The sequence below is a fragment of the Rhinolophus hipposideros genome (genome assembly GCF_964194185.1).
Source record: "Rhinolophus hipposideros genome assembly, contig: HAP1_SCAFFOLD_46, whole genome shotgun sequence".
NCBI classification, from domain to species: Eukaryota; Metazoa; Chordata; class Mammalia; order Chiroptera; family Rhinolophidae; genus Rhinolophus; species Rhinolophus hipposideros.
Genome location: NW_027669255.1, coordinates 412,435 through 556,613, shown reverse-complemented (window position 1 = coordinate 556,613; position 144,179 = coordinate 412,435). Strand labels below are relative to the sequence as shown.

The 144,179-nt window shown below is 42.0% G+C and overlaps 2 protein-coding genes across 2 annotated transcripts; both read right to left on the bottom strand.

Annotated features, from left to right (window-relative positions):
* Positions 1 to 27,427: 27,427 nt before the first annotated feature.
* Positions 27,428 to 127,057, bottom strand: LOC308495643 (putative ankyrin repeat domain-containing protein 26-like protein; the record flags this gene model as incomplete). Its single annotated transcript, XM_081080613.1, has 7 exons — positions 27,428 to 28,057; positions 46,858 to 46,930; positions 49,377 to 49,410; positions 57,784 to 57,854; positions 60,198 to 60,335; positions 61,650 to 61,756; positions 126,932 to 127,057. The coding sequence occupies 7 exons, from the start codon at positions 127,055 to 127,057 to the stop codon at positions 27,890 to 27,892; spliced, it is 717 nt and encodes a 238-aa protein (XP_080936739.1). The 3' UTR covers positions 27,428 to 27,889.
* Positions 122,804 to 140,657, bottom strand: LOC308495645 (uncharacterized protein; the record flags this gene model as incomplete). The annotated part of the gene is made up of 8 exons (XM_081080615.1): positions 122,804 to 122,969; positions 124,387 to 124,524; positions 125,661 to 125,731; positions 128,758 to 131,356; positions 136,128 to 136,200; positions 138,782 to 138,815; positions 139,477 to 139,566; positions 140,621 to 140,657. 5 exons carry the CDS (start codon positions 140,655 to 140,657, stop codon positions 131,189 to 131,191), a joined length of 402 nt encoding a protein of 133 aa, XP_080936741.1. The 3' UTR covers positions 122,804 to 122,969; positions 124,387 to 124,524; positions 125,661 to 125,731; positions 128,758 to 131,188.
* Between the last annotated feature and the right edge of the window lie 3,522 nt (positions 140,658 to 144,179).

Here is a 144,179-nt window from a genome sequence, read left to right as displayed (position 1 = left end):
TATCTAACTAGAAATTTACTCAAGGTGAAACACTGAGCTCGCACCAACAGAGCCTCAAGTACCGAAACACTACACATCTACAGGGTATCGCCTATCACAGTCTCCTGAAGTTTAGCATCCCCCAGATTGGAAATCCACATGCCCCTTCTAACTTTTCCACTCTATTCTTGACACTACTGCCATTTGATTGTCCTTCAGGTTTACAGAAAGTGTCCTCACCATTTAGTAAGTCACTACGGCCCACTGTGATCATTGATTTTATATTTCTATAGCTCCCTTTACACTTCGCAAAGTGTTTTCACATTTGTTACCACATTAGTTCATTCCACATACTGAAAGGTAGGCATAAGTACCATTACGACAAATGAGGTCACTGACATCCGACAGGTTAAAAAGAAGTTTCCCCAAGATCCCACAGCTAGTAAGTGACCGATCCAGGATTCTAGTGTGTTCTTATCGTCAAACACAGTGTCTATACCAGTAGGCAGCCGCTGCCTATATCAGAAGATCACACCTTTCTTATATCTTTCCATAGCTGTCATCTCACATTGGCTCATCATTACATTGTACTTCTAGTACTACGAGTACGGTCGCCATCAAGTTACTCAATGCTTGCTATTTTAACTGAACACGACAGTTGTTACATATTAAAGCAGCACTCAGCCAAATTGTTGTTAGTGTAATCCAACATATTATTAGTATTCACCAGGCTTTTCCTACTGTAGAAAATGTCCTTGCGGACCTATTTGACAATACAAATATAATGATACTTTGATATCCCAGACATTATGTTTCCTAGTTCCAAGTTACAAACAAACCCTACTATCCAAATTCTTTCTGAATTTCATTAGGATATTTACACATCCACAAAAACCACAAAGTCATGCATTTGGGCATAGTTTGAACTGGAATAACTTTAATTTTTAGGTAAAGTTAACTTCACAACCCAAACCGATTCCTTATGACTTGGAAGCCTACGTGTTTTATACTATTCCCAGGATTCTGTAGCTATTGAGTTACCCATCCAGGATTCCATTCTGTTCTTTCCTCAAACACAGTGTCTAGACCAGTAGGCTGCAGTTGCCTGTATCAGAAGATCACACCTTTCTTATCTCTTTCCACAGCTGTCACCTCGCATCAGCTCATCATTACTTTGTACTTCTATTACTACAAGTATGGTTGCCATCAAGACACTCAATGCATGCTATTTTAACTGAACAAGACAGTTGTCCTGTATTAAAACAGCGCTCAGCTGATTACTGTTAGTATAATCCTACGTATTATTACTATTCACTATGGTCTTTTTTCATTGGAACGGTTTCTTGCAGATCTATTCGACATTACAAATATAATAATACTTTGATGTCCCAGGCATTATCTTTTCAAGTTCCAAATTATTAAAAAATAAACACCCTACAATCCAAAATCTTTCTTTCTGACTCATTAGGACATTTGCGCATCTACAAAAACCACAGAGTCATGCATTTGGGCATAGGTTGACCGGGAATAATTCTTTAGCTTTTAGGTGAACTTAACTTCACAACCCAAACTGATTCCTTATGACTTGGAAGCCTTAGTGTTTTATGCTATTCCACACTGACTTTCTTAAGTGACACTTGCAAGTTAGCAGAATTGTACTACGCTGTCTTATTATATTACGCACATAGCTAGTTTATTCATTATAGGATAAACCATAAAAAATGATTTGTATGAGGAAATGCAGAGGCGAGAAAGTAAAGTCAAAGCATACCTTTTTCATTTTAACATCACTCAATGGTGATATTTAAAATAGTAATGATAATAATAATAGTGTAAGACAGTACCTCAGAATCCCAAGGTGATTCTTCATCTTCATCTTGTCCTAATCCTAATGATGACTTTATAACTATAAAATGTAGTCACAGGTACATTAATGTGAACATATATTACTATGCATTTTAAGTACACATTCAGTCGTGCTTATTTCCATAAAAGTAATAGCAGAAAAGAATTCAGGGGAACGAAGCATTTGCAAGAAGAAGCAGTTGTTAGTAGTGGGGATACTTTTGCCCAAAAGATAGGAAAAAATGCTTAAAAGAAATGAATATCACATTTGGATCGACACATGTTAGATTTCTTTATAGCAGAGCTTAAGCTAGAAAGAATTCATAGATAGTCACTAAATTACCACTTATATTATTCTGGTGTGCTCCATCAACACAAGTCAAATTACCATTGTTTGCTTGGTCTTGTGGAGCACTTTCAATAATATCCACATGATTTTCTCTTTTTCGAATGGCTGGCTTGGTTGCTTCTTTCTATTAAAAAAAGAAAGAAAAAAGAAAAGAAAAACCCAACTTCAGAAAACATCCTATTCATTTACTCATTGACTCACTCACTCAGTCCATCCGTAGGTAAGACAAGAAAACTTTACTGTAGCCGTCATAGGCACAGACCCAGGGGAAGCTGGAAATAGAAATGAAACATTTTGTCCTACATTCTAGTAGGAGTATAATACATGAAAAATAACAACAGAAAAGTACCGCTCTCCACTTCGACACCTGACGTGAATAAAGTATAGTAAGGGCACAAAAGAGACGACAATCCGTTGTATAAGGGAAGCTCAGCAGATACTGCAAAGATAGGGCTGCATCTTGAAAGTTATACAAGGTGCTGAGGGAAGGCATGAAGGGGATTCCAGAAGGGCAGCAGGAGCAAAAGCCGGAGGTGTGAAACAACATATTGTAAGTGAGGGCAGCAAAGGAATGAGGTAAGCCTGGAACTCTGAGAAAGGGATGGAGAGACAACTGCAGAATCAGAACCAAATCAAAGAAGGCACATGTTATGCTAGCAGATGAATTCTACCCTCACGTAATGGGGAGTCACTCAGGAAGCAGAGGTGTTGCATCATCACAATTCTAGTTTACAACAGCCACTCGGGCTGCAATTTATGATATTGAGGACTTCCGTTTCTTTCTAGGATCCTATCCATCAGCCTGTCTTGTGTCACAGCATAGCCTCTCCCCGGTGCCTCCAAACCCACAAAGGCAGCTGCCAACAATAGGTCACTTTGTAGCTTCCCCTAGGTGGCTCCTGGTTGGGCACAACAGCAGCTGACTTGGGCCTGCCCCACAGCCCCTCCCAAGAGGCCCCAAATCCAACACACCTGGGGATCAGTTTCAGCAACACCAGAACATCACCAAAATAGCTCCATAATGACACGCCCAATCCATGGACTGAGCAGACACGGGAGCCCTGCTACAGCCGATCTCACTCTGTGGGGTCAGCCCACACACAGGGGTTCATCTACTGTAGTCACAGCCAGTCGTCCTGAGGGTCAATTCCACACCCAGATGTGCCAACAGCAATAAGGCTCAAGTACAACAGGAGGGCACACACCACCCACACGAGCTTCTGGAGCACCCGGCTCAGGTGACCGGGGAGACTGTACCACTGGGCCCCACACGACACCTGGTATGTAAGGCAATACTGTCCAGACGAGGAGAATTAGCAGATCTACAGAATACAGAGAAACAAACACAGAGAGGCAGTGAAAAAAGGAGAGAAAGAAACATTTCTCTAATGAAAGAACAGGATAAAACTCTAGAAAAAGAGGTAAACCAAACGGAGACAAGCAATATACCAGATACAGAGTTCAAAATACTGATTATAGGGATGCTAGATGAAATTAGGGGAAGAATAGACAAAGTAAGTAAAACTTCAACGGAGAGACAGCAAACATAAAAAGGACACAGAAATCGTTTAAAAAAAGTCTGAAATGAAAAATACAATATCTGAAATGAATAATTTATAGATGGAATCAGCACCACATTTGGTGAAGCAGAGGTTCAATAGTGATTTGGTAGACAAGGTAGCACAAACACCCAATCAGAACAGAGAAAAAATGAATATAAAAATATAAATAAAACAGAAAGTGCTTTAAGGGATGTCTGAGACAATATCAGGTGTAACAACATACGTAAGGCTATCTAAAGGAGAAGAGAGAGAGAGAGCAGGAATTGAAAACCTATTGGAATACACAATGATGGAAACCTTTCCTAACCTGGAGAAGGAGATAGACACACAAGCGTAGGAAACACAAAGAGTTCCAAACAAAATGAACCCAAACAGGTCCACACCAAAACATATCATAATTAAAATTCCAAAGGGTTAGGACATGGAGAGAATATTAAAACCATCAAGAGAAAAGTAGTTAGTCACGTACAATGGAGATCTCATAAGACTGTCAGGTGATCTCTCAAGAGAAAATTTGCAGGTCAGAAGAGATTGGCAAGAAATATTGAAAGTGATGAAAAGCAATAATCTACAACCAAGATTACTATTACTGCATCCGGCCAGGCTCTCATTTCGAATCAAAGGAGAGGTAAAGACTTGCCAGAGAAAAAGATGATGGCATCAGCACCAACAAACCAGTATCAAGAAATGTGAAACGAGGACTTGAAAAAAGAAGTAGAAGTAGAAAGAGGAAGAGGAGGAGGAGGAGGAAGAGGAGGAGGAGGAGGAGGAGGAGGAGAAATATGAATAATAAAATGGCAATAATTACATACGTATAAAAATTACTTTAAATGTAAATAGGTTAAATGTTTCAGTCAAGACATAAGGTGGCAGAATGGATAGGACTACAAGAGCCATATATATGACATCAAACTCAAAAATTTTTGCACAGTAATAGAAACCATCAACAAAATGAAAACACAACCAGATGAATGGGAGAAGGTATCCAAAACACATAAGGAACTCATAAAACGTAACACCAAAAGACAATGCAATTACAAAATGAGAAGAGTACTTGAATAGACTTTTCTCCAAAGAGGTCACACAGATAGCCAAGAGACATACGAAAACACGCTCAGTGCCACTAATCATCAGAGCGATGCAAATTAAAAGCACAATGAGCTACCACCTCACACCTGTCAGAATGGCCGTCATCAATAAATCAACAAACAACCAATGTTGATGAGGATGTGAAGGGAAGCCCCGTGCACTGTTGGTGGGACTGCAAATCTGACCAGACACAATGGAAAACAATATGGAAGCTCCTCAAAAATTTGAAAATAGAACTACCAGGTGGCATAGCAATCCCACTTCTGAGTTTTTCTCCGCAGAAATCCCAAACACTGATTTGAAACATGTATGCATCTGTATGGTTATATTTACATAATTTACAATACTCCAGATAAAGAAATAACTGAAGTATCCATCGTAGTGGATAAAGAAGAAGTGGTACATATACACAACAACATACTACTTGGCTGTAAACAAAGAACAAAATCTTACCATTTGCGACAATGTGCGTGGACCTAGAGGGTATTATTCGAAGTGAAAAAAGTCAGATAGAGAAAGGCAAACACCACATGATTTCACCTATTGGTGATATGTAAAAAAAAAATAAATGAACATAGAAAAAAGAAACAAACTCATAGGTGCAGAGAACTAACTGATCGTTGCTCAGAGGGAAGAGTATTGGGGAACAAACTGAAAAGGTTAAAGGGTTAAGAAGTACAAATTGGCAGTTATAAAATAGTCATGTAGATGTCAAGTACAGCACAAAGATATAGTAAATAACACTGTAATAACTAAGTATGGTGTCAGGTATACCACACTAATCAGGGTACCACTTTACACATTATAGAAATGCCTAACTACTATGCTGTACACCTGAGGCTGACATCATTGAATGTCAACTATAACAGAAATGAAAAATTTTACATTTAAACTAAAAACTTTCTGAAATTTGATATTTTATTATGTAGTTTTTAAGAATCTCTGCTTTTCACCAGAGTAAAGAAAGGATCCTGTCTTTTGCAGACACGGCTCCTTTCTTTACTTTGGTCAATGCATCATGGTCAATGGGCATAAAATCTCACGGACATGTTTTTATAGGGAGCAGCTAAGAGCATCATCAGCTTTGGAGCCAAGTGGATTTTGCATCAAACCCTCAAACTTCTCCCTGGCTACTGCAAGACATGCTGCCTAGATTGCCTTGGACTCCATTTCCTTATCTCTGAACATGAGGATTCCCTTCCTTGACAAAGCTATTCTGAGGATTAAATCAGATCATGCTTGTTACAGAATAGGTACAGAACAAGTGTTGATTTTACTATGGAGTATTTCAGCATATCAGTTAAATGAAAATCTGTGTCGCTCTTGCTTATACGGGCACAGGGGCCCACGCATCAAAAACCATGTAATCAAACACGCCATTAAAACACTAAACTTGAAAAAAAAAAAAGAATCTCTGCTTTTCAAATTGGTTATTATTTTATACAAAACATATACTCTTCAATTAGATAAAGACATTTAAAATATTCACAATGCAATGATTTAGAACATAGTGGAATCCCTTTGTAATATGGGTTTTGAGATAGACAACATGAATTCTAAACTTTCAAAACTTCTACTATTATTTTAAGTCTAAATGATGAACCTGGTATACCGGAAACTAATATAAAATAATATGGAATGTCCACGGGATGTAAGTGAAAAAATAATGGAGAAAACACTCCCTCCTAACAAGTATACCATACCAACATACATAGCGTAAAAAAATAAAACTATATGTCATATGCTATATAGTTTTAAAACTGAAAGGTATCAGGAAGAATTCATGACTGTTACAATGAGTACCTGATCCATTAAAGATTCCATTTAGGCACGAGTATGATAAAAGTCAGGCTGGTATAACGTAAAAGTCACATTAAGAATCCTTACCTTTAACCAAATTGCATATCTCCGTCACTGTGGGAAAACTCCCTATAGAATTTTACTATCACAATACATTTCCCAGACCCTTCTTTTCTCAGCTCCCAACTTCGATACTTACTAAAGTTAAAAGAACAACAACAAAACAACGAAGCATCAAATGGTCATATGTTATCAAATGGTTCACCTTGACCAATTTTCCATAACAAACATAAAACAATGATAGGTGGAGCACTACTAAATTTTACAACTCGGCGCTACACAAAACTAAATTAAGAGCACAACAGTTAATTTCACACAGGAGCCTTTTACCTTGGTACCAACATCGAAGAGTCCATCGTCTGACGTAGACCATGAATCATCACTGCCAGGTTTCCAGGAAAGACTTCCGGGGAAAGATACACAACAGACACAAGTGAGTTCATTTCTTTACAAAGGCAGCAACAACAACAACAAAAGGAGTACAATTCAGCTATCTGCATATGAAATGAAGTTTCTTGATACGATTAAAATTTAGATGATGTTCTAGAAAAGCTATCAGTTATCTATTGCTGCCTCCACCACTCCCAACTCGTGCAATATTTAATGAAGATACACTCTAAGTTTCCATAACAAAAAACGACAGCAAACATGTTGGCAACACCTGAGAGTACCTTGTTTTCACCAAAGTCCTGAAGGCTGAATTGAAAACGCAATTAATAGCTGACAATAGGAACCTGAACTGGGACAAAAGCAATGACCTAAATCAAGATAGAATGATACACTGAGCCTTCTCCACGGTCTGTCCCTGGTTCAAAGATTAATCTGTGTGGGTCAAAAACGGCAGTCTTGCTTCTTTAACATAGAAAGCAGTTACTAAACTTATCCCATTCCTTGTTTTCACTCAAAAACACTACAGTGAGGTCCCTGAAATGCATGAAATGTTTGCAACTTACATGTACAAAAGTCAAAGAACAAATATGTACGTTGTTAGCCTCCCCACTCCCAGATCACTTGTCCGCAAAGCTTCCTGGCAATCTCCAACCTTGAAAACTTCAGCCTACGAAGGCATAGACTCCTGAAACAAGGTTGGGCTCAAATGACCCACAGTAGGAGTTCTCTATTTCCCTGTTCCTGGAAAACAAGCTAAATGGAGCCTCAGTCATCCACTCCCAACACAGGCACGTTACCACCTACCCAACTCCATTACTGGTTTCACAATCAGTCCTCCCTCTGCCCAACCCTCCATCTCCATGGGAAGGACATCAGCGCGTTGGGCAAAGAGGTAGAGGTGACAAGACACCTGCCGTGGTGTCTTGTGCTGATCTATGTAGTTCAGCAATCTCCAGTGCCTTTGGACTCAAGGGGACCCCCTCTGTAATTTCGGGTGCAGGTGGATGATACCACATTCCTACTTGCTATAAAGAGAATGTTTCCAGAGGCTCAAAGGTTTAATATGTTTTCATACAAACCTTAAATTTTGCTGGTTCCTCCAATTCAACAAACAAAACAGCAGCAACCTGTTCAGGCAGGACGCCCTTGAGCCCCTTATTTTAATCTGCTTTTTTAGACAACTACCAACATCCTGTGTCCTTTCTTCCTGTAATTTCTCTCTACCTTGTCATACCCTCCCATTCTGATCTCTTTTCCCTCATCTGATCTCTATCTAATCTCTGCTCTAAGAGCCTTATTCCTATCCCAACCTGTGTTGTTCCTCTTGAAACGTGGATTCCCCTGCTAATTCCATTCTTAGCCTCTTCCATTGCATTCACTAGAGCTTTCCATAATTAAAACACTCACCCAAAGGATGATAAAGAAGGAAGTGTACTGGGCTTAGAAACCTATACTAATCTCATTTCATCACTCACTGTACTCAAAGAAGTCACTTCAATCTCTTACAGTTCAAACTCCTCATGTGATCAACCACTTGACCAAAACATTAATGGCAGCATGAAATACTAGGGGGTGTTTTGAATAATTAATTGATAACATTCATTCAACACCTGGAATTCTATGTACTTTTGATTCTGTCAAGAAAAATGGAGAATACTTAGCTGGCAGAAGTGGAAAAAAATAACACAACAACAGCAACAAAACTACCCCGAGTAAAGCAGAGAAAAAGGTAAAAAATCAAGAAAAGTCATGGAAGAAGGAAGAAAGACTCTGGAAAAAGAGAAAAAACTTCCTAGAACAAGGTAAAGGTATTAGCCAGAAGGAAAACACAGTCTGAGGAGTCAGTAAGTAGAGAAGTCAATTAGAAATATCCTCTCAATTTGTGCTGAATTAGCACAACAGTCTATACATAGATGATCTTCACTTACAGAACAACAATTCGTCCCAAGAAGGGTACATCGCATTATACCTGAAAACATTTATCTGATTAGGTCTTGCTTATGTACAACCTGTGGTTCTGTGGCCACAGCGAACTGACATCTGCCCTCAACACTGATGGTGAAAACAAGGTTCTCGTGACTGCTGCAATTGTCAAGTACATTAAGACAAAAGCTTGGGCTAACTGGGCTTGATAGGAAACTTCTAAATCAGCATTAAGGCATCACTAAACGGGACTCTCTGAGGCCACCTGACGTGCACCTGAATCTTGAATCCAGACCTGTCCAGGCACTTCTCAGTACAGGCTGAGGGACAAGAGAACGGACTTGGGAAGCCAAGCAGGCTGAAGGTCACATCACGGGTTAGCCACTTGGTAACTATGGAACCAAGTGTCAATTAATCCACCTCCTGGAACCACACTCCTCTAATGAATAAAAACAGCCGAACAGCACAGCTACTTTGCAAATCAACTGTGCCGATGACCTGGGATAACCAATGGTAGGCACATAGTATAGGGTCTAGCCCAGAGCAGAACACTCATTAAAGCTTACTGGCTTCTCTCCGCAGTCTCTTAGTTAACATGCAATTTTAGAAATCCATAAAATCCTACCTGCTTGCAGGGTCGCATTGAGAACACTCATCCACTGTTAAAAGAAAAAAAATTCAAATACATTGTAAATACACAATAGAAAAACACAGAACTTTGAAAGCGTCAGATTCAAGTGATGTAAAAATATTTGTTTGGGAACACCCCTGAAGACTATAGTAGAGTGAATGTTACTGATACAACTGGTGGGCAATTAATACATGAAGAACTTTTACTTCCTCTGCTGTATATCTGTGTGTGTGTGTGTATATATTTATATTTATATATTTATATACATACACATATACACAGATATATATATATATATATATATATATATATATATATATATATATATATACATATATACATATGTACCTATATATGTGTGCATGTATGCATATATACTCCCCAGGGTACGTGAAATACTAGTCTAAATGGATTCACCCTTTCTCCTTATTCCCTTTCTCATTTCCTTATGTTACTCTGATTGAGGAAGAATGCCAATGTCTTGCTAAAACTTATTCCATTTGGCTGTGAGTTGCGTAAACATAAAGCAGATTTTGCTACAAAATGACTATAGGAAATTCATAACTACGATCAACCTACACAGAGGTGGGCTAGGGTTGAACTCTTTCTGTTTTTTTTTATTTCCTTCTTTGCTTTCTCTGTTTTCTTGTAGCTGTGATTCACACAATTCATGGAGGGAAGAATTATGTAAGAGGAACACACCTACAACCTGCGTCTTTCGTTTGTCTATTACGGGCATCTGTCCAAACTCTGTGGGTGCTGACAGAGGTCTCATTGAGTGTGTGGCAAATGGCCTTTTATCACCAAATTTCGAATCCCCGGATATTTGACAAGTTCCATGATTGAAAGTCAAAGAAGTAGAATCCCAGCTGGAAAAATCTGAAAATAAAATTTTCGTTTATGAGGAGGTAAAAATAACACAAAGTTGACCATATTGTAAAACTTCCTTCTTCAGAGAAGCAGTCCCACGTCCTCCTTTCTCCCAAACACTCTACTCCTTCAGAGCTCATTTTATTTTAGGTGTCCTATACTTGCCATTCATGTAAGTTAAGTTGAATTAACTATTGTCACTCAGCAATTTCTGTTATATAATGTGGTTCCAATTAAAGCTTTTCTTCTTATTACTTAACATGGTGCTGTGTGTGACATTTTTTGTCATTATCAAAAGTTATGTCTAACCGCTTATCTTAATTTTAAATATGTGTGACAAACATGGATTTAAAAAACTTTCATTGAATGGTACAATTCCAAATAAGAAACTACTTATTACAAGAAAATGGTCTTTTCTAAATGCCCCAATATCTTCAGAATTCATTTTTAAGCCTTAGATAAACAGATATTCACATGACAAATTACAGTCCTGGGCGACCTTATTGTTTACAAAGAAAAATGGGATCAAACGAGGTCCCCATGAGCTCCAAAGAGTACAGGGTACCATGAGACAGAAAATGAATATATAACAAAAGTATTTTCCTTTTGTTTTTTTAAACAATATTCTCAGCTTAAAACTTTTTAAGACAAGTGAAAGAAAAACACAATTGTAGAAGTGAAGCTTTAAAGCCTCTTTTATCACTTCACATCCAGGAAGCCCGTACATCATTTAAAACGGTGGTTTCCAATGTCATGTGAGAATCCGTGAAGTCCCAAGGTCTGTCAGTCGAGGGGCCCGAAAAGGTCAAAGCTATTTTCACAGAAAGACTGAATGTCATTTGCCATTTTCACTCTCATTCTCTTCTAAGTGTACAGTAGAGCTTTCCACAGCCGTGATATCACAGCTCTGATGGTGACATCATAGCTCTATGGTTACTGGGTCGTAGCTCCAATGGCTCACGGAATGCATGACAGTGTGTGCTCGTATTTTAAATTGTTCAGTTTTTATTTCTAATATTGTAACTATCTATGGAGACTACCGACTTAAAAATATTCTTTGGAATTCTCAATAATTTTTAATAGCATAAAAGCATCCCAAGGCACAAAAGCTTCAGAATTCCTTTTTTCAAAGATTGTGTCTACCAAATATTCATTATCATTAATTACTTCTCCCATTTTTAATAATCGAAGACACCATAGGCGCACGTACACACATAGCCAGTGTCTGCTCAGCAGAACATCTGGTTGGCTTAAGACCATCAGTGTCACAACACTAAGAGGAAGTAAAGTTAAAACACAAATGACATGGTAGCAACTGAGGCTTACTTGGGTAAACGTCAAAATTCAAATGACCATTTGAAACGCTGGAAGTATCTTCCAGTTTGATTATTAACCTCTGAGAACCCCTATTAAGTACAGGGGTTCCAAACTGGGACATTTAGGATATCGAAACAAGAGGAGAAACATTTTAGTGAAGTCACCCTTTTAAAATCTTGTTTTCTTATTCCTGTCGATGTCTTTTTTCTCAAACATCGATACCAACAATGACATCACGTTGTTTATGTGAAATACTTCAATTAAATTTGTAACAAAGGAAAGTAAGTCTGAATAGAAGACTGTGAGCATGTCAAATGTCCTTGCGTACTCCTTCCCAAAATTAAATTGGTATTACACAGTGTACCTGGTCTGAAGGGTTGCACATCGTCCATTCCTACAGCTCTGTTAGGAACAGGATCTTCCACTTCAATGCTCGGCTGAAGGGGTTAGGAAACAAGATGATTAGTAATTAATGGACACTTCACACCATCTCTAGTTAATAATTCAGGATGAAAATGTTAAAGTTATCACCTCCAAGAAAAGGATTTTTTGAAAAATATGTGTTTAAGCATATATTAGGTTCGTGCAAACGTAATTGCAGATTTGCAATTTTTTTTAACCTTTTAAACCTCAATTACTTTCACAACAACCTAATACTTTGATAAGTGTACTTGATATAACTGTTAAATATTTCTAATGACAGATTTGTTTTTTAGTGTTAAAACAAGATACTTGCTTGACATGGTAAGAACCCTTGGTGTATGTCCAGTTGAGTTTAGACAGAACATTTTAGAACCTACTTCATCTATGTCAACAAGAGCTAGGAAAAACCGAACTCTTATTGGACAAAAAATTTGATAGAAAAACATGATTGAACCAAGTGGCAAAGAGATAAGAAAAACTTTTCATTAAATTGTGTTTCAATAAATGATAGGAAAAATGTTATATATAGTTATGCAACTTTTAAAAAAAGTATAATAATTTCTAATCAGGGAAAAATAAGAATATTTATTTATTATAGTCATCTGAAATGTACCAGACACTTACTATGCACATTTTATTTCTTTTCCACCCAAAACAACAAATATGAAAACAGTTTGATGATGGTTACCCCACTTCCTGCTTGGTGGCCATTCCAAGACATTAGAATGAAATGATGAACAGATGTGATCCATTGTTGTTCATGCCCAGCAGGTTTTGCTCCTAGATCTTCACATGACTGGCTCCTTCTCATGCTTCACTTGGCCGTTTTTGTCACCCTCAGAAAGATCTTTCCTGACCACCGAAACTGCACTCCCACTCCTATTCCAACTACAACCATGCCCCCCCCATGACAATATTCTCTAACCCAGCATTCTCCATTCTCTTTAAATGACCCAGATATAGTGACTTACAATGGACTGTTGTTCACTTGTTTTTCTGCTCCTACAGCTACAGCTGAACCCCTGAACTTCCCTATTCATTGTCTAACTGCCCAGCACAAAGCTGGTATCTAACTAGAAATTTACTCAAGGTGAAACACTGAGCTCGCACCAACAGAGCCTCAAGTACCGAAACACTACACATCTACAGGGTATCGCCTATCACAGTCTCCTGAAGTTTAGCATCCCCCAGATTAGAAATTCACATGCTTCTGACTTTTCCACTCTGTTCTTAACACTACTGCCATTTGATTGTCCTTCAGGTTTACAGAAAGTGTCCTCACCATTTAGTAAGTCACTACGGCCCACTGTGATCATTGATTTTATATTTCTATAGCTCCCTTTACACTTCACAAAGTGTTTTCACATTTGTTACCACATTAGTTCATTCCACATACTGAAAGGTAGGCATAAGTACCATTACGACAAATGAGGTCACTGACATCCGACAGGTTAAAAAGAAGTTTCCCCAAGATCCCACAGCTAGTAAGTGACCGATCCAGGATTCTAGTGTGTTCTTATCGTCAAACACAGTGCCTACACCAGTAGGCTGCAGTTGCCTATATCAGAGGATCACACCTTTCTTATATCTTTCAACAGCTGTCATCTCACATTGGCTCATCATTACATTGTACTTCTAGTACTACGAGTACGGTCGCCATCAAGTTACTCAATGCTTGCTATTTTAACTGAACACGACAGTTGTTACATATTAAAGCAGCACTCAGCCAAATTGTTGTTAGTGTAATCCAACATATTATTAGTATTCACCAGGCTTTTCCTACTGTAGAAAATGTCCTTGCGGACCTATTTGACAATACAAATATAATGATACTTTGATATCCCAGACATTATGTTTCCTAGTTCCAAGTTACAAACAAACCCTACTATCCAAATTCTTTCTGAATTTCATTAGGATATTTACACATCCACAAAAACCACAAAGTCATGCATTTGGGCATAGTTCGAACTGGAATAACTTTAATTTTTAGGTAAAGTTAACTTCACAACCCAAACCGGTTCCTTATGACTTGGAAGCCTACGTGTTTTATACTATTCCCAAGATTCTGTAGCTATTGAGTTACCCATCCAGGATTCCATTCTGTTCTTTCCTCAAACACAGTGTCTAGACCAGTAGGCTGCAGTTGCCTGTATCAGAAGATCACACCTTTCTTATCTCTTTCCACAGCTGTCACCTCGCATCAGCTCATCATTACTTTGTACTTCTATTACTACAAGTATGGTTGCCATCAAGACACTCAATGCATGCTATTTTAACTGAACAAGACAGTTGTCCTGTATTAAAACAGCGCTCAGCTGATTACTGTTAGTATAATCCTACGTATTATTACTATTCACTATGGTCTTTTTTCATTGGAACGGTTTCTTGCAGATCTATTCGACATTACAAATATAATAATACTTTGATGTCCCAGGCATTATCTTTTCAAGTTCCAAATTATTAAAAAAAAAACACCCTACAAACCAATTTCTTTCTTTCTGACTCATTAGGACATTTGCACATCTACAAAAACCACAGAGTCATGCATTTGGGCATAGGTTGACTGGGAATAATTCTTTAGCTTTTAGGTGAACTTAACTTCACAACCCAAACTGAATCCTTATGACTTGGAAGCCTTAGTGTTTTATGCTTTTCCACACTGACTTCCTTAAGTGACACTTGCAAGTTAGCAGAATTGTACTACGCTGTCTTATTATATTACGCACATAGCTAGTTTATTCATTATAGGATAAACCATAAAAAATGATTTGTATGAGGAAATGCAGAGGCGAGAAAGTAAAGTCAAAGCATACCTTTTTCATTTTAACATCACTCAATGGTGATATTTAAAATAGTAATGATAATAATAATAGTGTAAGACAGTACCTCAGAATCCCAAGGTGATTCTTCATCTTCATCTTGTCCTAATCCTAATGATGACTTTATAACTATAAAATGTAGTCACAGGTACATTAATGTGAACATATATTACTATGCATTTTAAGTACACATTCAGTCGTGCTTATTTCCATAAAAGTAATAGCAGAAAAGAATTCAGGGGAACGAAGCATTTGCAAGAAGAAGCAGCTGTTAGTAGTGGGGATACTTTTGCCCAAAAGATAGGAAAAAATGCTTAAAAGAAATGAATATCACATTTGGATCGACACATGTTAGATTTCTTTATAGCAGAGCTTAAGCTAGAAAGAATTCATAGATAGTCACTAAATTACCACTTATATTATTCTGGTGTGCTCCATCAACACAAGTCAAATTACCATTGTTTGCTTGGTCTTGTGGAGCACTTTCAATAATATCCACACGATTTTCTCTTTTTCGAATTGCTGGCTTGGTTGCTTCTTTCTATTAAAAAAAGAAAGAAAAAAAAGAAAAGAAAAATCCAACTTCAGAAAACATCCTATTCATTTACTCATTGACTCACTCACTCAGTCAATCCGTAGGTAAGACAAGAAAACTTTACTGTAGCCGTCATAGCCAGACCCAGGGGAAGCTGGAAATAGAAATGAAACATTTTGTCCTACATTCTAGTAGGAGTAGAGATATTATAATACATGAAAAATAACAACAGAAAAGTACCGCTCTCCACTTCGACACCTGAAGTGAATAAAGTATAGTAAGGGCACAAAAGAGACGACAATCCGTTTTATCAGGGAAGCTCAGCAGATACTGCAAAGATAGGGCTGCATCTTGAAAGTTATACAAGGTGCTGAGGGAAGGCATGAAGGGGATTCCACAAGGGCAGCAGGAGCAAAAGCCTGAGGTGTGAAACAACATGTTGTAAGTGAGGGCAGCAAAGGAATGAGGTAAGCCTGGAACTCTGAGAATGGGATAGAGACAACTGCAGAATCAGAACCAAATCAAAGAAGGCACATGTCATGCTAGCAGATGAATTCTACCCTCACGTAATGGGGAGTCACTCAGGAAGCAGAGGTGTTGCATCTTCACAATTCTAGTTTACAACAGCCACTCGGGCTGCAATTTATGATATTGAGGACTTCCGTTTCTTTCTAGGATCCTATCCATCAGCCTGTCTTGTGTCACAGCATAGCCTCTCCCCGGTGCCTCCAAAACCACAAAGGCAGCTGCCAACAATAGGTCACTTTGTAGCTTCCCCTAGGTGGCTCCCGGTTGGGCACAAGCAGCAGCTGGCTTGGGCCTGCCCCACAGCCCCTCCCAAGAGGCCCCAAATCCAACACACCTGGGGATCAGTTTCAGCAACACCAGAACATCACCAAAATAGCTCCATAATGACACGCCCAAGCCATGGACTGAGCAGACACCGGAGCCCTGCTACAGCCGATCTCACTCTGTGGGGTCAGCCCACACACAGGGGTTCATCTACTGTAGTCACAGCCAGTCGTCCTGAGGGTCAATTCCACACCCAGATGTGCCAACAGCAATAAGGCTCAAGTACAACAGGAGGGCACACACCACCCACACGAGCTTCTGGAGCACCCGGCTCAGGTGACCGGGGAGACTGTACCACTGGGCCCCACACGACACCTGGTATGTAAGGCAATACTGTCAAGACGAGGAGAATTAGCAGATCTACAGAATACAGGAAAACAAACACAGAGAGGCAGTGAAAAAAGAAGAGAGAAAGAAACATTTCTCTAATGAAAGAACAGGATAAAACTCTAGAAAAAGAGGTAAACCAAACGGAGACAAGCAATATACCAGATACAGAGTTCAAAATACTGGTTATAGGGATGCCAGATGAAATTAGGGGAAGAATAGACAAAGTAAGTAAAACTTCAACGGAGAGACAGCAAACATAAAAAGGACATAGAAATCGTTTAAAAAAAGTCTGAAATGAAAAATACAATATCTGAAATGAATAATTTATAGATGGAATCAGCACCACATTTGGTGAAGCAGAGGTTCAATAGTGATTTGGTAGACAAGGTAGCACAAACACCCAATCAGAACAGAAAAAAAATGAATATAAATAAAAATAAATAAATAAAACAGAAAGTGCTTTAAGGGATGTCTGGGACAATATCAGGTGTAACAACATCCGTAAGGCTATCTAAAGGAGAAGAGAGAGAGAGAGCAGGAATTGAAAACCTATTGGAATACACAATGATGGAAACCTTTCCTAACCTGGAGAAGGAGATAGACACACAAGCGTAGGAAACACAAAGAGTTCCAAACAAAATGAACCCAAACAGGTCCACACCAAAACATATCATAATTAAAATTCCAAAGGGTTAGGACATGGAGAGAATATTAAAACCATCAAGAGAAAAGTAGTTAGTCACGTACAGTGGAGATCTCATAAGACTGTCAGGTGATCTCTCAAGAGAAAATTTGCAGGTCAGAAGAGATTGGCAAGAAATATTGAAAGTGATGAAAAGCAATAATCTACAACCAAGATTACTATTACAGCATCCGGCCAGGCTCTCATTTCGAATCAAAGGAGAGGTAAAGACTTGCCAGAGAAAAAGATGATTGCATCAGCACCAACAAACCAGTATCAAGAAATGTGAAACGAGGACTTGAAAAAAGAAGTAGAAGTAGACAGAGGAAGAGGAGGAGGAAGAGGAGGAGGAGGAGGAGGAGGAGGAGGAGGAGGAGGAGGAGGAGAAGAAATATGAATAATAAAATGGCAATAATTACATACGTATAAAAATTACTTTAAATGTAAATAGGTTAAATGTTTCAGTCAAGACATAAGGTGGCAGAATGGATAGGACTACAAGAGCCATATATATGACATCAAACTCAAAAATTTTTGCACAGTAATAGAAACCATCAACAAAATGAAAACACGACCAGATGAATGGGAGAAGATATCCAAAACACATAAGGAACTCATAACACCACTCGTAACACCAAAAGACAATGCAATTACAAAATGAGAAGAGTACTTGAATAGACTTTTCTCCAAAGAGGTCACACAGATAGCCAAGAGACATACGAAAACATGCTCAGTGCCACTAATCATCAGAGCGATGCAAATTAAAAGCACAATGAGCTACCACCTCACACCTGTCCGAATGGCCGTCATCAATAAATCAACAAACAACCAATGTTGATGAGGATGTGAAGGGAAGCCCCGTGCACTGTTGGTGGGACTGCAAATCTGACCAGACACAATGGAAAACAATATGGAAGCTCCTCAAAAATTTGAAAACAGAACTACCAGGTGGCATAGCAATCCCACTTCTGGGTTTTTCTCCGCAGAAATCCCAAACACTGATTTGAAACATGTATGCATCTGTATGGTTATATTTACATAATTTACAATACTCCAGATAAAGAAATAACTGAAGTATCCATCGTAGTGGATAAAGAAGAAGTGGTACATATACACAACAACATACTACTTGGCTGTAAACAAAGAACAAAATCTTACCATTTGCGACAATGTGCGTGGACCTAGAGGGTATTATTCGAAGTGAAAAAAGTCAGATAGAGAAAGGCAAACACCACATGATTTCACCTATTGGTGATATGTAAAAAAAAATAAATGAACATAGAAAAAAGAAACAAACTCATAGGTGCAGAGAACTAACTGATCGTTGCTCAGAGGGAAGAGTATCGGGGAACAAACTGAAAAGGTTAAAGGGTTAAGAAGTACAAATTGGCAGTTATAAAATAGTCATGTAGATGTCAAGTACAGCACAAAGATATAGTAAATAACACTGTAATAACTAAGTATGGTGTCAGGTATACCACACTAATCAGGGTACCACTTTACACATTATAGAAATGCCTAACCACTATGCTGTACACCTGAGGCTGACATCATTGAATGTCAACTGTAACAGAAATGAAAAATTTTACATTTAAACTAAAAACTTTCTGAAATTTGATATTTTATTATGTAGTTTTTAAGAATCACTGCTTTTCACCAGAGTAAAGAAAGGATCCTGTCTTTTGCAGACACGGCTCCTTTCTTTACTTTGGTCAATGCATCATGGTCAATGGGCATAAAATCTCACGGACATGTTTTTATAGGGAGCAGCTAAGAGCATCATCAGCTTTGGAGCCAAGTGGATTTTGCATCAAAACCTGGCTACTGCAAGACATGCTGCCTAGATTGCCTTGGACTCCATTTCCTTATCTCTGAACATGAGGATTCCCTTCCTTGACAAAGCTATTCTGAGGATTAAATCAGATCATGCTTGTTACAGAATAGGTACAGAACAAGTGTTGATTTGACTATGGAGTATTTCAGCATATCAGTTAAATGAAAATCTGTGTCGCTCTTGCTTATACGGGCGCAGGGGCCCACGCATCAAAAACCATGTAATCAAACACGCCATTAAAACACTAAACTTGAAAAAAAAAAGAATCTCTGCTTTTCAAATTGGTTATTATTTTATACAAAACATATACTCTTCAATTAGATAAAGACATTTAAAATATTCACAATGCAATGATTTAGAACATAGTGGAATCCCTTTGTAATATGGGTTTTGAGATAGACAACATGAATTCTAAACTTTCAAAACTTCTACTATTATTTTAAGTCTAAATGATGAACCTGGTATATGGGAAACTAATATAAAATAATATGGAATGTCCACGGGATGTAAGTGAAAAAATAATGGAGAAAACACTCCCTCCTAACAAGTATACCCTACCAACATACAAAGCGTAAAAAAATAAAACTATATGTCATATGCTATATAGTTTTAAAACTGAAAGGTATCAGGAAGAATTCATGACTGTTACAATGAGTACCTGATCCATTAAAGATTTCATTTCGGGACGAGTATGATAAAAGTCAGGCTGGTATAACGTAAAAGTCACATTAAGAATCCTTACCTTTAACCAAATTGCATATCTCCGTCACTGTGGGAAAACTCCCTATAGAATTTTACTATCACTATACATTTCCCAGACCCTTCTTCTTTCAGCTCCCAACTTCGATACTTACTAAAGTTAAAAGAACAACAACAAAACAACGAAGCATCAAATGGTCATATGTTATCAAATGGTTCACCTTGACCAATTTTCCATAACAAACATAAAACAATGATAGGTGGAGCACTACTAAATTTTACAACTCGGCGCTACACAAAACTATATTAAGAGCACAACAGTTAATTTCACACAGGAGCCTTTTACCTTGGTACCAACATCGAAGAGTCCATCGTCTGACGTAGACCATGAATCATCACTGCCAGGTTTCCAGGAAAGACTTCCGGGGAAAGATACACAACAGACACAAGTGAGTTCATTTCTTTACAAAGGCAGCAACAACAACAACAAAAAAAGTACAATTCAGCTATCTGCATATGAAATGAAGTTTCTTGATATGATTAAAATTTAGAGGATGTTCTAGAAAAGCTATCAGTTATCTATTGCTGCCTCCACCACTCCCAACTCGTGCAATATTTAATGAAGAGACACTCTAAGTTTCCATAACAAAGAATGACAGCAAACATGTTGGCAACACCTGAGAGTACCTTGTTTTCACCAAAACTCCTGAAGGCTGAATTGAAATTGCAATTAATAGCTGACAATAGGAACCTGAACTGGGACAAAAGCAATGACCTAAATCAAGGTAGAACGATACACTGAGCCTTCTCCACGGTCTGTCCCTGGTTCAAAGATTAATCTGTGTGGGTCAAAAACGGCAGTCTTGCTTCTTTAACATAGAAAGCAGTTACTAAACTTACCCCATTCCTTGTTTTCACTCAAAAACACTACAGTGAGGTCTCTGAAATGCATGAAATGTTTGCAACTTACATGTACAAAAGTCAAAGAACAAATATGTACGTTGTTAGCCTCCCCACTCCCAGATCACTTGTCCGCAAAGCTTCCTGGCAATCTCCAACCTTGAAAACTTCAGCCTACGAAGGCATAGACTCCTGAAACAAGGTTGGGCTCAAATGACCCACAGTAGGAGTTCTCTATTTCCCTGTTCCTGGAAAACAAGCTAAATGGAGCCTCAGTCATCCACTCCCAACAGAGGCATGTTACCACCTATCCAACTCCATTACTGGTTTCACAATCAGTCCTCCCTCTGCCCAACCCTCCATCTCCATGGGAAGGACATCAGCGCGTTGGGCAAAGAGGTAGAGGTGACTAGACACCTGCCGTGGGCCATAGATCTATGTAGTTCAGCAATCTCCAGTGCCTTTGGACTCAAGGGGACCCCCTCTGTAATTTCGGGTGCAGGTGGATGATACCACATTCCTACTTGCTATAAAGAGAATGTTTCCAGAGGCTCAAAGGTTTAATATGTTTTCATACAAACCTTAAATTTTGCTGGTTCCTCCAATTCAACAAACAAAACAGCAGCAACCTGTTCAGGCAGGACGCCCTTGAGCCCCTTATTTTAATCTGCTTTTTTAGACAACTACCAACATCCTGTGTCCTTCCTTCCTGTAATTTCTCTTTACCTTGTCATACCCTCCCATTCTGATCTCTTTTCCCTCATCTGATCTCTATCTAATCTCTGCTCTAAGAGCCTTATTCCTATCCCAACCTGTGTTGTTCCTCTTGAAATGTAGATTCCCCTGCTAATTCCATTCTTAGCCTCTTCCATTGCATTCACTAGAGCTTTCCATAATTAAAACACTCACCCAAAGGATGATAAAGAAGGAAGTGTACTGGGCTTAGAAACCTATACTAATCTCATTTCATCACTCACTGTACTCAAAGAAGTCACTTCAATCTCTTACAGTTCAAACTCCTCATGTGATCAACCACTTGACCAAAACATTAATGGCAGCATGAAATACTAGGGGGTGTTTTGAATAATTAATTGATGACATTCCTTCAACACCTGGAATTCTATGTACCTTTGATTCTGTCAAGAAAAATGGAGAATACTTAGCTGGCAGAAGTGGAAAAAAATAACACAACAACAGCAACAAAACTACCCCGAGTAAAGCAGAGAAAAAGGTAAAAAATCAAGAAAAGTCATGGAAGAAGGAAGAAAGACTCTGGAAAAAGAGAAAAAACTTCCTAGAACAAGGTAAAGGTATTAGCCAGAAGGAAAACACAGTCTGAGGAGTCAGTAAGTAGAGAAGTCAATTAGAAATATCCTCTCAATTTGTGCTGAATTAGCACAACAGTCTATACATAGATGATCTTCACTTACAGAACAACAATTCGTCCCAAGAAGGGTACATCGCATTATACCTGAAAACATTTATCTGATTAGGTCTTGCTTATGTACAACCTGTGGTTCTGTGGCCACAGCGAACTGACATCTGCCCTCAACACTGATGGTGAAAACAAGGTTCTCGTGACTGCTGCAATTGTCAAGTACATTAAGACAGAGCTTGGGCTAACTGGGCTTGATAGGAAACTTCTAAATCAGCATTAAGGCATCACTAAACGGGACTCTCTGAGGCCACCTGACGTGCACCTGAATCTTGAATCCAGACCTGTCCAGGCACTTCTCAGTACAGGCTGAGGGACAAGAGAACGGACTTGGGAAGCCAAGCAGGCTGAAGGTCACATCACGGGTCAGCCACTTGGTAACTATGGAACCAAGTGTCAATTAATCCACCTCCTGGAACCACACTCCTCTAATGAATAAAAACGGCCGAACAGCACAGCTACTTTGCAAATCTACTGTGCCGACGACCTGGGATAACCAATGTTAGGCACATAGTATAGGGTCTAGCCCAGAGCAGAACACTCATTAAAGCTTACTGGCTTCTCTCCGCAGTCTCTTAGTTAACATGCAATTTTAGAAATCCATAAAATCCTACCTGCTTGCAGGGTCGCATTGAGAACACTCATCCACTGTTAAAAGAAAAAAAATTCAAATACATTGTAAATACACAATAGAAAAACACAGAACTTTGAAAGCGTCAGATTCAAGTGATGTAAAAATATTTGTTTGGGAACACCCCTGAAGACTATAGTAGAGTGAATGTTACTGATACAACTGGTGGGCAATTAATACATGAAGAACTTTTACTTCCTCTGCTGTATATCTGTGTGTGTGTGTGTGTGTGTATATTTATATTTATATATTTATATACATACACATATACACAGATATATATATATATATATATATATATATATATACACATATATACATATGTACCTATATATGTGTGCATGTATGCATATATACTCCCCAGGGTACGTGAAATACTAGTCTAAATGGATTCACCCTTTCTCCTTATTCCCTTTCTTATTTCCTTATGTTACTCTGATTGAGGAAGAATGCCAATGTCTTGCTAAAACTTATTCCATTTGGCTGTGAGTTGCGTAAACATAAAGCAGATTTTGCTACAAAATGACTATAGGAAATTCATAACTACGATCAACCTACACAGAGGTGGGCTAGGGTTGAACTCTTTCTGTTTTTTTTATTTCCTTCTTTGCTTTCTCTGTTTTCTTGTAGCTGTGATTCACACAATTCATGGAGGGAAGAATTATGTAAGAGGAACACACCTACAACCTGCGTCTTTCGTTTGTCTATTACGGGCATCTGTCCAAACTCTGTGGGTGCTGACAGAGGTCTCATTGAGTGTGTGGCAAATGGCCTTTTATCACCAAATTTCGAATCCCCGGATATTTGACAAGTTCCATGATTGAAAGTCAAAGAAGTAGAATCCCAGCTGGAAAAATCTGAAAATAAAATTTTCGTTTATGAGGAGGTAAAAATAACACAAAGTTGACCATATTGTAAAACTTCCTTCTTCAGAGAAGCAGTCCCACGTCCTCCTTTCTCCCAAACACTCTACTCCTTCAGAGCTCATTTTATTTTAGGTGTCCTATACTTGCCATTCACGTAAGTTAAGTTGAATTAACTATTGTCACTCAGCAATTTCTGTTATATAATGTGGTTCCAATTAAAGCTTTTCTTCTTATTACTTAACATGGTGCTGTGTGTGACATTTTTTGTCATTATCAAAAGTTATGTCTAACCGCTTATCTTAATTTTAAATATGTGTGACAAACATGGATTTAAAAAACTTTCATTGAATGGTACAATTCCAAATAAGAAACTACTTATTACAAGAAAATGGTCTTTTCTAAATACCCCAATATCTTCAGAATTCATTTTTAAGCCTTAGATAAACAGATATTCACATGACAAATTACAGTCCTGGGCGACCTTATTGTTTACAAGGAAAAATGGGATCAAACGAGGTCCCCATGAGCTCCAAAGAGTACAGGGTACCATGAGACAGAAAATGAATATATAACAAAAGTATTTTCCTTTTGTTTTTTTAAACAATATTCTCAGCTTAAAACTTTTTAAGACAAGTGAAAGAAAAACACAATTGTAGAAGTGAAGCTTTAAAGCCTCTTTTATCACTTCACATCCAGGAAGCCCGTACATCATTTAAAACGGTGGTTTCCAATGTCATGTGAGAATCCGTGAAGTCCCAAGGTCTGTCAGTCGAGGGGCCCGAAAAGGTCAAAGCTATTTTCACAGAAAGACTGAATGTCATTTGCCATTTTCACTCTCATTCTCTTCTAAGTGTACAGTAGAGCTTTCCACAGCCGTGATATCACAGCTCTGATGGTGACATCATAGCTCTATGGTTACTGGGTCGTAGCTCCAATGGCTCACGGAATGCATGACTGTGTGTGCTCCTATTTTAAATTGTTCAGTTTTTATTTCCAATATTGTAACTATCTATGGAGACTACCGACTTAAAAATATTCTTTGGAATTCTCAATAATTTTTAATAGCATAAAAGCATCCCAAGGCACAAAAGCTTCAGAATTGTTATTTTCAAAGATTGTGTCTACCAAATATTCATTACCATTAATTACTTCTCCCATTTTTAATAATCGAAGACACCATAGGCGCACGTACACACATAGCCAGTGTCTGCTCAGCAGAACATCTGGTTTTAAGACCATCAGTGTTACAACACTAAGAGGAAGTAAAGTTAAAAAGAATTGTCATGGTAGCAACTGGAGATTACTTGGGTAAATGTTAAAATTCAAATGACCATTTGAAAACGCTGGAAAAATCTTCCAGTGTGATCATTGGTAACCCGTATTAAGTACAGGGATTCCAAACTGGGACATTTAGGGTATCGAACAAACGGAGAACTATCTTAGTGAAGTCACCGTTTTAAAATCTCATTTTCTTATTCCTGTGAATACCTTTTCATCAAACACCGATACTAACAATGACATCACGTTATTTATGTCAAATCCTTCCATTAAATTTGTAACAAAAAAAAAGGAATGAGGAAGAGAAGACTGCAAGCATGTCACATGTCCTTGCGTACTCCTTCCCAAAATTAAATTGGTATTACAAAGTGTACCTGGTCTGAAGGGTTGCACATCGTCCATTCCTATAGGTTTGTACGGAACAGGATCTTCCACTTCAATGCTCGGCTGAAGGGGTTAGGAAACAACATGATTAGTAACTAATGGACACTTCATGCAATCTCTAGTTAACAATTCAGGATAACAATATTAATGTTATAATCTCCAAGAAAAGGACTTTTTGAAAAATATGTATTTAAGCAAATATTAGTTTGGTACAAGTGATAGTGCAGTTTGTGCAATTTTTTTTAAACGTTGTAAACCGCAATTACTCTTGCACCGAACTAATACCTTGAAAAGTGTATTTCCTATAACTTGAAATATTTCTAATGATACATTCTTTTTGTTTGTTTGTTTTTTTAGTGTTAAAACAAGATACTTGCTTGACATGGTAAGAAACCTTGGTGTATGTCCTGTTGAGTGTAAACAGAACATTTTAGAACCTACTTCATCTAGGTCAACAAGAGCTTGGAAAAACCAAACTCTTATTTGATAAAAATTTTGATAGGAAAAATGATTAAATAGAATGACAAAGTTGTAAGAAAAGCTTTTTGTTAAATTATATTTAAATAAACAATAGGAAAAACATTATATATAGTTATGCAACTTTTCAAAAAAGTTTAATAAATTCTAATCAGGAAAAGATAAGAACATTTATTTACTAACCATCTCAAATATACCGGGCATCTGCCATGCACAGTTTATTTCTTTTCCACACAAACAACAAATATAAAAATGGTTTGATGCTGGTTAGCCCTCTTCCTGCTTCCTGACCATTCCAAGACACTAGAATAAAATGATGAACCCACACGATCCATTGCTGTCCCTGCCCAGCAGGTTTCGCTCCTAGACCTTCAAATGACTGGCTCCTTCTCATGCTTCACGTGGCAGTATCCCACACAGACATTTACTTCAGGTCAAAACACTGAGCTCACACCAACAGAGCCTCAAGTACCGAAACACTACACATCAACAGGGTATCGCCTATCACAGTCTCCTGAAGTTTAGCATCCCCCAGATTAGAAATCCACATGCCCCTTCTAACTTTTCCACTCTATTCTTGACACTACTGCCATTTGATTGTCCTTCAGGTTTACAAAAAGTGTCCCCACCATTTGGTAAGTCACTACCGCCCACTGTGATCATTGATTTTACATTTCTATAGCTCCCTTTACACTTCGCAAAGTGTTTTCACATTTGTTACCACATTAGTTCATTTCACACCCTGAAAGGTAGGCATAAGTACCTTTATGATGAATGAGGTCACTGACATCCAACAGATTAAAAAGAAGTTTCCCCCAGATCCCACAGCTAGTAAGTGACCTATCCAGGGTTCTAGTGTGTTCTTATCTTCAAACACAGTGTCTACACCAGTAGGCAGCAGTTGCCTATATCAGAAGATCACACTCCTCCTCTCTCTTTTCACAGCTGTCATCTCACATTGGCTCATCATTACTTTGTACTTCTATTACTACAAGCATGGTTGCCATCAAGATACTCAATGCATGCTATTTTAACTGAACAGGGCAGTTGTTGTGTATTAAAGCAGCACTCGGCCGATTGTTGTTAGTATGATCCTACATAGTATTACTATTAACAATGCTCTTCCTTCCCTGGAAAAGTTCCTTGCAGATCTATTGCAGAATACAAATACAATAATACTTGCATATAGCAGGCATTATCTTTTCAAGTTCCAAGGTATAAAAAACCCTAAATTCCAAATTCTTTCTTTCTGAATCTCATTAGGACATTTACACAACCATAAAAACCACAGAATCATGCATTTGGACATACTTCAAGCTGGAATAATGCTTTAGCTTTTAGGTGAACTTAACTTCAGAACCCAACTGATTCCTTATGACTTGGAAGCCTTCTTGTTTTATACTATTCTACACCGACCGCCTTAAGTGAACCTTGCAAGTTAGCAGAATTGTACTACGCTGTCTCATTATATTAAGCACATATGTATTTTATTAATTATAGGCTAAACCATAAGAAAATAATTTAGGTGGGGAAATGCAGAGGTGAGAAAGTATAGTCAAAGCATACCTTTTACGTTTTAACATCACTGAATGGTGATATTTAAAATAATAATGATAAAAAATGACAGTACCTCAGAATCCCAACATGATTTCACAGCTCCTTTTCCGAATCTTAATGCTGATATTTTAACTATAAAATGTAGTCACAGAACATTAATATGAACATATATCACTACGAATTTTAAATACACATTCAAAAATATTTCCATAAAAGTAATAGCAGAAAAGAATTTCGGGGGGCCGAAGCATTTGCAAGAAGAAGCAGTTGTTAGTAGTGGGGATACTTTTGCAAAAAAGATAGGAAGAAATGCTTATAAGAAATGAAAATCACAGTTGGATCTACACGTGTTAGATTTGTGTATAGCAGCACTTAAGCTAGAAAGAATTCATAGATAGTCACTAAATTATCACTTGTATTATTTTGGTATGCTCCATCAACACAAGTCAAGATATCAGTTTTTGTTTGCTCTTGTGGAGCACTTTCAATAATATCCACACCATTTTCTCTTTTTCCAGTTGCCGGCTTGGTTGCTTCTTTCTATTAAAAAAAAGAAAAGAAAAACCCAACTTCAGCAAACATCATATTCATTTACTCGTTCACTCGCTCACTCAGTCCTTCTGTCAGTAAGACAACAAACCGCTATCGTAGCCATCGAATCATAGGCATAGACCCAGGGGAAGCTGGAAATAGAAATGAAAGATTTTGTCCTATATTCTAGTAGGGGTCGATATATTACAATTCGTGAAAACAATCAGAAAGGAAAGTACCACTCTCCAGTTCTACACCTCAGATGAAGAAAGTAGAGTACGGGCACAAAAGAAACAACAATCAGTTGTACCAGATGCTGCAAAAATAGGGCTGCATCTTGAAAGACATACGAGGTACTGAGGGAAACCATGAAGGAGAGTCCAGAAAGGGCAGCGGGCGCAAAAGCCTGCGTATAAAATAACATATTGTAGGTGAGGGCAGAAGAAGAATGGGGTTAGCCTGGAACTCTGAGAAAGGGATGGAGAGACAACTGCAGAATCAGAACCAAATCAAAGAAGGCGCATGTCATGCTAGCAGATGAATTCTACACTCACGTAATGGGGAGTCACTCAGGAAGCAGAGGTGTTGCATCATCACAATTCTAGTTTACAACAGCCACTCGGGCTGCAATTTATGATATTGAGGACTTCCGTTTCTTTCTAGGATCCTATCCATCAGCCTGTCTTGCTTCACAACATAGCGCCTCGCAGGTGCCTACAAACTCACAAACGCAGCTATCCATAGCAGGTCACTTTGTAGCTTCCCCTAGGTGGCTCCCGGTTGGGCACAAGCAGCAGCTGACCTGGGCCTGCCCCACAGCCCCTCCCAAGAGGCCCCAAATCCAACACACCTTGGACCAGCTTCAAGTGACACCAGAACATCACCAAATTAGCTTCACAAATGACACGCCCAAGCCATGGACTGAGCAGACACCGGAGCCCTGCTACAGCCGATCTCACTCTGTGGGGTCAGCCCACACACAAAGGTTCATCTACTGTAGTCACAGCCAGTCGTCCTGAGGGTCAATTCCACACCCAGATGTGCCAACAGCAATAAGGCTCAAGTACAACAGGAGGGCACACACCACCCACACGAGCTTCTGGAGCACCCGGCTCAGGTGACCGGGGAGACTGTACCACTGGGCCCCATGCGACACCTGGTATGTAAGGCAATACTGTCAAGATGAGGAGAATTAGCAATCTACAGAATACAGAGAAACAACAATAAAGATGCAGTGAAAAAAGAAGACAGAAAGAAACATTTCTCTAACGAAAGACCAGGAAAAAACTCTAGAGAAAGAACTAAACACAAGAACTAATGGACACAAGCTATCTACCAGACACAGAGTTCAAAATACTACTTCTAAGGACGCTCAGTGAACTTTGGGGAAAAATAGATAAACGTTGTAACACTTCAACCGAGACAGCAAACATAAAAAATGGACATGGAAATCATTAACAAAACTCAACTATGAAAAATACAACATCTGAAAAGAGTAATTAATAGATGGAATCGGCACCAGATTTGGTTGAGGCAGACGTTCAAATCAGTGATTTGGAAGACAAGATAGCAGAAAACACACAATCAGAACAGAAGAAAAAGATATGAAAAATGATTATGAGTAAAAAAAAAAGAGAGAGAGAATACTTTAAGGGACTTCTGGGACAAGATAAAGTGTAACAGAACTCGTAGGGCTATCAAAAGGAGAAGAGAGAGACAGAAAGGAATTGAAAACCTATTTGAGTAAATAATGACGGAAATCTTCCCTAACATGTTGAAGGAAACACAAGTGTAGGAAACACAGAGAGTTCCAAACAAAATAAAGTCAAACAGGCCCACACCAAGACATACCAGAATTAAAACGCCAAAAGGTAAAGACACAGAGAGAATATTAAAACCAGCAAGAGAAAAGCAGTTAGTTATATACAAGGGAGCTCGCATAAGACTGTCAGGTGATCTCTCAAAAGTAAATCTGAAGGCCAGAGGAATGGGCAAGAAATATAGAAATGTGATGAAACGCAATAATTTACAACCAAGAGCACTGTATCCGGCAAGGCTCTCATTTAGAATCAAACGAGAGGTAAAGAGCTTGCCAGAGAAAAAGGAGGTGATGCAGTTCAGCCCCAGGAAACCACTATTACAAGAAATGTAAAACCACGACTAGAAAAAAAAGGAGGAGGAGAAGTAGGAGGAGGAGGAGGAAGAGAAGGAGGAGAAGACGGAAAAAGAGCAGGAGGAAGAGCAGGAGGAGGAGAAGAAAAGTGAATAATAAAATGCCAATAACTATGTACCTACAAATAATTACTTTAAATGTAAATAGATTAAATGCTCCAGAAAGGACATAAGGTAGCTGAATGGTTAAGAATGCAAGACCCATATACATGACAATCAAACTACAAAATTTCTGCACAGCAAAGGAAACCAACAACAACATGAAGTCACGAGCGGGTGAATGGAGAAGATATTTGCCAATGATATATTTGATAAAGGGTTGACATCCAAAACATATAAGGAACTCATAAACCTTAACACCAAAAGACAAACAATGCGATTACAAAATGAGAAGAGTACCTGAATAGACTTTTCTCCAAAGAGGTCACACAGATAGCCAAGAAACATACGAAAACATGCTCCGTGTCACTAATCATCAGAGCAATGCAAATTAAAAACACAATGAGCTACCACCTCACAACTGTCAGAATGGCCATCATCCATGAATCAACAAGCAACAAGTGTTGTTGAGGATGTGAAGAAAAGAGTCCTTGTGCACTGTTGGTGAGACTGCAAATCCAAGCAGACAATGGAAAACAATATGGAAGTTCCTCAAAAATTTAGAAATAGAAGTACCATGTGGCACAGCAGTCCCTCTTCTGGGTTTTCCTCCACAGAAACACAAAACACTAATTTGAAAAGCAATATGCATTTCTATGGTTGTTGCCGCATTATTTTCAATAGTCCAGATAAGAAAGTAACCAAAGGATCCATCATCTTGGATAAAGAAGAAGTGGGACATATATATAACAAAATACTACTTGTCTGTAATAAACAATAAGTACTTATCGTTTGTGACATGTGTGGGCCTAGAGGGTATTATTCTAAGTGATAAAAGTCAGATAGAGAAAGACAAATACCACCTGATTTCACGTATTGGTGATATGCAAAAAATAAAAAATAAATGAACATAGAAAAGAGAAACAAACTTATAGATGCAGAGAACTAACTGATCGTTGCCCGGTTCGAGAATTGTTGGGGGAATGCTTGAAATGGAAAAAGGATTAAGAAGTACAAAGTGGCAGTTATAAAATAGTCATGAAGATGTCAAGCACAGCACAGAGAATACAGTAAATAACATTGTAATAACTAAGTACGGTGTCAGGGATACCACACTAATCGGGGTACCAGTTTACACATTATATAAATGCCTACCCACTATGCTGTATACTTGAGGCTGACATCATGGAATGTCAACTATAACAGAAATGAAAAATTTTACATTTAAGAAGCGAAACTAAAAACCTTCTGAAATTTGACATTTTAGTATATGGTTTAAGAACCTCTGCTTCTAAAATTAGTTATTATTTTAAGCAAAACATGTACTCTTCAATTAGATGAAGACAGTTAAATATATTCATAATGTAATGATTGAGGACATAGTGGAATCCCTTTGTAATATGGGTTTTGAGATAGAGAACTTGAGTTCTAAATTTTCAAAGTTTCTATTATTTTAGTCTAAATGATGAACCCAGAATACCTGAAACTAATATAAAATAATATTGAATGTCAACTGAATATAACTTAAAAAAAGAAAAAAAAAACATAGAGAAAACACTCACGCCTACCAACTATGTGATACCAAAATACAAAGTGTAATAAAATAAAAACTATATATTACATGCTACATAGTTTTAAAAACTGAAATGTATCAGGAAGATTTCATGACTATTACAATAAGTAAATGAATCCATTACAGATTTCACGTAGGCACGAGTATTATAAAAGACCCACTGATGTAATGTAAAAGTCACATTAAGATTCCTTACCCTTAACCAAATTGCATAGCTCCATCACTGTGGGAAACCTCCCAATAAAATTTAACTATCACTATGTATTTCCCAGCCCCTTCTTTTTTTCAGTCACCATGTTCAATACTTCCTAAAGTTAAGGGGAAAAAAGAAAGAGTGATGTCGTGAAAATGGCAGTGTGAGGTGTGCCTCTTGAAATCTTCCCTGGAATTTACAACAAGTTGAACAACTATCACTCCACAAAGGACTCCCTGCGCAGCAGACCGGCTAGACTAAGGGGCGTACTACTGCAATAGCCTACAGGTGGACAAATTGCTCGAGCGGTGGAGGAGAGAAGGGAGAAGTGCGGAGACGGGGCCATGCAGGCTCAGGACCCAGACCTAGCTTAGTGCTCCGAGCTCCCTGAGTCCCGGAACTAGTACAGCTACAGAAGAGGAAAGAACTCGTGCTACTAGGGCTCCGCTTATGGCCCACAGGGCTGAGAGGACAGCATATAACACAGCTGAACCCAACGTTAATGGCAGAGACCTCAGAGCAAAGACTGAGGGAAGAAGGATGAAAACAGTGGTAAGCCCTCACTGCAGAGTAAAGAATGGAAGACTCAGACACTGAGACTAGCTGCCCCCTCCCAACCCTCCCAGAGCTCGACCCGCCCCCACCTGCCCAGTGCTAGAAGCAGAACAGTAGCAGTGTCAGATCAAAAGAACAGAATATTTGCAGTTCTGAGAACTGTGGTCTGCAGTCAAGGACTCACAGCCCAAGTACTTCCAGCAAAGAGGAGGGAGCTGTGGAAGCAGGACCCGCTGAGGTGGTTGTCACCACCATTGCTCTGGGCCATCTCTCACAACCCACCGGTGCCACCCCTGTCCCCACCTATCTGGGTGGACCCCTGCAGGAATAAACAGAACTGCTGAAATGCAGGGGCTCTGAATCTGGTGCAGGAAGAGCTTTGGAACTTCAGAAGTTCTCCGCATTTCCCCACGGAGGCAGGGCCTTGTGACCCCAGCGAACTGTTCACAGAGGAGACGCCCGCCTTCCAGGGAATCCCACCACTGTGTGAGAAGCCGGAATAGCGCACAGAAAACATAACACTACAGTGTGAGACAGAACAAACGGCTGCAGTCGCACAGAAAATAAAACATTATCCCAAAACCTACTGGAAAGCAAAAGAAAGACCTCTTTCTATCAACCTGTTGCACAACCCACTCCTATAGATGTCTAGGAAGAGAAATAATAAATCATCAATTGCCATGAATAGCCATGGCAACAACACAGCTCAGAAAGAAATTGAAAAGTCTCCAGAAAATAAACTTAAAGATATGGAAATATGTGACTTAAATGACAGAGAATTCAAGATTACAGTTCTGAAAAAACTCAATGAGATGCAAGAAAACACAGACAGGCAGTTTAATGAATTCAGAAACATAATCAAGAACAAAATGAGTATTTTACAAAAGAGACTGAAATTTTAAAAAAGAACCAAATAGAATTTCTGGAGATTAAGAAATCAAAAGAAATGACAAATGAAACAGCCAGTTTAGGTCGTAGAGTTGACCAGATGGAGGAAAGAATCGGTGACATCGAAGCTAGAAATCTGGAAATCACAGGGATGGAAGAAGAAAGAGACTTGAGACTTAAAAGAAATGAAAGAACTCTACAAGAACTTTCTGACTCCATCAGAAAGAGCAATATAAGAATAATGGGCATACCAGAAGGGGAAGAAAGAGAGAAGGGAACAGAGAATATATGCGAACAAGTAGTCGATAAGAACTTCCCAAACTTATGGAAAGAACTGGATCCTTAAATCCAACAAACAAATGGAACACCTAATTATCTCAACCCCAACAGGCCTTCTCCAAGGCACATTATATTGAAGCTGTCAAAAATCAATGACAAAGAAAGAATCCTCAAGGCAGCCAGGGAAAAGAAGATGGTAACCTACAAAGGAAAGCCCATTAGATTGTCATCAGATTTCTTTAGCAGAAACTCTACGAGGCAGGAGGGAGTGGAACCAAATATTCAAACTATTGAAAGAGAGAAATGATGAGCCAAGAATAATATATCCAGCAAAAACATCTTTTAGATATGAAGGAGAAATAAAGACCTTTCCAGACATACAGAAGCTGAGAGAATTTTCTAATACACGACCTACACTACAAGAAATGCTGAAGGAGGCTATTCAACCACCATCAACAGGGACAATTTGTGGCAACCAAAACATAAAAGTGGGGAGAGTAAAGGTCTGAACCGGAAAATGGGAATGGAGAAAGTAAGCATGCTGAAGAAAATGGAATACTCTAAATATCAAACTTTCTTTTACATAAACTTAATGGTAACCACTCAAAAAAAATCCAGAACTGAAATACATAATGTAATAAAAGAAGAAACAGAGGGAAAAATCATAGAATACCACCACATAGAAATAAGAGACAACAACGAAAAGGCAAAGAAACAATGGAGACACAGTCTTACCAGAAAAGAAAAGATAGAATGATAGGAAATCCTCACATATCAATAATCACCCCAAATGTAAATGGATTGAACTCACCAATAGAAAGGCACAGAGTAGCTGATTGGATCAAAAAACTAAACCCAACCATATGCTGCCTCCAAGAGGCACATCTCAGCTACAAGGACAAACATAGACTCAACGTGAAAGGATGGAAATTGACACTCCAAGCCAATGGTATCCAGAGAAAGTCAGGTGTAACCATACTGATTGATATCAGATGAAACAGACTTCAGGATAAAAAAGGTAACAAGAGACAAAGATGGACATTTCATAGTGATGAAGGGGACTATACAACAAGAAGACATAACAGTCATCAATATTTCTGCCCCCAATCAGGGAGCACCAAGATATACCAAGAAACTACTAACAGAACTAAAGGGAGAAATTGACCAAAACACAATTATACTAGGGGACTTAAATACATCATTGACAGCTATGGATAGATCATTCAAACAAAATAAATAAATAAATAGCAGCCCTAAATGACACATTAGATGAACTAGACATAATTGACATTTATAGAGCACTTCATCCTAAAACATCAGACTAAACATTCTTTTCGAGTGTACATGGAACATTCTCAAAGATAAATCATCTATTGGGACACAAAACTAGCCTCAGCAAATTTAAGAAGACTGAAATCATACCAAACATATTCTCTGATCACAAGGCTTTGAAATTGGATATCAACTGCAAAAAGAAAGCAGGAAAAACCACTAATACATAGAGATTAAACAACATACTTTTAAAGAACGACCTGGTCAAAGAAGAAATAAGAGGATAGATCAAAAGATACACAGAAGAGTGACATCATAGGAATGGCAGCAGCGAAGAGTGACATCATAGGAATGGCAGCAGCGAAGAGTGACATCATAGGAATGGCAGCACTCTTCTATGTATCTTTTGATCTATCCTCTTATTTCTTCTTTGACCAGGTCAATGGACTCTGCTCATCACACAGAAAAGGTAAGAGACTCGTTCGAGGATTACTTGAAGGTGGGCAAATTGGGCGAGCAGGGGAAGACAGAAGGGGGCGGAGTGGCGACCTCAGCCCGCATCTGCGGCTGTGGAGACACAGAGGATCCCAGGACAGAACAGAGACCACAAGAGCCAAGACATAGGCTCTTTCCCTGCATCCCACAGCTGATCTCTCCTGCCAAGAGAGCAGCATATCCAGCATTTGAGGCAGTCACCTCAGCTGAGACCTCCAGCTGGGCCCTAGGTCGGACAAAGGACATGATCAACACACCTGGGCCCCTCCGCCCACTCTCCCAATCCTACCCCTGCCTTTCCAGAGACTCACGCTGGCCCCTGAGCTGAAGAGCAGTGTCAGTTTACAGAGGAGTCAGAGCACTCAGGATCTGGGAGGACCCGGTTTGCAGCTCTGACTCAGGGAAGAGGCTGGGAAGAGTGTGACGCTACTGGGTTGGGAGAGAGAAGACTCCTCCATCTCCAGCTCTCACCTTTTCTGGCCTGCCTAGGGCAGGGCAATTACAACTGCGGAGGCACTCCCAGGGATCAGCAGTAGGCGGCAGACGCAGCTCTGGGCTTTCATCAACTCAGAAATCTCCTGCCCTCCACACACACATAGGGAAGAAGTACCCTAAGACTCAGGAGACCTGGGCACAGGGCTGGCTGTGTTACTCTCAGTGCGCATATGTGCAGGCAAGAGAGGAAAATGCACTCACTTTGTAAAAACTGACATCCAGAATTTATGGCACCACACATCTAAAACTGCCGTCCCAGGGTCACTCTGGGCACCAGGTGAGCGTCTCTGCCTGCCCAAGACGCAGAGGACTCTTTGGTACAGGAGAGGACAACCTGGAGATTACTTGGTAGGCTTAAGCAAAGACTGACGCTGCTTTTTTTGTTTTGTTTTGTTTGTGTATTTTTGATATTTTTGCCGGTGTTGAGTGTGGGTTATCAGTTGTTTTTACATGGGTGTATTTGTTTTTTCTTTGCTGTTGGTGTTGCTGTTGTGCTGGGTGATTTGCTTTGTTCTGAAATTGCTCTATACCAGGGCCCAGCTCAAGAGGCACAAGATTCAAAACACCCTGAGGCCGACTCCAGACCAAGTTAGAGTATTATCGGGTTTGACCTACAAGTGACACACCCAGAAGGAATTCTCTACAGGCACAAGAGCCCATAGGGGCCAAGCCTCATGTGAGCAGTCAACCCTCACTCAGCAGAACTACCACTGTGGGCAGAGCCAAGATTCACAACTAGGCAGCCTAGGAGTCAATCCCACCTACTGACCAGCCAAAAGCAATTAAAGATCAACTTTAACAGGACAATATACACAAAACGAGAGTCACCTTTGGTGCACACGCAGAGGAGAAGAAGGAAGTCATGCAAGTCAAATATAAAGGACGCATACTACGTAAGATAACCAATAAAAACAAAGACCCATAAGGGACCTACCTAATACATCAAAGCAAACACAGAGAGTCAGCCAGAATGGGGAAACAAAGAAACATGTCCCAAATAAAAGAACAGAAGAAACCTCCAGAATTGGAACCAAATGAAATACAGGTAACCAACCTGTCAGAGACAGAGTTCAGAACACTGATGATAAGAATACTGAAGGGGTTTAGTGACGACATAAAGAAGGATGGAGAAATCATAATGAACAACCAGTTAGAACTAAGGAATACAATAACTGAAATAAAGAACCCATTTGAAGGAATTACAGCAGGCTAGATGAAGCAGAGGATCGAATCAGCGACATGAAGACAAGTCAGCAGAGATCACCCACATGGAACAACAAAAAGAAAAAAGAGTAAAAAACAACGAAAATGGCTTAAGAGTCCTCTGGGATAACATCAAGCGCAACAACATGCGCATCACAGGAATACCAGAAGGTGAAGAAAGGAAGCAAGGGATCGAGAACATATTTGAAGTTATAATGTCTGAAAACTTCCCTAACCTGGTGAAGGAAACCGACGTATAACTCCAGGAAGTGCAGAGAGTTCCAACCAGGATAAACCCAAACAGGCCCACACCAAGACACATTACAGTTAACACAGTAAAGATTAAAGACAAAGACAGAATCCTAAAAGCAGCAAGAGAAAGATAGCAAGTTAAATACAAGGGAACTCCTGTAAGACTATCAAATGACTTTTCTACAGAAACATTGCAGGCCAGGAGGGAGGGGCAGGAGGTACTCACAATGATGAAAAACAAGGGCCTACAACCTAGATTGCTTTATCCAGCAAGGCTATCATTTAAAATTGAAGGAGAGATAAAGAGCTTCCCAGAAAAGAATAAGCTAAAGGAATTTATTACCACTAAGGCAGCATCGCAGGAAATATTAAAAGGGCTTCTGTAAACAGAAGAAAGATGAAAACAATCTAACGACAAATTTAAAAATGGCAATAACTATGTACCTATCAATAATCACTTTAAATGCAAACGGATTATATGCTCCAATCAAGAGACATAGGGTGGCTGAGTGGATAAGAAAGCAAGACCCTTGTATATGCTGTATACAAGAGACTCACCTCAGATCAAAAGACACACACAGGCTGAAAGTGACGGCTTGGAGTAAGATATTTCATGCAAACAGAAATGAGAAAAAAGCTGGAGTTGCAATACTTATATCTGACAAAATAGACTTTAAACTGAAGAATATATTAAAAGACAAAGATGGGCACTATACATAATAAAGGAATTGGTCCGACAAGAGTACATAACCCTAGTAAACATCTATGCACCCAACATAGGAGCACCTAAATATATAAAACAGATATTTACTGACATAGTGACAGAACTCAACAGTAATATTATCATAGTAGGGGACTTCAACACACCTCTGACAAGGGACAGGTATTCCAGACAGAAAATCAATATGGAAACAATGGCCTTAAATGACACATTGGACCATTTGTATTTAATCAACATTTTCAGAGAATTTCACCCCAAAGCTGCAGAATACACGTTCTTCTCAAGCACACACGGGACATTTTCCAAGGTACACCACGTGTTAGGCCAGAAAACAAGTCTTGATTAATGTAAGAAAATTGAAATCATACCAATTGTCTTCTCTGACCACAGCGCTATAAAATCAGAAATCAACTACAGGAAAAAAACTGGAAGACAGACAAATTCATGGAGCCTGAATAACATGTTACTAAATAACGAATGGATCAACAATGAGATCAAGGAAGAAATCAAAACATGTCTCGAGACAAATGAAAATCAAACCATGACAAACCAAATCTATGGGATGCAGCGAAAACAGTCCTAGGAGGGAAATTCACAGCATTGCAGGCCTACCTAAAGAAACAAAAAAATCACTAATCAACAGTTTATTTTCACACTTAAGGGATCAGGACAAAGAACAGCAAAATAACCGCAAAGGGAGTACAAAGAGGGACATAATAAAGGTCAGAGCGGAAATAAATGAAATAGAAACCAGAAAAACAATAAAAAACATCAATGAATCCAAGAGTTGTTTTTTAGACAAAATAAACAAAGTCAACAAACCTTTAGCCAGACTTATCAAAAAGAGAGAGAGAGAGGACCCAAATTAATAAAATCAGAAATGAAAGAGGAGAAGTGACAACAGACACCACAGAAATACAAAAATATTTAAGAAATTACTATCAGCATCTATATGCCAACAAATTAGACAATCTGGAAGAAATGGAAAATTTTCTAGAAGCATACATCCTTCCAAGGCTAACTCAAGAAGAAACGGAAAACCTGAATAGACTGATTACCACCAGGGAAGTTGAATCAGTAATCAACAAGTTCCCAACAAACAAAAGTGCTGGACCAGATGGCTTTACAGATGAATTTTACAAAACATTCAAAAAAGAATTATCACCTATTCTCCTCAAGCTATTCCAAAAAATTCAGAAGGAGGGAAGGCTCCCAAAACCTTTTTACGAGGCCACTATCACTCTGATCCCCAAATCAGACAAAGACACTACAAAAAACACACAAACAAACAAAAAACTATAGGCCTGTATCTCTAAAGAACATAGATGCAAAAACCCTCAACAAAATATTACTGAACACAATTATGCAATACATTAAAAAAATCATACACTATGATCAAGGGGGATTCATTCCTGGTATGCAAGGGTGGTTCAACATCCGCAAATCAATTAACATGATACACCACATTAACAAAATAAAAAATAAAAATCATATGATCATATCAATTAGATGCAGAAAAAGCATTGGACAAAATCCAGCAGCCATTTATGATAAAAACTCTTAAGAAAATGGGAATAGAGAGACCATATCTCAACATAATAGAGACCATATATGATAAACCCACAGCTAACATCACACTCAACGGGGAAAAGCTAAAATAGTCCCCTTAAGATCAGGAACAAGGCAAGGTTTCCCACTTTCTCCACTTCTATTCAACATAGTGCTGGAACTTCTAGCCACAGCAATCAGACGAGAAAAATAAATAAAAGGCATCCAAATTGGTAAGGAGGAAGTAAAATAGTTATTATATGCAGATGACATGATACTATATAGAGAGAACCCTAAAGACTCCACCAAAAAACCATTAGAACTGATAAATGTATTTAGTAAAGTAGCAGGATACAAAATTAATATTCAGAAATCAGTTGCATGTGTATATACCAATAATAAAGTATCAGGAGAAATTAAGAAAAGAATCCCATTTACAATTGCTTCAAAGACTATAAAATACCTGGGAATAAATTTAATGAAAGAAGTAAAACATCTATACTCAGAAAATTATAAGACACTGAAGAAAGAAATTAAAGAGGATACAAATAGATGGAAGCACATAATATGCTCATGGATAAGAAGAATTAATAGAGTGAAAATGTCCATACTGCCTAAGGCAACATACGAATTCAACGCAATTTCTATCATATTACCAAGGATGGTTTTCACAAGAATAGAACGTATAATCCTGAAATTTATATGGAACCATAAAAGATCCTGGTTGGCCTCGGCAATCTTGAGAAATAGGAATAAAGTGGGAGGTATAACGATACCTGACATCAAATTATACTACAAGGCTACAGTAATCAAAACACCACGATACTGGTATAAAAACAGATACATTGATCAATGGAACACAATAGAGAGCCCAGCAATAAATCCATGCCTATATTGTCATTCAATCTATGACAATGGAAGCAAGAATTTATGGTGGGGTAAAGACAGTCTATTCAACAAATGGTGTTGGCGAAACCTGGACAGACACATGCAAAAGAATGAAGCTGGACCACTTCCTTACACGATATACAAGAATAAATTCAAAATGCATTAAAGACATAAGTGTAAGATCTGAAACCATAAAATTTCTAGAAGAAAATATAGGAAGAAACTTTATAGACATTACCTGGAGTAAGATTTTTACTGATACATCCTCTCAGCCAAGAGAAGTAAGAGAAAAAATAATCATGTGGGATCACATCAAACTAAAAAGTTTTTTCACAGCAAAGGAAACCATCAATAAAACAAAAAGGGATCCTACTGTATGGGAAAAGATATTTGCCAATGATATATCTGATAAGGGATTAATATCACAAATCTATAAAAAACTTACTCAACTCAACTCCAAAAAAACAAACAACCCAATTAAAAAATGGGCAGAGGACTTGAGGAGACATTTTTCTAAAAAGGACATACAGAAGGCAAGAAGACATATGAAGAAATGCTCAACCTCACTAACCATCAGAGAAATGCAAATAAAAACCACAATGAGATACCACCTCACCCCAGTCAAAATGGCTATCATCAATAAATCAACAAACAACAAATGCGGGCGGGGATGTGGAGAAAAGGGAACGCTAGTGCACTGTTGGTGGGATTGCAGATTAGTGCAGCCACTATGGAAAACAGTATGGAGGTATCTCAGGAATCTGAAGATAGAACTACCCTATGATCCAGTAATCCCACTCCTAGGCATCTACCCGGAGAAATCCAAAGCTCCAATTCAAAAATCTGTATGCACTCCTATGTTTATTGCAGCACTTTACACAATAGCCAAGATACAGAAACAACCGAAATGCCCATCGGTCGATGACTGGATTAAGAAGCTGTGGTACATTTATACAATCAAGTACTACGCAGCCATAAAGAAAAAAGAAATCTTATCATTTGCAACAACATGGATGGATCTAGAGAACATTATGTTAAGTGAAATAAGTCAGAAAGAGAAAGACAAGTACCATATGATCTCACTTATATGCAGAATCTAAAGAAAAGAATATGTGTATGAACTAATCAGAAACAGTTTTGGGGACACAAAAAACCGAGAGTTGTTAGATGGGCAGGGGGGAGGGGGTTGGGGATGGGGGGAAGGGTGAAGGGATTGGGGGGCGGCTGGTGACCACAGGATGGCCTCAGGGTTTTTTGAGAATTACTTTGGGGAACTTATTCAATAGTGTTTGGGGATTTTGTTGGGTGTCCGATGGACATGTGTCCTGTTTGGGAGACCACCTCAGGGATGCTGTGGATGCCTGGTCATGGCATTGTACACCAGAGACTGGACATTAATGAATGCCAACTATAATTTTATGTGTATAATGTGATGGCTCGGTGTGAGGTCGGGGTGGTGGTGGATGGGGGGAGGGGGGTTCACGGTGTGAGGGATGTAAAAATAAAATAAAATAAAATAAAACTATAAAAAAATAAAAAAAAATAAAACAAAAAGGGATCCTACTGAATGGAGAAGATATTTGCCAATGATATATCTGATAAGGGGTTAATATCCCATATTTATAAAATGTCTCAGTCAACTCAACTCCAAAATAACAAACAACCCAATTAAAAAATGTGCAGAGGACATGGAGAGTAATTTTTTTAAAAAGGACATACAGATGGGAAACAGACATATGAAAAAATGCTCAACTTCACTAATCATTAGAGAAATGCAAATAAAAACCGCAATGAGATACAACCTCACCCAAGTCAAAATGGCTTTCATCAACAAATCAACAAACAACAAGTGCTGGCCTGGATGTGGAGAAAAGGGAACGCTTATGCACTGTTGGTGGGATTGCAGATTGGTGCAGCCACTATGGAAAACAGTATGGAGGTATCTCAAAAATCTGAGAATGGAACTACCCTATGACCCAGCAATTCCACTCCTAGGTATCTATCAGGAGAAATCCAAAACTCTAATTCAAAAAAATTTATACACCCCTATCTTTATTGCAGCACTATACACAATAGCCAAAACATGGAAACAACCGAAATGCCCATTGGTAAACGATTGGATTAAGAAACCGTTACAGTTATACAATGGAGTATTTCACAGCCACGAAGAAGAATGAAATCTTACCATGCAACAATATGGATGGACGTAGAGAACATTATATTAAGTGAAATAAGTCAGACAGAGAAAGACAAATACCATATGATCTCATATGGGGAATCTAAAGAAAATAATAAATGAATGAACTAATCAGAAACAGTCTCAAAGACACAGAGGAAAAACTGAGGGTTGCTAGATGAGGGGGTGGGGATAAGGGGGAAAGTCACGGGATCAGAATGAACAGTTGGTAACCACAAGAGTGCCACGGGGATACGAGAGTCAATTTGGGGAATGTAATCAATAATTTCGTAAAGATTTTGTAGGGTATCCAATGGATACTTGTCTCATTAGGGAGACCACCTCAGGGATGATGTAGATGGCTGATCACTGCACTGTACACCTGAAGCTGAATAATGAATGTCAAGTACAATTTACATGTACATATAATACATATACATATTTTATATAAAAATATATATATACATACTATATATATATATCTTATATAAATATATATATTACATATATATTACATATAGTTACAAGAAGCGGAGTACAGCATTAGGAATAGAGACAGTGGAAATGTAATGGCTGTGTGAGATGTCAGAGAGGCAGTGGAGGGGGGAGGGGGTTATGACTGTGTGAGGGATATAAATGATACATGTCTAGCTATTACATTGTTTTGTGCACCGGAAACGAATAAAAGAATGTGAAAAACAGAAAAAAACAGTAAACTGGAAAGGGAACAATGAAAAGCTTCAAAAAAAAAATAAAAAAACAAAAACTATCTTACAGAAGAAAAAAAAGATACATAGAAACAAAGGAAAATGAAAATACATCCTACCAAAATTTTGGGGATGCAGCGAAAGCAGTTTTAAGAGGGAAATTTATATCATTACAGGCCTATCTCAAGAAATAAGAAAAATCCCAAATAGATAACCTCATCTTTACATCTTATGGAGCTAGAAAAAGAAGAACAAATGAAACTGAATGTCAGCAGCAGAAAGAAAACAATAAAAATCAGAGCAGAACTAAATGAAACAGAGAACAAAAAGAGAATAGAAAAAATTAATGTGACAAAGAGCTGGTTCTTTGAAAAGATTAATACAATTGACAAATCCTTGGTAGACTCAGTAAGATAAAAAAAGACTAATAAAATCAGAAATGAGAAGGGAAGTTATCACGGACGCCACCGAAACACAAAGCATCATCCAGGAATACTATGAGGGACTACATGCCACCAAATTCAATAACCTAGAAGAAATGGACAGGTCCTTGGAAACATATAGCCTTCCTAGGCTGAATCATAAAGAACTGGAAAATCTAAATAGATCGATCACCACTAAGGAAATTGAATCAGTCATCCAAAACCTTCCCAGAAGCAAAAGTCCAGGACCAGATGGCTTCACTAGTGAATTCCACCAAATCTACAAAGAGGATATAATACCTGTCCTACTCAAACTCTTCCAAAAAATTGAAGAAGAGACAATACTCCCTAAATCATTTTATGAGGCCAACATTACCGATACCAAAACCTGGTAAGGATAACACAAAAAAAGAAAACTACAGACTATTATCTCTGATGAATGCAGATGCAAAAATCCTAAGAAAAATGCTAACAAATCGAATGCAACAATATGCTAAAAAGATTATTCATCATGACCAAGCAGATTCATCCCAGGTGCACAAGGATGGCTCAACATTCAGAAATCCATCAATGTGATTCATCCCATAAACAAAATAAAGGACAAAAATCATATGATTATATCAATTGATGCAGAAAAAGCATTTGACAAGATACAACATCCATTTATGATTGGATCACTTAATAAAATAGGTATAGAAGTAAAATACTTGAACATAATAAAGGGCATATATGACAAACCCTCAGCTAATCTCATAATTCATGATGAAAAACTGAAGCCCTTTTCTCTACGTTCAGGAACACCGCAGGGCTGTCCCCTATCACCTCTGCTTTTAAGCATAGTGTTGGAAGTCCTCGCCAGAGCAATCAGGCAAGACAAATAAGTAAAAGGCATCCAAATTGGGAATGAAGAAATTAAATTGTCACTCTTTGCAGATGACATGATGCTATATATAGAAAACCCTAAAACTCCACCAAAAAGCCATTGAAAACAATCGACAAATACAGTAAAGTTGCCGGCTACAAAATCAATGTACAAAAGTCCATTGTATTCCTATATACTAACAATGAAATCTCAGAAAAAGAAAGCAAAAGAACAATTCCTTTTGCAATTGCAAGAAAAAGTATAAAACACCTAGGATTAAACTTAACCAAGGATGTGAAGGATTTATACGCTGAAAACTATAAGACATTTTTAAAAGAAATTGAAGAAGACACAAAGAAATGGATAGACATTCCATGCTCATGGATTGGAACAAGCTACATAGTTAAAATGCCCGTATTACCAAAACAATATACAGATTTAATGCAATCTCCATCAAAATCCCAATAGCACATTTTAAAAAATAGAACAAAAAAATCATCAGATTTGTATCGAACCACAAAAGACATCAACAGCCAAAGGAATCCTAAGCAAAAAGAACAATGCTGGAGGTATCACACTCCCTGACTTTAGCTTGTACTAAAGGGCAATAATAATCAAAACAACATGGTATGGGCAGAAAAACAGACACATAGACCAATGGAATAGAATTGAGATCCCAGAAATAAACCCACATAAATATGGACAGACAATTTTTGACAAAGAAGCAAAAAGCATACAATGGAGAAAAGACAGCTCCTTCGATAAATGGTGCTGGTAGAATTGGAAAACCACATGCAAAAGAATGAAACAGGGCTGAAATCTGTCACCGTGTACCAAAATTAATTCAAAATGGATCAAAGACTTAAGCATAAAACCTGAAATAATAAACTGCATAGAAGAAAACATAGTTACTAAACTTATGGACCTTGGGTTCAAAGAGCATTTTATGAATTTTATGACTCCAAAGGCAATGGAAGTAAATGCTAAAATAAATGAATGGGACTATATGAAACTTAAAAGCTTCTGCACAGCAAAAGAAACCATCGATAAAATAAAGAGACAACCAACTGAATGGGTGAAAAAGTTTGCAAACAGTGCCTCCGATAAGGGGCTAATATCCAAAATATACAAGGAACTCATGCAACTCAACACACAAAAAAACAAACAACCCAATTGAAAAATGGGCAGAGGACCTGAAGAGACATTTCTCCAAAGAGGACTTACAAATGGCAAATAGACATATGAAAAAATGCTCCACATTACTAATCATCAGAGAAATGCAAATAAAAACCACAATGAGATATCACCTCACCCCATTCAGAATGGCTATCATCAACAAGACAAATAGTAACAAGTGTTGGAGAGGCTGTGGAGAAAAAGGAACCCTCATACACTGTTGGGGGGAATGCTGGCTGGTGCAGCCGCTATGGAAGGCAGTGTGGAGGTTCCTCAAGAAATTACAAATAGAATTACCACATGACCCAGCAATCTCTCTCCTGGGTATCTACTCAAATAATCTGAAAACTTTGAATCATAAAGACAAGTGTGCTCCAATGTTCATTGCAGCTTTACTTACGGTGGGTAAGACAACGGAAACAACCAAAACGTCCTTCGATAGATGAATGGATAAAGAAGTTGTGGTACATATAAATAATGGAATAGTATTCGGTGGTAAGTAAAGATGAAATAGGACTATTGCTAAATGGGGTCTAATGGGGTGATGGAAAGAGAACTGGCTGGCTGGTGACCACACAATGTGAGATATAGATAATATATTACAGAATTGTACACCTGAAATCCATGTCACTTTATTAACAATTGCACCCCAATAAACTTTAATTTAAAGGAAAAAAACCCTCAAGTGGTGATATATTATAAAATGGTTCACAGTGACACATTTTCCATTACAAACATAAAACAATGGTAGGGGGAACACTATTAAATTTTACAAGTGCTACACAAAACTAAATTCAGAGTAAAAAAGTTAATTTCACACAGGAGCCTTTTACCTTGGTACCAACATCCAAGAGTCCATCGTCTGATATAGCCCGTGAATCATTCCTGCCAGGTTTCCAGGAAAGACTTTAGGGTAAAAATACACAACAAAAACAGTGAGTGCATTCCTTTACAAAAACAACAAACACAAAGGGAGCAAAATTCAGCTATCTGCATAGGAAATGAAGTTTCTTGATATGATTAAAATTTAGACGATGTTCTAGAAAAGCTATCAGTTATCTATTGCTGCCTCCACCACTCCCAACTCGTGCAATATTTAATGAAGAGACACTCTAAGTTTCCATAACAAAGAATGACAGCAAACATGTTGGCAACACCTGAGAGTACCTTGTTTTCACCAAAAGTCCTGAAGGCTGAATTGAAAACGCAATTAATAGCTGACAATAGGAACCTGAACTGGGACAAAAGCAATGACCTAAATCAAGGTAGAACGATACACTAACCCTTCTCCATGGTCTGTCCCTGGTTCAAAGATTAATCTGTGTGGGTCAAAAACGGCAGTCTTGCTTCTTTAACATAGAAAGCAGTTACTAAACTTACCCCATTCCTTGTTTTCACTCAAAAACACTACAGTGAGGTCCCTGAAATGCATGAAATGTTTGCAGCTTACATGTACAAAAGTCAAAGAACAAATATGTACGTTGTTAGCCTCCCCACTCCCAGATCACTTGTCCGCACAGCTTGCTGGCAATCTCCAAACTTGAAAACTTCAGCCTACGAAGGCATAGACTCCTGAAACAAGGTTGGGCTCAAATGACCCACAGTAGGAGTTCTCTATTTCGCTGTTCCTGGAAAACAAGCTAAATGGAGCCTCAGTCATCCACTCCCAACACAGGCATGTTACCACCTACCCAACTCCATTACTGTTTTCACAGTAATGCCCAACCCTCCATCTCCATGGGAAGGACATCAGCGCGTTGGGCAAAGAGGTGGAGGTGACGAGACACCTGCTGTGGGCCATAGATCTATGTAGTTCAGCAATCTCCAGTGCCTTTGGACTCAAGGGGACCCCCTCTGTAATTCCGGGTGCAGGTGGAAGATACCACATTCCTACTTGCTATAAAGAGAGTGTTTCCAAAGGCTCAAAGGTTTAATATGTTTTCACACAAACCTTAAATTTTCCTGGTTCCTCCAATTCAACAAGCAAAACTACTTAGACAACTACCAACATCCTGTGTCCTTCCTTCCTGTAATTTCTCTTTACCTTGTCATACCCTACCATTCTGATCTCTTTTCCCTCATCTGATGTCTAATCTCTGCTCTAAGAGCCTTATTCCTATCCCAACCTGTGTTGTTCCTCTTGAAACGTGGATTCCCCTGCTAATTCCATTCTTAGCCTCTTCCATTGCATTCACTAGACCTTTCCATAATTAAAACACTCACCCAAAGGATGATAAAGAAGGAAGTGTACTGGGCTTAGAAACCTATACTAATCTCATTTCATCACTCACTGTAGTCAAATAAGTCACTTCAATCTCTGGGAGTTCAAACTCCTCATGTGATCAACCACTTGACCAAAACATTAATGGCAGCATGAAGTACTAGGGGTGTTTGCAATAATTAATTGATAACATTCCTTCAACACCTGGAATTCTATGTATTTTTGGTTCTGTCTATAAAAATGGAGAATACTTAGCTGGCAGAAGTGGAAAAAAATAACAGCAACAAAACTACCCCGAGTAAAGCAGAGAAAAAGGTAAAAAATCAAGAAAAGTCATGGAAGAAGGAAGAAAGACTAGAAAAAAAGAAAAAACTTCCTAGAATGAGGGAAGCGTACTAGCTTAAATGGAAACACAGTAATGGGAGTCAGTAAGTAGAAAAATCAATGAAAAATATCCTCTCAATTTGTGCTGAATTAACACAACAGTGTATACATAGATGATCTTCACTTACAGAACAACGATTCGTCCCAAGAAGGGTACATCGCATTATCCCTGAAAACATTTATCTGATTAGGTCTTGCTTATGTACAACCTGTGGTTCTGTGGCCACAGCGAACTGACATCTGCCCTCAACACTGATGGTGAAAACAAGGTTCTCGTGACTGCTGCAATTGTCAAGTACATTAAGACAGAGCTTGGGCTAACTGGGCTTGATAGGAAACTTCTAAATCAGCACTAAGGCATCACTAAACGGGACTCTCTGAGGCCACCTGACTTGTACCTGAATCTTGAATCCAGTCCTGTCCAGGCACTTCTCAGTATAGGCTGAGGGACAAGAGAACGGACTTGGGAAACCAAGCAGGCTGAAGGTCACATCACATGTCAGCCACTTGGTAACTATGGAATCAGGGTTAAATTAATCCACCTCCTGGAACCATACTCCTCTAATGAATAAAAACGGCCGAACGGCACAGCTACTTTGCAAATCTACTGTGCCGACGACCTGGGATAACCAATGTTAGGCACATAGTATAGGGTCTAGCCCAGAGCAGAACACTCATTAAAGCTTACTGGCTTCTCTCCGCAGTCTCTTAGTTAACATGCAATTTTAGAAATCCATAAAATCCTACCTGCTTGCATGGTCGCATTGAGAACACTCATCCACTGTTAAAAGAAAAAAATTCAAATACATTGTAAATACACAATAGAAAAACACAGAACTTTGAAAGCATCAGACTGAAGTGATGAAAAAATATTTCTTTGGGAACACCCCTGAAGACTATAGTAGAGTGAATGTTACTGATACAACTGGTGGGCAATTAATACATGAAGAACTTTTACTTCCTCTCCTATATATATGTGTGTATATATATTCATATTTATATATTCATACATATATACGTACACATATGTATGTACATGCATGTACTTATGCATGTTTGTATGTATTATACATTTATATCTAATGAGAGAAAAATAAACGTGATGTGCAATCATTTGATAGCTACAAGTCAAGTGCTACTTACAATGATTGTAATCCTTACCAAACCCATCGGAGTGAACGAAAATGGTATCAGTAGTAAAATCACTATCATAAACTAACACGGTCCAATTTAAATAGCATGATTTTTCTGCACTTCTGTCATGAAGAGCAGTTAGAAGAGAGTCCACTTGTTTTGCTCTGACACAGTACCGCTGTGCCGCTCTTCAGTCAAGGGTGTTCAGTTTAGGATGAAACACCCTGTCATTAGCAGCTTAGTCAAAGGCAGTCTGCTTTGCAGCACGGCAAAACACAGGAAACAGACTCTTTCTGGCCCTCTCTCCAGTGCAGGATAAGTATGAAAGACTTTGCGATTCCAGTTTTATCAAGTCTAACCCCTGAGACTGTTTCCCTCCATTGCTGGAGAATCTATCCGGCTCACCTCATAGAGCAGGAAGGTCCAAAGAGTTATTGCTGTACAGCAGCGTGTGATGCCATTTTTCTCATCCCTCCCCATAGTGGCAAATGTGTATAGAAATCATGGTTTTTTACCTTGTAAGTCATATGTCATCAAATCCTAAGCCGATGAATAACAGCAAACAAACAAACACCCCCCCCCAAAAAGACAAAGAGGTTATCTTGAATAACTACCTTCAATGACCCTGGAGTTTTAAGTTTTTAAACAGTCAAAAAGATGGCCACTGTATGATTCCAACTATATGATATTCAGAAAAAAACAAAACTATGAAGCAGTAGAAAGACGTGTGGCTTCCGGAGGTTAGGGAGAAGGGAGGGCTGAGGAAACGCCACAGAGGGTATCTAGTAGTGGATCTAGTCTGGGTGAGACTGGAAGGGGGGAGACCTGTCATTATACGTTTGTCAAACCCCACAGATTGGACCACAGCAAGAGTGAACTCTAACGTCAAGTGTGTGCTGTGAGTGGTCATGCTGAGTCAGTGCAGTTCATGGGTCGTCGTGAATGTACCACCCGCGGGCAGGGTGTCAACAGTGAGGGAGGCTCTGTGTGGACGGGGACATGGGTTTTGAGGGAACTTTCTCTACTCTCCACTCAATTTTGCCCTGAACCTAAACCTGCTCTAAAAACGAAGGCTTACTAATTAAAAAAAAAAAAAGTTTTCCACTGAACCTGCTATTACCAGATATGAACACATTAATGCTATTTTCAAAATACAGTCACCTTGAAAATGAATATAAAGATCCAGTATCAGAATATGATTATTCACCCAACCGAATGAAGCATATGAAAAGCCATAAACAAAGCAAGTGATTTTTGGAATACTTACACAAGAAAATCACTGATAAACGTGACTGAACATCTCGCATTAGCATGCTGAATAGGGATGCCAAGTGAATCAAAATGGAATCGTCCCTGTACTTACAGGACAACTTTGATTCTCATTGTAAATCAAAAATCATTGTGCTGATTTTATTCAAAAGCTATATTGAAACATTAATCACACAAAAAGATTGTAATTGCCATGGTTATTGCCATAGTAATGTATGTACAATACCTTTGAAATACTCACGAAAAGGCAAAAAAGTAACCAGCACTGCAATTTTTAATGGATGATACAACCAAAACCAGTACCAAGGCACGTCACCATATTACTTGCTATTAAAATAAAATTTTAAGCTACACCAAAAATTAAGTCATGCCTATAACTGCTGTGCAGAAAAGATTTCATATAGCAGGCCTGACTGCTATCCTTTGAAAGTCCTGCTTGAATGGCTGGCCCTTGGCTGGTATCTGGAAACCTGCATATGGGGAGGGTTCCCACCATTCCCTAACTAAGTGTGGCTCACCGTGCCTGAAATGCTTGTACAAACAAGGTGGTTCATGCTGGACACTCGCTTTCCTTCTGGGAATCAGGAATGTTAGCACCTGCTAGGGGGACGCTGCCTATGTGACTGGCGTGCCATGAAAGCACTCCATGAAGGCACTGAGTCTAATGAGACTCCGGTACCACTAGACAGCATTTCACATGTGGTGCCAGAATTTAACAGTGGGGAATTAAGCACATCCTGCTAACTCCACAGGACATGCGTCTTAGAAACTTGCGCCTGGTTCCCTCCTGTCAGACACTGTCACATACACCTTTTCTCTTTGCTGATTTTGCTCTCACTGTAATAAATCACAGGCATTAGTACAGCTATAGGCTGAGTCTTGTAAAGTGCTCTAGTGAATAACCAAACCTAGGGGTGGTGTTAAGAATCTCTAATAAATGGCATTATATGAAATTTTCATTCTTTGGGTTGATGCTTTCTACATGATTAAGGTCAGAAGGTGATTTTGCAGATTACCTATCATTAAATTTGTTTTTTTTTTATTCTTCTTTTGCAGATTCCTGTAGAGCTAGATATATTTGAATAAAGGCATAAAGAGGATAAATGAAATGATGTCAGAAAATACTGTAAAACAAGCAACCATCCTATTTTAATCAGAATAAAAAATAAAACATCCTAATGACAACATGTTCTATCAGTTCCTATATAGCAAATGAAGAGATCACACTGTCAATTTTCTACAACTAGGTAGGGTTTATGTCCTTTTTATAAGAGTTATGAATCAATCAAGTAACTGGGATAATTACAGAAAAACATATAACTATCACTTGTAGTATAATAATGTACACTGATTATAGAGTTCCTTTGCTTTCTAAACCTCTTTATTGCTTATAAAACTAAAAACATAGCTCTAGTATGAAAAAGCAGTGGTTAACAGAATATGTGAAAAGGAAACAAAAAATTATATCCATGTAGGATGAGTTACCCATGGATATACCAAGAAACTCAACATTCAGAGGAAAAAAACGTGTCTTCCCTATTGACCTGCTGTTCTTCTCTCTCCATCTGATAATGTCCTAGTCACTCTTCTCATGTCCCATTGAAATGCTAGTGCACATTCTGGAAACCTAGGAATCATCTTAGTTTTCTCACTCCCCACTAACTTTTTACATTCAATCATCACTAAATTGTATTAACCATAACACTCTCCAGGCTCTGCTTTATTTTTCCACAGCCACTGCCCTAGTCAAACAGGGGCTCTTAGCAGATGGCTTTCACAGGGGGAAGAAATGAAACACCACCGACTCTTATTGTTGCTTCCTAAATGAATAGGATTTATTTTCAGCAAAACAAATGAGAAAGACATTAGCCAGCAAAGACCAACATGTTAAATTGAATAAATTAACCTTCCTGACTTTTTTTTCTTTCAAAATGGATGGGTGAAAAATATCACAATGGACTGATACTAGTCCAAGGAAGTAAAAGCTTCCTTTGTCTGCCACTTATTTTCATGTGCTTTTCTTCAATCTATCCTCTATGTGAGGGGCCAGCAAACTCCAACCTGCCATCAATTTTTGTAAATAAAGCTTTACTGTAGCACAGTCTTGCCTATTCAGTTGGCCCACGACTGCTTTCACACCATGATGGCAGATTTGAGTAGGTATGACAGAGACCACATGGCCTAAAATCAGGCCCTTTACAGAATAAGCTTGCTGGTCCCTGCTTTATACCACAACCAGAGTGTCCGAATGCCGTCTCATCTTGTTCCTAGTCTGCTCAAAACTCTCCCATGATCCCTGCAGTAACCATTGCTGAGTCCCTGCCCACTTGCCATTTCTTCATCTTCATTCTCACTGGAGAACCACAATGCTGTGTGGATATTTACTGTCCCAATACACAAAGAACATGGCCTCTCTCCAGCTCCACAAAGAAAAATGATTATACTAAGCTAATCACAGTGACTGCTTTACCCCTAACTGCTGTGGGAACCAGCATGTGCTGTACCCTAGCCTGGAAATGTTAAGGGATATACTGGCAGCCTCTCAGTCTTCTTCCTATTTAAAAGAATCACATAGCTGAACATCACCGTTTATCAGGGAAACAGATATCAAAACCACAGAGCAATACCACCTCATTACTCTCAGATGGCTACCATCAAAATGGCACCATATAACAAATGTCGGCAAGGAAGTGGAGGAAAGGAAAAACAGAGCCTGCACTGTTTTTGGATTTGTAAATTGTTATATTCACTGGGGGAAACAGTATGGAGATTCCTCAAAATATCAGAAATAGAACTGCCATGAGATCTTGCAATTCTACTTCTGGGTATTTGTCCAACAAAAAACAAAACAGTAATTTGAAAAGACATCTGCACCTCTATGTTCACTGCAGCAGTATATATAATAGCCAGGATATGGAAGCAACATAGGCGTCCTTCGATAGATGAATGCATAAAGAGGATTTGATATGTGTGTGAGGTGTGTGTGTGTGTGTGTGTGTGTATACAGTAATACTATAACTGATATTAGAATAATTAACTCATCCTTAATATAACTGATATAATAATAACTCATCCATAAAAGATGAAATCTTGCCCTTTGTAACAATGTGGAAGTTCCTAGAGGTATTATGTTAAGTGAAAGAAGACAGAAAAAGACAAATACCTTATGATCTCATTTATATGTGGAACCTAGAAAAGCAAAACAAACAAAACAGAAACAGACCCATAGCTACAAAAAAGCAACTTGATTTTTCCCAGATGAAAGGGAGTTGAAGAGATGAACGAAAAAGAAAGTGAATGAGAAGTACAAACTTCCAGTGATGAAATATCTAAGCCACAGGGATGTAGTTAACAGCACAGGGAAAATATCAATAATATTACAGTCACTTTGAAGGGTGATAGATGCTTACTAGACATATTGTGGTGATAACCTCGCAAGGTATATCAGTGTCAAATCACTATGTTGTACACCTGAACTGATATAATGTGGTATGCCAACTATATACCACAGAAACGCAGTCCTTCAGCCTTTGGATATTGTCCTGTGAGAATATGATGCTTGGAGCCGTTGCTAATTAACCAGCCAGCAAATGAGACTTAAACAAAACACTGACAACCTCACAACTGAAACAGGGACAACAACAGGCAACTCATGGCATCACAGAACCACCAAAACCATCCTGGTGCCTCCTGTTGTAACCACTGTTAATTAGGTCACCTATTACCTGCAGCTAAACTATTATAACTGATATATTTCCCAAGGCCTACAGGATAAGAGCAACTCCTTTCTCTAGAACTAAAGACTTTCTTAAGCTCGCCTTACCTAGGTGTTCACCACCTTCTCAACCATTCCCACAGCACGCTTTTTATACCATCAAAACTGAACTGCTTGTAAATCCTGCGAAGTTCACTGTGTATCTTAGCCTATGTCTGCAGTTCCTTCTGCCAAACCTGTAATCTTGATTATTGTTTCCCCTGCCCAACACGGTCCTGCCTCTTTATCTGGCCAACTCCCACTCACACTGCATACTTCCCTTAAATCCTACCCAGGTTTTTACAACCGAAATCATCATCATGGACATAAAGTGTCTGGCCCACGAGATCTGACAATTAGGTTCACGAAGTCATCCTAGAAAAAGTGCTGCATACCTCATTGCTGAATATCACTATGGTCACATTCTAAGTACTGCCCTTGGGAAGCTGTGCACCGATGCTAGTGCCTAGTCCACCCTTCAAAGCAATTTTGGAACTCTTTTTCTGGAATGGCCATCAGAGCTGTTGTTGTATTACTCTTGATGTCCCGAATGTCATCAAAATGTCTTTCTTTCAGTATTTCCTTTATCTTCGGGTAAAGAAAGAAGTCATTGGGGACCAGATCAGGTGAGTAGGGTGAGTATATCAATACAGTTATTTGTTTACTGGCTAAACACTCCCTCACAGACAGCGCCGTGTGAGCTGGTGCATTGTCGTGATGCAACAGCCATGAATAGTGGGCCAAAGGTTGAGGTTGTTTTCTTCTAACATTTTCATGCAGTCTTTTCAGAACTTCCAAAAACTAAACATGCTTAACTGTTTGTCCAGTTGGTACAAATTTATAATGAATAATCTCTCTGATATCAAAACAGGTTAGCAAAATTGTTTTGATTCTTGATTTGGACTGGAAGAACTTTTTTGGTCATGGAGAATTGGCTGACGTCCATTGTGCACTTTGATGCTTTATTTTAGAATCGTATTGGTATACCCAGGTTTCATCACCAGTGAAAACACGGCTCAAAACATTGTCTTGCCTCTCCAAAAGGTCTTGGCAACCTTTGACTCTCCTTTGCTTTTGTTCATCGGTGAGCCCCTTTGGATCTATTTTTGCACACACCTTTCTCATGCCAAGATTTTCAGTTAAAATTTTCCTAACTGTTTCTGTATCGATGTTTACTTGGTCTGCTATGCTTCTCACAGTCAGCCAATGATTTTGACTCACAATTCAATGAATTTTTGCAATGTTTTCCTCAGTTCTGGTCAATTCTGGCCACCATGACGTCTCTTCATCAGTGACACAATCTTTCCCCTCAGAAAAATGTTTAATCCATTTGTTCATGGCCGTTTTCTTCATGACATTATCCCCATGAACCTGGACTAACATGTTCCTGATTTCACTTCCACTCTTGCCAAGTTTAACAAGAAATTTAATGTTTGATCATAGCTCTGATTCAAGCTCAGACAGCCTCGCAATGGCACACAAAAACATGCAACAACAACGAGCAAGACACTGCCACTCAGCAAGACACAGCCACACATCAACACAAACACAACTCTGAGACACTGATATACCAAGGTTATGAAACCTTACTGAGCTGTTTGTACAGTGCTGCCAATGTAAGCGCACGGTGGCAAGTTCTCAAACTTAATTGTCAGATCTGATACTACACACCGAATAACAAACAATAATGATAATTATAAGCTCTCAGTGGGCTCTGGCACCTAGTAAGCACTGTGTAAAGTATAATAAATAATAAAAATGACAATAATAAGAACACGCCCTTGGAGGTAGGGACTGTGGTTTTAAAATGCTTGTCTTCTACAACATCAAAATAACACTTAGTGCCTAAAAGACACCTGATGGTTACACAGCAAATGGCTGCAGAGGCAAATAAATAAATAAATGAAAAGATCGCCCTTGAAAATTCTGTTTTAAGAAACCATAGAAATAAACCAGGGACAGCTCTAAAGTCTTAGGGGCACATTAAAGATCAAATTCCGTTTCATCTCTGTGTTTCCTATAACTTGCAAAACCACCGACACAAGTGCTTTGATAGAGGTCTACTAAGTTAAAGGGGTCCTCGGGCATTTCAGATTGCACAGTGCACAAGGTGCCACATTCAGTGAGTAGAATAGCGTTTTTGTCATTGTGAAACTTTTCTGTACTTTTATTATAATCTTTTGAGTCCTAAGTTAGGCTATGGGAACATTTATTATGATTATCTTTTGACTAGTGGCTACAGAGCATATTGTTCTAGAGAAATTACACTGTCATGACAACTATCCAACTAACAGAAGAAAACATCTTCTAATGAGGTCAACATGTCTCACTCTGTTTTGACTTATGAGGAAAAAAGGTGATAATAGTGAGACCTTGTTGGCATATCCACATGGAAAATAACCCATGCTTCTCAACAAGGCACAGCTTTACTGACTTGTATCAGTAGATACGTTTTAAAAACAGTCTCACTGCGATTCCTTCACACTGGCTAAGTTTTGCAGCTCTTATTGTTTGCCATTTGTTTGTGGGACTAGGAAGGTATTGTTGAGTTCCTAGTTTTAGTTACATTATGGTGAGACAAACCACAATGTAATAACAAGAATTCAATCACTACATGTAATCCATTTGCTGTAAAATTTAAACAAATATTTATTTTTACAAGTCCAACTTATTGACCAACTTATAAGGTGATTATAGAAGCAACATACAACATACTAATTTAAAAATCATTTTTCTTATTTACATAAATATCATATGGGATTGTAGGGGTCATGACTAGATAAATGAGTTTCTTTTCTCTCAGATTTTAAATTACCTACAATTAACTTTTATAATAATTCTGAATACTAGACTATGAAGAAAGACATTAACTAACAAAGAAAAAATATACATGCAATATACACATTTTTTTAACAGCTCTTTCAATAGCAAAACTTTCTTAGTCTTACTGTATGTCTGGTAGGACCACAAAGAATACTTCACCATTAAGAGTCTTACCTCGACTGTTACTGTCAGAAGACGTTTTACATCTCCTTTCCTTTTTATAATCAGAAATTAGTTGGGCGTTGCTATGTATAAAAGAGGTGAGAATATTACTGTTTTAATACTGACAGGAAAACATTTATCAAAACATGGAATTCTTAGAGTATTTCAGGTAATGTCTGAGCTAATATAAAAACTTGAATTATCCCATACGCTTCAATTTTGTAAGTTCTAAAGACAAACAAATAAAGAAACAAAAACTCATAGACACAGACAACAGTTCAGTGGTTGTCAGAGAGTAAGTGGAAGAGGGGATAGTAGAAAAGGGTAAAGGGGGTCAAACATATGGTGACAGAAGGAGAACTGACTCTGGGTGGTCAACACACAATGTGATATATAGACAATATATTAAAGAATTGTACGTTTGAAACCTATGTAATTTTACCCCTATTGTCACCCCTATGTCACCCCTATAAATTTAAGTTAAACCCCTATGTCACCCCTGTAAATTTAAGTTAAAAAAACCCATAGTAAGTTGCACAAAATGTTTCTTAAGCATGTGATTAAAGAAGACAAAAGAGCAAGGTGAACCAGTCATGCTGAGGGCAGCATAGTTCAGTCAGTTAATTAGAATTAGCAGGGGCGAGAGTTGAGAACTCAGAAATCCTAGTTCTATAGCCCACAAGATCCGTTTTCGGGGAAGTCACCGCTGTTAGGCTCAGAGCTTTCCTCTACAAACCAAGCATCTCACTGCCTTATTTTACAGGTTGTCAGAGGATCAAATAGGTAATACAGCAAAATGGTAAGGCAATGGAATAAGTATTTTTGAGCTTTAGTTTTTGAAATTATTTTGGAATTCCAAATAAACCTAATGTGTGCTTTTCATAGGTTCTATTTAACATTCAAATGTTGCAGTTTACAGAAAATGTTTTTAATTTTGGTTATCAGCTACTCTCTTTGTGGTTTGTAATTCAGTACATCTCAGCTATTATGTAATTTGTAATTAAATGCGTTTAGAAATATGTTACCTCAATAAGGTAGATAACATAACTGCCCCTATTATCGTAGCTAATCACACCAGTGGCAGAAAAGTCACAGAAGTCAAGACCTGGCTTGGACTACTTCCGTCTCATGTCTACCTCCTGAAACTCTGACCTATCAGATCTTTCTAACCTTCCTAGGCATCCCCAGTTGACTTGGAAGATAGAACACATGCACACTCATGAGGCGTGGAAGGGGTGCAGCTATTCTAACACCAAGTAACCTCCTTTAGATCCAGAGCTTTCTGTTTACTGGCTTCCGTGTCAGGCAAAACTTTAAATACTCTGAAACCTGAGGGAGAGTCAAGTCACTGGCCAGATTTTCATTATTTTGGAAAACAGATCACTGAGCCTCATCTTAACTAAGGAATCACAGGCAACTTAGTGTCTACTACTCTGGGAAAGGCGTATGGGACCTTCCAGGACCTAAGGAAAGATACTCCATGGGATAGCAAGTGGCCTTGGGGTACAGATCTGGTAACAGGAGAAAGGAAAGTCTGATCTTTTCCTGCAGCATTACTGGCACCTCTCTGACAGCTCAGAAAGTTCCAACTAACATGTGCCGGCAGAAGACACAACAAGACACTCAAAAGGGTAAGTCATTATGAGGTTTGGGCTAAGATGTGGGCCCCGCATAGTTTTTCAGTGTTGGGGAAGGCTGTGTGTGGCTAAAGCTAGAAGTCCAGACTCCCGGGACAGGGAGCTGGTGCTCTGGAATAGGAGCTAAGGATGTAAGCGAGCATCTGCATGTCAAGTTAAAAATATCGCCACTTTGAAGTCCAAGTGTGGAAAACCATGGACACAGAGGACTCGGGATCAGCAAGGGAACCTTGGAGCATAGGGAGTCATGACGACAGGACCGTTTCTATAGCAACCGTGCAGCAACACAATCGATGGAAACCAATGAATGACCAGAATGACCTTCCTTCCCTCTCCATCTAACTTGTGAAAGAGGATGGTCCCCCTTGGACTTAGGGAACACTCTGGCTTCTTGAAAAATTCAAGAGGGGAGCATAGCCAATAGCCTCCAGAAAATAGAGAATTTCCTGCTAAACTGTACAATTTACACCCCCAAATAACTAGTTGGAAAAGTCAGAGAAGAGACATTATTGGTACCTGAAACACAGGGGTTATGCTTGGAATGAAATGGAGAACGTGGGGATCCCTAAAGATAAAGGTCTTCAAAGTTCTGGGATAAGGAATCTGTCCCTTCGCTACGTCTCACACGTCTGACTGTTTGTTTTCTGGCTGAGGATGTCTACTAACTCACTGCCATCCCCCCCCTGCCTGACCCCAGTTAGGACGTCTCACCTGTTCCCTAAGAAGTAACAGTGAAAGTGTCTGGAAGCCCAGTTTGTTGATAACTACCATTTCAATGTACACACTTACTCCGTCAAACCCTTAGATAAAGCATATTCTTCAGCAGTCCTTCCAATGTCATCTTGAGCAAAGACATCTGCACCTGCCTGAAGCAGAAGCCGGACTGTATTTGAGGACTTATTCTTTGCAGCAAGCATGAGGGCTGTTCTGAAATAACGGAGAGACAACTTCACCCTTAGGAACTTAAATTACGTAAACAGCAACATTGAGAGACTTTACCAAGTTCAATATATTGCTTATCTGTATAGAATTGACCATTTACATGCTTAAGTGTTCATCTTTGTAAATTATGTCCAAATTGTGTCTAAAATGAAGGGACATAAAAACAACAACAAAAAAAAAGCCTCTTGCTCCACTTGGGTATTACCTAGAAGGTGCTAATTTAAAGTTCTCTAATAGACAAGTAACTCTGCTGAGGTCACTTATCTGAAGTAGGTGAAGATTTCAATAAAGAATTTCCCATTTCTTCCTTAGTCTTATATATGGTACATCCAAAGTCAGCTAGAAGTCAGGCAAGTTAAAGCTACTTGGCAGGCTCAAAACAATAATATTAGTACTAATTCTAGTAAACATTGTCATCATTGAGTTAACGGTGCTCATAAGCATGTGCTGGGCACTGAATCACATGCCAGGTCAAGACACACGACCATACTTGAAGGAGATATTATTTCCCTCGTTTCCACATCGGGAAACATGTTTGGTGATGACAGTAATGTTCCCATGGTCACACACGTGACACATAGGAAAGCTGAGCATTGAAGCCAGTCTTGAGTGAACTGAAAGCCCATCTCTTTTTTAATCACCCATCCATGACTTGTTTCATTAAAGAAGAAGTTTATTCAGTTAATGCTGTCTTTCTCCCTTCTACCCATACCAATTAAAAATGATAAAAAAAACCATCAAAATAGACTAGAAACGAAAAAGGATAAAAACTGAGGAATATCTGGTAGTAGTAATACACAGTCACTTAGGGCAAACCCTATAACATCAGTATTCCTTGAAGAAAACAATTTAAAGCAGTCATCCAAACAACAAAATCAACTCCTATTTACGTTTAACGTGCATCTTTTAAGGAAACCTGAATACACAGTAGAGGTTAAAAAAAACTGTCAGAGAGACTAAATCCAATATTGTATCATAAACTAAGTTAGAGTCCATACTATACAAAACTAGTAAAGTTACTGTGAAAACCCTTTAGCTAATATAATACCATGTGACCAAAAACTGCAATGACAAATGACATCAGTCGATATCATAAATGAATATGAATCCTGTAGGCTACGGTTCTTCCTGTTCACCAGGCAGAATAATTGCTTTTCTACCTAACTGACGATGTGCTGATATTTTTCACTTTGAAATTATAGGTTAATCCTCTTCTTCTTAATTTAATCTTTCTGACTTGAGTAACTGTTACCGCTCTAAAACAGTTCTAAGTTAAAAAAAAAGAACAAACAAATGTACCTTTTCCACTTATCAACTGCATGTATGTTTGCATGTCTCTCGAGTAAAAATTCCACCATTTTCCAGCGGTCCTTATACACAGCAAATAAAAGTGGTGTAAAATCAAACTGTAAAACAGAGAAAACAATTTATAGCTTAAAAAGCTAGATAGTTCTAAATTGAATTTGAAAACTCATAAAAGATCCTCTAAACTTGAACATACACTAGAGAAAGTAAATAAAAAGTAGCCCTCTGTGTTGTCATCTGCTGCTCCTTCCCTTTAAAATATCCTCCTCCTTCCTCTCTAACAGATGGACTTCCACCTCATTCTACAGAACTCCCTTCAAACACTGACAGTCCTGGTGCCAAGAACTTTGCTCCCATCACAATCTCTATCGCACTATACTGCAGTTATTTTATCGTTCCCCACCTGAACCCAGAGCTTTCTGAGGGCAGGGGCTATTCTTCATCCCTGTATCTCCAAGTTCGAAAACATAGACGTAAATGCTTTAAGTCGTTTTATTGAATTGATAACCTAAATAATTATTTCTGGGGTAGAGTTTGTTACATTATATTCCAAAGAATATGTACTTTAGCAGAAATTAATTACTGTGCCCCAGTAGGAATATTCCAGAAAGATCACCGGTATTTGAGAAATATAAAACTGTGCTTTATATGGCTATTACTAAAGAAGTGTTTCAGGTCGCTTAATCCCGATTTGACAATACTTTTCTGTGGCAAACATTAACATCTGAAGTATCATAGAATTTCAGGGATACAGTTTGGAGAGCTTTCCAACAGAAGTGAAGGTTTTCTGCAGTTTATACAAACTTGCTTGCTTCTCTTCTATCCATGTTCTCAGGATCCCAGATGTCAACTTCAGGCTCTCCTGCTCCAAAAGGGTCACTAAGGAAATGGACTCTAAATTAAAAAGAGTTAGGCTTCAAATGACCTTTGATTGCTTATCACTAAATGGTCCATGGGTTTTCTCCCATTATAAGACGATGGGATTTTATCTTGGCTGTTGGTAAGCTCAATGTGAAATTTTATTCTCAGTTGCAAGGATAATCTTGGGACCCCAATGCCTATCTACTTTTTGAAAAAATCTGTTTTTTATTCTGTTTCTATTTTAATTGCTACTTAAAATTATTTTATAGCTCAGGCAAAATATAACTCCGAAATAAAACATCATGGCTTATCAGTTAACGTTTTAATACTGATCTATATGGATGATTTTTAGCATCATGAAAGTGACTAAATCACTTGCATTTTTAAGGAACCACGTTGAGGAGGATGATAGAATACTGCCTGGACTATGCATAACATCTACAACTATAACCATCATTGACCTCATAAGACTTAAAGACATTTCAATGGGTATGATTATTTATAGGACGTATAAAGATAAAGGAAGTGTTTTGTTTTTTGTTTTTTTTAAAAGAAAAACAACTTAGGAATTCTAGCTTGAAAAACTCAGTCTCATTCTAAGGTGATTAATACAGAATACGTATAATAAATCAATATAGACTGTCTTGAAAATCTTGAAGCGTTTATCAAAATATTCTATAAAACAGGAATCGCACACTCCAGTGCTTACGGAGGCAAAGAAGGTGACCCAAGTAAGTGAAGAAGCCAGGTGGGGACAGTAGCACACTAGGGAACACATGTCTCATATAAGAGGCGCAGCCTCGCCACAGGACACCCATCTGTAGTCAGGGCTCAAGGGGACCAGGCTTGATTCTTTAGGAGAAGCTTGACATCCTTATTTCTTCATGAGTCTCCAAAACTTTCGATGTTCACTCAACATATGGAGGTAAACTAAACATATCAAGGAGCCATAATTAGTCCGTGGCCCACTTGGGATGTTTTATCTGCTGTTTCCAAACGTTTGTGTATAATGTGAATATTTGTATGTAAAATCTTTCTGTTTTTTAGTATCATATGCTTCATTAAAAAACTGGGCCCCAACATGCAATAAAACTGTCATTTAGACTCATTACACCCACTTCAAGAATTTTTCCCATTCTTATTCAAACCATAATCTATTTGTATTCATTTTTCAGATTGTTAATCCAATGGACAATTACATTATAGGACTGCTGACACTAAATTATTGACACTTCCCATCTGTATTGCTACTAACTTCATGGGATTTCATGTTTAAACCTACCATCGTGATTATGCCACGGCTCTATGAATTTCACAGACATACTGAGAGAATTTATCACACACTTTCGATCATTGCAGCATCATTTACGGTGGCCAAGGAGTGGAGACAACCAAACTGTCCTTCAACAGATGATTGGATAAAAAAGATGTGGTATGCATACACAATGGCATACTACTCTGCCATAGAAAAAATAAAATGCTGCCCTTTGGGACAACACGGATGGACCATGACATTATTATGCTATGCAACACAAATCGGACAGAAAAAGTCGAGGACCATCCGACTTCACTCATATGAGGGATATTAAACTGAAAGCAACAGACGAACAAGACAAGGAAACAAAAACTGATAGACACAGACAACAGTTCAGTGGTGACCAGAACGTAAGGGGGGGACGGTGGATAGTAGAGAAGGGTAAGGGGGGGTCAAACATACAGTGAAGGCAGGAGAACTGACTCTGGATGGTGAGCACATACTATGACATACAGATGACGCATTATAGAAATGTACACTTGAAACCCATTTAAATACAATAACCATTGTCATCCCAATAAATTTAATTAAAAACAAAGAAAAGAAAACTGGAGATTTACAGAACAACAGGCAAAAAAAGTAGGTTCACAATTTCCTATTACTGCAGGAAAACCCTGCGTGCAGTAAGCATTTGTTGATCTAACAACCTGAGCACAAACAAACATGCAAAACTCTTAAAGGGCCCGATTCTATGCATTAGGAGACCACCCATCAGCAAATTTCTAAAGATTCTCTGAGCACCAGTGAATGACTGATGGCTGAAAGGAAAAAGGTTTTCTTCTTTAAGCCAGCAGGTACCGCCAATGATATTTCCTTCCACTTCTCGAGCCCAGAGGTACAGACAGTTCAAAAGTCAGGCGAAGAGTGTTGGGAAGGAGAGAGCTGAAGGAGAATCACCTCTCACACTCCACCTCTTCTAGAGATTTCTTAAGTATTTGAGATCTGCGAATTGATACATTGCACTAGTAGTTCTTAACCAAGAGTTGTATCAGAATCTCAGGGAGATATTTCTAAACAACACATGTCCAGGCCTTATTAGCTTTCCATAGTCAAAACCTTCAGGAAGAGCCTAGCTTGTAAATGGTTTCCAAGTTCCTAGGGTGACTGTGATTCGCCAGCAGAATTCTAGCCGAGAAGTAGTCCGGGAGACGATCCCTTCGGTCTCTTCTCTAGCCTAAGTCACCAATTTCCTCTGACATTGACGATTAGGCCAAATAAAAGTGGAAGAGACATGTCACTTATGAAAACCACACTTAATTTCCTGGGTAGGAGTGGAAACGGGATTAACAATTAAAATGCAACTTGATTTCATTATTGCTAAACCCCTTACTTCTCATGGGACAGTCTACATTTCACAGCAGAGTTTAGACTCTTCCCTAGGTGGCTCTTTCTGCCAGAACAGATGACATGTCACTTAATTGTCTGTCCTTCCCTCCTTTCCCACTTAATTGCCGCCTGTTCACTGCAATCTGGTGGATTCGGAGCCTTCCCAGATGTGGTCTCAGGGAAGTTTAAAACTCACTAACTCTCTCTCAAAACTAAGGATTATTATCCCCCAAAACTGAAGAGGACCTTGACTAAGCACATAAACTGAAGAAAAACAAAAATAAAAAGCCTCTTTTTATTAATTAAACTTATTGGGGTGACACTGGTTAGTAAAATTACGTTGGTTACAAGTGTCATTTCTATGATACAGCATCTGTATGTCGCATTGTGTGCTCACCACCAGAGTCAGTTCTCCTTCCACCACCATATGTTTGACCCCTTTTTCCTCATCTATCTCCCCTCCCCCCTTTACCCTCTGGCAAATATTGAACTGCTGTCTGTGTCCATGAGGTTTTGAAAAACCTCTTCTTGTTATTTCCCTTCAATAGCCAAATTTCCAAATTGCCCTGCATATTTCTGATGGTTATTTCCTTTCCCTTTCCTTTTTCCCTCTTAGGCTTTAGCCAATGAGTACTAAATAGCTTTATATAAATCGTTTGTTTATAAAAAAAAAAATTGTCAACAGCGGGAAGATTTCTATGATATTGTAAAATGCTTTTTTGTTTGTTTGAGTTTTAAGGTAAAGCCAATTTCAAAGGCAAATTTTGCCTTCCTACATTGTTTTGCATTAATTGGAAAACAACTCGGACGTGAAAAAACACTTAAAAAAGGAAGTGTTGCCTGTAACAAGTTTTGTTTTCACACGTAATTTGTCGTAAGTGCATAAAAGAGAGCTGTGCCCTCTACTGCTACTTTAGAGGTATCATCACGTAAAGTAAAATTTTAGAAAATTAAGTTCCAACTGTTTGCATTCAGGGAACGCTTGAGCTTCCAAAAATGTAAAATTGACCCTTCCTCTGTCAACCAAGGGCATTCCTGCTGGGGTTGCAGTGGCGAGCAGTGATGTACGTCCAGGAACAAAAAGGGGTGAACGCGTCCCCATCACCTGCTCCCTCTGTACACCTAAAACCTGCCCAGCACCTCCACAAGGCTGAGCAGGAGCCCCACTCCGAGGTGGAGACCTCAAGGGGGGCCGTGGCTGGCAGAGTGGCTAGGAACGCAGGTGGATGCCCTTGCTGGATGTCCAAACGTGACTGGCCTTCCTGCCCTAATCTTCAGAATCCCCGAGGCCTGGGGTGCTCAGGGCCAGTGTCCTGCTGCTTCCCCTCCCTACCTGCACACCCCCAGCTCCCTGGCGGGACCCAGGCTCCACTCCTCCTCCCACCCACCCCCAGGAACACCCATCTCTTAGGCCCTGCCCTGCAGCAGCCACCCCCACATACTTCCCTCCCCCGGGGTCTTCAGTCCTTGGTGTGAGTGAACCTGGCACCGACTCCTAAGCAGTAACAGGACTCTTACAGGACAGAACTGGGCCCTTTCTGTGGCCACCCCATTTCCCCTTCCTGACTTGGCTTTGGACTTGTTTCTATGGCGACAGGGCCAGGTGTACAGCATGCTGTATATATCGACTAGAAATAAAATGCTTGTGGCTGAAACACATGTATTACAAATATTGTGTAAATACAGTCTGTGGATCTATACCTCATTGGTTGCTTCCATGTCTGCCTGGTGTTGCAGCAGCAGTTCAGCTATCGTGGTGTTGTGCCCCATGGCCGCGTAGTGGAGAGCCGTGTTGTCACGGAAGTCCTTCACATGTGGATCCGCTCCATGCTGTAGTAGGATTGTTGCACACTCCTCTTCCTGGCACTCCACGGCCTGTCAGGATACGTCATTAAATGAACGGTAAATTATGGGAATTCAAAGTAAGCATTCCACAAGTTTCCACAATTAGTTATAGTTGATTGAAACTATTTCATTTTTATTCTAAATAGTTAAATAAAATCCATCTCCTGTTGACAGACCTGGCTACCACATACCTTTATTAGAGCTGTCTTGTTTCTGTTGTCACCGAAATTCATCTGGCATTTTTTCTCTGCTAGAAGAGTCACCACTTCCTCATGGCCAAAGGCGCAGGCCAAATGGAGAGCAGTCCTATGAGGGTGAGAGGACATTTAGGACATTACAGGGCACTGTCTCAAACATGCAGCTCTGCACGCAATTGTAAACATGACGCGCCACTCCAATGCCTTCAGAACCAACATGGAGTTTTCTTCTGCACAAAGTACAATATTCACGAGCTCTTGTTACTCGCCACACTAAGGACAGAGCAGCCTATGTGACTACAGAGAGCATGCCCTGGGGAATCAGCTCAACTCGGGTCTGATCCTAATTTAACTCGACCACTTATTAGCTGTCCCTTAGCCTTTGTGTGCCTCCATTTCCTCATCAACAAAATGGGGATAAAAACTGTAGTTAACATCACAGGACACTGTTGTGGGCTTACATGGGAATCTATGCAAAGTGTTTACTTAGGTTCCTAGCACAAAACACACAGCTCAATAACTCTTTGGTAATATTATCAGAATCATTACCATCACTACTACTTTAAAAGACAACATTTCAATTAAGTAAAATGATATCATTCCACCTACTTTGCAGCTGTGTTTTAAGGATTAAGAAAGAACACTGTATTTCAGTGATTCTAAGATGCTTCTTTTCTCATATTTTAACACCTCTGACTCTGGAAGGCAATGTATAATTCAGAATGCCTTGAAAGTATAGTTGGAGCATTTAAATAATTTCTTACTGGTATTTACAAGAACGGGCATCCTACCACCCTAACGTGAAGTGAAATAATGGAAACACACCAGACCTTCCTCCGTAGTTCTCATCATAAGTTGGCATCTAAATAAATGTTCATTCTTAAGAGCATCATGGGGAAAGAGGACTAACATCACCAAGAAATTCTTGTTTTGATTTTCAAGAAACCTGAAGCCAAAAGAGACTCAGCATTCAAGTGACTAGGGATGGCTCCTTTCATTGACTGTTTTGATTCATAGATTACATGAAAATCGGATGATTTCCAGTGATCGATACTCGTATTTAATACTATTGTACACTAGCTAAACAGCAAGTTTGGTCACTGTTCACAATGTCCTAACTGGAGAAATCCTTTTGTTTGAAACGAGGGAGGAAAAGCTTCAATGGATATTAGGTACTAATACTTCCATTTACAATTTTTCATTTCGCTCCTACTGGGCAACATAAAGTTTTTAAGGATGAAGAGGGCCTGAGAGATAGATTCTGAGAGTCCCGAGTAGACTGTGTCTGCTCCATAACAGGTATTCAGTGTATATCTGATGAATAAATGCATTGAAAGAAGGGATAACTACAGCTGGAGAGTTCAATGTTTTTAAACAAAATGTTTATAGTAATGCAGTACTTCTGCAATAGTAATAATCACTTATATGTGCTATTTTTGATTTCCATAAAGACAGAACCAAAATGATGAATCAAAAATCATTTAATATTATAGGTAGTGAAGCTCTATATAATAAAAAAATAAGTGTGTACAGAAATATAGATACATGAACTTCTACCAGCACAGACAAAAAGACTGCCTTTACTTTTGAAGAGGCTAAAAGTTGCCAGAAAATACCAATCTTTAAAAAAAAAATTTGGACATAGAAGTGAGAAATTGTTTTAATCTGTACAAGATGCATATTCCTGGGAATAATGAAATATTACCTGGGATTACTTTATTAATAACAAGCTGTTACTAGAATTCCTGTATATGTTCAGTGTAGAGATCAGATTTTTTAAAAAAGAAAATGTCACAGTACAAACACTCAGATATCAAGTTTGCACATATTTTTGGCTAAAATAACATCATAGTCTGTGTGTGTCTATATAATCAAAGGAATGCTTTCTCCTTTTCCAATCTACCAAAGTACATCTTTGCATGTAAACATGTATGTATTATCCATACCACCTTCAATGGTCTCAGGTAATTCCACCCTACAGACGCACTGCAATTTATTTACGAAATCCGCTGATGTGAATTTTTCACAAGACATTGATATTGTAAGCAGTGCTGAGAAAAGCAAATTGTATGTGATTTATCTAATTATTTCATAAAGATATTTTAGTGCTTGAAATTGATGGGTAAAGGGAATATACATTTTTAAATGTGGTACTTATCACCAAACTGCCTCTTTGAAAAGTCAGAAGCAACTTAAATTTGAAGCAGCTGTACAAGTACCATGGTTCCTCATCTTCTCAACCTTTGAGGATGGAAAAGAAGTTTTCATTTCTTTTGCAACTTTAATTCCTTTTTTTTTTTTACCTAGGACACTAAGTATTGGTCACTTATAGATACACAGAAAGAACTTGGTCAAATTCAAAATTCGACTGCTTTTTTTCTGTTGATTTCAGACACTTCTCTATAAAACAAAGATACACTTTTCCCTGATATGTGTATGCTGTACATAATTTACAAGTACCTTTTCTTGTGCTTTGTTAGTATTATTATCTGATATACAGAGACTATTGATTTCTTATATTGCTCAACCAACCTTCTGAACTCTTGGTTTTTTTGAAGTCTTCGCCAACATAAAAAAATGTATAAATAGGAATTTCTGTTTTCTTCTGGTACTTTCCTCATTTCGTGTATTTATAGTTTTTAATCTACAGTACATCTGGATCTTATTTTTGTGATATGAAAATCTAACGAATTTTCTCCAAATACTTAACAGGTATTTTTCCATCATTCATGAGTAATTCATATTTTCTACTAACCCTAAATGTCATCACTATGAAGCTCTAACATCCTGCATATATTAGGGTGTTTGGGCATTTTCTGCTATATTCCAATCATTTATCTCTCTTTTCAGCTCTTAGTAAAGAAATTGTGGCAATACAGCACCCGTTGACACCTAGAAGGGCAAATCTTCGTCTACTATACAGAATGATTCTTAATTTTATCACTACAATCAAAGAGCATGTGCAACCCAAAACTTTTAAAACCCTGAGAGTTTAGTTGGCTTATGGAAAACTGATAACTAGAGGAAGAGCACACACGGTGAGAAAACGAGTCTTCCTAGCCAAGACCACAGGCATCTTCCACTGGAAGCTTCCCTTCTAAGGCCCCTCAATAAACACCATACATACATGGGTGGACACTGATGTAAAACGGATACTGGGTTTTAGCTGAAGAACTTTTAGCCCACAAGTCGCTCTATTATGGGAATTAGTTTTCTCATTACGGACTTTTCTATAGTGTTTAACAATGTGGTCTAAAACTGTGCACATCAAAAGTAAAATGCTGCATATACTTCTTTTCATTTCTATTACTGATATTTAGTTAAATTGGTTTAACATTGTCAGTAAAGTGCTTTATAAGGGGAATTATGAGTGACGGGACCTTGAGAGTTTGTCCTGGTGCTCACCACGTGGGCCTGGGCCCTGGCCCCCAGGTAAGGGCCCCGCCCAGGCTGCGCTCCTCCCGGGGAGCCCGGCAGGTGGGCCCCTCTCCCAGGCCCCCGCCGCCTCCGGCCCGTGCCCAGCGGCCCCCCAGGCCCGCTCACCTCTTCTGCCGGTCTCTGTCGTTCAGTCTCTCTGGATGGAGCGAGAGCAGCTTCTGCACTCCGGCCACGTCGCCCCTGGAGGCAGCTCTGTGGATTTTTTGGAGATCTTTGTCTCGGATGCAGTACCCGGACTCCGAGGTGACCCCACCTCCGGTCTCAGGCTGCCAGCCACCACCATCGCTCTGGGGTCTCCTTCGGAAACCCAAGCCGGACCTGACCTTCAGAATCCCTAAGCCAATGAACCTCCTCATGGCCAAGCCACGGGCTTCAGAACCTCCTCCGCACTTCTCACGCCTGTTTTCTCCGCGCCCAGCCAACAGTAGCCTCTAGAGCAGCCAACTCCAGTCGCCACAGTATCCCAGCAGGATAGCAAGGCGGTTTGGAATCTCTCCGCCCAGAACGGCCGTCGCCAAGCAACGGTGCACGGGGCAGAGGCCGAGGGCTGCGCATGCGCACAGAGCCCCGTGGCCAAGGTCAAGGGCACCCGGAGCCCACGTGCAAGGCCCAGGCGCCTCAAGCTTCAGAGGTGGCCTGTGGGCAGCGCTGAGTTCCATTCGGACCTCGGTGGGCGCTGGCCCAGGCTTCTGCTGGGTCGTCTGAGCAAAATGAAATAGGAAATTTCATTTCCTGAATTAAGAAAGCAGATATGTAACAGGCAGAGAACTTGGGGGAAGCAAAAACCATAAATGAGAGAAGAAAAAATACCTTTATGTACCCTAAAACTGAAATGTATTAATTTCGATTTATAAAACACAAAAGCATTTAAAAGCTTGATTTCCCAGAGAAAACTCTTGTATTTTTTTTGGGGGGGGTGAAAATTGCTTTAATCAAGATATTTCACTGAATTATAAAAATATGATACTTTGTGTTTTTGATTTTTGGAGCCTAACCCCTTTTGTAGGAGCTCTTGTTTCGCATAACACGGCAGTTTTAGGGCCCTGGCAGCCGTGCCGCACGGGGGCCACCTGTGCACCACACGTCACAGGGGTGTGGCCTGCCTCTGAGGCCTCCGTGGCGCGGTTCTCCCGTGGGGATCCCGCTGACAGCGACAGCACCTCCGAGGGTGCCCTTCGCGGGCCTGTTACCTCCAATGACCGCGGAGCCATGTCCGTCCGCTCTGACCCAGGGCTCGCCCCCATCTGTCGGTCCAGAACGACCTACAGTAGAAAAAGGCAGAACGACAGGGGGGTGGAAAGGCGGACTTTTGAAAATCCACAAACAGTTGAAAGCAGACAATCGCAGCCATAGAAATGAACGAGAGCCGAGGCACTGAGACTGGAAAGGGCAGAGAAGGGGAAGGCGGACCCACAGAGGACTTCGGGGAGCCTCGGGACGCAGAGCGGCTGGCAGGCCGCGGGCGGAGGGCCACGCACCTGCGCCACCTGCGGGCGGCCGGGTCGCCGCGCGCCGGGGCTCCGGGCCCCGCCCCCGGGCACAGCGGGACGCGGCCACCTGTCCGCGGACGGCGACTGGGCCCGGGCGGCCGGGGAGCAGCGCCGCCTTCAGCGGGGTGGCGGGGCCGAAGCGCACGGCGGAGAGGCAGCCGGTGAAGCCCCCGCGCCGGCTCGCAGCGTGTCCGGGTCCGCGCCGGGGGGGCTCTGCGGGCCAAGAAGAGGGCACACACGTGAGGCGGGGCCGCGGGCGGGGCCGCGGGCAGGGACCTCTCTGCGAAGCCTGGGCGCGGCCTTCCTCGGGAGACGCGACAGGGCCCCCTGTGGCCTCGGCCGAGGACCCGCGGGACGGCCTGCCCGCCGCCAACTGCACTTTCCCCAGCGGCGTTCACGGTGACAAACCAATGAAATCCCCCGCCACTTCCGTTTTCAAATGATCATTAAAGTGGGCAACCTAAATGAGCAAACTAAACAGAAACAGTCTCAGAGATATAGAGGAAAAACCGAGGGTTGCCAGATGCTGGGGGGTGGGGGTGGGGGAGAAGCCGAGGGGACCAGAAAGTGCAAATCAGTAGCCACAACATTGCCACGGGGATACATACGAAAGACACTTTGGGGAATGTAATCAACAATGCCGTGAAAACCCTGCAAGCGGCAGACGGGCACCCGTCCCATCAGACAGACCGCCCCACGGACGGTGTAGACGCCCGACCCCTGCAGTGTACACCCGAGGCTGAACAATACTGAATGTCAACCACAATTTAACACATATATAGCCACAGGATGTGGAGTACAGCATAGGGAATAGTCAGTGGTACTGTAACAGCTATGAACACTGCCACAGGGGTAGTACATTGGGGGCTTATCACTTTGTGAGGGAAACTCTTGTATTTTGAAACGTTTTATTTTCAACCTCAATATCTATCACCTTAGACCCAAAAATCTTCTTTAAAAATTGGAGTATACTTTGTACTTATCTGCTTTTTGAATAAGGCCTGTGAAACTAGAAATCTCTTTCTCTTTTCAGTATATATGTTAAGAAAGAAAGGAAATTTGCTGTTTTGCCTCAGGATTTCACCAATTTATTCAGTCTAGAATGGCCAAAAAAGATCCACATTTCCAATCCTTTCTTTAGTTGGTATTATATTCACTTGTCAATTTGTGACAACTGGACCAGTATTATTATAGCCGGTTTGATTTTCAAACACCTTTTTAAAAACCCACCTTAAATTTGTCACTTAAATCCTTCAGTTGTCTTTCCAAAGGTGAGTTTGCATTAAGTTAATCAGTTCATAACTAACCACACTACTGACTGTTCATTTTTTGGCAGTGTCTACACACTTGTCTGTACAATTATTTTGCCAATATTTGAGTATTTAATCATTTTTTGTCATTATAAAACTGAGTGGGAAATATAAAAATGAATTTACCAACACCCAGAAGCACAGATCATACAGACATAATACAATTATTAAACTTAGACATGATTAGGCATTCTGAGAAACATCCCGTACCCCCTTCTTAGTCCCCTTCCCTCCCGCAAGCCCTCTGCCAGCAGCCTTTCCTCCAGCCCCCAACGCCCAAGCCCCGGTCTGTCTGCAGGCTCAGGCCTGCCTAGGCCTTGGGCGGCTTTCTCCAGCCAAGGACGTCCTTGGCACCTCGGGACCCAGCCCAGGGGACGACTATCGCTCTGCCTGCACCTGGGCCCCGAGACAGAGACTCGGGGTGTCGCCGGACACCGGACCAAGGGGAAGGCCACCCGCCCCACCCCACCGGAAAGATCTGTCTCCGCTGGACAGCACCGCGACCCCTCCCCGCCCCCCTTTCATCTCCCAGGAGCGCCAGGCGCCCGACCTTCCCGCCTGCCTCGGTGGCCCCGCCCCCAGCACCAAAAGAGCTGGACAAAACGGCGAAAATAGGGAGCGCACGTGCCCTCGGGTTCCAGGAGAGACCACCACAGGGAAAAGCAGGCAGGCGGGCATGCACACAACCCACACAAGGAGGGTGTCTGGGACTGCTCCTCTCCTCCCGCATTCGGGACCCCGGGGCTCGGAGCCCGGCTGCAATCCGCGGACCCTGGAGGCCTGCCCCGGGGTCCCACGGTGACTGACAGCGCCCGGGCACTGCATCCGCAACGGAGCCCAGCCCCGGGCCCCACGGCACTCCTGTGGGGAAGCTGCCACTTCAACTCAGCCTCAGAGCGTCTGTCCCAGTCGGTGTCCCATCCAGTGCGTCCGTCCCCCCTCCTCCCCAACTCCCAACCCCTGTCTGTCTGTCTTCTGCCACCTCCTGGGAAGTGGTAGCGGTCCCGTGGAGCCACCTATGGCGCTAAGGGGCCTCGCTGCGGGCAACGAGTGAAAGGAAATCCACCCAGGCGACGTTTGCAGGAGGCAGGGAGCAGGCGGGAGGCGGGGCCCTGGCGGAGCCGGCCAGTGGGGAGATGCTCCGGATGGGAGCAGCCCGGCAGCCTGGTACGCGCTCACCATACAGGGCGGTCCGCCGATCTTGTGGCGCCGGGAGCCTACTCCCAGCGTCTATGGCCACAGCGGCTTGAACGCGCCCGATCTCCTCTGATCTGGGAAGCGAAGCAGTGTCGGGCCTGGTTAGTACTTGGATGGGGTCCGCCCCGGAATACCGGGTGCCCTAGGCTTTGGCCCGCCACTCCTTTGGCGGCCGCCCCGCCCCTCGTCCTTCGGGAGTGGCCCAGCGCGCCTAATAAACCCACGCCAGGGGTGTCGCTTGGGAGGCTGGAGGGTTAGGGGGAGAGGAATGGGTGGCGCCACACAGCACTACAATCTCGCTGCATCGGACCCACGCCAGGCCCTTCGGCCCGGGCTCCCCCCCTCCCCGCACCCCCTTCTTAGTCCCCTTCCCTCCCGCAAGCCCTCTGCCAGCAGCCTTTGGTCCCACCCCAACGCCCAAGCACCTGTCTGCCTGCAGGCGCAGGCCTGCCTAGGCCTTGGGCGGCTTTCTCCAGCCAAGGACGTGCTTGGCACCTCGGGACCCAGCCCAGGGGACGACTATCGCTCTGCCTGCACCTGGGCCCCGAGACAGAGACTCGGGGTGTCGCCGGACACCGGACCAAGGGGAAGGCCACCCGCCCCACCCCACCGGAAAGATCTGTCTCCGCTGGACAGCACCGCGACCCCTCCCCGCTCCCCTTTCATCTCCCAGGAGCGCCAGGCGCCCTCCCTTCCCGCCTGCCTCGGTGGCCCCGCCCCCAGCACCAAAAGAGCTGGACAAAACGGCGAAAATAGGGAGCGCACGTGCCCTCGGGTTCCAGGAGAGACCACCACAGGGAAAAGCAGGCAGGCGGGCATGCACACAAACCACAGAAGGAGGGTGTCTGGGACTGCTCCTCTCCTCCCGCATTCGGGACCCCGGGGCTCGGAGCCCGGCTGCAATCCGCGGACCCTGGAGGCCTGCCCCGGGGTCCCACGGTGACTGACAGCGCCCGAGCACTGCATCCGCAACGGAGCCCAGCCCCAGGCACCACGGCACTCCTGTGGGGAAGCTGCCACTTCAACTCAGCCTCAGAGCGTCTGTCCCAGTCGGTGTCCCATCCTGTGCGTCCGTCCCCCCTCCTACCCAACTCCCAACACCTGTCTGTCTGTCTTCTGCCTCCTCCAGGGAAGTGGTAGAGGCCCCGTGGAGCCACAGATGGCGCTAAGGGGCCTCGCTGCGGGCAAGGAGTAAAAGGAAGTCCACCCAGGCGACATTTGGAGGAGGCGGGGAGCAGGCGGGAGGCGGGGCCCTGGCGGAGCCGGCCAGCGGGGAGATGCTCCGGATGGGAGCAGCCCGGCAGCCTGGTTCGCGCTCAAAATACAGGGCGGTCCGCCGATCTTGTGGCGCCAGGAGCCTGCTCCCAGCGTCTATGGCCACAGCGGCTTGAACGCGCCCGATCTCCTCTGATCTGGGAAGCGAAGCAGGGTCGGGCCTGGTTAGTACGTGGATGGGGTCCGCCCCGGAATACCGGGTGCCCTAGGCTTTGGCCCGCCACTCCTTTGGCGGCCGCCCTGTCCCTAGTCCTTAGGGAGTGGCCCAGCGCGCCTAATAAACTCACGCCAGGGGTGGCGCTTGGGAGGCTGGAGGGTTAGGGGGAGAGGAATGGGTGGCGCCACACAGCACTACAATCTCCTGCATGGGCCCCAGGCCACGCCCTTCGGCCCGGGCTCCCCCGCCTTCCGGCACCACGTTCTTAGTCCCCTTCCCTCCCTCAAGCCCTCTGCCAGCAGCCTTTGGTCCCACCCCAACGCCCAAGCCCCTGTCTGCCTGCAGGCGCAGGCCTGCCTAGGCCTTGGGCGGCTTTCTCCAGCCAATGACGTGCTTGGCACCTCGGGACCCAGCCCAGGGGACGACTATCGCTCTGCCTGCACCTGGGCCCCGAGACAGAGACTCGGGGTGTCGCCGGACACCGGACCAAGGGGAAGGCCACCCGCCCCACCCCACCGGAAAGATCTGTCTCCGCTGGACAGCACCGCGACCCCTCCCCGCCCCCCTTTCATCTCCCAGGAGCGCCAGGCGCCCTCCCTTCCCGCCTGCCTCGGTGGCCCCGCCACCAGCACCAAAAGAGCTGGACAAAAGGGCGAAAATAGGGAGCGCACGTGCCCTCGGGTTCCAGGAGAGTCCACCACAGGGAAAAGCAGGCAGGCGGGCATGCTCACAACCCACACAAGGAGGGTGTCTAAGACTGCTCCTCTCCTCCCGCATGCGGGACCCCGGGCGGGCTCGGAGCCCGGCGGCAATCCGCGGACCCTGGAGGCCTGTCCCGGGATCCCACGGTGACTGACAGCGCCCGGGCACTGCATCCGCAACGGAGCCCAGCCCCGGGCACCACGGCACTCCTGTGGGGAAGCTGCCACTTCAACTCAGCCTCAGAGCGTCTGTCCCAGTCGGTGTCCCATCCAGTGCGTCCATCCCCCCTCCTCCCCAACTCCCAACCCCTGTCTGTCTGTCTTCTGCCACCTCCAGGGAAGTGGTAGCGGCCCCGTGGAGCCACAGATGGCGCTAAGGGGCCGCGCTGCGGGCAAGGAGTAAAAGGAAGTACACCCAGGCGAAATTTGGAGGAGGCGGGGAGCAGTCGGGAGGCGGGGCCCTGGCGGAGCCGGCCAGCGGGGAGATGCTCCGGATGGGAGCAGCCCGGCAGCCTGGTTCGCGCTCACCATACAGGGCGGTCCGCCGATCTTGTGGCGCCAGGAGCCTACTCCCAGCGTCTATGGCCACAGCGGCTTGAACGCGCCAGATCTCCTCTGATCTGGGAAGCGGAGCAGGGTCGGGCCTGGTTAGTACGTGGATGGGGTCCGCCCCGGAATACCGGGTGCCCTAGGCTTTGGCCCGCCACTCCTTTTGCGGCCGCCCCGCCCCTCGTCCTTCGGGAGTGGCCCAGCCCGCCTAATAAACCCACGCCAGGGGTGGCGCTTGGGAGGCTGGAGGGTTAGGGGGAGAGGAATGGGTGGCGCCACACAGCACTACAATCTCCTGCATGGGCCCCAGGCCACGCCCTTCGGCCCGGGCTCCCCCGCCTTCCGGCACCACGTTCTTAGTCCCCTTCCCTCCCTCAAGCCCTCTGCCAGCAGCCTTTCGTCCCGCCCCCAACGCCCAAGCCCCGGTGTGTCTGCAGGCACAGGCCTGCTTAGGCCTTGGGCGGCTCTCTCCAGCCAAGGACGGCCTTGGCACTTCGGGACCCAGCCCAGGGGACGACTATCGCTCTGCCTGCACCTGGGCCCCGAGACAGAGACTCGGGGTGTCGCCGGACACCGGACCAAGGGGAAGGCCACCCGCCCCACCCCACCGGAAAGATCTGTCTCCGCTGGACAGCACCGCGACCCCTCCCCGCCCCCCTTTCATCTCCCAGGAGCGCCAGGCGCCCTCCCTTCCCGCCGGCCTCGGTGGCCCCGCCCCCAGCACCAAAAGAGCTGGACAAAACGGCGAAAATAGGGAGCGCACGTGCCCTCGGGTTCCAGGAGAGACCACCACAGGGAAAAGCAGGCAGGCGGGCATGCACACAACCCACACAAGGAGGGTGTCTGGGACTGCTCCTCTCCTCCCGCATTCGGGACCCCGGGGCTCGGAGCCGGCTGCAATCCGCGGACCCTGGAGGCCTGCCCCGGGGTCCCACGGTGACTGACAGCGCCCGGGCACTGCATCTGCAACGGAGCCCAGCCCCGGGCACCACCGCACTCCGGTGGGGAAGCTGCCACTTCAACTCAGCCTCAGTGCCTCTGTCCCAGTCGGTGTCCCATCCAGTGCGTCCGTCCCCCCTCCTCCCCAACTCCCAACCCCTGTCTGTCTGTCTTCTGCCACCTCCTGGGAAGTGGTAGCGGTCCCGTGGAGCCACCTATGGCGCTAAGGGGCCTCGCTGCGGGCAACGAGTGAAAGGAAATCCACCCAGGCGACGTTTGCAGGAGGCAGGGAGCAGGCGGGAGGCGGGGCCCTGGCGGAGCCGGCCAGTGGGGAGATGCTCCGGATGGGAGCAGCCCGGCAGCCTGGTACGCGCTCACCATACAGGGCGGTCCGCCGATCTTGTGGCGCCGGGAGCCTACTCCCAGCGTCTATGGCCACAGCGGCTTGAACGCGCCCGATCTCCTCTGATCTGGGAAGCGAAGCAGTGTCGGGCCTGGTTAGTACTTGGATGGGGTCCGCCCCGGAATACCGGGTGCCCTAGGCTTTGGCCCGCCACTCCTTTGGCGGCCGCCCCGCCCCTCGTCCTTCGGGAGTGGCCCAGCGCGCCTAATAAACCCACGCCAGGGGTGTCGCTTGGGAGGCTGGAGGGTTAGGGGGAGAGGAATGGGTGGCGCCACACAGCACTACAATCTCGCTGCATCGGACCCACGCCAGGCCCTTCGGCCCGAGCTCCCCCCCTCCCCGCACCCCCTTCTTAGTCCCCTTCCCTCCCGCAAGCCCTCTGCCAGCAGCCTTTGGTCCCACCCCAACGCCCAAGCACCTGTCTGCCTGCAGGCGCAGGCCTGCCTAGGCCTTGGGCGGCTTTCTCCAGCCAAGGACGTGCTTGGCACCTCGGGACCCAGCCCAGGGGACGACTATCGCTCTGCCTGCACCTGGGCCCCGAGTCAGAGACTCGGGATGTCGCCGGACACCGGACCAAGGGGAAGGCCACCCGCCCCACCCCACCGGAAAGATCTGTCTCCGCTGGACAGCACCGCGACCCGTCCCCGCCCCCCTTTCATCTCCCAGGAGCGCCAGGCGCCCTCCCTTCCCGCCTGCCTCGGTGGCCCCGCCCCCAGCACCAAAAGAGCTGGACAAAACGGCGAAAATAGGGAGCGCACGTGCCCTAGGGTTCCAGGAGAGACCAACACAGGGAAAAGCAGGCAGGCGGGCATGCACACAACCCACACCAGGAGGGTGCCTGGGGCTGCCCCTCTCCTCCCGCATGCGGGACCCCGGGCGGGCTCGGAGCCCGGCGGCAATCCCCGGACCCTGGAGGCCTGCCCCGGGATCCCACGGTGACTGACAGCGCCCGGGCACTGCATCCGCAACGGAGCCCAGCCCCGGCCACCACGGCACTCCTGTGGGGAAGCTGCCACTTCAACTCAGCCTCAGTGCCTCTGTCCCAGTCGGTGTCCCATCCTGTGTGTCAGTCTCCCCTCCTCTCCAAGTCCCAACCCCTGTCTGTCTGTCTTCTGCCTCCTCCAGGGAAGTGGTAGAGGCCCCGTGGAGCCACAGATGGCGCTAAGGGGCCTCGCTGCGGGCAAGGAGTAAAAGGAAGTCCACCCAGGCGACATTTGGAGGAGGCGGGGAGCAGGCGGGAGGCGGGGCTCTGGCGGAGCCGGCCAGCGGGGAGATGCTCCGGATGGGAGCAGCCCGGCAGCCTGGTTCGCGCTCAAAATACAGGGCGGTCCGCCGATCTTGTGGCGCCAGGAGCCTGCTCCCAGCGTCTATGGCCACAGCGGCTTGAACGCGCCCGATCTCCTCTGATCTGGGAAGCGAAGCAGGGTCGGGCCTGGTTAGTACGTGGATGGGGTCCGCCCCGGAATAATGGGTTCCCTAGGCTTTGGCCCGCCACTCCTTTGGCGGCCGCCCTGTCCCTAGTCCTTAGGGAGTGGCCCAGCGCGCCTAATAAACCCACGCCAGGGGTGGCGCTTGGGAGGCTGGAGGGTTAGGGGGAGAGGAATGGGTGGCGCCACACAGCACCACAATCTCCTGAATGGGCCCCAGGCCACGCCCTTCGGCCCGGGCTCCCCCGCACTCCGGCACCCCCTTCTTAGTCCCCTTCCCTCCCGCAAGCCCTCTGCCAGCAGCCTTTGGTCCCACCCCAACGCCCAAGCCCCTGTCTGCCTGCAGGCGCAGGCCTGCCTAGGCCTTGGGCGGCTTTCTCCAGCCAATGACGTGCTTGGCACCTCGGGACCCAGCCCAGGGGACGACTATCGCTCTGCCTGCACCTGGGCCCCGAGACAGAGACTCGGGGTGTCGCCGGACACCGGACCAAGGGGAAGGCCACCCGCCCCACCCCACCGGAAAGATCTGTCTCCGCTGGACAGCACCGCGACCCCTCCCCGCCCCCCTTTCATCTCCCAGGAGCGCCAGGCGCCCTCCCTTCCCGCCTGCCTCGGTGGCCCCGCCACCAGCACCAAAAGAGCTGGACAAAAGGGCGAAAATAGGGAGCGCACGTGCCCTCGGGTTCCAGGAGAGTCCACCACAGGGAAAAGCAGGCAGGCGGGCATGCTCACAACCCATACAAGGAGGGTGTCTAAGACTGCTCCTCTCCTCACGCATGCGGGACCCCGGGCGGGCTCGGAGCCCGGCGGCAATCCGCGGACCCTGGAGGCCTGTCCCGGGATCCCACGGTGACTGACAGCGCCCGGGCACTGCATCCGCAACGGAGCCCAGCCCCGGGCACCACGGCACTCCTGTGGGGAAGCTGCCACTTCAACTCAGCCTCAGAGCGTCTGTCCCAGTCGGTGTCCCATCCAGTGCGTCCATCCCCCCTCCTCCCCAACTCCCAACCCCTGTCTGTCTGTCTTCTGCCACCTCCAGGGAAGTGGTAGCGGCCCCGTGGAGCCACAGATGGCGCTAAGGGGCCGCGCTGCGGGCAAGGAGTAAAAGGAAGTACACCCAGGCGAAATTTGGAGGAGGCGGGGAGCAGTCGGGAGGCGGGGCCCTGGCGGAGCCGGCCAGCGGGGAGATGCTCCGGATGGGAGCAGCCCGGCAGCCTGGTTCGCGCTCACCAAACAGGGCGGTCCGCCGATCTTGTGGCGCCAGGAGCCTACTCCCAGCGTCTATGGCCACAGCGGCTTGAACGCGCCAGATCTCCTCTGATCTGGGAAGCGGAGCAGGGTCGGGCCTGGTTAGTACGTGGATGGGGTCCGCCCCGGAATACCGGGTGCCCTAGGCTTTGGCCCGCCACTCCTTTTGCGGCCGCCCCGCCCCTCGTCCTTCGGGAGTGGCCCAGCCCGCCTAATAAACCCACGCCAGGGGTGGCGCTTGGGAGGCTGGAGGGTTAGGGGGAGAGGAATGGGTGGCGCCACACAGCACTACAATCTCGCTGCATCAGCCCCAGGTCAGGCCCTTAGGCCCGGGCTCCCCCGCCCCCCCGCACACCGTTCTTAGTCCCCTTCCCTCCCGCAAGCAATCTGCCAGCAGACTTTCGTCCCACCCCAATGCCCAAGCCCAGGTCTGTCTGCAGGCGCAGGCCTGCCTCGGACTTGGGCGGCTCTCTCCAGCCAAGGACGTCCTTGGCACCTCGGGACACAGCCCAGGGGACGACTATCGCTCTGCCTGCACCTGGGCCCCGAGACAGAGACTCAGGGTGTCGCCGGACACCGGACCAAGGGGAAGGCCACCCGCCCCACCCCACCGGAAAGATCTGTCTCCGCTGGACAGCACCGCGACCCCTCCCCGCCCCCCTTTCATCTCCCAGGAGCGCCAGGCGCCCTCCCTTCCCGCCTGCCTCGGTGGCCCCGCCCCCAACACCAAAAGAGCTGGACAAAACGGCGAAAATAGGGAGCGCACGTGCCCTCGGGTTCCAGGAGAGACCACCACAGGGAAAAGCAGGCAGGCGGGCATGCACACAACCCACACAAGGAGGGTGTCTGGGACTGCTCCTCTCCTCCCGCATTCGGGACCCCAGGGCTCGGAGCCCGGCTGCAATCCGCGGACCCTGGAGGCCTGCCCCGGTATCCCACGGTGACTGACATCGCCGGGGCACTGCATCCGCAACGGAGCCCAGCCCCGGGCACCACCGCACTCCGGTGGGGAAGCTGCCACTTCAACTCAGCCTCAGAGCGTCTGTCCCAGTCGGTGTCCCATCCAGTGCGTCCGTCCCCCCTCCTCCCCAACTCCCAACCCCTGTCTGTCTGTCTTCTGCCACCTCCTGGGAAGTGGTAGCGGTCCCGTGGAGCCACCTATGGCGCTAAGGGGCCTCGCTGCGGGCAACCAGTAAAAGGAAATCCACCCAGGCGACGTTTGCAGGAGGCAGAAAGCAGGCGGGAGGCGGGGCCCTGGCGGAGCCGGCCAGTGGGGAGATGCTCCGGATGGGAGCAGCCCGGCAGCCTGGTACGCGCTCACCATACAGGGCCGTCCGCCGATCTTGTGGCGCCGGGAGCCTACTCCCAGCGTCTATGGCCACAGCGGCTTGAACGCGCCCGATCTCCTCTGATCTGGGAAGCGAAGCAGTGTCGGGCCTGGTTAGTACTTGGATGGGGTCCGCCCCGGAATACCGGGTGCCCTAGGCTTTGGCCCGCCACTCCTTTGGCGGCCGCCCCGCCCCTCGTCCTTCGGGAGTGGCCCAGCGCGCCTAATAAACCCACGCCAGGGGTGTCGCTTGGGAGGCTGGAGGGTTAGGGGGAGAGGAATGGGTGGCGCCACACAGCACTACAATCTCGCTGCATCGGACCCACGCCAGGCCCTTCGGCCCGGGCTCCCCCCCTCCCCGCACCCCCTTCTTAGTCCCCTTCCCTCCCGCAAGCCCTCTGCCAATAGCCTTTCGTCCCGCCCCCAACGCCCAAGCCCTGGTTTGTCTGCATGCGCAGGCCTGCCTAGGCCTTGGGCGGCTTTCTCCAGCCAAGGACGTCCTTGGCACCTCGGGACCCAGCCCAGGGGAGGACTATCGCTCTGCCTGCACCTGGGCCCCGAGACAGAGACTCGGGGTGTCGCCGGACACCGGACCAAGGGGAAGGCCACCCGCCCCACCCCACCGGAAAGATCTGTCTCCGCTGGACAGCACCGCGACCCCTCCCCGCCCCCCTTTCATTTCCCAGGAGCGCCAGGCGCCCTCCCTTCCCGCCTGCCTCGGTGGCCCCGCCCCCAGCACCAAAAGAGCTGGACAAAACGGCGAAAATAGGGAGCGCACGTGCCCTCGGGTTCCAGGAGAGACCACCACAGGGAAAAGCAGGCAGGCGGGCATGCACACAACCCACACAAGGAGGGTGTCTGGGGCTGCTCCTCTCCTCCCGCATTCGGGACCCCGGGGCTCGGAGCCCTGCGGCAATCCCTGGACCCTGGAGGCCTGCCCCGGGATCCCACGGTGACTGACAGCGCCCGGGCACTGCATCCGCAACGGAGCCCAGCCCCGGGCACCACGGCACTCCTGTGGGGAAGCTGCCACTTCAACTCAGCCTCAGTGCCTCTGTCCCAGTCGGTGTCCCATCCTGTGTGTCAGTCTCCCCTCCTCTCCAAGTCCCAACACCTGTCTGTCTGTCTTCTGCCTCCTCCAGGGAAGTGGTAGAGGCCCCGTGGAGCCACAGATGGCGCTAAGGGGCCTCGCTGCGGGCAAGGAGTAAAAGGAAGTCCACCCAGGCGACATTTGGAGGAGGCGGGGAGCAGTCGAGAGGCGGGGCCCTGGCGGAGCCGGCCAGCGGGGAGATGCTCCGGATGGGAGCAGCCCGGCAGCCTGGTTCGCGCTCACCATACAGGGCGGTCCGCGGATCTTGTGGCGCCAGGAGCCTGCTCCCAGCGTCTATGGCCTCAGCGGCTTGAACGCGCCCGATCTCCTCTGATCTGGGAAGCGAAGCAGGGTCAGGCCTGGTTAGTACGTGGATGGGGTCCGCCCCGGAATAATGGGTGCCCTAGGCTTTGGCCCGCCACTCCTTTGGCGGCCGCCCTGTCCCTAGTCCTTAGGGAGTGGCCCAGCGCGCCTAATAAACCCACCCCAGGGATGGCGCTTGGGAGGCTGGAGGGTTAGAGGGAGAGGAATGGGTGGCGCCACACAGCACTACAATCTCGCTGCATCGGCCCCAGGCCACGCCCTTCGGCCCGGGCTCCCACGCCCTCCGGCACCCCCTTCTTAGTCCCCTTCCCTCCCGCAAGCCCTCTGCCAGCAGCCTTTGGTCCCACCCCAACGCCCAAGCACCTGTCTGCCTGCAGGCGCAGGCCTGCCTAGGCCTTGGGCGGCTTTCTCCAGCCAAGGACGTGCTTGGCACCTCGGGACCCAGCCCAGGGGACGACTATCGCTCTGCCTGTACCTGGGCCCCGAGTCAGAGACTCGGGATGTCGCCGGACACCGGACCAAGGGGAAGGCCACCCGCCCCACCCCACCGGAAAGATCTGTCTCCGCTGGACAGCACCGCGACCCCTCCCCGCCCCCCTTTCATCTCCCAGGAGTGCCAGGCGCCCTCCCTTCCCGCCTGCCTCGGTGGCCCCGCCCCCAGCACCAAAAGAGCTGGACAAAACGGCGAAAATAGGGAGCGCACGTGCCCTCGGGTTCCAGGAGAGACCACCACAGGGAAAAGCAGGCAGGCGGGCATGCACACAACCCACACCAGGAGGGTGCCTGGGGCTGCCCCTCTCCTCCCGCATGCGAGACCCCGGGCGGGCTCGGAGCCCGGCGGCAATCCCCGGACCCTGGAGGCCTGCCTCGGGATCCCACGGTGACTGACAGCGCCCGGGCACTGCATCCGCAACGGAGCCCAGCCCCGGCCACCACGGCACTCCTGTGGGGAAGCTGCCACTTCAACTCAGCCTCAGTGCCTCTGTCCCAGTCGGTGTCCCATCCTGTGTGTCAGTCTCCCCTCCTCTCCAAGTCCCAACCCCTGTCTGTCTGTCTTCTGCGTCCTCCAGGGAAGTGGTAGAGGCCCCGTGGAGCCACAGATGGCGCTAAGGGGCCTCGCTGCGGGCAAGGAGTAAAAGGAAGTCCACCCAGGCGACATTTGGAGGAGGCGGGGAGCAGGCGGGAGGCGGGGCCCTGGCGGAGCCGGCCAGCGGGGAGATGCTCCGGATGGGAGCAGCCCGGCAGCCTGGTTCGCGCTCAAAATACAGGGCGGTCCGCCGATCTTGTGGCGCCAGGAGCCTGCTCCCAGCGTCTATGGCCACAGCGGCTTGAACGCGCCCGATCTCCTCTGATCTGGGAAGCGAAGCAGGGTCGGGCCTGGTTAGTACATGGATGGGGTCCGCCCCGGAATAATGGGTGCCCTAGACTTTGGCCCGCCACTCCTTTGGCGGCCGCCCTGTCCCTAGTCCTTAGGGAGTGGCCCAGCGCGCCTAATAAACCCACGCCAGGGGTGGCGCTTGGGAGGCTGGAGGGTTAGGGGGAGAGGAATGGGTGGCGCCACACAGCACTACAATCTCCTGCATGGGCCCCAGGCCACGCCCTTCGGCCCGGGCTCCCCCGCCCTCCGGCACCCCCTTCTTAGTCCCCTTCCCTCACGCAAGCCCTCTGCCAGCAGCCTTTGGTCCCACCCCAACGCCCAAGCCCCTGTCTGCCTGCAGGCGCAGGCCTGCCTAGGCCTTGGGCGGCTTTCTCCAGCCAAGGACGTGCTTGGCACATCGGGACCCAGCCCAGGGGACGACTATCGCTCTGCCTGCACCTGGGCCCCGAGACAGAGACTCGGGGTGTCGCCGGACACCGGACCAAGGGGAAAGCCACCCGCCCCACCCCACCGGAAAGATCTGTCTCCGCTGGACAGCACCGCGACCCCTCCCCGCCCCCCTTTCATCTCCCAGGAGCGCCAGGCGCCCTCCCTTCCCGCCTGCCTCGGTGGCCCCGCCCCCAGCACCAAAAGAGCTGGACAAAACGGCGAAAATAGGGAGCGCACGTGCCCTCGGGTTCCAGGAGAGACCACCACAGGGAAAAGCAGGCAGGCGGGCATGCACACAAACCACAGAAGGAGGGTGTCTGGGACTGCTCCTCTCCTCCCGCATTCGGGACCCCGGGGCTCGGAGCCCGGCGGCAATCCGCGGACCCTGGAGGCCTGCCCCGGGGTCCCACGGTGACTGACAGCGCCCGGGCACTGCATCCGCAACGGAGCCCAGCCCCAGGCACCACGGCACTCCTGTGGGGAAGCTGCCACTTCAACTCAGCCTCAGTGCCTCTGTCCCAGTCGGTGTCCCATCCTGTGCGTCCGTCTCCCCTCCTCCCCAACTCCCAACACCTGTCTGTCTGTCTTCTGCCACCTCCAGGGAAGTGTTAGCGCCCCGTGGAGCCACAGATGGCGCTAAGGGGCCTCGCTGCGGGCAAGGAGTAAAAGGAAGTCCACCCAGGCGACGTTTGCAGGAGGCGGGGAGCAGTCGAGAGGCGGGGCCCTGGCGGAGCCGGCCAGCGGGGAGATGCTCCGAATGGGAGCAGCCCGGCAGCCTGGTTCGCGCTCACCATGCAGGGCGCTCCGCCGATCTTGTGGCGCCAGGAGCCTACTCCCAGCGTCTATGGCCACAGCGGCTTGAACGCGCCCGATCTCCTCTGATCTGGGAAGCGGAGCAGGGTCGGGCCTGGTTAGTACTTGGATGGGGTCCGCCCCGGAATACCGCGTGCCCTAGGCTTTGGCCCGCCACTCCTTTTGCGGCCGCCCCGCCCCTCGTCCTTCGGGAGTGGCCCAGCCCGCCTAATAAACCCACGCCAGGGGTGGCGCTTGGGAGGCTGGAGGGTTAGGGGGAGAGGAATGGGTGGCGCCACACAGCACTACAATCTCGCTGCATCGGCCCCAGGCCACGCCCTTCGGCCCGGGCTCCCCCGCCCTCCGGCACCCCCTTCTTAGTCCCCTTCCCTCCCGCAAGCCCTCTGCCAGCAGCCTTTCGTCCCACCCCAACGCCCAAGCCCCGGTCTGTCTGCAGGCGCAGGCCTGCCTAGGCCTTGGGCGGCTCTCTCCAGCCAAGGACGTGCTTGGCACCTCGGGACCCAGCCCAGGGGACGACTATCGCTCTGCCTGCACCTGGGCCCCGAGACAGAGACTCGGGGTGTCGCCGGACACCGGACCAAGGGGAAGGCCACCCGCCCCACCCCACCGGAAAGATCTGTCTCCGCTGGACAGCACCGCGACCCCTCCCCGCCCCCCTTTCATCTCCCAGGAGCGCCAGGCGCCCTCCCTTCCCGCCTGCCTCGGTGGCCCCGCCCCCAGCACCAAAAGAGCTGGACAAAACGGCGAAAATAGGGAGCGCACGTGCCCTCGGGTTCCAGGAGAGACCACCACAGGGAAAAGCAGGCAGGCGGGCATGCACACAACCCACACAAGGAGGGTGTCTGGGGCTGCTCCTCTCCTCCCGCATTCGGGACCCCGGGGCTCTGAGCCCGGCGGGAATCCGCGGACCCTGGAGGCCTGCCCCGGGATCCCACGGTGACTGACAGCGCCCGGGCACTGCATCCGCAACGGAGCCCAGCCCCGGGCACCACCGCACTCCGGTGGGGAAGCTGCCACTTCAACTCAGCCTCAGAGCGTCTGTCCCAGTCGGTGACCCATCCAGTGCGTCCGTCCCTCCTTCTCCCCAACTCCCAACCCCTGTCTGTCTGTCTTCTGCCACCTCCAGGGAAGTGGTAGCGGCCCCGTGGAGCCACAGATGGCGCTAAGGGGCCTCGCTGCGGGAAAGGAGTAAAAGGCAGTCCACCCAGGCGACGTTTGCAGGAGGAGGGGAGCAGTCGGGAGGCGGGGCCCTGGCGGAGCCGGCCAGCGGGGAGATGCTCCGGATGGGAGCAGCCCGGCAGCCTGGTTCGCGCTCACCACACAGGGCGGTCCGCCGATCTTGTGGCGCCAGGAGCCTACTCCCAGCGTCTATGGCCACAGCGGCTTGAATGCGCCCGATCTCCTCTGATCTGGGAAGCGAAGCAGGGTCGGGCCTGGTTAGTACGTGGATGGGGTCCGCCCCGGAATACCGGGTGCCCTAGGCTTTGGCCCGCCACTCCTTTGGCGGCCGCCCTGTCCCTAGTCCTTAGGGAGTGGCCCAGCGCGCCTAATAAACCCACGCCAGGGGTGGCGCTTGGGAGGCTGGAGGGTTAGGGGGAGAGGAATGGGTGGCGCCTCACAGCACTACAATCTCGCTGCATTGGCCCCAGGCCACGCCTTCCAATACAAGTTGGCAGCAGGACTGGCCTCCCAGGAGCGGTGCTGAGCAAAGTGTTCCGTGGTGCATCCATGAGAAGCTGGGTTCTCATCTCTGCCAGTGTGTCATTAGTCCTGTGAAGATTGTAAGAACAAAGGCTTAGTATTTTATTTTTCCTTAATGATTTGCATTTTTTAATGTTGCCATAATGTAAGTGGAATTGCCCATGAAACGAACACTGAAAATATGTCAGGGCAGACCTACCAGGCACAAGGATAGGTTTCAAATTATCCTGAGCAAGCACATATGTTTCTAGGGGGATGCCAGACTAAGAAGAAATTCAAAGTAGGGAGGGGAGGAAACGGGCTATCAGTGACATTGACGGCTTCACAGATAATACTTGCTGCCTTCTGCAATGGCTGAACCAATAAGATTCTTGAGGATTGCCATGAGACATACATAGCAAACGAGTTTAGAATTTTTTTAAAAATCCCACCAAGATATTTTCAAGCCTTTGCAGTCACCGCCCTTGGGTAACGCCCTCATTACCCTGAGGACTGAGGTGTCATGTAGAACAACAGCCTCTGGGGGAGAAGGAGGGAGCCTGGTGGGTGACCCTACTGAACTGAAACCGCTCAGCAGGCGTGTAGCTTATAATATAACACTGTGACCAAGGCGCTGGGCGTGGGCTCTGCCCTTTCTGTCTTCCACACACCCCCTCAGGCTCACCACCTTATCTTTTTAGCCACTTCTTGGGTTATACTACCCTCACCCCTACGTTGTTAACCCTCTGCTGTATTTCACATGTATGCCTTTGTGGACATCATAAAGACTAGAAAGAAGAGCTTGTCTGAAAGCGACCTCCAGAGATAATAACACAGAGCACAATGGAGACAGTACATGTACCAAGTGCCAGAATATGCAGAGTACTTAACCCTTTGGGTTTAAGTTGTTATCTTATAATAAATAGTTACCTCACTAAAAACTATTTAGGGGAATTCTGACAAGAAATTTTATAATAAATAGCGATGTCTAAATCATAAAGCTTCAAAAACACTTTGCTTAAAGACTGGTAGATCAGATTAACTCTATGAAAACCGCGAGAAGGAAAAATACAGTCATGTAAAACCAAAAATGGGGAGAGATGCAAATGTCCTGATCTAACTAACATTTTAAAAGTAATTTATTCACTAACATCATTTTCGAAAATTATACTATTTAGTAAGTTTTCACTTCCTATTAATCTTGGGAATCTGCCTGGATAAAAATTGTACTTTAGAGGCAAATTAATTAGCTCGATTGATTTTCTCTGACCTTGTTTGGACTTACTTGTTTACTTGGTTTTCCAAAGATATTGTAAGTTTTAATTCCTCTAGGTAGCGGCGCTTACATTCTTCCAATTCTATTTTAAAAGAAGTTTTCACTTTGGAGAGTCCAGATTCCAGACTTTTAATTCTGACTTCCGTGTCACTTATGGAAGCGCCATCATGGTCATTTGACAGGTCTACATTTTCTTGAGATGCTGCTTGTTCCTAAAGCCAACGGAAAGGATACATTTTAAAAATAGTTATACACTGAATAATTACAGTCTATTTGTATTCTTTAGTTTTAAGTCAATGACTTGTAGGGCAATTTAAATGTGGAGAAAGCTGAACTTTAAAATATTTATCATCAATATGGAATGAAATAAATCTGAATCATGACAATATTTTGAATCATCTCATCTGACTATTTCAATAAGAGAATCAATTTTAAATTTTAAAAATTGAACTATATGACTTAATAATCTAAAAGTATGGTGTAAATTTAAAATCACAGTTTGTCTTTATTTCGTAATAGTCTCGTTTTATATCAACTGGTCTTTAAAATGATTTTCCAGAAAGAGCGATTCTCAAAGATCAACTGAGTGATAATAATGATGGGAACTGAAACATTAAAAAGGAGAAGCAAATACCACCTTAGTTCCAGAAATCTAAAAAATAAAATAAATAAATAAAAAATAGCTCCTGTTAAGGGGAGTAGAAGAATCACATACAATATGTATATCTAAAATGTAATTTGCAGCAAAATGATTTAAGGCACGTTAAAAATCAATGAATTAGCCTGTAAAAGTAGATTTAAAAATTTTTTCTACTACATCCCGTCTTGCTCAGTCTTTAATATCCCAGAATTTATAATGTTCTGCTTCACTCTTTTCTACCACATTCGTGACTATATGAATTTTGAGGTTTACTAATTTTTATCTCCACTTCTTTTTATTCTCTAGTTTTTCACATGACTTTTGTATTCCTTTCATAGATAATAACTCCTGTTTAAGATTGATTGTCTTCAACAAGAGGTAGACACCTTTAAAAAAAAACTTTTTAAAACAAAATATTTTTTTTGAAATTGGGAACAGTGTTTTTTCTAGGACACATCAGCTCCATGTCAAGTAATTGTTTCGAATCTAGTTCTGGGATGCGCAGCTCAGCTCCAAGTCAAATCGTTCTCTTTAATCTACTAGTTCTCTTCAATCTACTAGTTCACTCAACAGCTCACTGACCCATGCGGGAATCGAACCGGCAACCCTGGTGTTATGAGCATTGCACTCTAACCACTGAACCAACCGGCCGGCCGTCCACCGGGGGCTCAGCTCCAAGCTCCAGCCATTGTTTTCAATCTAGTTGTGGAGGGTGTAGCTAACTGGTCCATGTGGGAATCGACCCAGCTACCTTGGTTATTACCAAGGATTGGAACCAGCACGATGCTGTAACCATTGATCCAACTGGCCACCCCACAGATGGAGACATTCTGAAGATGCAGTTTCCAGTTTTGCTGTGAGATCATCATTCAGAATGAGTAAGATAGTATAATTTGGTTATGAAGGAAGTTGACTGAGAATAGTCTAACCTCAAACCAGTATGAAATTTTGAAATAAACTCAGTTGCAATAAAATATCATTGATACTGTAGTAGAGTCTTAGAATGTGGAAACTGAGTTACTCAGAATGAAGAACAAAGATAAAAGTACCAGGAGTCTCAAAAATGCATCCTTTATTGTCATCGACTTTGCCACACAACTTCTGCACTTGATTTTCTACTATTTCCTCAATGATTGTTTCATGCTTTTCTTCTGTAAAATGACTAAAAGTCACCTCTGAGTTGATAGTCTCTCACCTGTTCCCCATTTTAACTCTCCATAATTTCTTAAGAAGTTGTAGGGAGTTACAAGTAACTCATCTTGAGTTACTTAGGCCTCCGTCAGCTACAAATGTTTCATGGTAAATTGAATTGCTTTCAAGAAGAAATGATTCCCAAAGTTAAGGAGAAATCACATCTCACACTGTGAATGTTTAGTGAGATGATCGCTACATGTTTTTCAACAACAAAAAAGTGTCTTAATTCGATATGCTATCTTGTAATCCTCTCTTACTTTCCACGATATACGAGAACATCCTAAACAGCAATAATAACAACAACAAATCTGCTGGAATTTCAGTGATACTGAGTTGGGTAGAACTACTTTCCTGTAGATACAATGCTCATTTGGTAAGATGAGGTGAGTGGATGGATGTAGTGTTTTTAAAACATGGCTACAAATTCTTGACATTTCTCCGTGAAATTCCCTCCCTTTTAACATGTGCTGGCTGTAGTAAGTAACTGGATTCTAGTGCATGGAATAGGGCAGAACTGCTGTGAGAGTGCTATGCCTGCGGCAGAAAATGTGATACAGCTTCCATCTGACTTTCTCTCGGGAAGGTCGCCCTGCGAAACCAGCCACCATGTTGTGCAGAATGAAGAAGCCCAGGACACACAGTGAGGCCTCCTACAGATGTTCGCGCTGAGACGGCCCCAGCGGACGTCCCGGCCAAAACCCCGCTTCAACTGCTACACGTGTGTGTAACAGCCTTTAGATGATTCTCATTCGCAGCTTCATGGCAACGCAGCTGATGCCAAGTGGAAAAGAAATGAGCTGGTCTCACTGAGCTTCACTCAACTGCATCACTGGTGAACAAAACAGATGCTGTTTTGAGCCACTAGCTTTTGAGTTGGTTTCTTGAGCAGCAATGAACAACTGGCATTGATACTGATATTCAAAATGGTGTGAGGCCACAAAGAAAAGCAATCTAAAACCTGTAGGAGTGCCTTTCTTCCAGGAGGTAGGTGGAACCCGAAAGGATGTGGAGAAGAGTGAGAATAACAACCACAAGGGCCTCCAAGAGACGGTTATTGGGGGCTTGCGGGCCCCTAAAGAGGCTGGCGTCAAGGACTTCTCAGCTAGTGAAGAAATTGAGTCTGAAATCTGGATGAAAGGGGACTCTTGCTGTGAAGTCACCAAGTAAAATCCATGAGATACATGAGCTAAGGAAAGACTGTGAACTGTAAAGGAACCAGGACTTATTGTGTTCAAATGGGTTTCCCATTTACAGCCTCTCCCACATGCCCTGTTGTCAAATCATGCTAAAATAAAGAAATGGCTTCTGAGTGGAGATCAAATTCGCTGTGCTCCCAGGAAGACTGATCTACGGATGAGGACAAGACTGTAAAGCCTTCCTCAAGACTTCGAAAGAGTTAAGGTGGGGCCTTAAATTCCTGGAAGGCTCTTCGGAGGAAAAGAATTTAAAGGCATGGTCCTACAACAGCTACAGGAAGCCCAAGAGCTTATCTCAAAACGATTTATGATGGTGGCTTTTCTAATGGCACGAACCCCAATAAACTCTCACGCAACTCCAAGTTTTTAGGATAATCAAGTAGCCAAAAACCACCTTGTTACCTTGGACTAATAAAAACCAAGAGAGTGAAAAACAAAAGGAGGCCTGTGAGTGTTGGACATTTGGGTGGAGGAATGACGCTGAGGGAAGAGCTGCAAGCACAGGTCATTTCTTATGAAAAGGACAGAACAAAGAGCTCACAGGGGACAGCAAAGGGCCTTGGAGCAGCATTGGCATGGTGTGGGGACAAAGCCCCAAAAAGCAGTTTCCAGGCTCTCGGCCTCACATAGAAAGGTGCTGGCTCGGGTAGTAAATGGCCATCAACTGTGATCAGATGGCCAGCAGCTGTGGCTAGTTGGCCGTCAGCTGTAACCCGTAAGCCATTGGCCACTAATATAACTGCTGTGGCTACGCTAGCAGAAAGAATGGGGGCTACCAAGAAGATGGCGGCTGGCAAGCGCGGACTGCTGTTAGGCAGATTATGTAGATCCTGCTTCCTGTGTCTCCAGCCCAGCCGCCAGCGAGAATATATTGGTTTGACTTCCGTATCTATGGCTCCATGGGTGTTCCTTTTTGGCCTTACCATGTCCTGCGTTCTTATGGGGGGGAATGGGAGCTGAGACCCCGCCGTACGCCCCGCATGACAAATGGTGCAGCGAACAGGGTCCCCCGCAGGACACCTGGTTAGGACTAAGTCCTAATCAAAGAACGGACAGCACACATCAGGCTGTATTTCAGAATTGCCATGGACTAATGTGCCTTCCACTTTCCATTTCTGCAGGGGAAATTTCAGCAGTCGAGCAGAATGTTGGGTGTGTGGGTGGTAGATAACGTGTCTCTTCCTTTCTCATGTTTTCATATTGAAAGGTATTGTCCTTCAAGGGGCTTTATCCTAGAAACCAAAACCCAGGCCCTTCATCACCATTTGCACCAGACTAAAATGGTAAAATCTTAGACTCAAACCTGAGCCTGATGCCATAAAATTGAGACTTGTGGTGAGTATTGTATAGGGATGAGTGTATTTTCCATGTGGGAGGAATATAAAGAATTGTGGCCAGTGGATAGATAGCTGGTTTTTAAATGTGTCCGTAAATTTTGAAATATTCATTGCATAAAAACAGTAGAATATGGGTCAACATTAGTGACTTGCTCCTAATGAACAGAGTATGTTGAAAGAGATTCCGTGTGAATTCCAAGACTCCTTCACAAAGGGCAACACAGCTCCTGTTGGTTATGTCTCTGAGGATCTGAACCTGGGAATCCAGCCCCGTGTTGTGGGGAGGCTTGGGCCACAATGCGAGCTGGGTGTTCAGGTGTAGGTGTTCCTGCCGTCTGCCCCAGCTAGAGTGCCAACCAACAGTAGGCACCAACAACCGGACACGTTGCTGAACAAACTTTCAAATGATTCCAGCCTCCAGCCATCGAGCTGCCCCAATTGAAGCTGAGGGGAACGGAGACAAATGGCCCTGGCCACACTCTTCTTAAGTATGGATTTGTGAACCAAACAACTGTTGTTTATTTCAGCCACACCACTGGGGAATTAAGGAAAAAATAGACACACCTTCTGGATTAAAAAAAAAGAGATAATAAGAAACATAACTTATATAGTATAAATTACAGATATCTTCTTTTATTGCACTTTGCTGTATTGTGTTTTGCAACTATGTTTTACGAATTGAAAGCTTTTGACAATCATGCATTCACCAAGTGTATGAACAGCACTTTTCCAACCCAGTTGGAGTATGTTTGGCAGTTTTTAGCAATGAAGTACTTTTTGATTAAGGTATGTACACTGTTTGTTTAGACATAATGTTACCACACACTTAATAGACTACAGACTAGTGTAAAATAAATTTATATGCACAATTCTTGTGATTCACTTTATTGGGTTACTAGCTGTATTGCTGTGGTTGGAACCAAATCTGCAACATCTCCGAGGTATGCCTTTAGTCTCCTTTATAGTGGAATCTAAGTAATGTGGAGATTGACTTATTAATGACACACAATGCTAATGAGAAGAAGCAGTGAATACAACGAAGACACAAGAAGTATCTCAAGGGTTCCCTTCAACGACAGCTAGGCAGGTAGGCATCTTTAGAAGCTTCCCTCAACATTCGGGATAAGGAAGGCTGGCAAGGAGACATGTGATTTGTAGTATGATAGTTGTAAAACTAGAAATAGCCAGTTAATAACCAAAATCAAACCTTTTTCCTGATTTCCATTCCCTAAAACTCTAAAAGAGATAGGCAGCTTTCAATATTTATTCATCAATCTAGTACTCAATCTTCACCTCCTTTTCCTCGGTGAGGAAATAGAGAGCATTATGGAATCATTTTTAAATCAGTAGTAAAACAATCATAGTGTCCTCTGTCACTATTTAAATACAATTTCTCCTTTACCGTACTTCAAGCTTGTTTGTATGGGAAGGGAAGACCATGTCTTCTGTATCTTATACCGAAATGCTTCTCCGTATCACACAAATAGGCTTTGACATTTTGTAATTCACATCACTAATCTATTATTTGTTTCTGATTGATCGATTTCTTCCTGAATTTTAACAGCTGTACTCTTGAAATGTTTTTTTTGGATGGGATGAAATATTTACTCCATTAATTATCTATGAAGCTAAAGGTACAACTACGCATCTCTATGTGTTTCTCCGAATGTAGGATCTATGCCAAGAACAAGATTGGCACCAGTGTTTTAGAAAAGAACCGGGTCAAACAGAATCTACTTTTCAATTGCAAGATGATGGATTAGAGAGCTTTCTAAAAAGGAGAGCAGACGGTCCAGGTTTCATCTTCTCCTTCCTAGACAGTGAAATCTACGCAAGATGCTATGGATTAGGAGATAGACAAAATGAAGAAAGTGGTCCACCAAGTATCAGATCCTATTACTGACATTTGATGGAAATGGGAGTGAAAGGGAGGCACTGGGTTAAAGATTAATGTTTTGAATGAAGAAAACAAAAGGAACGAGTCGACTTTGTAAGCCTAATATCCCATCATGTCATAAGGTCACCGACGCATAAGCAGGCCACAGGCTCCATCCAGAAGCAAAACATCTCCACAGAAGTGGAATTGAAGATACTCCACTGCACTGACATTTTATTATTCCATAAGATATCCAGTAATATGCAAGATGACTGGGAAAGAGTTCTCATAACATTTGATTTGGTAATGGCGTAAGGACAGATCTATAGATCAATGAATGAAAATTAAGGGTCCAGAAATTAACCTCATATGTAGAGTCGAGTGATTTTTGACAAGGGTGCCAAAAAATCCAATTGGATGTGAATAGTCTTTTGAACAAATGATACTGGATCAACTGGATATCCACATGCAAAAGAAAAAATTAGAGCTCTACATCATACCAGATATAAAAATTATCTCAAAATGTAAGAGCTAAAATTAGAAAAGCTTAGAAGAAAGCATAGGTATACGTCTTCATGAAAGAGTTCTAATTGTGTTTAAGAACAATAAATTAACTGGAGTGCATTAAAATAAAATAGTTCTGTGCTTTAAAGGACACCATTGAAAGACTAAAAAGGCAAGCTAATGAAAGGGAGAAATATTTGAAAATCTTATGTGATAAGAGAGTTTTATCCAGGATATATAAAGAACTCTTACAATTCAACAAGAAAGAGACAATCCAATTTTAAAAGGGCAAAGGAATTGAATAAACAGTTTTTCAAAGAAGATATACAAATGGATAATAAGCATGTGAAAAGATTGCTCAGCATCATTAGTGATCAGGAAAAACTACATCAAAACCACAATATGGAGCAGAGAGTTCACCAGTGGTTCCCTAGGGCTAGGAAGAGTGGGAAGGGCAGACTGGCACACGCTGAAGGCTAACAGTACACGGATACTTTCCAGGGTGATGAAAATGTTGTAAGACTGATTGCGATGATGACTGCATAAAGCTTTGAATACACTAAAAGCCACTGCACTGCATACTTTAAATGATGGAACTGCATGCTATGTTCATTACATCTCAATGAAGATTGGAGCCAGTGCTTTGGGGTCATGCAACGGTGTCCTTCTTGGCTTTAGATCACTAGCCAGGGTTGAGACAAAGGAGAGGTAACAGTATGCCCTTTTATAGAAAAATGATATAGAAAATAAGCTATCTTTTTCACTGCTTGAGTCTGTAAAATTAAGGGAGAAATCTATATTGTACTGCTTAAAGCATTGAGTGGTTTGTATTTCCCCAAATTAAGTGATTTCTGGGTCCCAAACGGATTACAAATTACCTTCTGTTTTAACCTAGTCATCTGAATAGCCATTTCAGATTGATTGGGTTCTAAATCTCCAAGGAAACTAACCTCTCCATTTTGACTGTCATGTAGCATCCTTGTATTCTGAAAGAGGGTCTTCAGTCTGCAGAATTGTAGAAAACGAGTAAGTCAAATTCTTTAAGAGTAAATGTTTAGTAATTATTTAAAGAGATGATATGTCTATCATACAAAATAAACAAATCTATAAATTATGATCCTCTCCTATTTGTTCCAGTATAATAGTTTGAAAGCAAACTAATTAAATTATAATCTTAGGTAAGTAACAAAACAATTGTGATACATATGATACAGACTTAATATTGTAACAATGTATGGTTCTTATAATTAAAGTATTATTAATATCTACTTGAGATTGTTAGTATCAAACATTAACCTATTATTAAATATCAGCTATAAACCAGAGATCAGTATCCAAGCTGAAGAAGGAAAGTATAATACATGTGGGTGTTTTGAAAAGACACAAAAATACCATTCGGTGCCTACTGACCACAGTCTACCAGAAGAAAAGAAAGTACGTACCAACAAGAGATCATTCAAAATAGAAAGAGAAACCGGAAAGAAAAATCTGAAGTCTGAGTGGAGGGGAAAGAAAAGGGGCAGGGCTTTAGAAGAAAGGAAATTGGAGAGATAATGTGTCACAGTCTCTTCGAGTCTGTTTTACGAAGAGATCTTTGCTAGCACAAAGTTAACAAAATGAGAAGAATACAAAACAATGCAGAGAAAGACAGTGACATGGGAGAAAAAACACTGAGGAGAATCAGAGAAAAAACTTCATTCAGTAAGCAGCAAGTAAACAGAAAGCAAGCCACGCGTGGGCTTCCCAGACGTTGGGAAAGATTCCATTATTATCTGAGTGAGATGATTACTCATCTCATTCTTCTTTACGTTATACATATGGTTTGGTATGTATGACATATTTTATAACTGAAAAAAAAGTAGAAAGAACATAGAAGCCAAATCAATAACAATTCTGATGTTGTTACACAATACCACAGATAGGTTTTTAGACATTAAACTGTTAGAATGCCAAAAGGAAGAACACTACTAAAAGAAGGAAAGATTACCAAAGAGAGCACAGACATCCTGCAGAAATAAAGATTCAAGGGAGACCAGGAAGAGTGCAATTGACAGTATATGCAAAAGACACTGTCATTATAGTTTTAGGAATCATTCAAGAGTAGGTATAATATTTTGGCATTCACACAAGTTTGTGCTGTGAGTTTCTGATGTAAATTCTTAAGTAGGATAACTTGGTTAATTATGAAAATTACAGGTATGAAATACATTTGTACTTAGGTTTTCATAAAGTAAGAATTATAATTAAATAGTAATTAATGGTTGACATGATCTGAAATATTAAAACCTTACCTGGTAACCTCTGTCTCTAATTCATCATTTTTCTTCTTTTGTTGATTCAAATTATATTGCAGAGATTCTAACTTCTCATAGTACTTTAATTGTTCCATTTCATCCTCAGACTTTGAAAAACATTTTTAAAGAAAGTTAATTTTAAAAATCTAGAGACTCACTCTTCTTTCTTTAAAATATGATTCCTCATGAGCTCACGAGTAATATGTGTACACAGGTGTATAAAATGTAGTTATAGACCTGAAGCCAATAAGGACAGAGTTCAAAAACAATGACATTTCTTAAAACAGCTGAAATGGATTTTACAGTGTCATCATTGGTTTCCTGGAATTTAAATTGCCAAACTTTCTTAAAAACAGAGGCTTTTACATGTAAAAATACTAAGTGTTAAAGAATAGATTTAAATAGTGGTTCTATTTACATTTTAGTTTCAAGAAATGCTCCCAGAGACATTTTCATCAACATTTCAAGATTTTACAGGGTTTATGGAATCACATTTTCATACGATAATCTTTGAAAACTTCCTGTGCAGTCCCCCTTACATTGTGATAATCTGACATGAGCATCAGATGAAGACTCTCATTCTCTGTAAGCGTTCTTCCATAGGTTTCAATTTCTCCTTTTCTAATAAATATTTTTCTCTTTAAAGTTTATCTTCTCTATATTATATAAAAACATAACTTTTTCTTGATTCCTGTAACTTTTTCTGTCATCCTGTTTTTCTCCTTAGACTCTAACCCTCTTTAATATGTGGTCTCATCCCCAGGTCCATATTTTCGCCACTTATTCTCTTCTTTTACATAAGAATCAGACTTTCTGTCCTTATAAGTGCACTAAAACATTTTTTCAGGGGCATCTCTTTCTTTAGTCCTTATCCTGCTTTACTTCTTAGCAGCAACTGGTAAGGATGCCCACACCCTTTCTATGATCTTCTCAGCCCAACTCATTTCTAAACAGCAGCCCTGATGGTCAGTACTTGACCCTTTTCTATTCCTCTTTTTAAATGCTCTCAGTTCCTTACATCCCAGTGCTTCAAACCACATTCCCTCATCTACAGTTGCAGCCTTCACCCCTTTACTGAGATCTTCTGTACTTTCCTTTTTCCCCTGGAGCTCCTCATAGACAGTGTCCCTCAACCACACACTCATAAACCATGACTTGCTGTGGATCAGCTCATCTTGTACATTTTATGGGGATTCTTATCACTGTGACTGTGAGCATAGTGTTATTTTTGGATCTTGGCAGCTCCTCACCCTTAGGATGTTGACCAGCATACTTTGTCCTGTTTTTCTCTCAGAATGCATAAGTTTTTCATAAGCTTCACATTATCCACTATTCGCCTTTCCATTTTTGTTTGCTCTATTGAATAACTTCCTGTTCCTTGGGACCTGACCTGACCTATGGTAGTGTTCTGAAATTCCTTTCACAAGTACACTCCACTATCTTGTTTGAAGGCTTAAGTCAGTTGCAGCTATCCTTTCTTCCCAGTCCAGATGCTTCCTCTCAACATTGTGTGAATCAAATATCTTAACTCAGGTAATATCTCACGTGGGGGGAATCATGAGACGAGAGTATTCTATAGAAGTGAGGGCTATTGATTGAATTCGTTGAAACCTGTCATTATAAATCTTATGATATACAGGGTAGACCTTATGGTGGCTGATAATTCTGTTGAGATCTAACTACTTCCCCTAGGAATCTATAGTCCTTCATTATTTTGGTATAAGCTTAATCAGTTTTAGGTGTGCTTACAAATTTTTCAATTTTTTGACATTCAATATTATTTTATATTAATTTATATAAAATGTTATTTTATAGTATTTCATATTAATTTCAGGTGTACAGCATAGTAATTAGAATTTACGTAATTTAAGAAGTGATCCCCCTGACTCATTTTGTACCCACTTGGCACTATAGTTAGTTATTGTCATAGTATTAACTATATTCCCTATGCTTTACATTACATCCCCGTGACTATTTAGTAACTACCAATTTGTACTTTTTAATCCCTTCACCTTTTTTACCCTGCTCCGAACTCCCCTCCCATCTAGTACTCACCTGACACCATGCATCGTGATTACAATATTATTGACTATATTCCTTATTCTATACCCTACATCCCCATGACCACTTTGTAAAAACCAATTTGTACTTCTTAGTCCCTCCCCTTTTCACTCATTTCCCAAACCCCCTTCCAGCTGGCAACCAACAAAATGTTCTTTGTATCTATGAGTTTGTTTTAGTTTGTTTCTTTTGTTCTTAAATTCCACGTATAAGCAAAATCACATTGCATATTTGTCTGTCTGACACACTTCACTCAGCACAGTTCCCTCCTAGTCCATCTATGCCGCAGCAGATGGCAAGAACCCATTTCCTTCCATGGAATATTCCCCGAGCAATATTCCATTGTAAACACATACCATCTCTCCTTTTCCATTTATCCATTGATAGACATCCAAGCATCATGCGCATGTTGGTCATTGTAAAGAATGCTACAGTGAACATATGGATGTACAAGTCACCTCGAATTGGCGTTTTTTGTTTTCTTTGGATAAATACTCTGAAATGGGATATCTGGGTCATTCTTTGACTCTTGTGATAGCCTTTGTTTAAAAGTCTATATGGTATGATATAAGTATTGCTCCCACAGCTCTTTAAAAATTATTTTATTTTCATGAAATATCTGTTTCCATCCCTTTATTTTCAGTCTCTGTGTCTTTTGATCTGAAGCGAGTTTCTTGTATGGAGCATATGTAAGGATCTTATTTTCTTATCCTTTGAGCCACCCCGTGTTTTGATTGGAGCATTTATTTATTTATTTATTTTTTTAAATAGTTTTTATTTTATTTTATTTTTACATCCCTCACACCGTGAACCCCCCTCCCCCCATTGATTGGAGCATTTGATCCATTTACACATAAAGTAATTATTGATAGATATGTAGTTACCCGCATGTTATTAATGATATTTTTGCTCTTTCCTTTTTGTGTATTTTTTTTTTTTTTGCTAATTTCCCATTTACCTTTATTTTTTTTTTCTTTTTTTTTTTAATTAATTAATTTATTTATTAGTTTCAGGTGTACAAAACAAGGTAATACTTAGACGTTCATCATTTATATCCCTCATACTGTGAACCCCCCTCCCCCCATCCACTATCCCTCCGACCTCACACTGAACCATCACATTATATATATAAAATTATAGTTGGCATTCATTAATGTTTAGCTTCTGATGTACAATGCCATGATCAGGTATCCACAGTATCCCTGAGGTGGTCTCCCAAATAGGACGCATGTCCATCGGATACCCAACAAAATCTTTACAACATTATAGAATACCTTCCCCAAATTAATTTTCAAAAGAAAAACCCTGAGGCCATCTTGTGGTTACCAGCTGCTTCCAAATCCCTTCACCTTTCCCCTTATCCCCAACCCCCTCCCACACACCCATCTAACCACTCTCGGTTTTTTCTCTGCGTCCCCAAAACTGACTCTGATTAGTTCATTCACATAGTCTTTTCTTTAGATTCCATATATAAGTGAGATCATATGGTACTTGTCTTTCTCTTTCTGACTTATTTCACTTAACATAATGTTCTCTAGATCCATCCATGTTGCTGCAAATGATAAGATTTCTTTCTTCTTTATGGCTGCGTAATACTCCATTGTATAAATGTACCACAGCTTCTTAATCCAGTCATCTACCGATGGGCATTTTGGTTGTTTCCATATCTTGGCTATTGTGTAAAGTGCTGCAATAAACATAGGAGTGCATACAGATTTTTGAATTGGAGTTTTGGATTTCTCCGGGTAGATGCCTAGGAGTGGAATTACTGGATCATAGGGTAGTTCCATTTTCAGATTCCTGAGATACCTCCATACTGTTTTCCATAGTGGCTGCACTAATCTGCAGTCCCACCAACAGTGCACTAGCGTTCCCTTTTCTCCACATCCGCGCCAGCATTTGTTGTTTGTTGATTTATTGATAATAGCCATTTTGACTGGAGTGAGGTGGTATCTCATTGTGGTTTTTATTTGCATTTCTCTGATGGTTAGTGAGGTTGAGCATTTCTTCATATGTCTTCTTGCCTTCTGTATGTCCTTTTTAGAGAAATGTCTCCCCAAGTCCTCTGCCCATTTTTTAATTGGGTTGTTTGTTTTTTTGGAGTTGAGTTGAGTAAGTTTTTTATAGATTTGTGATATTAATCCCTTATCAGATATATCATTGGCAAATATCTTTTCCCATAGAGTAGGATCCCTTTTTGTTTTATTGATGGTTTCCTTTGCTGTGAAAAAACTTTTTAGTTTGATGTAATCCCACATGTTTATTTTTTCTCTTACTTCGCTCGCGCGAGGGGATGTATCATTGAAAATCTTACTCCGGGTAATGTCCATGAAGTTTCTTCCTATATTTTCTTCTAGATATTTTATGGTTTCAGATCTTACATTTAAGTCTTTAAGCCATTTTGAATTTGTTTTTGTATATGGTGTAAGGAGGTGGTCCAGCTTCATTTTCTTGCATGTGTCCGTCCAGGTTTCCCAACACCACTTATTGAACAGACTATCTTTACCCCATCGTACATTCTTGCTTCCATTGTCGTAGATTAGATGGGCATATAGGCATGGATTTACGTCTGGACTCTCTATTCTGTTCCATTGATCTATGTATCTATTTTTATGCCAGTACCATGTTGTTTTGATTACTGTAGCCTTGTAGTATAGTTTGAAATCAGGTATCGTTATACCTCCCACTTTGTTCTTATTTCTCAAGATTGCTGAGGCTATCCGGGGTCTTTTATGGTCCCATATAAATTTTAGGATTATATGTTCTATTTCTGTGAAAAACGTCGTTGGTAGTTTGATAGGAATTGCGTTGAATATGTATATTGCCTTAGGCAGTATGGACATTTTAACTATATTAATTCTTCCTATCCATGAACATGGAATGTGTTTCCATCTATTTATGTCTTCTTTCATTTCTTTCTTCAGTGTTGTATAATTTTCTGAGTACAGATCCTTTACATCTTTGGTTAGATTTATTCCCAGATATTTTATAGTCTTTGGAGCAATTGTAAATGGAATTGTTTTTTTAATTTCTCCTTCTGCTATTTTATCATTGGTATATACAAATGCAACTGATTTCCGAATATTAATTTTATATCCTGCTACTTTACTAAATTCATCTATCAGTTCTAATAGTTTCTTGGTGGAGTCTTTAGGGTTCTCTATATATAGTATCATATCATCTGCATATAATGATAATTTTACTTCCTCCTTACCAATTTGGATGCCTTTTATTTCTTTCTCTTGTCTGATTGCTGTGGCTAGAACTTCCAGCACTATGTTGAATAGAAGTGGAGAAAGTGGGCAACCTTGTCTTGTTCCTGATCTTAGGGGGAATGGTTTTAGCTTTTCCCCATTGAGTATGATGTTAGCTGTGGGTTTGTCATATATGGCCTTTATTATGTTAAGATATGATCCCTCTATTCCCACTTTCTTAAGGGTTTTTATCATAAAAGGTTGCTGTATTTTATCAAATGCTTTTTCTGCATCTATTGATATGATCATGTGATTTTTATTTTTCATTTTGTTAATGTGGTGTATCACATTAATTGATTTGCGGATGTTGAACCACCCCTGCATACCAGGGATGAATCCCACTTGATCATGGTGTATGATCTTTTTAATGTATTGCTGAATTCTGTTTGCTAATAATTTGTTGAGAATTTTTGCATCTATGTTCATTAGAGATATCGGCCTGTAGTTTTCTTTCTTTGTGGTGTCTTTGTCTGCTTTTGGGATCAGGGTGATAGTGGCTTCGTAAAAAGTGTTTGGGAGTCTTCCTTCCTTCTGGATTTTTTGGAAGAGCTTGAGGAGAATAGGTGATAATTCTTTTTTGAACGTTTTGAAAAATTCACCTGTAAAGCCATCTGGTCCAGGGCTTTTGTTTGTTGGGAGATTATTGATTACTGATTCAATTTCCCTGGTGGTAATCAGACTGTTCAGGCTTTCTGTTTCTTCTTGAGTTAGCTTTGGAAGGTTGTGCGCCTCTAGAAAATTGTCCATTTCTTCAAGGTTGTCAAATTTGTTGGCATATAGTTGCTCATAGTAATTTCTTACAATTTTTTGTATTTCTGTGGTGTCTGTTGTCACTTCTCCTCTTTCATTTCTGATTTTATTAATTTGGGTCCTCTCTCTCCTTTTTTTAATGAGTCTGGCTAAAGGTTTGTCAATTTTGTTTATCTTCTCTAAGAACCAACTCTTGGATTCATTGATCTTTTGTATTGTTTTTCTGGTTTCTATTTCATTTATTTCTGCTCTGATCCTTATTATCTCCTTCCTTGTGCTCCCTTTGGGTTTATTTTGCTGTTCTTTTTCCAGATCCCTTAAGTGTGAAGATAAACTGTCAATTAGTGATGTTTCTTGTTTCTTTAGGTAGGCCTGCAGTGCTATGAACTTCCCTCTTAGGACTGCTTTCGCAGCATCCCATAGATTTTGGGTCGTCGTGTTCTCATTCTCATTTGTCTCAAGATATCTTTTGATTTCTTCTTTGATCTGCTGCTTGACCCATTCATTATTTAGCAACATGTTATTCAGCCTCCATGAATTGGTGTATCTTCCTGGTTTTTTTCCCCTGTAGTTCATTTCTAATTTCATAGCACTGTGGTCAGAGAAGACAATTGGTATGATTTCAATTTTCTTAAATTTATCGAGGCTTGTCTTGTGTCCTAACATATGATCTATTTTAGAAAATGTTCCATGAGCACTTGAGAAGAACGTGTATTCTGCAGCATTGGGGTGAAATGCTCTGAAAATATCAATTAAATCCAACTGCTCCAAAGTATCATTTAAGGCTGTTGTTTCCATATTGATTTTCTGTCTGGAGGACCTGTCCCTTGTTGTCAGAGGTGTGTTGAAGTCCCCTACTATGATAGTGTTGCTGTTGATCTCTGTCTTTATGTCCATCAGTACCTGTTTTATATATTTAGGTGCTCCTATGTTAGGTGCATAGATGTTTACTAGGGTTATGTCCTCTTGTCGGATTGATCCCTTTATTATTATATAGTGCCCATCTTTGTCTTTTAATATTTTTTTTCATTTTAAAGTCTATTTTGTCAGATATAAGTATTGCAACTCCAGCTTTTTTTTTGCTACCATTTGCATGAAATATGTTACTCCAACCCTTCACTTTCAGCCTGTGTGTGTCTTTTGATCTGAAATGAGTCTCTTGTATACAGCATATACAAGGGTCTTGTTTCCTTATCCACTCAGCCACCCTATGTCTCTTGATTGGAGCGTTTAATCCATTTACATTTAAAGTGATTATTGATAGGTACATAGTTATTGCCATTTTTAGATTTGTAGTAAATTGTTTTCATCTTTCTTCTATTTACAGAAGTCCTTTTAGTATTTCTTGCAATGCTGGCTTGGTTGTCATAAATTCTTTCAGTTTGTTCTTTTCTGGGAAGCTCTTTATCTCTCCATCAACTTTAAATGATAGCCTTGCTGGATAAAGCAATCTAGGTTGTAGGCCTTTGTGTTCCATCACTTTGAGTATCTCCTGCCACTCCCTCCTTGCCTTCAATGTTTCTGTAGAAAAGTCATTTGATAGTCTTATGGGAGTTCCCTTGTATGTAACCTTCTGCCTTTCTCTTGCTGCTTTCAAGATTCTCTCTTTGTCTTTAAGCTTTGCCATTTTAACTATAATGTGTCTTGGTGTGGGCCTGTTTGGGTTTATCCTGGTTGGAACTCTCTGCACTTCCTGGGCTTGTATGTTGGTTTCCTTCATCAGGTTAGGGAAGTTTTCGGACATTATTACCTCAAATATGTTCTCAATCCCTTGCTTCTTCTCTTCGCCTTCTGGTATTCCTATGATGCGCATGTTGTTGCGCTTGATGTTATCCCAGAGGTCTCTTAACCCATCTTCATTGTTTTTTATTCTTTTTTCTTTCTGTTGTTCAGTTTGTGTGAACTCTGCTAACTTGTCTTCTAAGTCGCTGATTCGATCCTCTGCTTCATCTAACCTGCTGGTCATTCCTTCAAGTGAGTTCTTAATTTCGGTAATTGTGTTCTTTAGTTCTAGCTGGTTGTTCGTTAAGATTTCTACATCCTTTTTTAGCTCTAACTGGTTGTTCTTTATGATTTCTATATCCTTCTTTATGTCTTCTCTAAGCTCCTTAAACATTCTTATCACCAGTGTTCTGAACTCTGTCTCTGACATGTTGGTTACCTCTGCTTCATTTGGTTCCAGTTGTGGAGGTTTCTTCTGTTCTTTTATTTGGGACATGTTTCTTTGTCTCCCCATTCTGACTGACTCTCTGTGTTTGCTTTGATGTACTAGGAAGATCCCCTAGAGCTCTTAGTTCTTGCTGGGTTATCTTATGTAGTATGTGTCTTTTATATTTGACTTGGACTACTTCGTTCTTCTCTGCATGTGCTCCACAGGTGGCTCGTGTGTTTAGTATATCGTCCTGTTCAAGAAGAACTTTGATTGCTTTTTGCTTGTGAGTAGGTGGGCTTAACTCCTAGGCCGTCTAGTTGTGAAACTTGGCTCTGCTCACCACAGGGTGTTCTGTTGGGTGAGGGTTGGCCACTTAAATGAGGTTTGGCCTCTATGGGCTCTTGTGCCTTCAGAGAATTCCCTCTGGGTGTGTGACTTGTAGGTCAAACTCGGTAGTACTCTGGTTTGGTCCAGAGTTGGCTTCTGGAAAATGTTGAATCTTGTGCCTCTTAAGCTGGGCCCTGGTAGGGCAGTTTCAGCACAAATCAAGTTACCAAGTACAACAACAACAACAACAACAAAGAAAACAAATCAAGTACATTCACATGTAAAATACAACCAACAATCCCCCCTCAACATAGGCAAAGATATCAAAGCAATAATGACAGAACAAAGCAAATCACTACAAGCAGAAAAAAAAAAAAAAAAGTACCAAGCAAAGCAAAACAGAAAGCAGAACCAGTCTTGGCTTAAGCCCACCAGGTAATCTCCAGGTTGTCCTCTGCTGTGCCAAAGAGTTCCCTGCCTATTGCGCAGGCAGCGCTGGTCACCTGGTGCCCAGAGTGAATTTGGGAGTGTAGATTTAAATGCGAGGGGCTGAGGGGTCTGGATGACAGTTTTCAGAGAGACCATGCAGTTTCTGCCCTTTCCTGCACAAATGCACGCTGAGAGTAGCTCCACCAGCCCTGTGGTCAGTATTCCTGAGTCTTAGGGCCCTCCTTCCATGGGTGACTTGTAGGTCAAACCCGGTAGTACTCTGGTTTGGTCCAGAGTTGGCTTCTGGATATGTTGAATCTTGTGCCTCTTAATCTGGGCCCTGGTAGGGCAGTTTCAGCACAAATAAAGTTACCAAGTACAACAACAACACCAACAACAACAAGGAAAACAAATCAAGTACATTCACATGTAAAATACAACCGACAATCCCCACTCAACATAGGCAAAGATATCAAAGAAATAAAGACAGAACAAAGCAAATCACAACAAGCAAAGAAAAGAAAAAAAAAGAAGAGAAAGAAAGAAAAAAAAGAAAAAGAAAAGAAAGGAAGAAAGAGAAAAACAAAGCAAAACAACACAAAACAAAACAAAAACAAAAGCAAAAAAACAAAAAAGCAAAACAAAACAAACAAACAAACAAACAAACAAACAAACAAAAAAAGATCACCAAGCAAAGCAAAACAGAAAGCAGCACCAGTCTTGGCTTAAGCCCACCAGGTAATCTCCGGGTTGTCCTCCGCTGTGCCAAAGAGTTCCCTGCCTAGTGCACAGGCAGCGCTAGTCACCTGGTGCCCAGAGTGAATTTGGGAGTGTAGATTTAAATGCGAGGGGCTGAGGGATCTGGATGACAGTTTTCAGAGAGACCATGCAGTTTCTGTTCTTTCCTGCACAAATGCACACTGAGAGTAGCTCCACCAGCCCTGTGCCCAGTACTCCTGAGTCTTAGGGCCCTCCTTCCGTGGGTGACTTGTAGGTCAAACCCGGTAGTACTCTGGTTTGGTCCAGAGTTGGCTTCTGGATATGTTGAATCTTGTGCCTCTTAAGCTGGGCCCTGGTAGGGCAGTTTCAGCACAAATAAAGTTAGCAAGTACAACAACAACAACAACAACAAAGAAAACAAATCAAGTACATTCACAAATAAAATACAACCAACAATCCCCACTCAACATAGGCAAAGATATCAAAGAAATAAAGACAGAACAAAGCAAATCACAACAAGCAGAAAAAAGAAAAAAAAAGAAGAGAAAGAAAGAAAATAAAATAAAATAAAATAAAAAAATAAAAAATAAAAAATAAAAAAAAAATAAAGACCACCAAGCAAAGCAAAACAGAAAGCAGCACCAGTCTTGGCTTAAGCCCACCAGGTGATCTCCAGGTTGTCCTCCGCTGTGCCAAAGAGTTCCCTGCCTAGTGCGCAGGCATCGCTAGTCACCTGGTGCCCAGAGTGAATTTGGGAGTGTAGATTTAAATGCGAGGGGCTGAGGGGTCTGGATGACAGTTTTCAGAGAGACCATGCAGTTTCTGTCCTTTCCTGCACAAATGCACGCTGAGAGTAGCTCCAACAGCCCTGTGCCCAGTACTCCTGAGTCTTAGGGCCCTCCTTCCAAGGATGAGTGGGAGGGGGCGGGCGGGAGATCTCTAAGCTGCTGAAAGCCGGGAGCTGCGACTGCCGCTTACTGCTGAACTCAGGGATTGCTTCCGCGGTTGCCCTTGCCCCGCCGCAGGCCAGCCAGAAAGGGTGGGGCCTGGGGATGGAGGGGTCTCATCCCTCCCAGGCCAGCCACTCACACTCCTCCCGCAGGCCTGAAAAGGTGGTGGCTGGGGGTGTGGGAGTCTCCTCTCTCCTCGTCCAGCGAAAATCCCCTCCTCCCAGCCTCTTCCGAAGGTCAGAGCCGGCTGCCAATCTTCCCAGCGCCTGAGCGCAGACGCCCCTCTGTAATCTGACACTGTTTCTCAGTTAGGGGTAGTTTAAGTCTCTGGAAGGGTGGGGGGAGGATTCGAAAAGCGCGGTGAGGGGCCCAGGTGTGGCGTCTCAGTTCTTTGTCTGCCCTAAGGCCCACGAGCTGCCCGCCCCGGCGGGAGCGATCAACTGTGGGACGCAGGGAAAGAGCTCACCTCCTGGACCCTACGCTCTCCGCCACACCCTGGGCTCCCGTGGGACTCTAGAGCCCCGGGTGCTGCCCTCCACTTTTTCTGTGGGCACGCTCCTCCCCCCCGCTCGCCCACCTAGTGCACCTCAAAGCAAACCTTCCACGAGCCTCCGTCCGACCTGGGAGCCGCGCAGCGCAGCCGTTGCTGCACGGCCTGTGCTCCGCTTCCAGGAGTCTGCGCTCCGTAGTCCCGGCGCCTCCGGCCTCAGCTCCGCGTGGGTGGGGGTGGGGGGGCGCGCTTCCACTTCGCTGTCCCGCCTCCTCCCCTGCTTGTAATCCGCGCACACCTTCAGGCAAATTCCTCCACGAGTCTCCCCGCTGTTCTGCGTGTTCTATATCTCCCTGTGTCTTTAGAGCTGCAGTTTACCGCCGCAGCCGCCGCCGCCGGCTTGATTCCACCGCGCGACCGCGCGTTTCCTCTCCGCTCCCTTCTTTCTTCCCCTGCTCGCCCAATTTGCGCAGCTTCAAGTAATCCTTACACGAGTCTCTTAGGAGTCTCTTAGCTGTTCTGCGTGATGAGCGAAGAGTTGTTTGATGGGTTATATGTCCCGTTTGTAATAAAATCCGGAGGAGAACTCAGAAAATGTGCCCCGCTGCCGCCATTCCTATGACGTCACTCTCCCTTTTTGTGTATTTTAAAGAAGTCCCCCTAATATTCCTTGTAATACTGGTTTGGTGCTGATGAATTCCTTTAGTTTTTGTTCTCCAGGAAGTTCTTTATCTGTCCTATGATACTAAATGATAGCTTTGCTGGGTAGAGAAATCTTAGCTGTAGGAGAGTCTTTCATCACTTTGAATGTTTCGTGCCCTCCCGTCTGGCCTGCAAAATTATTGTTGAGAAATCAGCTGATAGTCTTATGGGTGCTCCCTTTTAGGTTACTAACTGCTTTTTCCTTGTTGGGTGCCCTCTTATAGGTTACTAACTGTTTTTTTTTTTTTTGCTGTTTTTAAAATTCTTTATTTACTTATAAACTTTGGCATTTTAATTATGTTGTATCTTGGTATGGGCCTGTTTGGGCTCATCTTCTTTGAGACTCTGTGATTTCTCGGCTTATATGTCCATTTCCTTCACCAATTTAGGGAAGTTTTCAGTCATTATACCTTCAAGTACAGGTTGAATTCCTTCATATCTTTTTTCTTCTTGTAGTACCCCATATGATGAGAATGTTGGTATGCTTGACATTGTCCCCGAGGTCCCTTAAACGATCCTCATTTTTTGAATTATTTTTACTGTTCTGATTGGGTATTCTCTGCTACCATATCTTTTAAATCATTGATTCGATCCTCTATTTTATCTAATCAGCTTTTCATTCCCTCTAAGACATTTGCTTTTTCAGTTATTTTATTCTTTACTTATGACTGATTCATTTTTATGTTTTCTATTTTCATTTTTATGTTTCCTATATCTTAGTTGAAGTTCTCCTTGAGATCACTGAGCATCCTTATAACCAGTGTTTTGAACTCTGCATCTGATAGATTGCTTGTCTCTATCTTGCTCAATATTTTTCTGGAAGTTTGTTCTGTTCTTTTATTTGGCATGTTTCTTTGACTCCCCATGTTGGCTTCTTCCTTGTGATCGTTTCTGTGTATGAGGTAGGACGGCTGTGTCTCCCAGGACTATTTGAGTGGCCTTAGATAGTAGGTGTCCTGTGGGGCCCCGTGGCACAGTCTACTTGTTAACCAGAGCCGGGTGCTGCAGGTGTGCCCCTTGTGTGAGTTCTCTGTGCTCTCCTGTTGTAGTTCAGCCTCTGTTGCTCTTTGTATGTCAATGGGAGGTATTGATGCTCAGGCTGATTGGTTGTGTGGACTGACCATGACTACAGTGGAAGAGCTGTTTTGGCACGGGCTGCCTCTATAGAGCAGGATTTGCTTTAGCAGGGCACTGGTGTCTGCCCTGTGTGCACTTTGGTTGTGTCTTCCTTGGTGGCATCCAGGTGATGCTCCAGCTCTGTTCAAGGATGATCACCAGTTGTGTTAGCCCTAGGGACTCCTGTCAGTGGCCCAGCTACAGGCCAAGACCAGCCGCAGCCTGTGTCCTGTCTGGGGCCAACTATCTTGACCACAAAGCAGGACACAGATGGCTGCCACCTGCACTGGGTTCAGAGGTACCTCAAGAGTTCCAGTTGCGAACCACAGCCAGCTGCCACTAGTGCCATCTTGGGTCTGCACAGCAAGAAGTAAAGGACAGCTGAAGCCACATAACGCTTGTTTGAGTTTTGTGAACCGTTGAGAGATTTTGGGTAAGCCTGCAGCATGAGCCAAGACAGGATTTTTTTTTGGAAAAGGCACTGAAAGCAGCTTGGGTTGGCTCTCAAGTTGGGTGGGGCAGGTTCTCAGGGAATCACCAGGGTGGGGTGGACAGTGTTAGCCAGGTTGATGTAGATTCAAGAGATGGCGGCCATCTATGTCTCACACTGCGATGGGTGATGGAGCAGTACAGAAACAAAGGATTCTACAAGCACCTCTGTGTGGGAGAAAGCTCCCTTCCAGCCATCACCCTAAAACCAGAAAACTTAGTTCCTGCCCTTATATCCCTGACATCTTTTGAACTACTGCCCAGTGTTGGAGTTCGGGGCAAACGAATCTGTCAGTTAGTAAGCCCATTCCAAGCCCTATAAGAGAATCAACTGGGACTCTAGCCACGCTTCATCTCTCCCAGCCAGAATGACCAATGGTTTCCACAGCCAGAAGCTATAGGGACATCTCTCTCTAGCACTGGAATCCTGGGTTAGGATGCCTGGTGTGGAGCTGGGTCCCCTCGCACCCCAGGTGGACCTCCACAACCAAGATATCCCTCTAGACTTTTAACAGTCACACAGGGGTCTGGCGTCAGCTTGTTCTGTTTTTCTGCCCCTCCTACCAGTCTCAAGGTGACTTCTTCTGTATGTCCTTAGAAGTAGGACGACTTTGGTTGAGCTAGACTTCAGGTGATGCTCAGTGATGATTGTTCTGTAGTTTAGTTGTAATTTTGATGTGGTCGTGAGAGGAGGCAAGCATGGCATTTACTTACTCTGCCATCTTGACCACAAATCCCCAATTTTTCAATTTTTCATACCTTAATATAATAGATTTCTCTATAAAACTGTGATGTGACAACTCATGGAACTCACATTCATGTAAGACTCCTTATCAACACATTATCATGTCACTCATATGAAAAGTATGCTAACATAATGTGACTTAATTGACAAGAAGTCTAGACAAAAATTTTTTTCAAAGTTTCTTTGGCCACAAGAACGACCATCAGCACAATCTTCTGTTTCCCTTGATGGGCATGTCTGTTTAATGAAATTGCTTAGACCTGGCTACTGTGACTGAAAGACACCAGCTGGAAAGTACATCTACGTCAATGGTCCACCTCGGGTCACAATGCGATCTTATGATGGGAAATCCTAGGGAGCCTCTCCTACAGAGGACAGGAGGATGGCAGGGGAATGTTGTTCTGCTTAGGAAATAGTGATATGGTTTTCACTGTCCATCAGGAAATTGTCATCCTGGATGACACATCAATCTTTTCTGACATCAAACTGTTAAATCTTTAAAGGCGTATGATTAACTCAAGTGAAGGGAAAAAGATTAGTTTCTAAACTTGTAAAGCTAGAAGCACTATGTTACTATGTAAGGCCTTACTTGGGCATTCATTTCTACTTTTACACTGGCATCTCTTTTCTTTTTAAAAATCCAACAAAGAGAAAAGTATATTCTTTTCGGGAAACATTTGCACAATGATCCAGTATTCGTGAATGACGAAGAAAACAAATTAGAACATTAAAAGTAATTCATTCTCGAGACCGAAAAAAATGGCGGCGTGAGGTGAGCCTCTGTAACGCTCCCCTGGAATTTACAACGAATCAGACAACAATAACTCCACAAAGGACTCCTTGCACAGCAGACAGGCAAGACGAAGAGGCCCACTACTGAATTCACCTCCAGGTGGGTGAATCGCGCGAGCGGGGGAGGAGGGAGAGGAGAAGTGCGGACGCAGGATGCAGACCTAGCTCAGTGCTCGGAGCCCGCTGCTCCCGGATCTTCCGCAGCTGCGGGAGAGGGAAGGACTCGGACTGCTAGGGCTCCGCTTACGGCCCACAGGGCTGAGGGGGCAGCATACAAAACCGCTGAACACAACGCTCGCTCACGGCAGACCTTGGAGCAAAGACTGAGGGAAGAGGGCTGAAATCGATGGTTTAAGCCCTCACTGCCGAGCGGAGAACGGAAGCCCTAGACACGGAGACTAGCCGCCCCCTCCCTACCCTCCCAGAGCTCGCCCTGCCCCCACCTGCCCGGTGCTAAAGCGATAAAGTAGCAGTGTCGGATCAAAGGACAGAATATTTGCTGCTCTGAGAACTGTGGACCGCAGACACAGATTCGCAGCTCAACTAGTTCCGGCAAAGGGGAGGGAGCTGTGGAAGCAGGACTGGCTGTGGTGATGGTCGCCGCCATTGCTCTGGGCCACCTCTCACAACTCACCCCGCCCCTGGCCCCACCTATCTGGGCGGATCCCTGCAGGAGTAAACAGAACTGCTGAAACATACGGGCTCTGAATCTGGTGCAGAAAGAGCTTTGGAACTTCAAAACCTCTTCGCATACCTATCAACCTGTTGCAGAAGCCACTCCTGTAGATGTCTAGGAAGAGAAATAGTAAATCAGTGATTGCCATGAATAACCAAGGCAACAAGATAGCTCAGAAAGAAAGTGAAAAGTCTCCAGAAAAGGAACTTAGAGATATGGACCTTTGTGATTTAAATGACAGAGAATTCAAGATTGCAATTCTGAAAAAACTGAACGAGATGCAAGAAAACACAGAAAGGCAATTTAATGAACTCAGAAACACAATCAAAGAACACCATGAGCATTTTACAAAAGAGATTGAAATCTTGAAAAAGAACCAAATAGAATTTCTGGAGATTAAGAACTCAATAGAAGAAATTAACAATAAAATATCCAGCCTAGGTAGTAGATTTGACCAGATAAAGGAAAGAATCAGTGACATCGAAGATAGGAACCTGGAATTTACACAGAGGGAAGAAGGAAGAGACTTGAGACTTAAAAGAAATGAAAGAACTCTACAAGAACTTTCTGACTCCATCAGAAAGAGCAATATAAGAATAATGGGCATACCAGAAGGAGAAGAAAGAGGGAAGGGAACAGAGAATATATTCAAACAAATCGTCGATGAGAACTTCCCAAACTTGTGGAAAGAATTGGATCCTCGAATCCAAGAAGCAAATAGAACACCTAATTACCTCAATCCCAACAGGCCTTCTCCAAGGCACTTGTATTGAAGCTGTCTAAAATCAATGACAAAGAAAGAATCCTCAAGGCAGCCAGGGAAAAGAAGACGGTAACTTACAAAGGAAAGCCCAGTAGATTATCATCAGATTTTTCAGCAGAAACTCTACAAGCTAGGAGGGAATGGAACCAAATATTCAAAATATCGAAAGAGAAATCATGAGCCAAGAATAATATATCCAGTAAAGATCTCCTTTAGATATGAAGGAGGAATAAAGACCTTTCCAGATATCCAGAAACTGAGGGAATTTTCTAATACACGACCTGCACTACAAGAAATACTAAAGGAGGCTATTAGACCACCATCAACAGGGACAACTTGTGGCAACCGAAACATAAAAAGGGGGAGCGTAAAGGCCTGAACTGGAATATGGGAATAGAGAAAGTAAGCGTACTGAAGAAACTGGAATACTCTAAATACTGGAATACTCAAACTTTCTTTTACATAAACTCAAGGGTAACCACTCAAAAAATATCCAAATCTGAAATATATACTGTAATAAAAGAAGAAACAGAGGGAAACATCATAGAATACCACCACACAGAAAAAACAGACAACAACAAAAAGGCAAAGAAACAATGGAGACACAGCCTTACCAGTAAACTAAAGACAGAATGACAGGAAATCCTCACATATCAATAATCACCCTAAATGTAATGGACTAAACTCACCAATAAAGAGACACAGAGTAGCAGATTGTATTTCTGTGGTGTCCGTGATAACTTCCCCTTTTTCATTTCTGATTTTGTTAATTAGTGTCTTCTCTCTTTTCATCTTAGTGAGTCTACCCAAGGGTTTGTCGATTTTGTTAATCTTTTCAAAGAACCAGCTTTTTGTCACATTAATTTCTTTCTATTGTCTTTTTGTTCTCTATTTCCAAGACATGGAAACAACCTAAATGTCCTTCGATAGATGAATGGATAAAGAAGTTGTGGTACATATACACAATGGAATACTATTCGGCGTTAAGGAAAGATGATATAGGAGCATTTGTGACAACATGGATGGATCTTGAGAGTATAATGCTAAGTGAAATAAGTCAGACAGAAAAAGCAGAGAACCCTATGATTTCACTGATATGTGGTATATAAACCAAAAAGAACAAGACAAACAAATGAGAAACAAAAACTCATAGACACAGACAATAATTTAGTGGTTACCAGAGGGTAAGGGGGTGGGGGGTGGGTAATGAGGGTAAAGGGGATCAAATATATGGTGATGGAAGGAGAACTGACTCTGGGTGGTGAACACACAATGGGATTTATAGACCATGTAGTACAGAATTCTACACCTGAAATCTATGTAAATTTACTAACAATTGTCACCCCAATAAATTTAATTAAAAAAACAAAAAGTAATTCATTCTCCAAATCTCACTAAAGGGTTTAGATTTCAAGGGAAATTCAGAATTCTGGATCAAATCATTACTCAAACGCCTGGACTCAAACAGATATTTGTAGTCCGATGTTTGTGGCAGCATAATTAGCAACAGCCAACAGTTGGAAAAACTGAAATGTTGGACAAAAGAAAGGATAAATGAAATGTGGTATATATCAAATGTTGCCTTTAGACTGTCACAATGTTTTTCTATAAAAACCTTACTACAAAAATCATTAATTTTATGAACTGAGATTTCTTTCTCTGTAGAGAGAAATTACATTACTCCCAGCAAGTAGTATCAACATGAATTCAGTACTTTTATTAATGAGACTGTTCTTATTGTCTAAAATATCCTTATGTGCTACTATGACAAACATAGAAATTCCTTTGCAGTATGACAGAAATGAAGAGATTCACTTACCAAACTTGTACCTGACAGGTGCCTGAGAAGCTGTTCGATTATGCCCACTAGCTTTTGAATTGTCGGTTTTAGGTCAATATTTTCAGCTTCAAGCCTAAAGTGAATATTTTGACATAATTATTCTCACACATTGACTTTAAAGCATACCACATAATCGCTGAACAAATATCTAAGGTGCAACTACATAAAATCTTACAATTTGAAAAGCACATGATTTGGCAATTGTGCCATTTTTCTAGTTGTGAATTTTGCATAATGTGCAAAATTAGAGATAATGTACACAAATTATTCTTTTCAAGGTAGCTCAAAGCTGCCATTTTGACCCAGGTTCACACTCATGTGTTTATTGTTATAACTGATCTAATGGTCATACTACACTACACATCTGCTTTATAAATACTCAAGTTATTTTCTGTGCTGCTTTAACTTATACTTTTGCACATGATCTTGCATCTTCTCAGTGCATCGTGCATCCTCTGGATGTCGAGCTCCTGCTTCTTGCAGCTAAAATAAAGAAAAAGTTATGTTTACTGATGATCTATGACATCGGACAATTAAGTTCGTAAACTTGTTGCAATGATGTTGCTCCCCATTTTTTAATATATATGATGGATTGTTCATTATGAATTTCTACCAACTGGACAAACAGTTAACCAAGTTTACTCTTTGGAAGTGCTTAAAAGGTTGTGTGAAAAAGTTAAGATGACCTGAACTTTTAGCCAACGACTCATTGCTCTTGTATCACAACAATGCACTAGCTCACACGGCACTGTCTGTGAGGGAGTTTTTAGCCTGTAAACAAATAACTTTATTGCAACACCCTCCTTACTCACCTGATCTGGCCCCCAATGACTAAATATGTCATTACCCAAAGAGAAAGAAAATATGGAAATGAAGACTATTTGATGACATTCAGGACATCAAGGGTAATATGATGATAGCAATGATGGCCATTCCAGAAAAAGAGTTCCAAAATTGCTATGAACTGTGAATTAGGCGGTGGCATTGGTGCATAGCTTCCCAAAGGGAGCTTTGTGACCGCAGTGATATTCAGCAACGAGGTATGTAGCACTTTTTCTTGAATGAGTTCTCACACTTAATTATCATACCTTGTAGTACAAATGACCCAAGAAGTCAAACATACTGTATTCCAAGCATCCCATCAACTCTAATTTTAAATATTCACATACGTGAATTACCAGGCTATTCCAGTGATTATGAAAGTTAACAGGCTACTCTTGGGGGCAGTCAGATAGTCATGGAATAGTTTGAGGGGCAGTAACTAAATAAGAGCCAAAATGCCTGGGTTTTTATCCCAAGTCCACCAGTTATTAGCTGGGTGACCTTGAGCAAAATACTTAAATTTTTTGGGTCTCAGTTTCTTCATGTATAAAATGAGACAATAGTGGCATCTACCTCACTGGGATATTGGGAAGATTAGATTAGGGAACATATGTAATAGAAAAGGACATGGCACACAGTAAAACCAAAGGGTTTGCAGTTAGCATTATTATTGTTGCTGTATTTTATGTTCTAATAAAATTTGATATTTTACACAGATGGGATGCCAATGGAAGTGGAACCAGTGTAAGAGTACACCAGTTACACTGAAATCATTCATCAAACTATCGGCAATGTCAGCAAATGGGGAGCATTAAGCCTAGAATATAACCCCAGTACTAAAATCCTTTTACCAATTCCAAGAGCCAACAGTACATTTTCTCTGCTTCTAATAATGTATACGTTCCTATGTCTCTGTACACTCAGTGGGTAATGAGTATGGACTACAACGCAAATACCACCTCCTGGATTGAGCATACAATTTATATGACCGTGAGAGGCAGGGTAAAGCCACTGACATGGAAATAACGGACTCTAGTGCTAAAGCCAACTTCCCAAATGAATTCCTTCCCAGCAACTAGTTCTGTGGGGATGTGTTAGAACTCAGAGGAGCAGATGGAAGCAGCACGCTCTGGCAGATCAGAAAAGCCGTCCTCAGAGCTGTAGTTAGAACGTGCTATCGACCTGTACACCCTGGCTAGCTGCAGACAGGAAGGGCTGGCTCCCTTTTATTTTATATTTTTATTTTCACGGAGAGGGGGAAATTGAGCATTTCACTGAACAATTTTCTATTAGATTCGTGCTTTCAGTTTTATATATAATTGTGAAAAATACTTTCAGAATAAAAGTTTAATTATATCAATGTCTCCAAGGGCAAGTATTGGTTTGGTATAAAATATTTAATTTTATCCAAACAACTGTTGAAGAAAACATTTTCAATTTATACAAGGATAGGTGCCATCATATCAAATACTATTTCCCCTTAGACAAACTTATACATAGAAAGACAGAATTCTCTCTCATGAAAAATTGAAACTATGTCAAATGTAGGGCTTGATTGCTCTGCACAGACTATCTGACAAGTGCTGAGGAACACGAGTTCAATGAGAGTTCAAACAGTCAGAGAAAGCTTCACGGAGAAGCCAGATTGGGAGCCAGAAATCCGGGGGCAGGGAAACCAAAACACTGGCTCCCACCATAACTTGTAAACTCGTGTTCATAGCAGAATTATTAACAGCCAAAAAGTGGAAACAACACAAAGTTCCATCAACTGATGAATGGGTAAGTATTTTGTCCACAAGGTGAAGCAACGTTGGGCAACAGGAAGAAATAGCTAACAATTGATATGTGCTACAACACGGTGGAACCCTGGAAACGTGATGTTACGTGAAAGAAGCGAGTCACAAGGGACCTCAAATCGTGTGATTCCATTTACATGAAATATCCAAAGTAGGCAAATCTACAGAGACAGAAAGTAGATTGGTGGTTGCCTGAGGCTGGGAGAGACAGGAAGATAGGGTGACAGCTAAGGGATGTGGGGTTTCTTTTGGGGGTGATGGAAATGTTTTATAATTGTGGTGATAATTCCACAATTCTCTGAATGTAACAAGAGATATTGAATTGTATATTTTAAGTGGTGAAATATGATATGGGAATTGCATCCCAATGAAGATTAAAAAACACACAAATATAGTGAATCTGGATTATTTTCTTAATTCTCTATTGTGGGTGTGCATACTATAATGATCAACATATTTCTACACTTTTACAATATTTCAAAAATGAAAACAAAATGAAGGAAATGCCTACTTCAACTGGTTTGTATACTGAACTTTCTGTACAAGTTAGTTTGAAGTCCATGAAATATATACCAATGCTGTAACCATTTACAAAAGTGATGATAAGAAATAAGACAAATTTCTGACTCATTCTAGTAAACATTATCTTCTGATTTTAAATGGCTGCCTCATCCGGGTAATGGACATATCACTATACAATATAGTGTAGTAGGAAAAAAGTCCCTCGATTTCTATGAGGAATGCTGCCTATTCCTCAATGTTACCAAGGGTATAGACTATAAGAAAAAACATACAATGCAAATAGCAGGATGGAAGCCAGAGTTTAAGGAAGAAGTGCATTATAAAGATAATAAAATTATAATAAATTAATTACAACGAAAACACAAAAGAAAGCTGCCTTGAAAATCAGGATCCTAAAACACTTTATATTGATCAATTATAGATGAACACTTGACAGGTTACATTTCACACATACCTGACTCCTGATATGCTCTAATGTCTTGAAATCCTGTGTCTCAGCTTCTGAATTCATACGGTAATGTGATCTAACCTCCAGTGAAGCCTCTGACATAGACAGTTTTTTTGTGGAATCAGGTAGCTCTTGTTGAAATTGTCTCCCAAGCACCTAGGAAGATGATTCTGTTAGTGATCTTATAATCACATCTATTAAATTATGTTAAAATTTGCTAACTCTAACATATTAATATAATATGTAACTCGAAAAAGATCACCCCATGCATCAGTTCACCTTCTTTTCTTCTTTTGGACACAATTCTGTCTACTGAATCTGGGTAAGACACAGAAGGTGTTATCCTGCTGCCCACTCACTATTACGAAGGTTACTTGAACAACAGATTCAGCCCCACTCTCTACTTCCCCTGATGAAGCAGCAAAGCTTAACAATCTACTGACATCTCAAGGGGAAATTGGTATGTCGGTGGGACTAGCGGTCGTCAAGTATACATTGTGGAATGTTTTTCCCCCTTTTTCATCACAGGCTTAAATTGACTTCACAGGTCCTCACATATGCAGTCCACTGCTCACAACCTTCCAATAGATTCCTGTATCTTAGAAGAAAAGCGAACTCATTTCAGTGGTCTTCAGGGCCCCAGGTAACGTGGCCTGGACCTCCCTTCCTGCTACACATGAATCCTGCCTCCCCTCACTCATCTGAAAATGGAGACCCAGTGCCAAATTAATAAATCAGAGACCGCTACAAATCTCTTTGAAATGGATAAACTTATGTCCAAATGATAGTAAATGGGCCTTGTGATGAGAAAAAATGAATTTGTAAAAATAGTCAAGGACAATTATACATAGCAGTGGGAAGATTAAATCAAGTAGAGTTTTGATAAAACTCCTCACATTTGTCCCAAATTATGATTTAATGAAAAATTAGCTGCCTTTAAAGAGGTCACAGGTCCTAAGAATACATTATTTGAGACTGAAATAGTTCCAATTTATATCAAATTGACATGAATAAAAACAAAATTATACCAACTAAAATGTGGAAGAAACTACTGAGGGAAAGGGACAGCATCTACACTTCAGTTCATGTGGGAAATCTAGAATTAACTTTCTAGGTAATCCACTTAATTGAACCTTTATCTCTAAAAACTGTTTGCATAGGAGCATTTCCATTTATCTGCTTCATAATGGTATTACAATGTGGTAACAGAAAGATGAAAATTATTATTGTAGCAGTATAAGACTAAATCATTCATATCAACATGTATCTAATAACAATTTATACCTTAAAATTTCATAGTCAACACAATGCCTTTACTCAAAGTAAAGCACCTCACAGGTCTAAGTTTTGTTTGCTGGATACAATGTATGCTTTTAAGCTGTTAGAGCAAATACATTTGTAATCTATATATTTTTAATATTCTGCTAGATTCAACATTTAGCCATCATCAAATATTTGAACATTGAATTTTCTTTCAGGAAATCTGAAAACTACCTTTCTGGATACTTACCTCTCTTTCTGATATATCGTTTTCATACTGGCACATTCTTCCTTTCAAGTGATTCAATTTGTTGACTAACTCCTTATGGTTCTCTTTCAACACAGCATCTTGTTTTTCACATTCAGCTTGAAGCACTTTTCTAAGCCCCTGAAGCTGCTCTTCAATATTCATTCCTGAATTTTCATTATTGTCACTTTTGTGGAACGCATCATCCAGTTGCCGTCGAAAAAGCATGTTTCCACTTTGTAGGTCAGATCTTTCCTCCTTTAGGGATTCCAGCTTTCCAGTATACGGGTTCAATTTTTCTGGTTCCCTTTGATTCATGTGTTCAATTTCCTCCTCTTGACACTGAGTTTGGTTTAGGTCTTTCAGTACAGGTTCAGAAACCAATGTCCTTTCTCTGACAGCATATCTTGTTTGAGGGAGCTCAGTGTCTAAGCTATTGGATTTACTTCCAGGTTTAGAAAGTTGCTGAGAATGAATCTCACTGTTTTCTTTTAGGTTACACATAGCAAACCCGATGTTGTCCACGAAATGCAAGCATTCATCTTTTAATCCCTGGAAAAGATTTTGTAGGTGTCTTAATTGCTTACTAAGCTCATAATGATGGGCGGATTCCGCTTCTGTTTTCAATCTTTCTTTGCTTTGTCTTTCGTTCTCCAGTTGGCAGTTCAGCATTGTATTCTCAGCTGTTGGGACGTTAAGCTGTCTGTTATATTCAAATACTGTTTTTGTTAGCGTTTTGTCATTCTGTTTTATTGTTTTTTGAAGATGGTCCTTCTTTTCTTTTACATTTGCAGTGTCCTCAAAGTATTTATTTTCCACTTCCTGATTCTGAGTTTTGAGTGTTTCCATTTGCAGTCTTAGTATGGCGATTTCATCCTGCAACACGTGCTTTTCACGCAACAGGTCTTTCTCGTAACTCTCAGAATCCTAAGTAAAACAAAGGAGACTTGTAGCTAGCACTCAATGAAATGACATATCATGATATCCTCTGAAATTAAAGAAGAACCTAAATGTTTATATAATGAAAAGGTTGCAGTAGTTGGATATCCCATTGAAAACATACAATGTTGAATCCAAACCTCCAACTTCATACAAGCATAAATTCCCCAAAGTTAAAAAAATATTAATATAAGATGCTGAATCCATGAAAGTGAAAAAGAGAATTTTAAAATCATAAGGGAATTTTAAGAGCCTCAGAACTGGAAAGGCAGCAAACCCAGAAGGCATGAAATAGAAGATTAAGAAGTCTGACTACAATTTAAAAGGTCACCATCTGAATATACACCTATCCCACAGTAAGAGTATTCACTCTGCATACATTTGGACTGATTACATTTCCTAGAATTTTTTTCCCAAGAATACTCAAAAGATATTTTACTTTTCTAATATTTTCAGAGTCACTTATAAGATTAAATCTACTAATCACTGATAAAACTAGGCATTGCACTAAGCAGTTCTTTATACATCAATGAACTCATTTCGTTATCACAATTTCAAATAGAACGATTAAAAAGATGAGCAAGTTCAGGATTTTTTCCCAGGACTTTGGACTCTACAATAGGGTGCTTGCTGCTCTTCTAGTGTAAATATATAAATTCAAAAGAAGCCTTAGATTTCAAAAAACTCAGGGTAAATAGGCTAAAAATTATAGAGCTCTTCTTAGAAAGTAGTGAGATTATTTGCTGCTACATAAGTGTTGTTTCCTTTTCATAATGTTTAAAGGAGAAATAAATGTGAAATAGGGGAAAATACACTGACTTCTTTGAATAAAATACTCACCAATAAATTATCACTAAGTATGCATCATGGCATACAATTTTCTTCAAAAGTTCCTAGCACTGAAATAGGACTCTACTTGGAACAAATTGTTCCTTTTCTCAAAAGTAGGAGAATGAGATCTAAAAGATGGTCTCTGCACTGGCTATACTTCAACTCCTTACAATCAGCGGAAGTGAAAACTAACCTCTCTACTAATACAGCAAGGGGATGAAACCACTGCCTCCAACTGAAACTTCTGTTATTAGTAGCAATAGTTTTGAGATTGTAGAAAGCTCATCGATCCCTGTAAAAAGTATTGAAAGCCTCCCCTTTAGATGACACATTGGGAACGTCACTACTTGACTGTTGGACATAAAAGGATTTCAATCAAGAATATCATTTATTGCAATGGACCAAAAATGCCACTCTCCCTAAAATACACACACACACACACACACACACACACACACACACACACACACACTTTTAAAATCCTCTACAATTCCCATATGTATAACATTGGTTTTTAAAATGTGTACATACACAACTACACACATACATATTTGAAAATGACTAAACAAAATACCTCAGAATTCATTTTCTTAAGATTTATTTCTGTCTCCTTTGGTTGTTGAAGGCAATTGGTCAGAATTGTTTTATGTAATATTCTGTTGTTCTGTTCTCGGGAAAGTGGCCTCTGAGTGTTGTTTTCCTCTTGTACAACCTAGATAATTGAATATGAACAAAGAAAAATTAGAATATAACTAAAATTTAACTGTTAAAAATCTTAGTCTACGTTTACTTACTCCCAAATTATTGGACTGTAATTAGAAAGTGAAAAATAACTTGCCTTAGTCTAAATCAGAAGAAAAACATGAATCCACAAAACTAATTTTGTCACTGTTTGAACTAAACAATTGGTTATATGTTAAATCCACCCCAAAAATGAAATAGTGGATGATTTTTAATGTCACAGAGGCTTTCTCATTTAAAATAGTTCACCTCACCATGTTTTAAATAGTGATCCCCTACAGTGAATTTAAGAGTATTTTTTAAGGATTAATAACTGGAGAATAGGCAAACTTTAATTAGGAGCCCACATCATTAACATCAATCAGTAAGATAAGTAAATTCCTAAATATTAATTCAAATTATACACTATGAGTGTTATACATTGTGTTATACATTGACATAATTATCTGTTGCATCCAATTCTAACTTATTCAATACCCACTAATAAGAGCAGATAAAAAATTAAATCATATTTACTGATTTCCTACACTGAAAGGAAAGAAATTAGAAAGTTATTATTTGTGTCCTAACAACCAAAGGTCCCATCCTGAGAAGATGTGATTCTCTTAAAAAGCAGTTGAGTTGAGTGCCGGACCCCATTCTCTCCCTGAATGTAGACGCAGAGTCCATTACACAGAGGTCACAAGGAAGAATGCATCTCTAACCTTGGCCTTAGTGACCAGCCATACGGAACTGCACATTTTGAACCCCTGAGAATCATGACTCCTTTCACGTGAGCCCGAATCAGTGGCCATCATTTTTACATGGTTCATAATTTCAACTGTCTCATCATGTGATTCAATATTTGATGTTACTTTCTTTATTATTTAAGGGAGTTATAAAAATTAAAGGAGCAAACAACATTCAGGACTTTATTATTATTTTTTTTTGCCACAATCCAAAGATAAAGTTGAGCTATGAATATCTATAGATTCTAATAATATTTTAAGTTTTGTAACTTTGACTCTAAAAGGCTCGCATGAAAGGTAATTTCAGTTGGACTCTATTATATTATTAAAGCACAGAAAACCATATTATACTAGAAATTTAAAATTAAATTTCACATACATGTGTGTAGTTCTTTTCATTTCCATCAAGCCTCGTTTGACCTTCCTCTGATGTCATTCCTAGGTGTTGTCCTGCTGACAAATCTACGTATTAGTTAGAACTTAGAACAGTTTTATCTAACTTAGAACAGTTAGATAAAAGCTATAATCTTTATAAATACAGAAAATAACATCTTATCAATTGAGAGTTCAAATTAAGCGTAATCTTTTCCTGAATATTTACTTGACTTAAGAAATACTTCAAATTAGCTAACACTTCAACAACAAACCATTTGGGAAATATGAGATGTCACAAAGTGAAAGGCATACAAACATGTCAAAAATTCATCCACAAATTCATTCATTGAACATCGATGGAAAAACAATCAGAAAATAACCCACAATTTAGAAATGCAGTACAAACATATCGAGTTGCACTATATACTCTGTTCTCTTCCTTGTAATATACCTTTTGAACAACACCCTAAGATTCAACTGCAATGTCATTCATTGATTCCAGAATGACTTACTTCTGATGCATTTATTAGTGTACACCCTTCCTTATATCTGAAATGTTCTCCTCTACTATTCTGAAATTTTCTTTTCACCTTTGAGGATTCAGCACTGGGGTTTAAGGAAGAAGAGAGAGAAGAGGAGACAGACTGCCGACACAGCTGAGAAGGAAGTGCTATGGATTTAATTCTCGATGATTCCTATCACTGCTGGGAAAGTCAATTCTAAAATATATAAAGCCATAGAAAATCCAAGAAATATTTGATTGTTGGTTTCGGAAGGTGCTTTTTCGTCTACAATACATACAGTTTTAACTGATACTTGTGAATTCAGAATATAAAACTAAAGCTAAGAAACTATGTTTTGTTTCACTAGGCAACCTTTAGGTCTTTATGAAGTTTTCCCATCTGGTCCTAATGTTCTAAGTATAATTCTGCTGCCCGCTCCCCAGAGTACGCTAAATACTAGTCTGAAGGAAACCACGCTTTCACCTCATTCTCTTTCTTATTTCCATATGTTACTGTGGTTCAGGAAGAATGCCAATGTCTTGCTAAAAGTCATTCTGTTTGGCTGTTAAGTTCCATAAACAGAGTAAACGTGAAGTAGATTTTGCCACAAAATGGCTGTTGGAAAGTCAGAACTAGGATGAAGCTACACAGAGGCGGGCTAGGGTTGAACTCTTTCTGTTTCTTTATTTCCGCCTTTGCTTTCTCTGTTTCCTGGTGGCTGTGCTTCACTCGAGCCACGGAGCCTATGACCACCTGACAGGAACACACCTACGACCTGCGTCTCCAGTCTGTCTACTACGGCCATCGGGCCAAACCCTGTGGTGCTGACGGAGCTGTGCTCATGGAGTGGGACGCGGATGACCAACTTCCCAATCCCCGCATCTTTGACCAGTTTCATGATTGGAGGTCAAAGAAGTAAAATCCCAGTCTGAATTCTGGGATTAAGTGTTCATTTATGAGGAGGTAAAAATAACACAAATTGACCATCTTGTAAAACTTCCTTTCTCAGAGAAGCAGTCCCACGTCCTACTTTCCCCCAATCACACTACTCCTTCAGAGTACATTTTATTTTAGGTGTCCTATGCTTGCCATTTACATAGGTAAGTTTAATTAACTATTGTCACACAGCAATTTCTATTACATAATGTGTTTCCAATTAAAAATTTCCTTCTTAATAGTTAAGATGGTGCAGGGTATGCTTTTTTTTGTTATTGTCAAAAGTTATGTGTAACCACTTAAGTTTAAATATGCATGACAAACATGGGTTTACAAAAACTTTTAATGAATCGTACTATTTCAAATAAGAAACTACTTATTATAAGAAAATGGTCTTTTCCAAATGCTCCAATATCTTCAGAATTCATTTTTGTAAGCCTTAGATAAACAGATATTCATATGACAAATTACAGTCCTGGGTGACCTTATTGTTTCCAAGGAAAAATAGGAACAAAGTAGGTCCCCATGAGCTCCAAAGAGTACAGGGCACCATGAGACAGAAAATGAATATATAACAAAACTATTTTCCTTTTGTTTTTAAACAATATTCTCAGCTTAAAACTTTTTAAGACAAGTGAAAGAAAACCACAACTGTAGAAGTGAAGCTTTAAAGCCTCTTTTATCACTTCACATCCAGGAAGCCCGTACATCATTTAAAACGGTGGTTTCCAATCTCATGTGAGAATCCGTGAAGTCCCAAGGTCTGTCAGTCGAGGGGCCCGAAACGGTCAAAACTATTTTCACAGAAATACTAAATGTCATTTGCCATTTTCACTCTCATTCTCTTCTAAGTGTAAAGTAGAGTTTTCCACAGCCGTGATATCACAGCTCTGATGGTGACATCATAGGTCTATGGTTACTGGGTCGTAGCTCCAATGGCTCACGGAATGCATGACTGTGTGTGCTCCTATTTTAAATTGTTCAGTTTTTATTTCTAATATTGTCACTATGTATGGAGCCTACCGACTTAAAAATGTTCTTTGGAATGCTCAATAATTTTTAATCGCATAAAAGCATCCCAAGGCACAAAAGCTTCAGAATTCCTGTTGTCAAAGATTGTGTCTACCAAATATTCATTACCATTAACTACTTCTCCCATTTTTAATAATCGAAGATACCATAGGCGTACATACACATACCGCCAGTGTCTGCTCAGCAGAACATCTGGTTGTCTTAAGACCATCAGTGTTACAACACTAAGAGGAAGCAACGTTAAAAAACAATTGACATGGTAGCAACTCAGGCTAACTTGGGTAAACGTAAAAATTCAAATGACCATTTGAAAACGCTGGAAAAATCTTCCAGTGTGATAATTGACCTCTGGTAACCCCTATTAAGTACAGGGATTCCAAACTGGGACATTTAGGCTATGGAACAAACGGAGAACCATCTTAGTGAAGTCACCGTTTTAAAATCTCATTTTCTTATTCCTGTGAATACCTTTTCTCAAACACCGATACCAACAATGACATCACGTTATTTATGTCAAATCCTTCAATTAAATTTGTAACAAAAAAAAGGAATGAGAAAGAGAAGACTGCAAGCATGTCACATGTCCTTGCGTACTCCTTCCCAAAATTAAATTGGTATTACAAAGTGTACCTGGTCTGAAGGGTTGCACATCGTCCATTCCTACAGCTCTGTTAGGAACAGGATCTTCCACTTCAATTCTCGCCTGAAGGGGTTAGGAAACAAGATGATTACTAACTAATGGACACTTCATGCAATCTCTAGTTAACAATTCAGGATTAGAATATTAACGTCATTATCTCCAAGAAAAGGACTTTTTGAAAAATAGGTATTTAAGCAAATATTAATTTGGTACAAATGATATTGCAGTTTGTGCAATTTTTTTGAAACCTTTAAAACCGCAATTACTTTTGCACCGAACTAAATACCTTCAAAAGTGTACTTCCTACAACTTTGCAATATTTCTAATGATACATTCTTTTTGTTTGTATGTTTGTTTAGTGTTGAAACAAGATACTTGCCTGACATGGTAAGAAACCTTGGTGTATGTCCTGTGGAGTCTAAACAGAACATATTAGAACCTACTTCATCTGGGTCAACAAGAGCTTGGAAAAACCAAACTCTTATTTGATAAAAATTTTGATAGGAAAAGTGATTAAACAGAATGACAAAGGTGTAAGAAAAACTTTTCTTTAAGTTATATTTAAATAAATAATAGGAAAAATGTTATATATAGTTATGCAACTTTTCAAAAAGTTTAATAAGATCTAATCAGGGAAAAATAAGAACATTTATTTATTAACCATCTCAAATGTACCAGGCATCTGCTATGCACATTTTATTTCTTTTCCACACAAACAACAAATATAAAAATGGTTTGATGCTGGTTAACCCTCTTCCTGCTTCCTGACCATTCCAAGACATTAGAATAAAATGATGAACCCACACGATCCATTGCTGTCCCTGCCCAGCAGGTTTTGCTCCTAGATTGTCACATGACTGGCTCCTTCTCATGCTTCACTTGGCAGTATCCCACACAGACATTTTCTTCAGGTCAAAACATTGAGCTCGCACCAACAGAGCCTCAAGTACCGAAACACTACACATCAACAGGGTATCGCCTACCACAGTCTCCTGAAGTTTAGAATCCCCCAGATTAGAAATCCACATGCCCCTTCTAACTTTTCCACTCTGTTCTTGACACTACTGCCATTTGATTGTCCTTCAGGTTTACCAAAAGTGTCCCCACCATTTGGTAAGTCACTACCACCCACTGTGATCATTGATTTTACATTTCTATAGCTCCCTTTATACTTCATAGAGTGTTTTCACATTTATTACCACATTAGTTCATTTCACACCCTGAAAGGTAGGCATAAGTACCTGTAGGATAAATGAGGTCACTGACATCCGACATGTTAAAAAGAAGTTTCCCCCAGATCCCACAGCTAGTAAGTGACCTATCCAGGGTTCTAATGTGTTCTTATCTTCAAACACAGTGTCTACACCAGTAGGCAGCAGTTGCCTGTATCAGAAGATCACACTCCTCCTGTCTCTTTTCACAGCTGTCATCTCACATTGGCTCATCATTACTTTGTACTTCTATTACTACAAGCATGGTTGCCATCAAGATACTCAATGCATGCTATTTTAACTGAACAGGACAGTTGTTGTGTATTAAAGCAGCACTCGGCCGATTGTTGTTAGTAAAATCCTACATAGTGTTACTATTAACAATGCTCTTCCTTCCCTGCAAAAGTTCCTTGCAGATCTATTGGAGAATACAAGTACAATAATACTTACATGTAGCAGGCATTATCTTTTCAAATTCCAACGTATAAAAAACCCTAAATTCCAAATTCTTTCTTTCTGAATCTCATTAGGACATTTACACAACCGTCAACACCACAGAATCATGCATTTGGGCATACTTCAAGCTGGAATAATTCTTTAGCTTTTAGGTAAACTTAACTTCAGAACCCAACTGATTCCTTATGACTTGGAAGCCTTCTCGTTTTATACTATTCTACACCGACCGCCTTCAGTGACCCATGCAAGTTAGCCGAGCTGTACTACGCTGTCTCATTTTATTCAGTACATATGAATTTTATTAATTATAGGCTAAACCGTAATAAAATAATTTAGGTGGGGAAATGCAGAGGTGAGAAAGTATAGTCAAACCATACCTTTTATGTTTTAACATCACCGAATGGTGACATTTAAAATAATAATGATAAAAATAATAGTAGTGAATGACAGTACCTCAGAATCCCAACATGATTTTTCAGCTTCTTCTTTCAATCTTAATGCCGATATTTTAACTATAAAACGTAGTCACAGAACATTAATGGGAACATATATTTCTATGCATTTTAAATACACATTCAAGTCATGAATATTTCCATAAAAGTAACAGCAGAAAAGAATTTCTGTAGGTCGAAGCATTTGCAAGAAGCCGTTGTTAGTAATAGAAATACTTTTGCAAAAAAGATAGGAACAAATGCTTATAAGAAATGAAAATCACAGTTGGATCTACACGTGTTAGATTTGTGTATAGCAGCACTTAAGCTAGAAAGATTTCATAGACAGTCACTAAATTATCACTTGTATTATTTTGGTGTACTCCATCAACACAAGTCAAGATATCAGTTTTCGTTTGCTCTTGTGGAGCACTTTCAATAATATCCACACCATTTTCTCTTTTTCCAATTGGCAGCTTGGTTGCTTCTTTCTATTAAAAAAAAGAAAAGAAAAACCCAACTTCAGCAAACATCATATTCATTTACTCGTTCACTCGCTCACTCAGTCCTTCAGTCAGTAAGACAACAAACCGCTATCATAGCCATCGAATCATAGGCATAGACCCAGGGGAAGCTGGAAATAGAAATGAAAGATTTTGTCCTATATTCTAGTAGAGGTCGATATACTATAATTTGTGAAAACAATCAGAACAGAAAAGTACCGCGCTCCAGTCCTACACCTCAGATCAATAAAGTATAGTACGGGCACAAAAGAAACAACAATCGGTTGTACCAGATGCTGCAAAAACAGGGCTGCATCTTGAAAGACATACGAGGTGCGGAGGGAAACCATGAAGGGGAGTCCAGAAAGGGCAGCGGGCGCAAAAGCCTGCGTATGAAACAACATATTGTAAGTGAGGGCAGAAGAAGAATGAGGTAAGCCTAGAACTCTGAAAATGGGATGGAGAGACAACTGCAGAATCAGAACCAAATCAAAGAATGCACGTGTCATGCTAGCAGATGAATTCTACCCTCACGTCATGGGGAGTCACTCAGTAAACAGAGGTTTGCACCATCACAATTCTAGTTTACAACAGCCACTCGGGCACCATTTATGATATTGAGGAGTTCCATTTCTTTTTAGGAGCCTATCCATCAGCCTGTCTTGCTTCACAACATAGCGCCTCGCAGGTGCCTACAAATCCCGAACAAAGCTACCAACAACTGGTTACTCTGTAGCTTCCCCTAGGTGGCTCCCGGTTGGGCACAAGCAGCAGCTGACCTGGACCTGCCAGACAGCCCCTCACAAGAGCCCCAAATCCAACACACCTTTGGACCAGCTTCAAGTGACACCAGAACATCACCAAATTAGCTTCACAAATGACAAAGCCAAGCCATGGACTGAGCAGACACCGGAGCCCTGCTACAGCCGATCTCACTCTGGGAGGTCAGCCCACACACAGGGGTTCATTTACTGTAGTCACAGCCAGTCGTCCTGAGGGTCAAGTCCACACCCAGATGTGCCAACAGCAATAAGGCTCAAGTACAACAGGAGGGCACACACCACCCACACGAGCTTCTGGAGCACAAGGCTCAGGTAACCAGGGTCTGTACCACTGGGCCACACACAACACCTGGTCTATAAGGCAATACTGTCAAGATGAGGAGAATTGGCAGATCTACAGAATACACAGAAACAAACACAGAGAGGAAGTGAAAAAAGACGAGACAAAAAAAAACATTTCTCTAATGAAAGACCAGGAAAAAAAAAACTAGAGAAAGAACTAAACCCAATGGACACAAGATATCTACCAGACACACAGTTCAAAATACTACTTCTAAGGACGCTCAACGAACTTTGGGAAAAAACAGAAAAATGTTGTAACACTTCAACAGAGACAGCAAACAAAAAAAATGGACATGGAAATCATTAACAAAAGTCAACTATGAAATATACAACATCTGAAATGAGTAATTAATAGATGGAATCAGCACCAGATTTAGTTGAGGCAGACGTTCAAATCAATGATTTGGAAGACAAGGGAGCAGAAAACACACAATCAGAGCAGAAGAAAAAGATATGAAAAATGATTATGAGTCAAAAAAAAAAGAGAGAGAGAAGACTTTTAGGGATTTCTGGCACAAGGTAAAGTGTAACAGCACTCGTAAGGCTATCAAAAGGAGAAGAGAGATACAGAAAGGAATTGAAAACCTATTTGAATAAATAATGACAGAAATCTTCCCTAACTTGTTGAAGGAAACACAAGCGTAGGAAACACAGAGTTCCAAACAAAATTAAGCCAAACGAGCCCAGACCAAGACATACCAGACTTAAAACACCAAAGGGTAAAGACACAGAGAGAATAGTAAAACCAGCAAGAGAAAAGCAGTTAGGTACATACAAGGGAGCTCGCATAAGACTGTCAGGTGATTTCTCAAAAGTAAATCTGAAGGCCAGAGGAATGGGCAAGAAATATGGAAATGTGATGAAACGCAATAATTTACAACCAAGAGCACTGTATCCAGCAAGGCTCTCATTTAGAAGCAAACGAGAGGAAAAGAGCTTGCCAGAGAAAAAGGAGGTGATGCAGTTCAGCACCAGGAAACCACTATCACAAGAAATGTAAAACCACGACTAGAAAAAAAAGGAGGATGAGGAGAAGGAGGAGAAAGAGCAGGATGGGGAGAAGTGAATAAGAAAATGCCAATAACTACGTGCCTACAAATAATTACTTTAAATGTAAATAGATTAAATGATCCAGAAAAGACATAAGGTAGCTGAATGGTTAAGAATGCAAGACCCATACATACGACAATCAAACTACAAACTTTCTTCACCGCAAAGGAAACCAACAACAACATGAAGTCATGACCGGATGAATGGAGAAGATATTTGCCAATGATATATTTGATAAAGGGTTGACATCCAAAACATATAAGGAACTCATAAACCTTAACACCAAAAGACAAACAGTGCAATTACAAAATGAGAAGAGTACCTGAATAGACTTTTCTCCAAAGGGGTCACACAGATAGCCGAGAGACATACAAAAACATGCTCCGTGTCACTAATCATCAGAGCAATGCAAATTAAAAACACAATGAGCTACCACCTCACAACTGTCAGAATGGCCATGATCCATGAATCAACAAGCAACAAGTGTTGGTGAGGATATGAAAAAAACGGAGTCCTCGTGCACTGTTGGTGACACTGCAAATCCGAGCAGACAATGGAAAACAATATGGAAGTTCCTCAAAAATTTAGAAATAGAACTACCATGTGGCACAGCAGTCCCTCTTCATGGTTTTCCTCCACAGAAATCCAAAATACTAACTGGAAAAGCAATATGCATTTCTGTGGTCGTTGCCACATTATTTTCTTTTTTTATTGTTTTGCCGCATTATTTTCAATAGTCCAGATAAGAAAGTAACCAAGGGATCCATCATCTTGGAGAAAGAAGAAGATGGACATATATATATAACAAAATGCTACTTGTCTGTAATGAAGAATAAATACTTATCGTATTGACAACGTGTGTGGACCTAGAGGGTATTATTCTAAGTGAAAAAAGTCAGACAGAGAAAGACAAATACCACATGATTTCACTTATTGGTGATATGCAAAAAATAAATAAATAAATGAACAGAGAAAAGGGAAACAAACTCATAGGAGCAGAGAACTAACGGATCGTTGCCCGGTTCAAGGATTGTTGGGGGAATGCTTGAAACGGAAAAAGGATTAAGAAGTGTAAAGTGGCAGATATAAAATAGTTTTGAAGATGTCAAGTACAGCACAAAGAATACAGTAAATAAGATTGTAATAACGGAGTACGGTGTCAGGGATACCACACAAATCGGGGTACCAGTTTGCACATTATATAAATGTCTAATCACGATGCTGTACACCTGAGGCTCACATCATATTGAATGTCAACTGTAACAGAAATGAAAAATTTCACATTTAAAAAACAAAACTAAAAACTTTCTGAAACTTGACATTTGACTATATGGTTTTTAAGAATCCCTGCTTTTGACCAGAGTAAAGAAAGGATCCTATATTTTGTAGACACGGCTCCTTTCTTTACTTTGGTCAACGCATCATGGACATGGGCATAGTATCTCATGGACATATTTTTATAGGGAGCAGCCAAGAGCATCATCAGCTTTGGAGCCAAGTGGATTTTGCATCAAACCCTCAAACTTCTCCCTGGCTACTGCAAGTCATGCTGCCTAGACTGTCTTGGTCTCCATTTCCTTATCTCTGAAGATGAAGATTCCCTTCCTTGACAAAGCTATTCTGAGGATTAAATCACATCGTGCTGATTACAGAATAGGTCCGGAACAAGTGTTGATTTGACTATGGAGTATTTCACCATATCAGTTAAAAGAAATTCTGTGTCGCTCTTGCTCATATGGGCCAGGGCCCATGCATCAATACCACATAATCAAACACTCCATGAAAATACTAAACTTGAAGAAAAAAAAATCTCTGCTTTCAAATTGATTATTATTTTATGCGAAACATGTACTCTTCAATTAGATGAAGACATTTAAATATATTCACAATGCAATGATTTAGATCATAGTGCAATCCCTTTGTAATATGGGTTTTGAGATGGCGAACGTGAATTTGAAACTTTCAAAACTCTACTATCATTTTGGTCTAAATGATGAACCTAGTGTACCGAAAACTAATATAAAACAATATGGAATTTCCACGGAATGTCAATGAAAAAAAGAAATGGAAAAAACACTCCCTCCTAAAAAGTACCATACCAACATACAAAGTGTAAAAAAATAAAACTATATGTCTTATGCTATCTAGTTTTAAAACTGAAAGCTACCAGGAAGATTTCATGATTGTTACAATGAGTACCTAAATCCATTAAAGATTCCATTTAGGCACGAGTATGATAAAAGTCATGCTGGTATAACGTAAAAGTCACATTAAAATTCCTTACCCTTAACCAAATTGCATATCTCCGTCACTGTGGGAAAACTCCCTATAGAATTTTACTATCACTATACATATCCTAGCCTCTTCTTTCTCAGCTCCCATCTTGGATACTTACTAAAGTTAAAAGAACAACAACAAAACAATGAAGCGTCAAATGGTCATATGTTATAAAATGGTTCACCCTGACCTATTTTCCGTAAAAAACATAAAACAATGATAGGTGGACCGCTACTATTTTTACAACTCAGTGCTACACAAAACTCAATTAAGAGCACAACAGTTAATTTCACACAGGAGCCTTTTACCTTGGTATCAACGTTGAAGAGTCCATCATCTGAAGTAGACAATGAATCATCACTGCCAGGACTCCAGGAAAGTCTTCAGGGAAAAGATACACAACAAAAACAAGTGAATTCATTTCTTTACAAAAGCAGCAACAAAAACAACAAAAGGAGTAAAATTCAGCTATCTGCATATGAAATGAAGTTTCTTGATGTGAATAAAATTTAGATGATGTTCTAGAAAAGCGATCAGTTATCTATTTATCTATCTATTTATTAGTTATCTATCTATTATCTATCAGTTATCTATTTCTGCCTCCACCACTCCCAACTCATGCAATATTTAATGAAGATACACTCTAAGTTTCCATAACAAAGAATGACAGCCAACATGTTGGCAACACCTGAGAGTACCTTGTTTTCACCAAAAGTCCCCAGGGCTGAATTGAAAATGCAATTAATAGCTGACAAGAGGAACCTGAACTGGGACAAAAGCAATGAGCTAAATCAAGGTAGAACGAAACACTGACCCTTCTCCATGGTCTGTCCCTGGTTCAAAGATCAATCTGTGTGGGTCAAAAATGGCAGTCTTCCTTCTTTAAGGTAGAAAGCAGTTATTAAATTGACCCCATTCCTTCCTTTCACCCTGAAACACTACAGTGAGGTCCCTGAAATGTGTGAAATGTTTGCAAGTTACACGTACAAAAGTCAAAGAACAAATATGTATGATGTTAGCCTCCCCACTCCACGATCACTTGTCCACACAGCTTCCTGGCAATCTCCAACCTTCAAAACTTCAGCCTAAGAAGGCATAGACTCCTGAAACAAGGTTGGGCTCAAATGACCGTCAGTAGGACTTCTCTATTTCCCCGTTCCTGGAAAATAAGCTCAATGGGGCCTCAGTCATCCACTCCCAACACAGGCATGTTACCACCTACCCAACTCCATTACTGTTTTCACAATCAGTCCTCCCTCTGCCCAACCCTCCATCTCCATGGGAAGGACATCAGCCCGTTGGGAAAAGAGGTGGAGGTGACGAGACACCTGCCGTGGGCCATAGATCTATGTAGTTCAGCAATCTCCAGTGCCTTTGGACTCGAGGGGACCCCCTCTGTAATTTCGGGTGCAGGTGGATGATACCACATTCCTACTTGCTATAAAGAGAATGTTTCCAGAGGCTCAAAGGTTTAATATGTTTTCATACAGCCTTAAGTTTTGCTGGTTCCTCCAATTCAACAAACGAAAAAGCAGCAACCTGTTCAGATGCCGTTGAACCACTTACTTTAATCTGCTTCTTTAGACAACTACCAACAGCTGGTGTCCTTCTTGCTTGTAATTTCTCTTTACCTTGTCATACCCTACTATTCTGATCTCTTTTCCCTTATCTGATCTCTGATCTCTATTCTAAAAGCCTTATTCCTATGACAACCCAGTGTTGGTCCTATTGAGACTTGGATTCCCCTGCTAATTCCATTCTTATCCTCTTCCACTGCATTCACTAGACCTCGCCATAATTAAAACACTCACCCAAAGAATGATAAAGAAGGAAGTGTGCTGGGCTTAGAAACCTACAGTTAATCTCATTTCATCACTCACTATACTCAAATAAGTCACTTTAATGTCTTGGAGCTAAACTCCTCATGTGATCAACTACTTGACCAAAACAGTAATGGCAGCATGAAGTACTAGGGGGTGTTTTGAATAATTAATTGCTAACATTCCTTCAACACCTGGAATTCTATGTACTCTTGATTCTGTCAAGAAAAATGGAGAACACTTAGCTGGCAGAAGTGGAAAAAAATAACACAACAACAGCAACAATAATACCCCGAGAATGCAGAGAAAAAGGGGAAAAAAATCAAGAAAAGTCATGGAAGAAGGAAGAAAGACTCTGGAAAAAGAGAAAAAACTTCCTAGAACAAGGGAAAGGTATTAGCCAGAAGGGAAACACAGGCTGGGAAGTCAGTCAGTAGAGGAATCAATTACAAATATCATCTCAATTTGTGCTGCATTAACACAACATGGTCTATACATAGATGTTCTTCACTTACAGAACAACGATTCAACCCCAAGAAGTGTACGTGGCATTATACTTGAAAACATTTATCTGATTAGGTCTTGCTTATGTACAACCTGTGGTTCTGTGGCCACAGCGAACTGACATATGCCCTCAACACTGATGGTGAAAACAAGGTTCTCGTGACTGCCGCTACTGTCAAGTAAACTACATTCAGACAAGAGCTTGGGCTAACTGGGCTTGTAGGAAACTTCTAAATCAGCGTTAACACATCACTAAACGGGACTCTCTGAGGCCACCTGACTTGCACCTGAATCTTGAATCCAGACCTGTCCAGGCACTTCTCAGTACAGGCCGAGGGACAAGAGAATGGACTTGGGAAGCCAAGCAGGCTGAAGGTCACATCACATGTCAGCCTCTTGGTAACAATGGAACCAGGGGTCAGTTATTCCACCTCCCAAAACCACACTCGTCTAATGAATGAAAACTAGGCCAAACAGTACAGCTACTTTGTGAATCTACTGTGCCGACGACCTGGGATTACCAATGTTAGTCACATAGTATAGGGTCTAGGCCAGAGCAGAACACTCATTAAAGCTTACTGGCTTCTCTCCGCAGTCTCTCAGTTAACATGCAATTTTAGAAATCCATAAATTCCTACCTGCTTGCAGGGTCGCATTTAGGACACTCATCCACTGTTAAAGAAAAAATTCACATACATTGTAAACACACAACAGAAAAACACAGAACTTTTTTTTTGACATTTTAATGTTTTATTTAGCAGTACTATAAATGTTATTTCAATATGTAATTAATGTAAAAATTATTGCGATCTTTTACATTATTTTTCATAGTCTTCAAAATCCAGTGTTATTTTACTTACAGTGCACAACTCAGGTCAGACTAACCATATTTCAAGTTCTCAATAGCCTCATACATCTAGTGGCTACTGTATTGGGCAGTGCTGTCTTATACTTTTGCAACTTAGTGCTGTAACATAATTGTTACTTTGTGTGACTATATGTTTATTTTAGTTACAGATTAATTGAATGAACTATAAAATATTTTAAAATGCTGCCTTTTATTTTCTTTCTCTTTAAGGCTCTTCCTTCTTCCATGATTATAGTAGCAGTTTATTGTCCAGTGATAGATGCTGTTTTCATTGTTCTGAAAATGATCAACTATCGACTTCACAGCGCGCTTGATGCGGGAGAAGTTGTAGACAGGAATGCAAGTGAGTTCACAGATCAGCGAGCCAACTATTATGAACTTGTGCCAAAATGTAAGCAGTATATTCTACAAACTTACCCTGGTCACCACAATATACAATGTTGCTGTGAAGTATAATGTTCTTACCTTGCTCTTCACTTCCTTCCTTACAAAGACTAGAGCTCTGGCCCAGGCTTAAGCTGATATCATCAGAAGTCTTAGCAGTGTCTGTATCTCCTACAAAGTTAAAAGAAACACGCGAAGACATTATATTAAAAGTAAAGGATAACAAGGCTAACAAGGATATCAAGGAGTATGCAGAGAAATTGGCCGTTGTAAACACAGAAAGTAATCAGCACTTGTTGCCACTTTCCAAGAGCCGTGGGGCTGGGCTGCGTGACACAAGGATGAACATGGCGTATATGAAGACAGCCATCACCACACTGAATCAGTGATGAGTAATAACCAGCAACATCTCTTCTCTCTCCATTGGGATACATTCTCCAAGTCAGATTCCATGGAAATCAGAAGATGGAGAGCAACATGAAAAACTAAAAAGCAAAAGGTGTAAAAACTTGCCAAACGTTTCAGAGGAATAAGCAACATAAACTGGGACATGTTTATGTAAGAGTGACTCAGTAAACCACACTGAGTCACTGGTATAGAGTTCAGTTGAACACAGACTTTCAAAGCGTCAGATTCAAGTGATGTAAAAATGTTTCTTTGGGACAACCCCTGAAGATTATAGTAGAGTGAATGTTACTGATACAACTGGTGGGCAATTAATACATGAAGAACTTTTACTTCCTCTGCTGTATGTCTCTGTGTGTTTGTGTGTGTCTGTGTGTACACACATATATATATTAATATATATTCATACACATACACATATGCACAGATATATATATATATATATACATATATATATACATATATACGTATGTACCTATATATGTGTGTATGTATGCATATATACTCCCCAGTGTACGCTAAATACTAGTCTAAATGGAATCACACTTTCTCCTTATTCCCTTTCTTATTTCCTTATGTTACTCTGCTTGTGGAAGAATGCCAATGTCCTGCTAAAAGTTGTTCTATTTGGCTGTAAGTTGTGTAAACAGAGTAAACATAAAGCAGATTTTGCTACAAAATGACTGTAGGAAATTCAGAACTACGATCAACCTACACAGAGATAGGCTGTGTTTTTTATTTCCTTCTTTGCTTTCTCTGTTTCCTGGTGGCTGTGATTCACACCAGTCATGGAGGGAAGAATTATGTAAGAGGAACACACCTCCAATCTGCGTCTTTCGTTTGTCTATAACGGCCATCTGTCCAAACTCTGTGGATGCTGACAGAGGTTTTCTCATTGAGTGTGTGGCAAATGGCCCTTTATCACCAAATTTCAAATCCCCGGATCTTGGACAAGTTCCATGATTGGAAATCAAAGAAGTAGCATTCCAGCTGGAAGAATCTGAAAATAAAATTTTCGTTTTTGAGGAGATAAAAGTAACACAAAGCTGACCGTCTTGTAAAACGTCCTTCTTCAGAGAAGCAGTCCCACGTCCTCCTTTCTCCCACACACTCTGTTCCTTCAGAGTACATTTTTTTTCAGGTGTCCTATACTTGCCATTCACGTAAGTTAAGTTGAATTAACTATTGTCACTCAGCAATTTCTGTTATATAATGTGGTCCCAATTGAAGCTTTTCTTCTTAATAGTTAAAATGGTGTGGGTGTGAATTTTTTTGTCATTATCAAAAGTTATGTCTAACCGCTTAAGTTTAAATATGTGTGACAAACATGGGTTTAAAACCACTTTCAATGAATCGTACTATTTCAAATAAGAAACTACTTATTACAAGAAAATGGTCTTTTCTAAATGCTCCAATATCTTCAGAATTCATTTTTTAAGCCTTAGATAATTGAAATTCAAATGACAAATGACAGGCTTGGGTGACCTTATTGTATTCATGTAAAAATACGATCAGGGCCAGACCGGTGGCTCAAGTGGTTAGAGCTTCATGCTCCTAACTCCGAAGGCTGCCGGTTCGATTCCCACATAAGCCAGTGGGCTCTCAACCACAAGGTTGTCAGTTCAGTTCCTCGAGTCCCGCAGGGGATGGTGGGCTACGCCCCCTGCAACTACTAATGGCAACTGGACCTGGAGCTGAGCTGCACCCTCCACAACTAAGACTGAAAGGACAAGTTCAAGCTGAATGGCACCCTCCACAACTAAGATTGAAAGGACAACAACTTGACTTGGAAAAAAGTCCTGGAAATACACACTGTTCACCAATAAAGTTCTATTGCCCTTACCCAATAAAAAAAATATATATATATATCTATATAGATATATACATATCTATCTATCTATCTATCTATATCTATCTATCTATCTATCTATCTATCTATCTATCTATCTATCTATCTATCTATATATATAAATAAATAAAATAATACGATCAAACTAGGTATACATTAGCTCCAAAGAGTACAGGGCACCATGAGACAGAAAACAAATACATAACAAAATATTTTCCTTTTGCTTTTTAAACAAAATCTCAGCTTAAATCTACGAGACAAGTGAAAGAAAACCACAATTGTAGAAGTGAAGCTTTAAAGCCTCTTTTATCACGTCATATCCAGGAAGCCCGTACATCATTTAAAACGGTGGTTTCTAATCTCCTGTGAGAATCCGTGAACTCCCAAGGTCTGTCAGTCGAGGGGCCCGAAAAGATCAAAACTAAAAAATTAAATTGGTATTACAAAGTGTACCTGGTCTGAAGGGTTGCACATCGTCCATTCCTACAGCTTTGTTAGGAACAGGATCTTGCACTTCAATTCTCGCCTGAAGGGGTTAGGAACAAGATGATTAGTAACTAATGGACACTTCATGCAATCTCTAGTTAACAATTCAGGATTAGAATATTAACGTCATTATCTCCAAGAAAAAGACTTTTTGAAAAATAGGTATTTAAGCAAATATTAATTTGGTACAAATGATATTGCAGTTTGTGCAATTTTTTTAAAAACCTTTAAAACCGCAATTACTTTTGCACCAAACTAAATACCTTCAAAAGTGTACTTCCTACAACTTTGCAATATTTCTAATGATACATTCTTTTTTGTTTGTTTGTTTGTTTAGTGTTAAAACAAGATACTTGCCCGACATGGTAAGAAACCTTGGTGTATGTCCTGTGGAGTCTAAACAGAACATATTAGAACCTACTTCATCTGGGTCAACAAGAGCTTGGAAAAACCAAACTCTTATTTGATAAAAATTTTGATAGGAAAAGTGATTAAACAGAATGACAAAGGGGTAAGAAAAATTTTCTTTAAGTTATATTTAAATAAATAATAGGAAAAATATTATATATAGTTATGCAACTTTTCAAAAAGTTTAATAAGATCCAATCAGGGAAAAATAAGAACATTTATTTATTAACCATCTCAAATGTACCAGGAATCTGCTATGCACATTTTATTTCTTTTCCACACAAACAACAAATATAAAAATGGTTTGATGCTGGTTGACCCTCTTCCTGCTTCCTGACCATTCCAAGACATTAGAATAAAATGATGAACCCACACGATCCATTGCTGTCCCTGCCCAGCAGGTTTTGCTCCTAGATTGTCACATGACTGGCTCCTTCTCATGCTTCACTTGGCAGTATCCCACACAGACATTTTCTTCAGGTCAAAACATTGAGCTCGCACCAACAGAGCCTCAAGTACCGAAACACTACACATCAACAGGGTATCGCCTACCACAGTCTCCTGAAGTTTAGCATCCCCCAGATTAGAAATCCACATGCCCCTTCTAACTTTTCCACTCTGTTCTTGACACTACTGCCATTTGATTGTCCTTCAGGTTTACCAAAAGTGTCCCCACCATTTGGTAAGTCACTACCACCCACTGTGATCATTGATTTTACATTTCTATAGCTCCCTTTACACTTCATAGAGTGTTTTCACATTTGTTACCACATTAGTTCATTTCACACCCTGAAAGGTAGGCATAAGTACCTGTAGGATAAATGAGGATTACTGACATCCGACATGTTAAAAAGAAGTTTCCCCCAGATCCCACAGCTAGTAAGGGACCTATCCAGGGTTCTAGTGTGTTCTTATCTTCAAACACAGTGTCTACACCAGTAGGCTGCAGTTGCCTATATCAGAAGATCACACTCCTCCTGTCTCTTTTCACAGCTGTCATCTCACATTGGCTCATCATTACTTTGTACTTCTATTACTACAAGCATGGTTGACATCAAGATACTCAATGCATGCTATTTTAACTGAACAGGGCAGTTGTTGTGTATTAAAGCAGCACAAGGCCGATTGTTGTTAGTATAATCCTACATAGTATTACTATTAACAATGCTCTTCCTTCCCTGCAAAAGTTCCTTGCAGATCTATTGGAGAATACAAGTACAATAATACTTGCATGTAGCAGGCATTATCTTTTCAAATTCCAACGTATAAAAAACCCTAAATTCCAAATTCTTTCTTTCTGAATCTCATTAGGACATTTACACAACCGTAAACACCACAGAGTCATGCATTTGGGCATACTTCAAGCTGGAATAATTCTTTAGCTTTTAGGTAAACTTAACTTCAGAACCCAACTGATTCCTTATGACTTGGAAGCCTTCTCGTTTTATACTATTCTACACCGACCGCCTTCAGTGAACCTTGCAAGTTAGCCGAGCTGTACTACGCTGTCTCATTATATTCAGCACATATGTATTTTATTAATTATAGGCTAAACCGTAATAAAATAATTTAGGTGGGGAAATGCAGAGGTGAGAAAGTATAGTCAAACCATACCTTTTATGTTTTAACATCACCG